Source organism: Aquarana catesbeiana, linkage group LG02, assembly GCF_042186555.1.
Source record: "Aquarana catesbeiana isolate 2022-GZ linkage group LG02, ASM4218655v1, whole genome shotgun sequence".
Classification (NCBI taxonomy): domain Eukaryota; kingdom Metazoa; phylum Chordata; class Amphibia; order Anura; family Ranidae; genus Aquarana; species Aquarana catesbeiana.
The window spans coordinates 13,057,125-13,201,303 of NC_133325.1; the positions used below are offsets into that span (position 1 = coordinate 13,057,125).

Here is a 144,179-nt window from a genome sequence, read left to right on the forward strand (position 1 = left end):
TGCGGTGGGTCAGTCTGTCACACCGCTACACCGATCTCGGTAAAGAGCCTCTGATGGAGGCTCTTTACCACGTGATCAGCTGTGTCCAATCACGGCTGATCATGATGTAAACAGGAAAAGCCTTTTATCGGCTTTTCCTCTTTTCCTCACTCGCATCTGACAGTAGAGGAGAGCTGATCGGCTGCTCTCCTGACAGGGGGGTCTGCGCTGATGGATTATCAGTGCAGCTCCACCCGCAGATGCCCGCCCAGGACCACCAGGGAGGCTGCCAGGACCACCAAGTATGCTGATCATGGATGGCCACCAGGTATGCCACCCTGGACCACCAGGGATGCCAGTCAGTGCCCAGACATGATGCCAATTAGTACCCAAACATGATGTCAATCAGTGCTCATCAGCAATGCCTGCCAGTGCCATCAGTGATGCCTATCAGTGCTATCTATCAGTGTCCATCAGTGCCCATCAGTGCCGCCTATCAGTGCCCCCCATAAGTACCCATCAGTGCAGCCTTTCATGCCCATCAGTGTTGCTTATCAGTGCCCATCAGTGCCACCTATGAGTGCCCAGTGCCGCCTATCAATGCCCATAATTGCTGCATATCAGTGCTGCCTATCAGTGCCCATCAGTGCCACCTCATTGGTGCCACCTCATCAGTGTCCAGCAGTGCCGCCTTATCAGTGCCCATCAGTGAAGGAGAAAACTTACTTATTTACAACATTTTATAACAGAAACAAAGAAAAACTATTTTTTTTCAAAATTTTAGGTCTTTTTTTATTTGTTTATCAAAAAAAAAAAAACACAGAGGTGATCAAATACCACCAAAAAAGCTCTGTTTGTGGGAACAAAATGATAAAAATGTTGTTTGGGTACAGTGTAGCATGACCGCGCAATTGTCATTTAAAAAGTGACAGCGCTGAAAGCTGAAAATTGGCCTGGGCAGGAAGGGGGGGGGGGGTGCCCGGTATTGACGTGGTTAAAAAAAAAATCATTGGATTTTTTTTTTATGTTTATTTTTTTACATTGGTACTCGTTCCCCAGAGCAGTGCCCACCCCCCTTCCCCATTCAATTTTTATACACTCCCTTGCCCATCATCCCAGAATTTTTTTTTTTTCTTTTATTTGACAGACTCAGCTCTCTTTGATTTCAATGAGGTTCAGGTTCTGAACTTCTTTTTGTTTTTTTCTTTTTGTCAAAAGAGATTTTTATTCAAACAAATTCGAGCATGCAGAGTCCAGAAATGTTCACGACTCAATACAAAGTTGTGATGTACAGAAACAGGTCCATCGATTACAGCTTCCAGCATCATACAACTACATTCACACATCAGTTCTCTAAAAAGACCTTATAGCCCCACCTACAGCAGCAGCCGGGAACAGCACTTACAGTACAGATATAGCATTATAGCATACTCCAAAGTCAGATAGTAGCAACCAACATTTAATAAACAAAGGCACCCTACTCCAATATCCTACCAATAACCAAATCTACTGGAGCCAGCCCTGGTATATCAAGTCAACTTGCCCAAACCCTTTCAAATTTAGCAGGGAATCCGCAGTGTTGATAGAAGATTCGTTCGTATCTTAGGATGGTACCCATGTGGTCAATCCATTCCATAAGGGATGGAGGGGAACTGCTTTTCCAGTGAAGGATAGATCTGCGTGCCTGAAACAAGGAAACAGCTTCCTTAGTAAAGGCGTCCGGAATAATATTCACTTGCTGACCGAGCCCTTTTCTGACATTTGTTGATTACAAGGTAAAATCTGTATTATTTGCTAGAAAATTACTTAGAACCCCCAAACATTATATACAGCATCTCACAAAAGTGAGTACACCCCTCACCTCTTTGTAAATATTTTCTTCTATCTTTTCATGTGACAACACTGAAGAAATGACACTTTGCTACAATGTAAAGTAGTGAGTGTACAGCTTGTATAACAATGTAAATTTGCTGTCCCCTCAAAATAACTCAACACACAGCCATTAATGTCTAAACCGCTAGCAACAAAAGTGAGTACACCTCTAAGTGAAAATGTCCAAATTGGGCCCAATTAGCCATTTTCCCTCCCCGGTGTCATGTGACTCGTTTTTGTTACAAGGTCTCAGGTGTGAATGGGGAGCAGGTGTGTTAAATTTGGTGTTATCGCTCTCACTCTCTCATACTGGTCACTGGAAGTTCACCATAGCACCTCATAATTACATAGTTACATAGTAGGTGAGGTTGAAAAAAGACACAAGTCCATCAAGTCCAACCTATGTGTGTGATTATATGTCAGTATTACAGTACATTGTATACCTCTGTATGTTGCGTTTGTTCAGGTGCTTATCTAATAGTTTCTTGAAGCTATCGATGCTCCCCGCTGAGACCACTGCCTGTGGAAGGGAATTCCACATCCTTGTTGCTCTTACAGTAAAGAACCCTCTACGTAGTTTAAGGTTAAACCTCTTTTCTTCTAATTTTAATGAGTGGCCACGAGTCTTATTAAACTCTCTTCTGTGAAAAAAGTTTTATCCCTATTGTGGGGTCACCAGTACAGTATTTGTAAATTGAAATCATATTCCCTCTCAAGCGTCTCTTCTCCAGAGAGAATAAGTTCAGTGCTCGCAACCTTTCCTCATAACTAAGATCCTCCAGACCCTTTATTAGCTTTGTTGCCCTTCTTTGTACTCGCTCCATTTCCAGTACATCCTTCCTGAGGACTGGTGCCCAGAACGGGACAGCATACTCTAGGTGCAGCCGGACCAGAGTCTTGTAGTGCGGGAGAATTATCGTTTTATCTCTGGAGTTGATCCCCCTTTTTAATGCCAATATTCTGTTTGCTTTGTTAGCATCAGCTTGGCATTGCATGCCATTGCTGAGCCAGTCATCTACTAGGACCCCCAGGTCCTTTTCCATCCTAGATTCCCCCAGAGGTTCTCCCCCCAGTGTATAGATTGCATTCATATTTTTGCCACCCAAATGCATTATTTTACATTTTTCTACATTGAACCTCATTTGCCATTTAGTTGCCCACCCCATTCATTTGTTCAGACCTGCTTGCAAGGTTTCCACATCCTGCGGAGAAGTTATTGCCCTGCTTAGCTTAGTATCGTCTGCAAATACAGAGATTGAACTGTTTATCCCATCCTCCAGGTCATTTATGAACAAATTAAATAAAACTGATCCCAGCACAGAACCCTGGGGAACCCCACTACCCCTGAGCTCTGAGGAAGAAGGGACGTCTCCTTCGAAACAAGTCAACTGGTAGTGATGCTTGTCAGTTCCTCTATGACCTTTGGAAGGTTCCGCTCATCCTAGACCACATGCTGCTAGTCGGTGTATTTTTATATTGTGCCACCTTCTACAACTGCTTGTGAGTAGTTCCTTTTTATCATTTTTTTCAATAAATTTTTATCCAAAAGATAATGCACATGACTGGTGCGCCCTTTTTTCCTTTCTCTCTTGTTAACCCCACTACCCACACCTGACCATTCCGAGTACTCCCCATTCATCACCACCCTCTGAAATCTCCCTTGTAGTTTTCAATCCATGTACTCACCCTATGGTCCATGCCAATGGACCTTATTTTGTACAGTAAACGTTTATGGGGAACTGTGTCAAATGCTTTTGCAAAATCCAGATACACCACGTCTACGGGCCTTCCTTTATCTAGATGGCAACTCACCTCCTCATAGAAGGTTAATAGATTGGTTTGGCAAGAACGATTCTTCATGAATCCATGCTGATTACTGCTAATGATACCGTTCTTATTACTAAAATCTTGTATATAGTCCCTTATCATCCCCTCCAAGAGCTTGAATACTATTGATGTTAGGCTAACTGGTCTGTAATTCCCAGGGATGTATTTTGGCCCTTTTTTTAAATATTGGAGCTACATTGGCTTTTCTCCAATCAGCTGGTACCAATCCAGTCAGTAGACTGTCTGTAAGAATTAGGAACAATGGTCTGGTAATTACTTGATTGAGTTCCCCCAGGACCCTCGGGTGCAAGCCATCTGGTCCCGGTGACTTATTAATGTTAAGTTTTGCAAGTCCATTTCTAATTCTGTCCTCTGTTAGCCATGAGGGTGCTTCCTGTGACATGTCATGAGGATAAACACTGAATTAGAGCACTGTGAGCCAGACCTTCTCGTCCAACATCAGTGCCTGACCTCACAAATGCGCTTCTGGAAGAATGGTCAAACATCCCCATAGACACACTCCTAAATCTTGTGGACGGCCTTCCCAGAAGAGTTGAAGCTGTTATAGCTGCAAAGGGTGGGCCAACTCAATATTGAACCCTACGGGCTAAGACTGGGATGACATTAAAGTTCGTGTGCGTGTAAAGGCAGGTGTCCCAATACTTTTGGTAATATAGTGTGTGTATATATAAATAAATAAATAAATATATATATATATATATATATATATATATATATATATATATATATATATATATATATATAAAATCGGAGTCCCTCAACCGAGACAAACATGGAACCACATAAAGACGCCACAAGACTCACAACATAACACAGACATGAGGTGTGCACTGGTCAGCTGGTCAGTACGCCAAAAAAGGGGGCATACCCAATGATAAGTATTGGATGATTGTAAAACAGGGATGTGCAAGGAAAGTGCCCTAAAAAAGGGAATAGGTGGGAGGGTATCGCACACCGGAACCAACAAGGGATGTAGGTGAGTGGGCTGAATATATACCCCCGGGCTCCTTCCATAAATTCAGGCCACCATACTGGCCTTCTTATATATTTTAGCAGAGACCCTAGAGAATAAAATGGTGGTCATTTTCCTTTTTTTTATGTCACATGGTTTTTGTTCAGAGATTTTTCAAACGCAATTTATTTGGAAAAAATACACTTTAATACATTTTTTATTTAAATGATATAAAAAAATATATAATATATACCACAATGTTTTTGTAAAGTACGAAAGATAATGTTACGTTAAAGTAAATAGATACTTAACATGTCATGCTTTAAAATTGCGCAAGCTCGTGGAATGGCGCCAAACTTCGGTAATTAAAAATATCACTAGCCAACGCTTTAAACATTTTTTACAGGTTTCCAGTTACAGAGGAGGTCTAGCTCTAGAATCATTGCTCTCGCTCAGACGTTCACAGTGATCTTTCACATGTGTGGTGCAAACACCGTTTGCATATGTGGGCGTGACCTACGTATTCGTTCACAACTGCACGTGAGGACAGGGGTACTTTAAAACATTTTTTTTTGCTTTATTATATATTTTTTTATTTTTTTCACTGCCCCTTAAAAAAAAATTGATCACTCTAAAAGACTCCAAATCTCTCCTCTACCCTTAAAAGCAAAAGTAAAAAAAAAATATCTTTTGCGTTAAGTAAAAAACAAAAACAAAACATGTTTACATGGCTCGACAACCGGAAGTGACATCGATATCGCTCCGATCCCGCAAGGGCATAGAGATGAGCGGTGGCCATCTTGCCATCACTTATCCCTATTAGAAAACACAGCCGACGCCGGATGGTTTCGGGTTTAGCGATCGGTGACGTTAGCCTGGGAACCACCGGGAAGTCTGGAAACAGCTCCCCTAGTAAAGGGATCCAGTATAATATTCACTTGCTGACTGAGCCTTTTTCTGACATTTGTAGCTTATAAGTTAAAAGTCTGTATTTTTTGCTAGACAATTACTTAGAACCCCCAAACATTTTTTATATATATATATATATATATATATATATACAGTGGAGAAGGAAAGTAATCAGACCCCCTTAAATTTTTCACTCTTTGTTATATTGCAGCCATTTGCTAAAATCATTTAAGTTCATTTTTTTCCCTCATTAATGTACACACAGCACCCCATATTGACAGAAAAACACAGAATTGTTGATATTTGTGCAGATTTATTAACCACTTCAGCCCCGGAAGGATTTACCCCCTTCCTGACCAGAGCACTTTTTACAATTCGGCACTGCGTCGCTTTAACTGCTAATTGCGCGGTCATGCAATGCTGTACTCAAACAAAATTTGCGTCCTTTTCTTCCCACAAATAGAGCTTTCTTTTGATGGTATTTGATCACCTCTGCCATTTTTATTTTTTGCGCTATAAACGGAAAAAGACAGAAAATTTTGAAAAAAAATGATATTTTCTACTTTTTGTTATAAAAAAAATCCAATAAACTCAATTTTAGTCATACATTTAGGCCAAAATGTATTCGGCCACATGTCTTTGGTAAAAAAAATGTCAATAAGCGTATATTTATTGGTTTGCGCAAAAGTTATAGCATCTACAAACTAGGGTACATTTTCTGGAATTTACACAGCTTTTAATTTATGACTGCCTATGTCATTTCTTGAGGTGCTAAAATGGCAGGGCAGTACAAAACCCCCCAAATGACCCCATTTTGGAAAGTAGACACCCCAAGGAAATTGCTGAGGTGCATGTTGAACCCATTAAATTTTTTTTTTCTTTTGTCCCAAGTGATTGAATATTGACAAAAAAAAATTACAAAAAGTTGTCACTAAATGATATATTGCTCACACAGACCATGGGCATATGTGGAATTGCACCCCAAAATACCTTCTGCTGCTTCTCCTGAGTACGGGGATACCACATGTGTGGGACTTTTTGGGAGCCTAGCCGCGTACGGGGCCCCGGAAAACCAATCACCGCCTTCAGGATTTCTAAGGGCATAAATTTTTGATTTCACTCCTCACTACCTATCACAGTTTTGAAGGCCATAAAATGCCAAGATGGCACAAAACCCCCCAAATGACCCCATTTTGGAAAGTAGACACCCCAAGCTATTTGCTGAGAGGCATGTTGAATCCATGGAATATTGTATATTTTGACACAAGTTGCGGGAAAGTGACAATTTTTTTTTTTTTTTTTTGCACAAAGTTGTCACAAAATGATATATTGCTCAAACATGCCATGGGAATATGTGGAATTACACCCCAAAATACATTCTGCTGCTTCTCCTGAGTACGGGGATACCACATGAGTGGCACTTTTTGGGAGCCTAGCCGCGTACGGGACCCCGAAAACCAATCACCGCCTTCAGGATTTCTAAGAGCGTTAATTTTTGATTTCACTCCTCACTACCTATCACAGTTTTGAAGGCCATAAAATGCCAAGATAGCACAAAACCCCCCCAAATGACCCCATTTTGGAAAGTAGACACCCCAAGCTATTTGCTGAGAGGCATGGTGAGTATTTTGCAGCTCTCATTTGTTTTTGAAAATGAAGAAAGACAAGAAAAACGTATTTTTTTTTTTCTTTTTTCAATTTTCAAAAGTTTGTGACAAAAAGTGAGGTCTGCAAAATACTCACTATACCTCTCAGCAAATAACTTGGGGTGTCTACTTTCCAAAATGGGGTCATTTGGGGGGGTTTGTGCCATCTGGGCATTCCATGGCCTCCGAAACTGTGATAGGCAGTGAAGACTGAAATCAAAAATTTACGCCCTTAGAAAGCCTGAAGGCGGTGCTTGGTTTTCGGGGTCCCGTACGCGGCTAGGCTCCCAAAAAGTCCCACACATGTGGTATCCCCGCACTCAGGAGAAGCAGCAGAATGTATTTTGGGGTGTAATTTCACAAATCCCCATGGCATGTTTGAGCAATATATCATTTAGTGACAACTTTGTGCAAAAAAAAAAAAAAATTGTCTTTTTCCCGCAACTTGTGTCACAATATAAAATATTCCATGGACTCGACATGCCTCTCAGCAAATAACTTGGGGTGTCTACTTTCCAAAATGGGGTCATTTGGGGGGGTTTTGAACTGTCCTGGCATTTTATGCACAACATTTAGAAGCTTATGTCACACATCACCAACTCTTCTAACCACTTGAAGACAAAGCCCTTTCTGACACTTATTGTTTACATGAAAAAATTATTTTGTTTCAAATTACTTTGAACCCCCAAACATTATATATTTTTTTTTATATATATTTTTAAAGCAAATGCCCTACAGATTAAAATAGTGGGTGTTTCATTTTTTTCACACAGTATTTGCGCAGCGATTTTTCAAACGCATTTTTTTGGGAAAAAACACACTTTTTAAAATTTTAATGCACTAAAACACACTATATTCCCCAAATGTTTGATGAAATAAAAAAGATGATCTTAGACCGAGTACATGGATACCAAACATGACATGCTTTAAAATTGCGCACAAACGTGCAGTGGCGACAAACTAAATACATTTTTAAAAGCCTTTAAAAGCCTTTACAGGTTACCACTTTAGATTTACAGAGGAGGTCTACTGCTAAAATTACTGCCCTCGATCTGACCGTCGCGGTGATACCTCACATGCATGGTGCAATTGCTGTTTACATTTGACGCCAGACCGACGCTTGCGTTCACCTTTGTGCGAGAGCAGGTGGGGGCAGGGGTGGTTTTTTTTTTGTTTTTTTTTCTTTATTATTTTTTTGCTATATGCTGTATATAATACCGTGCAGGGCAGAGTATATAGTGCAGTGCAGAGTATTTAAAACAATGCAGTGCATAGTACGTAGTGCAGAATATATAGTGCATATATAGTGCAGTGCCAAGTATATAATACAGTGCCATGCAGGGCGAGTATATAATACAGTGCAGTGCAGATATTTTTAGTGCAGTGCAGAGTATATAATACAGAGTAGTGCAGAGTATATAGTGCTGTGCAGAGTATATAATACAGTACAGTGCATAGTACAGTGCAGAGAATATAATACAGTGCAGTGCAGAGTATACAGTGCAGCATAGAGTATATAATACAGTGCAGTGTTGAGTATATAATACAGTGTAGTGCAGAGTATATAGTGCTGTGCAGAGTATATAATACAGTGCAGTGCACAGTACAGTGCAGAGTATATAATACAGTGCAGTGCACAGTACAGTGCAGAGTATATAATACAGTGCAGTGCAGAGTATATAGTGCAGTGCAGAGTACATAATACAGCACAGTGCAGAATGTACAATACAGTGCAGTGCAGAGTATATAATACATTGTAGTGTAGAGTATATAATGCAGTGCAGAGTATACAGTGCAGTGCAGAGTATATAATGCATAGTATATAATACAGTGCAGAGTATATAATGCAGAGTATAGAATATAGTGTAGTGAAGAGTATATAATACAGTGCAGTGCATAGTATACAGTGTCGAGTATATAATACAGTGCAGTACAGAGTATAAAATACAGTGCAATGCAGAGTATATAGTGCAATGCAGAGTATATAGTGCAGTGCAGAGTATATAATACAGTACAGTGCAGAGTATATAATACAGTGCAGTGCAGAGTATATAGTGCAGTGCAGAGTACATAATACAGCACAGTGCAGAATGTACAATACAGTGCAGTGCAGAGTATATAATACATTGTAGTGCAGAGTATATAATGCAGTGCGGAGTATACAGTGCAGTGCAGAGTATATAATGCATAGTATATAATACAGTGCAGAGTATATAATGCAGAGTATAGAATATAGTGTAGTGTCGAGTATATAATACAGTGCAGTGCAGAGTATAAAATACAGTGCAATGCAGAGTATATAGTGCAGTGCAGAGTATATAATACAGTGCAGTGCATAGTATATAGTGTAGAGTATATAGTGCAGTGCAGAGTACATAATACAGTGCAGTGCCAAGTATATAGTGCAGAGTATATAAAACAGTGCAGTTCAGAGCATATAATACAGTGCATTGCATTGTATATCATGCAGAGTATATAATACAGTGCAGTGCATAGTATATAGTGCAGAGCATATAATACAGTGCAGTGCCAAGTATATAATACAGTGCAGTGCAGAGTATATAGTGCAGTGCAGAGTATTTAATACAGTGCAGTGCAGAGTATATAGTGTATAGTGCAGTGCAGAGTACATAATACAGTGCAGAGTATATAATACAGTACAGTGCAGAGTATATAATGCAGAATATGTAATACAGTGCAGTGCAGGGTATATAATACAGTGCAGTGCAGAGTATATAATACAGTGCAGTGCATAGTACATAGTGCAGAGTATATAGTGCAGTGCAGAGTATATAATACAGCACAGTGCAGAATATATAGTGCAGTGCAGAGTATATAATGCAGTGCAGTGCCGAGTATATAGTGTAGTGCAAAGTATATAATGCGGTGCAGTGCATATTAGATAATACAGTGCAGTGCAGAGTATATAAAACAGTGTATTGAAGTGGTTAAGGGGAACCCTATGACAGAATTAAGAAAAAAAATCTGCAAGGGGTCCCCCCCAAAATACATACCAGGCCCTTTGGGTCTTGTGTAGATTTTTAAATCGCCAATTTTTTTTTTAAATGACGTGGGGTCCCCCCAAAAGCCATACCAGACCCTTATTCAAGCATGCAGCCTGGCAGGCCAGGAAAGGGAGGAAACAAGCGAGTGCCCCCCTTCCTGAACCATATCAGGCCACTTGCCCTCAACATGGGGAGGGTGCTTGCCTCTTCCCGACAACCCTGGGCTGTGGTTGTCGGAGTCTGCGGGCGAGGGCCTTATCGGAATCAGGAAGCCCCCTTTAAGAAGGGGCCCCAGATCTGGCCCCCCATGTGAATAGGTAGGGGTACTTTGTATCCCTACCCATTCACCAAAACAGTGTCAAAAAGTAAGAAAAACAGGAAACAGTTTTTGACAAGTACTTTATTAAAAAATAAAAAAATAGTGTCCCTCAATGTAATCCACCACCAATCACATTGCCTGATGGACCGAAAAATAGAAAGAAAAGAAAAACGCTCTGCCTTCTGGGAGGCCACCGGCCGTTTGCCTCTTCTCTGCTTTGACAGCTCTTATATAGGCAAGGGGCGAGGCCACCCGGCTACATCACCCGGTGGCACTGATCCTTCTAAAAATTACTTCTCTAAGCCATGGATTTTTTTTTTTTTTGCATGGATATTTGTTCCCAAAGGCTAGTGCCAGCCGCACAATGCTATTTTTGATGACCAATTGCCTATTAGCCCAAAAAAGGGGCATTTTTAATATGGCTATCACTGATTTAAATAAACTTTAGATTCAACAGCCTAGCTTCATCTGAACAACCCTCAACCCAAACCCAGGGCACTTTTGCTCATCCATACCTGTTTAGCACTAGGGACTGCAAGTGAAAATGGTTCCCCACTGCTGCACAGCCAGTCACATAGCATTTTTAACTTTCATTCAGACACAGAAAACAGTCCCTGAGCTTAGGTTTTGTTGTTTTATTGAGGGGATAAAAACTTGGATGGGGTTAGGAATTATGGGATGCCCAACTTGACAGTAACAAAAGTAACAAAAAGTAAAAGAACCAGGGACAACTTCCTCCTTATATACAGCTCCACTTGATCCTCCTGCATAGCTTAATTGATCCTCTGTACAGCTCCGCTTGACTTACTCTGCAGAACTCCAATTGATTTATTCTTTTGGAAACTAACAGTCTCTTGTTAGCTCAGCAAAAGCCCCTTACAGGCTGGGAACTCTCAGTCCCTTCAAAAAGTAGCACATGTTTTGTAAAAGCATTCCTGGAGTATCTCCAGCTCCCCTGTAGACACTGGTCCTAGCTCTACTTTTTGCAGGAAATACTAGCCCACCTGGCAGCCTCTTCACCAGCCCACCTGACTGCTTCTTCTTCCAAGTATACCTGACTGACACTCTGCACCAGTCCACCCGACTGACACACTGGAGATCTCCCAGGGCAAGCTTTGATGAAGACTTGGCACACCACCATCTTCAAAAGAGAGCTTCTGCATGTGGCAGTCCCTCCCTTGTAAGTCCCTGCACCATGCTGATCTACTTACTCTGTCCGCCTTGCTCCCGCTGCCTCTCAGGAAAGCCTCCTCCAACTTCTTCTGTGCTAGGATCCTTCCAGGCCAGCCATCCAAGCTCCAGCCCAAGGTAGAGCCCCTCCCTGTCACGGGTCCCTCAAAGGCCACCGACAGTCTCCCTCAGCACTGCATCTCCATCTTCCACCCGACTCCTCTTTCAGAAAGACCCTTGTCTATTTAAGGTCTCACTTGGGAGTCCCCTGCCAGGCCCAACTCCTGGGGATTGGCTAAGGGCCACTAAATATGCAGAACACCCCCTCCTCACCTCCTCCCACTAGTTCCAGAAGGTTCTCCAACTTTCCAGAGCCAGGGGAAGGCACCAGAGGGCTGTCTGTGTGAGTCATGCTGGCCTAACCTCTCATAACCCTGACCCAATTACAGACTCACTGGCTAAGCATGAGTCAGAGTATAGTTTGCCCACTCTAAAGCCGCGTACACACGGTTGAATTTTCCGACAGGAAATGTTCGATGTGAGCTTGTTGTCGGAAAGTCCAACCGTGTGTCTGCTTCATCGAACATTTGCTGTTGGAATTTCCACACACAAATGTTTGAAAGCAGGTTCTCAAATTTTCTGAAACTTGTTGTCGGAAAGTCCGATCGTGTGTACACAAGTCCGTCGCACAAAAGTTCATGCATGCTCTGAATCAAGCAGAAGGAGCCGCACTGGCTATTGAACTTCCTATTTCTCGGCTCGTCTTGTACGTCACCGCGTTCTCACGCTCAGAATTTCCGGCCAACATTTGCGAGACCGCGTGTATGCAAGACAAGTTTAAGCCAACATCTTTCGGAAGAAAATCCACGGTTTTGTTGTTGGAAAATCCGATCATGTGTACGGGGCATTATTCTAGTTGCACACTACTAGAGGGTGCCACACCTGTGAGCTGAACAAAAAGTATGAAGAACCTTATCTTTATTGTGTAAACTATGCGTACCATCAATTCACCATGTAATACAGATAAATAATATGAAAATACTCATGTGAAAATGTTACCATGGCTGGAAGGATCAGTACAAAAAATGGCAACCGCCCCAACCTATAACCAGCCTTCACAGCAAGGTGCAAATGGAAGGGCAATGCACATCGCAAACAAATAAAAGATTTCCCAGTACACTTACCAGCCAGCCTGCAAAACAAAAACAAATTGTCTAACAGTTTGCGTTAAAAACAGGGGGTTTTGTTTGCGCACATTTGCAAATAAGTGTGGACCTCTGTATGTGCTGCAGTAAAGTTTTTGGGGTCTTGTACAAGATCTCAGAAAATTTGTTGGGCTTTTTAGATGGCTATTATAATGCTAATTAACAGTGAGGCATTTGGGGTGTCACATCTTTAATGTGCTAAAAATATAATGGCAAAATTAAATTGTATGTCTAGCCAAATCTTATTATTTTTTACTTTTGGATGGAGTGGGGAAAGATTAGAACCCTTGCCTTGCTTTTTTTGCTATCTGGGGCTCCTTTAGGGCTTGTTTACACTAGCAGTTGAGGGGCAGTAAAACCCAGTGGTTGAGCCACATTTTTATCGACCCTCGACCGTTCCCCCCATTAGCTAGGAAGGCAGGAGCTGAGGATGTACATATCTCAAGGCTGCAATGCTTTGCTTTGCAGCCATGCCAGGAGTCAAAACTTATACTCCCTGTCTCATTCCATTGGCACTACTGCCTGGCAAATGCAACCCATTCAAGTGAACAGGGCTGCACAGCACTGCAGCATTTAGGGGGTAAAAACAGGCCTGTCAATTGTTCTCTAAAGAGCGATCCGAGGACCACAAGTGTAGATAAGCTCTTGAAGAATTTCTCCTTACTTTCTGTCCTGGTGACAACAGTTTCAGTATTGAAGCTTTTGAATCGGCATGAAAGCAAGGAAATTAGTATTTTTGAAAAGGAGAGTTCAGAAATGGCAGCTGATGTATTTTTATCAGTTCACATCTCCTTTTACTGCTAATAACACAATTGGTGGCAGCATTGGCATGTCTTCCGGCTGCTATAGCAGTTGGGAGTTTGTTTACATTTTATCTCCAGGCTGCCAGCTATGTAGGTGATTCACTTCTACGTGTGAGTGAAGATGCCAAACCCAACCCCACCATGACCCCATGTGTCTTGCATTCACCTTTGTCTCTTGGGTTCCCGGGACTCCCCATGGTGAGTGTCAGGATGCAGAATGGCTGGAGATCAGCGAAAATAAGTTTTCAGATCTCCTCTGGGTATAATGAACCTGGAAGTGATCAGCTCTGAGTACTTCCTGGGAGCTCAGAGCCTTCAATCTCTAGTCAGGCCAACTGGAGAAGAAGCTGATCGAGTACACTCTGTACTCAATTGGCTTTCATCCAGTATGATCGGACAGCAGTGAGGGAGAGGGGGGTGAGCTGTCTGACTACGCTGCTCAGCAACCACTACACTAATTTGACTGGGACCAAGTGCTATATGAATTGGTTCCCCTTGGAGATTCAACAAGGTTTTTGGTAGGTGACAGTCTGCCTCAAGTGTGGCCATGAGGAAGTCGGAGCATCCCTAATGAAGACTAGCCTTTCGGGCATCCCCGACTTTGCCCTGCAGCGCTCACATTCCTTCTCTCAATGCACAAGTGGGAGCTGGTGAATGGATCCTCTACCCACCTTCCCGACTGTGTGGCTGTACTCCCTCACTCCCAGGGGTATATAGATGCTGACACAGCTTCTCTACAGCCAGGTGGCATCACTGGTAGCTCTGCTTCCTCATTACATCTACTGCGATACCTGAAAAACTTCACACAGAGTCCACATGTAGATAACTTCTTTACTGAAGATGTAACGCCAGATTTCAGCCATCGGGGTCTCAGATCCCAACTCAGTTCAGCAACATGTATCTCATCAATTCACTGTTCTGAGTCACTTTGAGGCAGGCGATGCATGACCATGCCCAACTCAGGGGAGTCCCCTCCAGAGGGGATAAGAATAAGGAGTCCCTTGAGCAGTCATAATCCACATGGCAACCCTTCTCATGGCCAGGGCTCTACTCCTTCAACTAAGCTCCTCCCACCATCTTTATCAGGATCCTGCCAAGAAAAAAGTGAACTCACTCTCCTTCCTGGAAGGATTTAAGAGAGCCACGCTCTTAACTGGGCAACCTAGTAGGCTCAACCTTCCTGCACCTCCCTCCTTATGCATGACCCGTATCCGGGGCATGCAATGCATCAACGTACCTAAAGACCCAGTTAGGCACAATTTAGAACACACATTTTTAAGAAAATGACATCACGCAATAGCAGCATGTGTGCAATGACCAGCACAAAATTAGTGTAAATAGAACCTTGTGCATCAACGCAAGGAAATTAGAAGGCAACAAAGTATTGAACAGATACCTGGAAATTTAAACTAATAAAACATTCAGTGAAAAGAGTCAACAGCATAACATTCAAGTCCAGGTACAAGTTTATTCCAAAGAGAGATTATTTCGTTTTGGAGGCTATAGCTCTGCCCCTTTTGTTAAAGCTAGAATAAAACACAAAAAATACATAACAAAAGATAAACAAATTCTCTTACGTAATACATGATTATAAAAATTAGGAAACAAGGTTGAATACCAGTAGTGCCATTAATGGCAATAAAAAGATATCACATTGGAAATACACTATATTGTCAAAAGTATTGGGACACCTGCCCTTACACGCACATGAAGTTTAATGGCCTCCCAGTCTTAGCCTGTAGGGTTCAATATTGAGTTGTCCTACCCTTTGCAGCTATAACAGCTTCAACTCTTCTGGGAAGGCTGTCCACAAGGTTTAGGAGTGTGTCTATGGGAATGTTTGACCATTCTTCCAGAAGCCAGTTTGTGAGGTCAGGCACTCATGTTGGACGAGAAGGCCTGGCTCACAGTCTCCGCTCTAATTCATCCCAAAGGTGTTCTTTCGAGTTGATGTCAGGACTCTGTGCAAGCCAGTCAAGCTCCTCCACCCCAAACTTGCTCATCCATGTCTTTATGGACCTTGCTTTGTGCACTGGTGCGCAGCAATGTTGGAACAGGAAGGGGCCATCCCCAAACTGTTCCCATAAAGTTGGGAGCATGAAATTGTCCAACATTTCTTGGTATGCTGACGCCTTAAGAGTTCTCTTCACTGGAACTAGGGGGCCAAGCCCAACCCCTGAAAAACAACCCCACACCATAATCCCCCCTCCACCAAATGATTTGGACCAGTGCACAAAGCAAAGTCCATAAAGACATAGATGAGCAAGTTTGGGGTGGAGGAACTTGACTGGCCTGCACAGAGTTCTGACCTCAACCCGAAAGAATACCTTTGGGATGAATTAGAGCGGATACTGCGAGCCAGGCCTTTTTGTCCACATCAGTGCCTGACCTCACAAATGCGCTTCTGGAAGAATGGTCAAACATTCCCATAGACACACTCCTAAACATTGTGGACGGCCTTCCCAGAAGAGTTGAAGCTGTTATAGCTGCAAAGGGTAGGCAAACTCAATTCAAACTCAAAAAGCCCATGCTGTGTTAAACACACTCAGACTAACACCCACTGGAAAAAAAAAGTGCACACACAAAACTTCAGGACACAAAAAAGTGCACAGGGTGTACACATGGACCTCCTCTGAAGAGGAAGGACTCTTACCCTTATCCCCCAGGGTGCAAGGCTCCTGTCAGGGACTGAAGCACTCAATGGCCCACCGAGCCAAAACCAGGTGGGCTCCGTTCTCTGAGAGGTCTGCTGAAACAGACCAACCCCAAGTACTAGGTGGGGCTCCCCCGAAGAGAGACCCCATGAGAAAGGGTGAACGAAGCAAGAAGGCCATGTCCACCCTCTGCCAAGACTTTCAGGGTAGGCTTAATGGCCTACACCCTACTAATTGTGCTGTGAAAAGTATACCATGCAAAGTGACAGACACACATGAAAAAGGGAGAAATGAAAGGGGATAAGTGCAAAAGTGCCATGGTATTGCAGGCTCTTCAGGCAGGAATCAAAAATTCCTCTGGTCCTAGCCAAAAGGCTCAGCCCTAGAGGCAGGTGTGAAAAAAGTATGATGGTGCAGTGACCTAGGTGCCAATAAACTCAAAAAGTGTACCCCATACACAGTGAAAATTATGGCACATACACCACAGGCTTCATTCGGAGCACGGCCCTTGGCCAGACTAGTGCAGCCCCATCTCTACCAGGAAGGCATCAGAACTTAGAGCGCTTAGGGAGAGTCTTGCCTACATCTGGGGACAAGCCTTGTGCAAAAGGCCCTCCCACCGCCCCCCTCCTAATTACATCAGTGAAGTACTAGCTGACCCCCGAAACTGGCAAAGGGGGAAAGGGTTCTTTCCCTAACAATAGATAAGAACAGATACTACACTTGATCTTAGCCAAACTCAATATTGAACCCCACGGACCAAGACTGGGAGGCCATTAAAGTTCATGTGCGTGTAAAGGCAGGCGTCCCAATACTTTTGACAATATAGTGTATTATTGATAGTAAAAATGGAAATCATAGTGATAATAATCATACCCAGGATAATGTTCATAACAATCAAATTGATCACAACATTAACAAAAAAGTTGGTAATGACATTAATAATAGTTATAATAATATTGGCCAATAAAAACCCAATAGGGGTCATACTCCTTCCCAGCTCCATCCAAAGCTAAAACTGAAATTTTGGATGGAGTTTTGGCACCATATGAGTACATTCATCATGATAAGATGGTGATTGTGGACGGTACACAGCGCTGAAACCCTTTACCATGAGGTGACCTCAGAAGAAAAATATTACAACCAGTATAGCAAGAAGTTTGTTAATGATGAAGTGAGTCCCGGGCCAAGAATTCGGAAATTCTGCCGCATCTGAGGAGATATAATAAGATCAATATGTCACCTGTTTATTTAGTTGGAAAATAAAATAAAATTATCGATAGATAGATAGATAGATAGATAGATAGATAGATAGATAGATAGATAGATAGATAGATAGATAGATAGATAGATATACCTGTATACAGTACTGTATATATCTCAAACTAGTAGTAAAATAATAATACATTAATTTCCAATTCCGCTCATGTTTATATTCATGTTCAATAACATGATGGTGCTTTTATGGTTATACACTATTATAAAAATACCTTTATATAGCTCTGACATGTGCTGTACAGATAATACCGATCCAGTCAACATCAGTCTCTGTACCAGAGAGGTTGTGTGTGCTGCAGCTCTCCCTTCTCCAGACACCAGGGGGTCAGGTGAATTCCCTGGCCCCAGTGAGGATGGGAGTTTCTGGGATTGACCAGGGCGATGGTTCCCCTGGGGGATCCAACCTGCGATCCCAAACCACATCTTCACCTGAAGACCTTGGCTATGGCCCTAAAAAAAGGGTAATCTACATCCGCTTTCAGACAGCAGATTGCTGATCATTTAAAGAGGATTAAGAAGGAGGAGGAAAAGCTGGTGAGCCTGAAAGCAAATGTAGCACCCTCTACCATAGGTAGGTGCTAACATAGGATTTTTTGCTAGGGAAACTGTCAGTACAGGTAAATTTAGGCATGACTATGCTTCAGGCTAGGCCTGTCTGTTTTGATCTGGGGGGCAGGAAGTGGTTAGTGTAGCAGTGGGTGTGACCACCTGTACTTTGGTTCTGAGGCGCCTCCCCTGCTTCCAATGAGAATGTTCTAGAAGGGGGGCAGGGCCTAGAACTGGAGTGGCAGGCAGCTCATGTGAGGAGCTTTGATAAATTCCCAACTGGAATTGGGAGGGGGCAGGCCTCCCATATAAGCTGAGGTAACAGGCCACTGGGGGGGTTGTCGGCCGGGAGAAGTAGAGAATGGAGTACAAGACAGCAGCAGGAGGGCACCCCCATCTGGGGGGTGCGCCAATCGCGGGAGGAGGCCGGGAGAGCTGTGAGGGAGCTTCACCCTTACATGGTCATGGGTGGAGTCCTCATCATTACACGGTCATTGATGAGGAGTTCCTGGAGCAGAAGGGCAGGAGAAGCTGTCGGAACGTACGGTCCGGTTAAATTCTCCATCATGGACTCGGGGCAGAGAAAGGTCGGTGAGTGTACCACAGTGGAGGGCTGGATGTGGAGACATGCCAGGAAGTCTGGGAGGGAAGTTCGTCCTTACACGGTCATGGATGAAGTCCTCATCATTACACGGTCATTGATGAGGAGTCCTGGATCAGAGGAGAGACTGTGGGGAATAGTGTCAAATTGATGCGGCCAGAGGGTGCAGGGTTTGCAAGCTGGGCTAGCTGGAAACAGTGGTCCACTGTTCAGCAGAGGAGAAGCAATAATTTGCATGGTGATGCAGGGAAGAGACTGTAGATGTTATACATGTGCATCATTTCTTCAAGACTCAAACAAAGTTCTAACTTATAAATATGATGGCAAAGTAATTTGATCTATGGGCATCCTATATACCCCTTTCCCCAACCAAGTTATATCCCCCAATAAACAAAAACAAAACAAAGCAAATGACTGTTCATTGTCTCAGAGGTGATATATTAAGGTCTGGCAGCAGGGTGATATGGTGGATGTTAGTAACTAGTGGCAACACAACGCTACACAGAGTACAGGAAAAAGAAAGCCGTGCATGATAAAGCATTTAGCAAGAAGAGACAGAGCCTGAAACCAGAGGTAAAAGTTTTGGAGGACACCATGAAGCGCCAGCAGAATCTGGTGAAAGCACTGAAAGAGAGAAGCCAAGCTTTCAAGGAGAAGTTCCAGAATGTGGAAAGGCTCCAGAAAATGAGGGATGACACCAGTTGTGGAAAGGCATCGGAGGTGGCAGTACGGTTGGAGAGTCAGGAGAGGGTCCTGGATGTTGCCCCTGATATCCCATCCACCTCAGGATCTGCTTCACCAGAGGAAATGGCGGCCTCTGCCTCCCACCCTCCCAAGCAAGCTGGAGGAACAACACAGGAGGTAATAGAGTTGCCACCATATCCCTTTAAATCCGAACACATATAAATTACACAGGTTCTGAGGCTAATTCAATGCAGATAAGGCACCAAGTTAGTTTAATTACCACCTTAATCAGCCACATAACCCGTGTAATCAATATGTGTTCAGGTTCAAAGGGATGAGGTGGTAACTCTAGGAGGTAGATCAAGATGGCGGAGAGCTGCTAAACTTTATTCAGGAAATTAAGTCTCCCTTGAGTGAAAGAACCTTTCAGCGGATGAGGATAATGGTGAGGATTCTGCACCTGGACCTGTAAAGGTAAAGCTCACTGAAAAGCCATGTTTGGTAAAAACTGACATTATGGACACCAGCATGCAGTGCAGCATGGACAGGAGAGTTTTGGAGGGAAAACTAGCTGTGTCTGTACAGGACTCTGCAGAGAAGATGGCTGCTATGCCTACAGGACTGGACTCTGCTAATAACATGCCTGGGACTCTGATCTCTGACAGTAAGTCATCTATGACTGTGAACTCTGCTGGGGGGGGGGGTCTGCCATTATTTCTGCACAATCCCCACTGATGGCTGCAGGTGCAGCAAATAATGCCGAGAAGGAAAAAGGGCTGCACTGTGAAAGGCATACCTCCCAACTTTTGAACTTCAGAATGAGGGACAAATGAGGGAGTAAGTGAGCTGCGGCACGCATCACGGCAAAATATGGGTGTGGCCAATGTCTTAATGGTGGGAAGGGCTTAAGGGGGTAGTTAAGCAAAACCCAGCTCTCTCACCTCTCACAAATGTCCCCCCAGCTCTCTCACCAAAGTCCCCACCCTAGCTTTCTCAGCAATCCCCTCCAGTTGTCTCACCAATCCTCCCTGCAGCTCTCTCACCAATGCCCCCCTCCTCTCTTAGTAATACCCCCCAGCTCTCTCACCAACTCCCCCCTCCTCTCTTACTAATGCCCCCCCCAGTTCTTTCTCTCTCTATATCTATATCTATATATATTTTTTTTCAAAAATAGAATGCACTCCAATGACCTTTACACTGACTTACCTGATTCCTACAATGACCACTACACTAACCTACCTGATTCCTATACTGACCCTTACACTGACCTACCTTATTCCTACAATGACCACTACACTGACCTACCTGATTCCTATACTGACCCTTACACTGACCTACCTTATTCCTACAATGACCACTACACTGACCTACCTGATTCCTATACTGACCACTACACTAACCTACCTTATTCCTATGCTGCGGTGAGGTCTTCTCCCACTCCCTGTTTCTAGCCAGCCTCTGCGGCTGAGCCTCGTGCTGCTCACCGGGGCCGCCCACATTTTGAAGTTTGTCACAGGGCTGGATATCGTTTTCTGCCCTGCACTTCACCGGCACCGGACCAGCGGGACCATGACAGGGGAGTGGCGGCGGGACTCAACTCAAAGGGCAGCTGATTAAGGCGCGGAGGAGGAAGTTAAATCCACCTCCGCTTTCGATGCTGGACACTGAAGGAGTCGCAGCCGTGACATCACTGGTTGCTATACACCAGGCGGCTATAGTAACCAGTGACAAGGAGTAGAGCCAGGACAGGTGGAGGCGGAGCCGGAGCCAGTGCTACAATGGCTCAGTCTGTCAACGTCCCCTGCATTCCAGACTGCTCCCTTTATTTTAATTGGGGGGGGGGGCACGAAGCCACTGGCTTCGGGACTTCAGCCCAGGTCTGCGTGACCCCGGCACTTACCTCAAATCGCCGGAATCCAGGATGGTTAGAAGGTATGTGAAAGGTGTTACTGAAATCCCAGGGAATAGTGACAAGGAGCGGAAGACTTTTGTGTGTTGGGGAGGAGGAGGTGAAAACAGCAGCATCTGGTGTGAGTAGGTCTGTTGGGAGCAGTAGTGCCATGGGTGTGAATGATAATGCTGCTTGTAATGCTGGAAAGGGGAATGCATGTGTATTGGTGGATGGAGTGACACCTGCTGCTGCCTCTAATAGTGATTTGCAGAGCGGGGTTCTGAGGTTCCTGCAACCAATAATCAGGGTACAGCTGTCAGGTCTGGAGTGTCTAATCCTGCTAATAAAACCTATGCTGGGGCTCTGGCTGGAATGAGGGGGTCACATTGGGGAGGGGCGACGGAATGTAGTGCTGCTCAAGTGGGAGGGGGTGACCCCCCCAGTTAGGAGGTTGGTTGTGGGCAAGATTTTGGTGATGGGGTTTCAAGGCAAATGACATTTATGCTCTTATCAGTCCGGTAGTCTCCTATGAGTATGATCTGTCCTTTGTTTACCCCCAGTCTCTCAATATTTCCTGGGAGAAGTAGGAACATGTGTATAGGGGTCTGCCGGAGTGGGAGGGGCTTGTCCCAAAACCTGTCTCACGGCATCCTCTTGTGAAGAATGTCACCATCCTGGTAAGGAATGAATCTATTCCTTCTGCTGACCTGTCTGTCTGGCTGAGGAGATATGGGAAACTTCTGACCCCATTGAAGAAGATTCTGGATGAGAGGGGCATATGGACAGGTAGGTGGTCGTTGCAGATGAGGTTGCATGTGAGTTTCAATGTGGTCCACCATCTTCCCCTTCTCAACCTTCATTGGAAAGGATAGGATTGTTGTGTTTTACTCTGGGCAGCCCAAACTCTGTAATAAGTGCAGTTCTCAGGGTCATTTCACTTCCTCATGTCTAGAGAAAAAGTGCTCTTTGTGTCAGGACCTGGGGCATCTGGCTAGGGATTGCAATAAGATCAAATGCAATATTTCTGATAAGTTTGGGCATACGTATAGCCAGTGCCCTGAGGCCTTACATAATCAATCCGCTTTGGTGGAAGAGTTTTTTCGTCTGGTCATGGAGGAGGCAGATGAGAGGGGGGGTGTGCCAGGGGTCCCCAATGTCTGTTTCTGTTGTCTCAGTGCAATCAATGTCTGGTCCATCCAATGTTGTGTCATCCCCTTGTGTTGTGCCCCCCGAGTCGGTTGGTGAGTGGAGGGAGTGGGGTGGATGGTGTTGTGGGTGATGGTAGACTGGAAGGGGAGGGGGCTTTGCAGTCAGGATCGCCTTGAGGCGATTCAGTTTGCATTTGCAGCGCTTTACAAATCATTCATTCATTCATTCATTCATTCATTCATTCATTGTCTCAAGATGATATGGAGTGGTTGAAGGCAAAAAGAAAGTCTGGGAAGAGGAAGAACAAGAAGGATGTGCCTGTACCTGAGCCTGGGAGGGTGGAGGTGTCCAACACATTTGTTGTGCTTTCTGAGGTGTGGGGTGAGGGTTCGTCGGGTGATGAATCTGCGATTTCAATGGAGAAAGAATCACAAAGGACATTAAAGCGTGTAGGGTCTCTGAGTAGGGAGGGGGGTAAGCAGGCTAAGAAATGTATACCTCAATCATCCTGATGGTGGTTTCCTCTCCTTTTGAAGGTGGCGACCATTAATGTCGCCAGCAGAAAATCAGTAAGTGCTCGTAACATGCAAACAAAAAGTGCAGCGCTAGAAATATCTAATATGTAATGATAAACATGTAAATATAAAATAAACGTACATTCAAATGTGATAAGTAGAAATGTAATCAAATGTCCTTGTGTGAAATATGGAACAGCAAATCAAGAAAGTCCATATAGGAAGAAATGGTGAAGGGATATCTCCTCAAGTTGAAAGGCAACAATAAATACCAGAAGATGTGTAGATATTCAATGAGAGTAAATGGGTACCCTTACCGGATCCGTAGGACACACATACCATATAGCAGTGCATCAGAAAGGCATAGGGAGAATCTCCCTTAATGTCCGACCAGACGGTAACTTGTGGGCCACGAGCACCGATGGATGGTGATGGTCACAGGTGGGAGCTGCACAGCTGCCACTCACATTCCCCGTTTCCAGGGGGGATGGTCCGGAGATGGTGATTCAGCATAAAAACGTGGAAAGAGAAAAAGGGGGAGCTCCACATGGTGTAGGTCAAACAAATGGGATTTATTGTAGTAAAACACCATACACGAATAAAAAGTGATCACATTAAAGTTAAAAATGGCAATGTGGGAAGCTGAAGATGCTAGCCCTACGCGTTTGGACTAAACAGTCTTCAACAGGGGCATGGTGCTCGTAACATGGCCTTATTTTTGCTCAGCAGGTTTGATGCTGATATTTTCTTTTTGCAAGAGACCCGGTTGTCTAGTTTGATTGATATTCATCTGGCGAAGGAGTGGAGGCGTGGCCCCTCTTTCTGGTCTCTTGCGGCCAAGCCTTACACTGGAGTTGCAGTACTGTTTTCCGGCATGGTAACCTGTCGGCGGATTATTGAGGTAGAAATGGGGAGATGCATGGTCTTAGACTTCTCCATGGGGGGGCAGGACATGTGCCTGATCAACATCTATGGGCCCCAGACAAAATGGGACAGGAAATGCTTCTTCATGAAGATCAAGCCTTTTCTTTTTACAGCCCAGCAAGTTGTCTTAGGTGGTGATTTCAACACCGTCACTAGGACTAAGGACAGGAAAGGTACCGGAGCAAGGCTGGACTGTGACTGCTTTTTTTTATCAAAATAGCTAGAGAGGCAAGTCTCATTGATGTGCACATTCATTGCTGCCCAGATGATACGGGATTCACTTTTTAACGAGGTAGTAGTGAGAGTAGAATAGATAGGTTTTTTAAAGGGGAACTCCGCCTTCTCGGCACCAGTGTGTCATGTGGTGGAGTTTTCCCATCACTGTATTCTGTCTGTGACTCTGAATAGCCCCAATACACCACCTAGGGGGAGGGGTACCTGGAAGCTAAATTCAGACTTTTGCAAAAGTAAGTCAGAGTGGTGGGAGCTCGCGAAACGAAGGATCGTTGAGTTTTTCAAGGCCATTGGAAGAAATAAACAACTTGATACGATATTGACGTGACGTTAGTACGTCACCTACCAGCATCTGCGGAGGAAGCTTTATAGGCTTGTGTCGCAAAATGGAGATCCAGGAATGATCTCTGAGGTTAAACTCTTCCTCAGGGAGTGTCAATATGACAGGCATGCCTCTTTGGTTCTGGAAAGGGAAATATCACTCGCCTGACCCTTACCAGAATTGCAAACAAGGTAGAGCAGTTAAGTCAGTTGTAGGCAGGGCTTTTTTTCAGTGGGAACGTGGGAGAACCCAGTTCCTGCACCTCCTGGACTGACTGTATGTAATGGCAAGTGGTGCTGGGGTGTGCTGCAGGGTATTGATGCTCACTGCTGGGGGATCTATTCTAGCTGGAGGGGATCTATTTTTGCAGGGGGGTCTATTGTTGCTGAGGAGGTCTATTGTTGCTGGTGGGGGGCCTATTGTTGCTAGGGGTGGGTCTTATGTTGCTAGGGGGTCAGTTGTTGCTGAAGGAGATCTACTGTTGGGGGAGGGGTCTATTGTTGATGGCTGCCAGAGAGTCTATTAATGCTGGCCGTGCGGAGATATGTTGATGCTGCCGGGAGTCTATTGTTGCGGGGTGGAATTTTGTTGTGGGTGGTACATTGTTGTTAAGGGGGATCTATTGTTGCTGGCTCATGGGGATCTATTTTACTGCTTTTCTTGATATCATTACCAAATTCAATACAAATTACTTAGCACCACAAAATGATACTTAGTTCTGTATTGTCTAAAAGGGGCAGTACTGGGAGGTTGGTAGGGGATGGAACCAAGGGACGGTGCTCGGAGGTGGGTAGAGGCGGGGAAAAGGGGCGACTCAGAAAAGGGGAGTTCCTGCACCTATTGTCTGAGAGAAAAAAAGCCCTGGTTGTAGGCCTGGTTGACAGTACGGGTTCCTTGACAAAGTCCAATTCGGGGATCCTGGAAACCGCCAGGTCATATTATGCTGACCTCCTGGGCAGAAGGGACCTTGATCCTCTGGATTCTATTTCAGGACTGGGAAATGGCAGTTCTCTTGCGAGTTTGACAGAGGACATCACTGCAGATGAGGTGGTTAAGGCCATTGATAAGCTTGCCATTAAGAAGTTGCCTGGGCCAGATGGATTGACAGCCCAGTTTTATAAGCACTTTAAGGTTACTCTGGCCCCATATTTGGTGGAGGTTTTTAATGGCTGTCTGAGAGAGGGTTCGCTCTCTCCCTCCATGCGACAATCTGCGGTGGTTCTTCTGTCAAAGGGTAAAGATTCTTTGAGAATTGGCGGCCCATTAGCCTTCTCAATGTTTATAGAAAGATACTGGCAAAAATAATTTTCTTTTTATCGCCTGTAACGGGCAATCTACTTTCCAGCCACCAGCACTGTCTGGTTCAGGGTAGAAGCACTTTTTCAGCGGTGTTAGCTGTCCGAGAGGCCCTGGAACGGTGCAAAGTTGCAGGCTTGATAAAGTACTTGCTGGCACTGGATCAGGCTAAAGCTTTTGATTGGGTCAATCATGAGTACCTATTAGGGCTGCAACTAACGATTATTTTCATAATCGATTAGTTGGCCGATTATTGTTTAGATTAATCGGTTAATAGCTTTACAAAAAAAAGTGCGGTGTATAATATGTAAAGTTTTAAAAAAAGGCAATTTATTCTTAAATATCTTTAGATATACTGTATATACTATTAGAGGAGAGATATACTATATATACTATTAGAGGTTATATAGTATTAAAGGGTAAATCTGGTAAATATCATCAGACTCAGAGATCAATTTTTTTTTTTATTTAAAAAACAAACAAACATTGTCTTCCTTCAAAAAAAAATGTCATTTTAAGAACGTTCGTTCGATTTTCTAATTGTTTTTTCTAATTGTTGGTGGGGTCAAATCGACTTTCATTTTCAACCACAGTGACGGGAAAATTTGGAAATAATAGAAAACTTCTTGGTCAAAGGAATTTTCAGACAGTGTATGTGGTTTTCTTTCAGAAATTACATTCTTTTTAAAAATGGAATGTTAAAAACAAGTGAAAATTTCAAACATTCTTTCATTCAGCGAATGTACAAAGATTTTTCGTCTGAATATTCTCGTCTGAAAATTGATCCGTGTGGCCAGCATAAGGCTCACTACACACCTATGCAGTTTGCTTTTGATGTGTTTCTGCAATGCTTTTTGCTGTGCGTTTTGATTTTTGCGCATGTGGTTTTGCTGCAATTTGCGTACACACAAATTGCTGCAAAAACACATAACATGCTTTTCTGCAGCTTCTCCATTGAAGTATATTGAACCAAAAAAAGCACCATTTTGCGTTTAAAAAAAGTTCTTGACCCTTTCCAAATATGCAGGGGCTGAAAAAAGCATAGATGTGAACGTGTCCCATAGGAAACCATGTAGATGAACTGTAGTGCGTTTCTGCAAAAAGCACTAAAAAACACATAGATGTGAACCAGGCCTAAGATGTTTAACATAATGGGGTTAAAAAAAACTAAAATTAGCCCTTTATAGTACAAAAAAAAGCAGATAATCACTACTGTAAGGGGTTCATTTTTTTTACTGTAGAACTGTGAAAGTAATATTTACAGAAGTGATTATTTGCTGTTTTTGTACAATAAAGGGCCCATTTTAGTTTTTTTTTTTTTTACCCCATTATGTTACTGGCTGATTAATCGATTATGAAAATAGTAATCGTTTAATTTCATAATCAATTAGTTGTTTCAGGCCTAGTACCTATGGCAGCTTCTTGGCAAGTATGGCCTGGAGGGAGGCTTTATCGATTGGCTGAAGACCTTGTACAGAGGGGCTGAAAGCTTCATGCTTGTGAATGGTTGGATCGGACGGTATTTTGAGGTTGGCTTGGGTGTACGTTAGGGGTGTCCTTTGGGTCCTCTGCTATACGTGTTTACAATCGATCCCTTCATCCGGAGGTTAGAGAGCCGACCGTTGTGCGGAGTGCCTTTGGGCAACATTCCTGGTGAGCCTCCTCTGAGGGTCGTGGCCTATGCTGATGATGTGTCTGTTTTCATCTCTGGGAGGGAGGAGATGGAAGAGGTAGTCTCGGTGATGAGGCAGTATGCTGAGGCATTTGGCTCAAAAATCAATCTGGATAAGAGTGAGGTTTTCTGAATGGGAGAGGAGGGCCAAGGCTTTGAGCTACTGGACAGCTTCCCAGAGCCACGGCAGGAAATTAAAGCTTTAGGCATCGAATTTGGTCCTGGCGATTACAGTCTTGCAAATTGGGAGAGCAGGCTATAAAATAGCGATGCCAAGGCTTCCAACTAGTAGAATTAGAAACACTCTTACAGGAAAAGGATTGACCTGAATAAAACTTACCTGATCCCGGTATTTCTGTATGTCAGCTTTGTCTGTGTTTTACCAGTGTCTCTCTATGCGAAGATCTACAGCTGTTTCTTGCAGCTGTTATGGGGGAACAGACCGAACCTCATTAAGAGGGTTGTAACCTACCTTCCTTGGTGGATGGGTGACCTAGGTATGGTCCAGTCAGTGGTTTTCTTTTCTCTGATGGTTTTTAAACATAATTTTGGTAACATGCTGGCAGAGGAACCACCTGGTTTAGGCCTTTCAGGATGGTGGGCCAGTGAAAAGACTGAGGGTCCGATGTGGCGGTTGAAGGAAGAGGAAATTAAGTCTCCTCTTAGGAAGTCCCTGGAGAGGAGGGTGTTGAATCTGCCTTTAGCGAGCCACTGGCCTTGAGGGATTGCCCAGGCCCTGTTAAGAGGGAGGGTCTGTATTTGATTAACCTGGAGAGAATCCCCCTAAAGTTTTGGAGTTTGGCCTGGCTTTTGTTCCATGACAGACTCTATGTGAAGGGCTACCTGAAGCATCGCTCTGTGGAGAACCGTGGTTGTCCAAGAGTGGAGTGTGTTGGGGTGGAGGAGGCGATGGACCATTTCTTGCTTCAGTGCCTTTTCAATATAGGAGTCTATAAGCAGGTGGTTGGGGCTCTGGGTATCCCTTTCCTTTCCCACCTGAGTTACGCAGAGTGGTCATTTATGGCCTTTTAAACTCACTGGGATTTTGAAACACTTTTTTTTTTTAATTAGCTTAGTAGTCCGTTACTACACGTGGCATGCATAGTGTCGGGTTTCCACTTGAAAAAAGGTCTTTCCTGTCAAGGTGGTGGTGCTAGGGTTGCCACATCATCCCTTTAATCCAGGACACATATTAATTACACAGGTTCTGTGACTGATTAAGGTGGTAATCAAATTCACTTGGTGCCTTATCTGCATTAAATCAGCCTCAGAACCTCTGTAATTAATATGTGTCCTGGATTAAAGGGACGAGGTGGCAACTCTAGGTGGTGCACAACATTCTGGGTTAGGTCAGGAAGATTTGGGATCTTGAGAGGGACAGGGGACGACGTGAGGCCTGGACAAAGGCGTTGAATGTCAGGTTCCCGTAGCTGCTGTCTGTCAGTCTCTGGGTGTGTGTCATGCCTTCGGCCTATAAGGAAAAATAATATCTTTTGGACTTGCAATACCAACATTGTCCACTAGATGCCACTCTAACAAAACACTACTGATGGGCAGTGTTCTATGGTTATTACATATTTCCTTTTATATCACTGGGAACTAGCTCCACTTCCTACTACAAGTCTGTTTCACCTTCTCCATTGGGACAGACTGCATGGGAGCCAGCTAAGCCTGCACCACGTGTTTCCTGGTCCTTCTAAGGCAGCATCACTGTTTCACTGTGTATACATCCTATTCTTATATGGCCACCAATAGGGGTGAGCTTTATGTTCAGGTCGAACATGAGTTCGACTGAACATTGGCTGTTCGCCGAATAGCGAACAATTTGGGGGGTTTGCGGCAAATTCGAAAGCTACGGGACACCCTTTAAAAGTCTATTGGAGAAATCAAAAGTGCTAATTTTAAAGGTAAATATGCAAGTTATTGTCATAAAGTGTTTGGGGACCCGGGTCCTGCCTCAGGGGACATGTGTCAATGCAAAAAAAAGTTTTAAAAAAGGCTGTTTTTTCGGGAGCAGTGATTTTAATAATGCTTAAAGTGAAACAATAAAAGTGAAATATTCCATTAAATTTTGTACTTGGGGGGGGTGTCTATAGTGTGCCTGTAAAGTAGCGCATGTTTCCCGTGTTTAGAACAGTCCGAGAGCAAAAATGACAATTCACATAAAAGTCATTGAAAAAAACTGCTTTGGGTCTGGTATGAATATTAAGGGGAATCCCGCACCAAAATTAAAAAAAAGAAACTGCGTGGGGTTCCCCCAAAATTCCATACCAGGCCCCTCAGGTCTGGTATGGATATTAAGGGGGACCCCGCACCAAAATGGCGTGGGGGTCCCCCTCAAAATCCATACCAGACCCTTCAGATCTGGTATTGATTTAAAGCGGAACCCCATGCCAAAATTTTTTAGACCCTTATTATACCCTTATTAGACCCTTATCCGAGCATGCAACCTGGCAGGCCGCGAGAAAATAGGGGGAACGAGAGAGCACCCCCCCTCCTGAACCGTACCAGGCCACATGCCCTCAACATTGGGAGGGTGTTTTGGGGTAGCCCTCTCCACAATCCTTGCCCGGTGGTTGTGGGGGTCTGCAGGTGGGGGGCTTATCGGAATCTGGAAGCCCCCTTTAACAAGGGGACCCCCAGATCCCGGCCCCCCCCTGTGTGAATTGGTAATGGGGTACAAATGTACCCCTACCATTTCACAAAAAAAGTGTCAAAAATATTAAAAAAGACAAGAGACGGTTTTTGACAATTCCTTTATTAATGTCTTCTTCTTTCCAGTTTCTTCTTCCATCTTCTTCTGGTCTTCCTTCGGTTTTCTTCTTCTTTCTCCATCTTGTTCTTCCCCCATGTCACGTACCTGACGGTAGAGCCTGATATGCAGGGAACGGCCTCTCTTGCTCCTCTGATTCTGGCCCCCTGATAGAGTAGACAGGAGGAGCAGAAGTGCAGAGTCGCACAAGTGCCACCACAGTTCGTCTTCACTGTGATGTAGAACAGCAGCAGGTGGCACGGTGCTGGAGCACGGTTCTCCAATGAGCGGAAGATGCAGGTCGGGCAAGCCGGGTCAAACACTGGCGGGAACGTCAGGAGCAGAAGCGGAGGCAGGTGCGTAGTCTGTATGCAGGCACGGTCGGCAACGGGCTGGTAGCGTGGTAGTAGAAGGAGAAGGCAGATGCGGAGTCAGAACAAGCCGGGTCAGATGCAGGCAGCAGGTAGCAGAGTCAGAGGCAAGCCGGGTCGGTAAACAGGTGCAGGTATCACGGGTAAAGCAGGCAGGAACACACGGGAACGCTATAGAACGGACAGCACTGGATGCAAGCACAGACCAAGTTTAAATAGCCTCTTGGTAATGTGCACACAGGTGAACCGAAGGTGTTCTGACAGAGGCTGAGGTCACAGGTCGACTTCTCCGTCGGCCATCTTGAGTACTGGCTGGTCTTCCCTGACAGGCTGAGGTCACAGGTCGACCTCTCCTTCGGCCATCTTGAGTACTGGCTAGTCTTCCCTGACAGGCTGAGGTGACAGGTCGACTTCTCCTTCGGCCATCTTGAGTACTGGATGGTCTTCCCTGACATTGCCCCTCCCTAACGGGCAGCCTCCGGATGCCCAATCTGGCTACTTTGTCAGGATAGGTCCTCTTAAAGGTTTGGATCAGTTCTTGGGCATGAATGTTGGTTTCAGGTTCCCACGAATTGTCTTCAGGACCGTAACCCCTCCACTTAATAAGGTATTGAACTTGACCTCTCCTTCTCCTGCAATCTAAAATCACCTCTATTTCAAATTCCTCTTCGCCATCTACCACCACAGGTTCAGGTGGCTCTGTATTCCGATCCGGAAAAGAGTTGGGGATGGCGGGCTTCAGTAAGGTTATATGAAACACCGGGTGGATCCTGAAGGTCTCCGGTAACTCCAGCTCATAGGCAACATCGTTAATTCGTCTCTTTACAGGAAACGGTCCCACAAATCTGGGGCCTAATTTCCTTGAAGGACAGCTTAGTTTCAGATTTGTTGTGGCTAACCAGACTTGGTAATGTGCATACAGGTGAACCGAAGGTGTTCTGACAGAGGCTGAGGTCACAGGTCGACTTCTCCGTCGGCTATCTTGAGTACTGGCTGGTCTTCCCTGACAGGCTGAGGTCACAGGTCGACCTCTCCTTCGGCCATCTTGAGTACTGGCTAGTCTTCCCTGACAGGCTGAGGTCACAGGTCGACTTCTCCTTCGGCCATCTTGAGTACTGGCTTGGCTTCCCTGACACCCCACTTCTACCTCTATCTTCCTCTGCTTCATCCTCCGGTCTTCTCCCCTGGCATCTTCCTCCGGCTGCTTCTTCCCCGCTTCGTCCTCCGGATGATCTGCCTCAATGGGAGTCTGTGTGAAGTGTGTGACACTTCTGTTCTTATGACAGCTCTTATATAACTGAGGGCGGGGTCACCCGGTGACCCTGCCCCCCTCTGACGCATGGGGACTTCCCTATGGCTTCCCCAGTGGTATCGGGGGCGGGGTCACTCGTTCCCCTCTGACTCCCCGGGAAAGCCATGGGAGGGGGGGCAGGGTCACCCGGGAACGTCACGGTGTGTCCCTGTTCTCAGATCTTATAAAAGAACTGACACAACAACAGAAGCGTCACACAGCGGGAGACTCCCATTGAGGCGGATCATCTAGAGGATGAAGCGGGGAAGAAGAAGCCAGAGGAAAATGCTGGAGGAGAAGACTGGGAGAAGACCGGAGGATGAAGCAGAAGAAGATAGAGGAAGAAGCGAGGGAAGAACAAGATGGAGGAAGAAGAAAACTGAAGGAAGACCAGAAGAAGATGGAAGAAGAAGCGGGGAAAGAAGAAGACATTAATAAAGGAATTGCCAAAAACCGGCTATTGTCTTTTTTGACACCTTTTTTGTGAAATGGTAGGGGTACATTTGTACCCCATTACCAATTCACATGGGGGCGCGGGATCTGGGGGTCCCCTTGTTAAAGGAGGCTTCCAGATTCCGATAAGCCCCCCGCCCGCAGACCTCCACAACTACCGGGCAAGGGTTGTGGGGATGAGTCTCTTGTCCCCATCAACATGGGGACAAGGTGCTTTGGGGGGCTACCTCAAAGCACCCTCCCCATGTTGAGGGCATGTGGCCTGGAACGGTTCAGGGGGGGCGCTCTCTCGTCCCCTTCTTTTTCTGCGGCCCACCAGGTTGCCTGCCAAGATAAGGGTCTGATATGGATCTTTGGGGGGACCCCCACGCCAATTTTTTTTTTAATTTTGGCACGGGGTTCCCTTAAAATCCATACCAGACCTGAAGGGTCTGGTATGGATTTTGAGGGAGAACCCCACGCCATTTTTTTTTAAATTTTGGCGCGGGGTTTCCCCTAATATCCATACCAGACCTGAAGTGCCTGGTAATGGACTTTGGGGGAATCCCATGCTGTTTTTTCAATGACTTTTATGTGTATTGTCAGGACCGACAATTCATATAGCCGCAAGTACTTTTAAATTACTTTTTTTCCTTTAGAAATGTCATTTTGCTCTCGGACTGTTCTAAAAACGGGAAACATGCGCTACTTTACAGGCATACTATAGACACCCCCCAGGTATGAAATTTAAAGGAATATTTCACTTTTATTTTTTCACTTTAAGCATTATTAAAATCACTGCTCCCGAAAAAACGGCCGTTTTTTAAAACTTTTTTTTGGGGACCTGGGCAGGACCCAGGTCCCCAAACACTTTTCATGACAATAACTTGCATATAAGCCTTTAAAATCAGCACTTTTGATTATTCATGTTCATGTCCCATAGACTTTAACAGTGTTCGCGTGTTCGAACAAATTTTTTGCCTGTTTGCATGTTCTGCTGCGAATCGAACCGGGGGGTGTTCGGCTCATCCCTAGCCACCAACTGTTCATTCTAATAAAGATCCAAAGTTACAGACAGTCTAGTTATTTTAGGATTCAAGGTTTAAGCTGTATGTTGAGCTACATACACACCACGTGTAGAGAGAACAGAACAGTGAAACAGCGGCTATCCAGCAAGTGGGATTTAGGACAGTGACTACACAGAGGCCTGCTACTCTGTCAGCGCAGTCACCTGCATATGGCAATACAGCAGTCTCTATACAGTCAAGCATTCCTGCAAGCAACATGTCACATAGCAGGGCATCCTCACTCAAGACAAGGTCCCAAGTTTTCGGCTCCTCTAGATTTTCCTCTACAAGCAATGCACTCGCCATCGCACATACAAAAGCTGAAATCTCCAAGGCCCGAGCAGCCTTTGCTGAGCAAGAAATGCAGATTAAAAAGGAGAAAGTTAAGATAAAGACAGAGAGAGTGCAGCAAGAGGCACAGTTAGAGGCCGAGGAAGCCCTCCTAGAAGTAGCCCTAGAGAAACTCACTGTAGAGAAGGAGGCAGCAGCCGCCATAGCCAAAGCAGAGGCCTTAGAATTAACTGTATACCCCAGAAGTGAATGCAGCAGACGCAGCAATATTCTCGACCCAGAGGCTGAAACTCAAGATTCTCTACAACAAATTTCAGATTAAATCAATCAACATTTTAAGCCAAGCAGTGACATAGATGATGTCAAAGAGACAAGCCAAAGACACTACACGGTACCGCCGCAAGTCAGCGACAAGTCTCAAGCCTGCAAACAGGAGAAATCCATGCCAAATGATGCCTCCTACGACAGACTCCCTATACGTGAGGTAACAGGGCCTTCTAATCATCCTCCAGAACCAAAGTTCAAGCCAGGTGCGACAGAGGCTGGCTTGACACCCTCAAAAGGTATGGCTACACACAGCTAACTCACCATGGCAACATGCAGCAGGCTAACCAAGCCACTATAGACTTTGCAAGGTTCTTTGCACGACGTGAGTTAGTCAACAAAGGACTTGAAAAGTTTAATGAACGCCCTGAAAGCTACAGAGCCTGGCGGTCTTCCTTTCAAAATGCCATCAGAGACTTAGATTTGTCCTGCAGTGAAGAGATAGACCTCCTGACCAAATGGCTTGGAAATGAGTCTGCCGAGCATGCCAGGCGAATCAGGACAATAAATATAAACCACCCAGACACTGGTCTTAACACGATCTGGGGTAGACTTGATGAGTGTTATGGTTCAGCAGAAGCAGTACAAAGCGCACTATTCAAAAGACTTGACAGCTTCCTCAAAATACCTAACAAAGCCTAACAGAAACTTAGGGAGCTAAGTGACTTGCTAATGGAACTTTAAGTAGCTAAATCCGAGGGGAACTTACAAGGACTTGCATTGTTTGACACAGCCAGAGGTGTCAACCCAATTGTACAAAAGTTACCCTATAAGTTTCAAGAGCAGTGGATTACACATGGATCCCGATTTAAAAGACAGCATGATGTTCTATTCCCTCCATTTTCTGCTTTTGTGGTCTTTGTGTGCCAGCAAGCTAAAACAAGAAATGATCCAAGTTTTGATTCTACAAAACTTTTTTACAAAATGATCCAAGTTTTGATGAGCTGCTCCTTCAGGACTTAACCCTCGCAAACCTCCAGTAGCAGTACACAAAACTAACGTGACAGATTCTTTTCACAGGTCTGCCAGCTTCTATAACTCGGAGACAAAGGTCAAAGATCCTGGTAAGCAGTGTCCCTTGCATCAGAAGCCACATCCTCTCCTAAAATGCAGAGCCTTCAGAGAGAAAACCCTGCAGGACCGCAAGGCCTTCCTCAAGGAGAACCACATCTGCTATAGGTGCTGCTCTTCAACATCTCCCTTCGCCAAGGACTGTAAGGTCAGTTTAAAATGCACAGAATGTGACAGCTCAGATCACAACACAGGCTTACATCCTGGGACAGCTTCATGGACTTTACAACACACTCTCAGCACTAGTGAGCTTCACAATGTACAGAGGTATGCAAAGGAGTCATAGGTGGCAGGTCCTGCTCCAAAATCTGTCTAGTCAGAGTCTACCCAGCAGGACAAAAAGACAAAGCTATTATGCTTTAAGCAATTCTTAAAGGCCCTAGCATCCCCTACTCCTTAAAAACTTATGTAAGAATAGTGGAGACGGCGGGGAGGAGAACATCCGGCTACCAAGTCGAGTTCATTGATGAACAATCATGCTTGCCAACTCTTATCGAATGCAACCAGATACCTGATCATAGATGTGAAATTCCTACACCAGATACAGCTGCTCATCACCCACACTTGAAATGCATAGCGCATCTAATACCAGAACTTGATCCTCAGGCTCAGATTATCCTACTCCTTGGAAGAGATATTTTACGAGTCCACAAATCAAGAGCTCAAATTAATGGTCCCAACAACGCTCCTTATGCTCAGAGGTTAGACCTTGGATGGGTTATCATAGGAGATGTCTGTCTAGGAAGCATGCACAAACCTAACTCCTTAGCAGCATGCTCACAGATACCCTAGAGAATGGGCATCCCTCTCTTTTCCAGCCATGCAACAATCGTTTCCTTGTTAAGGAATCCGCCGACACCACCCACTTGTCTTGTCCCTTCACAAGCCCCACTAGTAACAATTTTGCCTATGACAGTGACTGAGACCATTTAGGGTGCACCAGCCTAAAAAGCCAGGTCAAATCCGAGTAGTGTTTGACTAGTGCCAAATTCAAGGGTGTCTCCTTGAATGATGTCCTCTTGACAGGCCCAGACCTCAACAACAAACTCCTGTGAGTGCTCTTACGCTTCCGCAAAGATTTTATTGCCTTCATAGCTGACATCCAACAGATGTTCCATTGTTTCCTGGTCTGAGAGAAAGACAGAAACTAACTAAGATTCATTTGGTTCAGAGACAATGACCCTTCCAAAGACATCTCAGAGTATCACATGAGGGTACACATCTTTGGTAATAGCCCTTCACCTGTAGTCGCTATCTACAGACTCAGACATTCTGCCCAAGTAGGTGAACTTGAGTATGGCTCAGATGCAAAACAATTCGTAGAGAAAGACTTTTATATAGATAACTGTTTGCAGACTCAGTGGAAGGTAAGGATTTCAATCTGTCTTCTTAAAAGAGCACAGGAAATGCCTGCTTGTTCTAATCTCAGGCTTCACAAGATTGCTTCCAACAGCAAAGAGATAATGAAAGCTTTCCCTGCTCAAGACCATTCTAATGATCTAATTGACTTAGATCTAGGTACAGACTCTTTACCTGTACAGCACAGTCTAGGTCTACTTTGGGACTTGAAATCTGATTCCTTTACCTTCCAAATAAATGGAGAAGAAGGGCCCTTCACTCGCAGAGGTGTCTTGTCCACAATCAATAGCCTATACGATCAATTAGGATTTGCGGCACCTTTTACAATTCAAAGTAAAGTCCTACTTAGAGACTTGATTCGTGAAACATCCGACTGGGATGCCCCACTACCCCTTGTTAAGAGGAACTCTTGGGTAGAGTGGAGGAACTCTCTATCAGTCTTATCTGATCTCCATGTTTCACGCCCATATGCTCCCGTACCCACTACAAAGACACAGAGCCAAAACCTTTGCATATTCTGTGATGCATCTATCAAGGCAATAGCTGCTGTGGTCTACTTAAGAACTATGGACACTACAGCAGGATGCTATGTAGGATTCGTCATGGGCAAGGCAAAGCTAGCTCCACACCCTGAGCACACTGTACCTAGGCTACCCCAAAGCACCCTCCCCATGTTGAGGGCATGTGGCCTGTTACAGTTGAGGAGGGGGGGCGCTCTCTCGTCCCCCCTCTTTTCCTGCGGCCTGCCAGGTTGCATGCTCGGATAAGGATCTGGTATGGATTTTTGGGGGGACCCCACACCATTTTTTTTCATTTTGGAGCGGGTTTCCCCTTAAAATCCATACCTTTCAGGTCTGGTAATGGATTTTAAGGGGGACCCCTACGCCATTTTTTTTTTAAATTGGCACAGGGTTCCCCTTAATATCCATACCAGACCTGAAGGGCCTGGTATGGAATTTGGGGGGACCCCCATGCAATTTTTAAAAAAATTTTGGTTCGGGTTTCCCCTTAATATTAATATAGCCGCGAGTAGTTTTAAATGACTTTAGAAATGTCATTTTGTGCAGGGACTGTTCTAAACACGGGAAAAATGCGCCATTTTACAGGCATACTATAGACATCCCCCAGGTACGAAATTTAAAGGAATATTTAACTTTTATTGTTTCACTTTAAGCATTATTAAAATCACTGCTCCTGAAAAAAAACGTCAGTTTTTAAAACTTTTTTTTGCATTGATACATGTCCCCTGGGGCAGGACCCGGGTCCCCAAACACTTTTTATGACAATAACTTGCATATTAACCCTTAAAATTAGCGCTTTTGATTTTTCACGTTCGTGTCCCATAGACTTTAACGGTGTTTGCGTGTTCAAACAAATTTTTTGCCTGTTCGCATGTTCTGCTGCGCACCGAACCGGGGGGTGTTCGGCTCATCCCTAGTGGAGATTAGGGTTGTGTTTTGCATAATTTAGTAGTTTTTACTGATAATAAAATTATGTTTCTTTGTATATAGTTCTATTTATGTTATTTTTGGAAAAAAACTGTTATGTTATCTGCTGCTATAAGCCTTATTTGTTTTAGTTTATATAGGTAAATTTTCTTTTTCATTTATGTAGCACTACACCTGTAGGAGTTGCTAGTGTCCCGGGTCCCCACTGCTGCACAGCCACTCTATACACTTCAATGCAGAAAACAGTCCTTGCCTGTTTTTGTTGTTTATTATGGGTTCATACCTTGGATCGGGTAGGGAATTATGGGATACCCGACTTGAAAAATGTCCAGAACTATTAACAATAGGACAATTCCTTCCTATTTACAAAAAGTCCTCTTCTTCCTTCCTCCTTTCTCAGCATCTGCTGATCACTCCTGTGGGAACTAGCAGGATGTTACTAGTTGAGCAAAGGCCCATTGCAGGCAGGAACTCTGTCCCTTGACAAGGTAGTGCAATGTGAGTGAACAGCATGACATTCCTCCTTCTGCCATTAGCCATGCTTGGCTAATCTTCCTCTCAGTCCTCCTAACTGACTTTCTGCTCCCGTCCTGCCCGACTGGCACACACACATGGAGACCTCCCAGGGCAAGGTTGGATTAACACTTGGCACTACATGGTCTTCAAGAGAGACCTGCAACAGATGGCAGTCTCTCCCTTTGTCTGTCCCTGCATTGTGCTGATCTACTCACTGTCACTCCTTGCTCCTTCCCGCTGCTCTCAGGAATAAAGCCTTCCACTGCCTCCTGTGTTAGGATCCTTCCAGGCCAGCTTTCCTAAACACCTAGCCCAAGGTAGAAACCCCCTGGTAAGGGGTCCTTCAAAGGCTACCAACAGCCTCTCCTCAGCACTGCTTCTCCATCTTCCACCAGACTCCCTGCTGGAATGGCCCATGTGTATTTATGGGGTTGTCTCTGCCCCTGCCAGCCCACATCTGGGGATTGGCTGAGCCTCTATAAATATTGATGGCAGCTCCTCCTAACCCTCCGCCCTCTAGTTCTAGAAGGTTCTCCAACCTTCCAAACACCAGGGGGAGGCACCAGAGAGCTGCCAGGATTAGTCATCCAGCCCTGGCCTCTAGTAACCCTGACCCAATTCAGTGACTCTGGTGATTCCTGGCCAGAATATGCGTTTGCCTCCTCTTAATACAAGTAGCACACACTAGAGGACTCTACTTTTATTTTTTGTAAATGTGTTTTTAATAACAAGCTGTATGCTTGCAAGATTTTAAATAAACAAAAATGTACACTCTAAGGGACCCTCCCTACCCACACACAGTCACATACTATTATCACTATACATTTATATAGTTCTGACATAAACTGTAGTGTTGTACAGAGAGCACTGAGCCAGTCACATCAGTCTCTGCACCAGAGGAGCTTCTCCACCAGGTGGTGCTGTTCTGCAGGGTGCTGTTGGCTCACTCTGCTATGATCTCAGCTGAGAGAAGCAGCAAGCCTAAGGCCTCTCATGCAGGCTTTTCCCAGGCGAGCATGGATCATATTGGGGAAGATGAAGGCAGAGTCTCTCCAGAGGCACTGAGGCCTACTCCATGTGCTCAAGCTGCAATGGATCCTGGGCTTGCTCCTATGCGAGAGGAGTCCTTACCAGTCTTCTAGGATAAAGTGGTGAACAGACATTGCCACATTGCTAAGGAGGAACAGAAACTTTCTGTCATGAAAGAAGATCTCAGGAAAAATAAATCCCTGCATAGTAAGTCTGGAAACAGTAAGAGGGAAGTATCCAAGCTGAAGTCTCTGGAGGAGGCATTGAAAAAGCAGGAGAAGTTGGTCGCCTCTCTGAAGGAGAGCAGCGATGTGTTCAGAGAAAAGTGTGAGAATGAGGAGAGATTGCAACAGATGAAGGAAAGTGCCTGTGCCAGTACCAGCCAGAGGGTGGGTGCCACAGCAATGGCGACAGTATTGATGGGGGTAAGGAAGTGGCTTCACATGGTGGCCCCAGTACTACCCCTGTCTCAGGATCTGTTACACCTGAGTCAGTATCTGCCCCCTCCCTCCCCAGCAGCCTGGGTCATCCCAGGAGGAGGCTGAGGAAAATAGCGGATTGCTACAGACCATTACAGAAATGGAATCTCCCTTGATTGGCACCAACTCATCAGATCAAAATCATGGGAATGCAGGAAGAGATGGCATGTATCCAAACAGAGAAGTTTCTGGCTGTGAGGAGTCCCACATGGACACTAACAGTGCAGAGCAGGAATGTCACATGAACATTGAAACTGCAAAGCAGGAGAGCCGTATGAACGCTGAAACAGCTGATGTTTTTTCTAAACAGACTTTACTTAATGATGGGACTGCTGGTAACTGTGGTACTTCTGGGACTATGGTGAGTGGGACTGTTGTGCTGCAGGGGAGGAGGGAGGATCAAGTGGTGGGTAATTTACCAAACCAGATTTCAGAGGTTCCTATGCAGCCAGTTAATATTCCTATGCAACCAGTTAATGTGTCATCTGTCCCAGTTATGGACAGGAGTTATGCTAGGGCTGTGTCGGGACAAAGTCATGCTACTGGGGGTGGAAGGGAGCCAGCTGTGCAACTTTCACCTAACGCACCTTCCATTATAGGCAGGAATGTGGTACAGCTCAGTTGGGAAGGAAGAGATATTTCACCTATCAGGAGGGAGGTTGTAAATATTCCTATGCAACCAGTTAATGTATAAGACCCTAGCCATGGGTTTTAAGGCGGAGGATATTTGTGCTCTTATCAGTCTGGCTGGTTCCTATGAATATGATTTATCATTTATGCATCCAGAATCGCTGGATCTGTTTTGGGAGCGGTTTGAGCATGTATATGTTGGCCAGTCGGACTGGAAGGGGCTTGTCCCTAAAGTTGTCTCAAGACAGCCCTTGATAAAAAATGCGACTATCCTGACAAGGAATGAGTCTATACCCCCCAGGATTTATGGGTCTGGTTGAGGAGGTTTGGTGAAACGTTGTGTCCCCTAAAAAAGATTGTGGATGATAGAGGAATCTGGACCGGTGGGTGGTCAGTATCAATGAGGTTGAGTGTGTGTGTGTGGGAATGTGGTCCAGCATTTGCCCTCCTCTGCCTTTATTGGTAGAGATAGAATTATCGTCTTCTACCCTGGTTAACCTAAGCTTTGCCATAAATGTGAAGTCAAGGGACATTTCTCCTCTAAATGTCCAGAACAGAAGTGCTCTTTGTGCCAGGAACTGGGGCATCTGGCAAGGGACTGTAACATCATTAAATGTAACCTATGTGATAAGGTTGGTCACCCTTATAGTCGGTGCCCTGAAGCTTTGCGCAATAAGCTAGAGCTAGTGGAGGAATTCTTCCGACTGGATAGAGAAGAGTCTGGGTTGGCGGAGGTTGTACCAGGGCATCCTAGTATCTCTGTCCCGTCAGAATCTGTGTCTTCGAGGCCCTCTGTGGTGTTAGTGTCCCCCCAGTCTGTGGTCACCCAGTCAGTGTCAGCAGGGCTTTTTTTCAGGGGGAACTTGGTGGAACTTAGTTCTACCACCTCTGGCTCAGACCCCTTGGTGCCTGCTCACCACAATCACTTGTAAACACAGAAGTCTGGTTTCTGTGTTTACAAGTGACAGCTCTGCACTCTGTATGTAATGCAATCCTTGTATTTAATGCCCCTTTAAGACCCTCCTATTGTTTTCGTGAAATTTGACTGAACACACCCACTATTTGATGTGATTTGGAGGGTGTGTGTAGGGGGAGGGGTTTTGTGGGGCCGTGGTTAGGTTCCAGCACCTATTATTTGAGAAAAAAAGCCCTTAGTGTCAGAAAGTGTGGTTGTCAAGTCTGTGTCTGCACCTATTGTTTCTCCTAGTGTAGTGAAGGCAGCGAAGGGTGCTGGACCAGAATGTATTGTGGTGCCAACCCCTCCTCCTCGGCATGGCAGAAGTGCGGCTGGAGGTCGGCAGACACCGAGGGGTGGAGTGAGGGATGGATTGGATGATGGTGGAGGGGGAGGTGGGAAGGGAATGAGGGTGGTTGGTGCAGAATGCAAGGTGAATGATGTGGAAGTCGGGGTGAATGATGTGGGGGAGGGGTTAATGGGAGGTTTTGGAATCACATCCTGATGGCGATTAAATCTCAAAAGGTTTCTTAGCCTGGATTGTGTTTGGGTTGAGGTTCGGAGTTTGTAGTCTCTTTTTTGTTGTCATTAAAATGTGTTTCTTAATATCTTGTTATTTTGTCTAAAGAAACGGTTTTCTTTACTTGCTGATGTAAGCACGCTTGTTTTTGTTTAGTTGTTGTTTATTTTTGTGTAAATATGTTTTTATTAATGAGCTGTATGTTTGTATGATGTTTTAATAAAAAGAATTTACGCTCTAATGTCCCCCTACAGTCACATACTATTATACATTTTTATAGCTCCCTTCTGATGGTCTGAACAACGACCTGCCTCTCAGCACATACAGTATCCCTATATAAGGTACAATAAATATACATTTTCTCTTACCAGAAGTGCACACGGGGCTGCTTCTCTTCTCGCCTGAAATACAAACATGAAATTGCAAACCATTTAAATAATAGAATGAAAATGCCAGCCGCCTTTCAAATAACCGAACCCACACACTGTGCTTTGCAAACCCTCCAAAAATCTAAAACTGGGTCAACTTTGAGCACTACCCCCAATCTACTGAAACCCCACCCTCAGACAAAAAAAGAACCCTTGTATGTTTTGCAGGCTCCTCCCCATTTTTAACAAGTGGAACTCCTGCTGACCCAAACCCCACCCTGATATATGAAAAAACATATAAACACAGTGTTTCAAATAATCTAAAGATAGACTGAATTATCACACTAAACAGCGCTAATGTTGAGCAATAATAAAATAAACATGTGGCCAACCACACATGCATAGGAAAATCCTTTATAAGAAAATCCTTTAAAACAGAGTCCCTTGAAAAGAGAAGTGATGTAGAGTTCAGGGTGTAGTTCCAAAAGAGTTCATCACATGATCATGAAAAGAATTCCTCAGCGTGCACCTTCCACCGATCACTACAGATTCCACCCAGTGCGAACACACTCCCCCTAGGGGGTTGAACTCACCAGAATTGGGAAGTAATAAGGCATTCAGAATAATACTCCAAGCCAGCAACTATTGTTGATACCACTCATGAGGGATCACGGATGTTCAGGGCTCATAATAAGTCAAAAAACAAAGAGAGAGGCGCACATAGCGTAATCCTGTTTATTGACTGTATTCCCTTCCACCACATAAAAAACCTCCCCTTCAATAAATACACGTACATCAATAATCTTAATCACCGACCAATCAAACAAGCAGGTAGTAGGAGCGTATCTACTTCACCATGAACCGCCAGCGCCACTGTACAGGAAACGTGGACCACTTCCTGGTTGTGCAGTTGGCTCAGGTGGAGCGCACGCGTCACTTCCTACGTCACGTAAGCCATGCCCTGACGCGTTTCCTCATATCCTGACTTCGACAGAGGGCGTGGCTACACGACGCACTAATCGGCTTAAATATCCCTCTACATCCCGCCTAGCCAATCACAGCGCGACATAGGTGCCGGCGGGTGCACGTCGCCAGCCCCAGTCCACACTGACGGCTCGTTACAGGAGGGGGAGAGGGACAAAAAGGCTCTGCACATTTTATACAAGCATTAAATTCAATTAAAAAAGCATCAGATATAAAGACCTTGGAATAAATGAATTTACATCCCCGCCACCCACACGGGCCAGTCCCTAGATATACAAATCACTATACAGCATCACTACACAGCAATATATACTATCCATAAAGCGTACTGTGAGTTACATTCTAGCCAGGCACGCTTTACCATTATGCTAGCAGACCTAAATCGAAAGACTTATATCAATTAATGTGTATAGATTAAGGACATCGATGCTCACCATATACCTATTAGTATAGACAATAAATCACATAAAAACATTTGTATTCACAAAATGCAAATATGCATAATTATGAAACAGTGGGATATCTCAATATATAAAAAAAAAGAGATACTTATGGTGACTAAATTTTCACTGCTACATAGTATCATCTCATTAGTATCATTAGTATAGACAATAAATCACATAAAAACATTTGTATTCACAAAATGCAAATATGCATAGTTATGAAACAGTGGGATATCTCGATATATAAAAAAAAGAGACACTTAGGTCACTAAATTTTCACTGCTACATAGTATCATCTCATAAAATAATAGAGGTCACGTGACTAGATGTTAATCTAGATAGCTCAACTTCAAACAGGAGACATAATTAAAAGAAAATAAAATCTCAAAAATGCATAGAAATATATGGACAAAACTTATCCATACCCAATTAATATAATAAAATGAAATAAAATAACAAAGTATCAATAATACTGCAAGACAGGAGACAAAGATAGGATATCAGTATCAGTACTAGAGGCATTAATACAAGGCAAGTCACAAGGCCAGAATCACAGGGCCAGAGAAGTGGCCCCAGATTCAAGATAGAATATCAGGGAGTGGTCAAATGAGAAGACCCTGATCACAGATATTAATAATCGCTTATGAAGCAGTTAATATCGAGATCAACGTTTAACCCCCTTGGCAATAATGTGTCCACCAAGAAGATCCACTGGGTCTCTCTTCTAGAGAGGTCTCGAACCAGATTAGAGCCCCTCCATTTTGGTTTCAAATGATCCACACCCCAAAATTTGAGGCCCGATGGATCTTGGTTAAGTTTTAGTTTGAAATGGAGTGATACATTGTGGTCTTTGAAACCAATTTTTATGTTTGCTATATGTTCTGCTATTCTGACCCTCAACAGCCTTTTAGTGCGTCCTATATAAATAAGACCACAGGGACATTGCATAGCGTAAACCACGAAGGCTGTGTTACACGTAATGAATTCGTTTATGGTAAATTCCTTACCATTTGAAGTGGACGTAAAGCTTTCTAAAGCCCTCATTGGTCTGTCCACTTCCCTGCATGCACGGCATCTCCTACAGCTAAAGAACCCTTTTTTATCCCAGAAGGTTAGGGGTCTAGAGGGGGGGTCCAGCACTTTCTGCACTATCTGCTATTGTCTGCAAAGCTGTGGGATCTTCTGTAAATGAATTTGGGCCTACAGGGTAAGACCGGACATAACGTTTTATCCATACGTAACACGTGCCAGTGGGCATTAAAATGTCCTCCACCTCCCTATACTGAGAGTGAAAGCCCGAACTAAAGCTCCATTCATGGTTGTCAGTATTTTGGACTCTTGGTAAATCTTCTAAAAAAGAGTCTCTGGGTCGCATAGCCAATTCCTGAATAGTGGAGTCCAGCACTTCCTCCACATATCCTTTTTCCATAAATTTTTTCTTAATAATCTGGGCCTGCATCAAAAAATCAACATCCTCTGAACAGTTCCTTTTCACTCTCGTGAATTGTCCCTTGGGTATGTTTTTAACCACTTAGGGTGATACCCACTATTAATTGGTAAGTAGCTGTTAGAGTCTGTGGGCTTGAAGTAGACTTTAGTCCCCAGTCTATTCCCTTGTCTGAAGATGTTCACATCCAAAAAATGAATGTCGCTCTGACTAAAATCGCTGGTCAATCTGATGTTATTACTGTTAGAATTGAGCTCATTCAGAAATTCCTGTAAACTCTTGCTAGATCCTTCCCAAATAAAAAACAGGTCATCAATGTACCTCTTGTATAGCAAAAGTTATATCCTCCCATTCCCCCATAAACAAATTTGCTATACTGGGGCGAATTTTGCCCCCATAGCAACGCCTCTACGCTGGGAGAAAAAGTGACCATCAAACCAAAAAAAGTTGTTGCTTAAACAGAAGTCCAGCGCATTCCTGATAAAAACTTTTTGGTTATGTGGCAGATCATCCCGCTGACACAGAGCCCAATTAAGGGCTAGGAGGGCATCGTCATGTTGTATGATTGAATAAAGAGACACCACATCTGCCGTTACCAGGTACAGCTCTTGCTTCCCTGTTAGGTCCACCTGTTGTAGGATCTGTAGGAGACTCTTGGTATCCCTCAGATACGCCTTAGTGTGTACAACACTTTCCTGAAGAAAGTGATCAAGGTATTGACCCATCCGAGACGTGATGGAGCCAATCTGTCAGGAAAAGCCCTCTTGCAAATATCCCAGCAAACTAAAGTTTAAAGGAATGCCTGTGCACAGAAGCGCCATCCGGCGCTCGCGCGCGCTCAATAGCGCCAAAAGCGCTAACGTGCGTACGCGCATGCGCAATAGCGCCAATAGCAGCGCCCTGTGACAGCACTTGGTGCCAAAGAGGCTATTTAAAGAGGACTGTTCCACTGCTGCCTTGCTGTCCGGTCTACAGCGTTCCTGAAGACCCCTTGTGCCCTGTTACTTGTATTTGCTACCTGATACCTGTTGGACTGTTCCTGACTACTCTGTTTGCTGCCCTGCCCTGATCCCGGCTTTTGGACTTTGACTACTCTGTTTTCTGCCTGCCCTGATCTCAGCTTTTGGACTTTGACTACTCTCCCGGATTTACCTTCTGTACCTGATCTGCCTGTCTGTGTTTGACCCGGCTTGCCTGTACCCTGCTGTCTACCTCCTGCTGCTGGACTACAAGACACCTCCCTGCTGTCTACATCCTGCTGCTGGACTACAAGACACCTCCCTGCTGTCTACATCCTGCTGCTGGACTACAGGACATCTCCCAGCTGACTACCTGATTCAGCTCTCTGCTCCAGCCTTCCAGTCAGGCACTTGTGCCCCTTCGCTCTCCCGAGCCCCTGTCATCACTACCAGGGGTTCCCGAGTCGGAGGTATACGAGAGGCCGTTCCCTGCATTCCGGGCTCCACCTACCAGGTACGTGACACAATCCCATTGACTATCGGTCTCCCTGGAGGCTTATTCAGATCCTTGTGTATCTTAGGCAAGGTGTAAATCGTGGGGATTCTGCTATCACTCGGCACAAGATACCTTCTTTCTCTGTTAGACAGAACCCCCATTGAATAACCCATTTCAACTAGATTCCTAAGATCCTTTTCATATTGGGCAGTAGGGTCCTTTGTTAATTTTACATATGTTTCGTCATCATTTAACATCTCAGTAAGCTGATTCAAATAAAAATCCTTATTCAAAATAACTACCCCCCCCCCCCTTTATCAGCCGGCCTGATGACTATCTCCTTCCTTTTCTCCAGCAAGGAGATCCCATCCATAATGTGCTGGGGATTAACATTCTTTTTCAGCACAAGCTGTTCTAAATCACGCATCACCAACCCTTTAAACACCTCAATGTGTTGGTTAGCGCTATTGAGGGGGTTAAAAAGGGACTTATTCCTAAGTCCACTATCCATAGGTCCTGGGATATTCGTAGCGACCGGTCGAGGATCCTTGTTTAGAAAATATTTTTTGATGTTTACTTTCCTCATGTACCTATGTACATCAATAAAAACATCAAACTTGTTAATGGGCCTTTTCAGGCCACATTTCAAACCCAGATGTAAGATGTTCATTTCTTTGTGGGATAAAATCACATTACTTAAATTAAAAATGACTCCTAGTCCTGCCCTCTCCTTCTTTTTTTTGGGCCCTTCTTCTTGCTCTACACCCCCTTGTTCTTCTCTCCATTGGTTGGGGTAATGGGGGTGATCCCCCTCTCGTCGCGAGTGCTCCCTCCACTGTGATTCGTGGTAGTCCTGTCTTGGCCGTCCCCAACCTGGAGGCCTCCCCCTTTGGTGAGAGTTTCCCCGACCCTGTTTCTGCCAGCCTCTCCCCCTCCCTAAAAAAGGATAGGGAGATTGGTATCCAGTTCTCTCTCCATTCCCCCTCAAAGGGTCAAATCTATTGTAGACAGTGACCTGATAGTGGTTATTGGAAGGTGTATAGCGTGCCTGGCTAGAATGTAACTCACAGTACGCTTTATGGATAGTATATATTGCTGTGTAGTGATGCTGTATAGTGATTTGTATATCTAGGGACTGGCCCGTGTGGGTGGCGGGGATGTAAATTCATTTATTCCGAGGTCTTTATATCTGATGCTTTTTTAATTGAATTTAATGCTTGTATAAAATGTGCAGAGCCTTTTTGTCCCTCTCCCCCTCCTGTAACGAGCCGTCAGTGTGGACTGGGGCTGGCGACGTGCACCCGCCGGCACCTATGTCGCGCTGTGATTGGCTAGGCGGGATGTAGATTGATATTTAAGCCGATTAGTGCGTCGTGTAGCCACGCCCTCTGTCGAAGTCAGGATATGATGAAACGCGTCAGGGCATGGCTTACGCGACGTAGGAAGTGACGCGTGCACTCCACCTGAGCCAACTGCACAACCAGGAAGTGGTCCACGTTTCCTGTACAGCGGCGCTGGCGGTTCATGGTGAAGTAGATACGCTCCTACTACCTGCTTGTTTGATTGCTCGGTGATTAAGATTATTGATGTACGTGTATTTATTGAAGGGGAGGTTTTTTATGTGGTGGAAGGGAATACAGTCAATAAACAGGATTACGCTATGTGCGCCTCTCTCTTTGTTTTTTGACTTATTATGAGCCCTGAACATCCGTGATCCCTCATGAGTGGTATCAACAATAGTTGCTGGCTTGGAGTATTATTCTGAATGCCTTATTACTTCCCAATTCTGGTGAGTTTAACCCCCTAGGGGGAGTGTGTTCGCACTGGGTGGAATCTGTAGTGATCGGTGGAAGGTGCACGCTGAGGAATTCTTTTCATGATCATGTGATGAACTCTTTTGGAACTACACCCTGAACTCTACATCACTTCTCTTTTCAAGGGACTCTCTTTTAAAGGATTTTCTTATAAAGGATTTTCCTATGCATGTGTGGTTGGCCACATGTTTATTTTATTATTGCTCAACATTAGCGCTGTTTAGTGTGATAATTCAGTCTAACTTTAGATTATTTGAAACACTGTGTTTATATGTATGAATTCTTTTTTAAACGGCTGCTTTTCCTGCTTTGGTGCTTTTTCCTCTTTGCATTATTGTAGAGTGGGTTTCACTCATATTTATGCACTTATGAATTTTTATTTGCATTTTTTTATTTATCTGCTTTGCGATTAGCATCATAACCTGGCGCTGAGTGGTGTTTCTGCAGGCCTGGTGAAATACCTGTTTTTTCATATGAAAAAACATACCCATGTTGTTAAAAATGGTAACTCCATCCCCCAAATTTACAGCATAATATAACCATGCCATAACTTGTTGAAATTGTAGAAATTTCTAACTGAAGTATAGTGTTGGGTGAACGGTTCGGCCAGAGCATGAGTTTGGGCCAAACACTTGCCTGTTCGGCTGCTTGGCCAATACCCGAATTTGCATGGTGTTTGCCGGGTGTTTGCCCCGCCAAACACCCTGCAATGCACTGAGCGCTGCACAGTGTATTCTGTGCTCTGATTGGGCAAAACTTTGCCCAATCAGGGTGCAGTGTAAACTGGTTGTTAAGGAGCGGGACTGGGAAGCCGGCCGCAGCGTCCTTAACAACTGATGAGTCATCAGCTGTCAATGGGCTTCACCGCTGACAGCTGAATGGGAAAAAAAAGTGGCATGTAAAGAAAAAAAAAAAATGTGGGGTCGGGTCCCTCCCAAAATCCACACCAGGCCCTTATGCAGGCATGCAGCCTGGCTGGTCAAAAAAAGGGGGGGGGCTAGCGCCCCCCTCTCCTGAACCATACCAGGCCACATGCCCTCAAAATGGGGGGGTGTGCTTTGTTCCGGTGACCATTGTCACCAATGAGAGTGAGCGCCTCTGCCCCAAAGCACCCACTTCCCCATGTTGAGGGCATGTGGCCTGGTATGGTTCAGGAGCCCCCCCTGCCCCAAAGCCCCCCCTCTCCTGACCTGCTAGGCTGCATGCTCTGATAAAGGGTCTGGTATGGCTTTTAGGGGATCCCATGGCGTTTTTTTCCATACCAGGTTTTTTTCACCTGGTATGGAGTGGGGGGGAGATACCACAATGTTTTTTCTTTTTTCAATATCCGGGTGCCGGCAATTGCAACCGTGAGTCATTTTACATGTGATGTGACTCCTTTTTTTTTTCTTTAGAAATGTAATTTTTGCTGCAGCATTTTATATACAGTGCCTTGAAAAAGTTTTCATACCCCTTGAAATTTTCCATCATTTGTCATGTTACAATCAAAAATGTAAATGTATTTTATTGGGATTTTATGTGATAGACCAACACAAAGTAGCACATAATTGTGAAGTGGAAGGAAAATGATAAATGGTTTTCAACAATGTTTAAAAATAAATATGTGAAAAGTGTGGGGGACATTTGTATGGCGCCCCCCTGAGTCAATACTTTGTAGAACCTCCTTTCTCTGCAATTACAGCTGCAAGTCTTTTTGGGGATGTCTCTACCAGTTTTGCACATCTAGAGAGGGACATTTTGCCCATTCTTCTTTGCAAAATATCTCAAGCTGTGTCAGATTGGATGGAGAGCGTCTGTGAACAGTAATTTTCAAGTCTTGCCACAGATTCTCAATTGGATTTTGGTCTGGACTGTGACTGGGCCATTCTAACACATGTATATACTTTGATCTAAACCATTCCATTGTAGCTCTGGCTGTATGTTTAGGGTCATTGTCCTGCTGGAAGGTGAACCTCCGGCCCAGTCTCTTCCCATCAACTCTGAACAGCTTCCCTGTCCCTGCTGAAGAAAATCATCCCCACAGCATGATGCTGCCACCACCATGTTTCACGGTGGGGATGGTGTGTTCAGGGTGATGTACAGTGTTAGTTTTCCGCCACACATAGCGTTTTGCTTTTAGGCCAAAAAGTTCAATTTTGGTCTCATCTGACCAGAGCACCTTCTTCCACATGTTTGCTGTGTCCCCCACATGGCTTCTCACAAACTGCAAACAGGACTTCTTATGACTTTCTTTCACCAATGTCTTTCTTCTTGTCACTATTCCATAAAGGTCAGATTTGTGGAGAGCACGACTAATAGTTGTCCTGTGGACAGATTCTCCCACCTGAGCTGTGGATCTCTGCAGCTCCTCCAGAGTTACCATGGACCTCTTGGCTGCTTCTCTGATTTAATGCTTTCCTCGCCTAGCCGGTGGACGGCCATGTCTTGGTAGGTTTGCAGTTGTGCCATACTCTTTCTATTTTCAGATGATGGATTGAACAGAGCTCCATCAGATGTTCAAAGCTTGGAATTTTTTTTTATAACCTAATCCTGCTTTAAACTTCTTCACGACTTTAAATAGAAAAGGACAATGTGCGCCAGACTCAGTGCAGTATTAAAGAACTTCTGTTTAATTGGACAAGACAAAACAGCCAAATGGCTACTCACAAAAGTAGATAATATATAAGCGTATAAGTGGGGGATGCTGTACTGGTATTCGTCCTGGGTCCACGATTAATAAAAGCAATAAAAATTGATAAAATGATAATTACCGTGTTTATCAGCGTATAACATGTGTCGGGGTATAACACGCACCCCAAGTTTAGGAGGGAATTTTAAGGAAAAAAACTTTTAGGAGAGAAGTTTAAGGAAAAAAACTTACATTTAAATGCCCATCAATGCATCCTTATTAGTGTCCATCTGCAGCCTTGTCAGTGTCAGTGTAGCCTTGCCCCAGTGTAATTTGCAGACTTGTCAGTGTAGCCATTCAGTTTAAAAATGGCGCTGCCGAGATACAGAGCCGGATATCCTGTGTATCTTGGTGGCTTTCGGCAGCTTTCGGCCGCTCTCAGCTGCTCTCAGCGGCTTTCGGCCGCTTTCCGACGCTCTAGGCGGCTTTCGAAACGGGCGGGGCCCGTGGGGCCTACTATCGGCCAGGGCCCATGGGCTTGAGCCCAGTCAAGCCCAATAGTAAGTCCGGCCCTGCTTGCAACCTATGGTGTTGAGGGAGTTCTTAGTCCACGGAGGAGTGTATTTTGTAGACATGTGCAGAATGAATACATTTGTTTTGATTCCTTATTTAAATAATTTTGTTTAGTTAAATTTGATTAAAGCGGGATTCCGGCCAGCTAAAATTTTTTTTTTTTAAAGTCAGCAGCTACAAACACTGTAGCTGCTGACTTTAAATAAGTAGACTTACCTGTCCTGGGTGCCCACGATGTCGGCCGCCCGAGGCCGACCCGTCCCTCGGCTCTCGGGTCCCGACACCGCTATCCTAAGTAAGGGAAACAGGCAGTGGAGCCTTGCGGCTTCACTGCCAGTTCCCTACTGCGCACGCGCGAGGGGCGTGACGCTCTGTGAATTGCCCTATGGTTTTCTGGGAACACACACAGTTCCCAGAAGGCAACGGGGCAGCTCACCGAGGAACAGGACATGCGTGGAATAGGAAGAGGCAGATTAGGAAGACTGCCTAGCAACAAGGGTTCAGGTAAGTTTAATTTTTTTTTTTTTCAAATGTTTTTTTTAAATTTTTTTTATGATTTTTGGTGAAATTTTTTTTTCAGGGTGGCCCTCCACTTTAAGCCCAGGTTCACACTGAGCTGCGGGAATGAAGCCATGCGAGTTCAGCTGATTTCACTCCTGCTTGTCAGTCCCGATTTCGGCAGCGATTTCAGAGACATCTGTGCGGGTTTCTGCACAGATGTCAATGTAAATCACATCCCAAAATCGCAAAAGGTAGTACAGAAACTAGTTCTTGAAATCAGTGCAGCACCGCGTCACACCGATTAGGAACGGTGCCATTGCCAATAACTGCCGGCAAATTCCGCCAATTTGACATGCGATTTGATGTCAAATCATACCAATGTGAACCAGGGCTTATTCATTTTTGGAATTTGTTTAATTTAGTTTGTTTTCAAATTCAATTCAAATTCCATTTGAATTGGCATTCAAATTGGAATTTAAAGTTGGTTATATTCTTTCTATTTCATTCTATTCTATGTTTTTCTAACCTATTATTATCTATTCTATTCAAATTCATATTTATTCTATTCGAAATTGGAATTTTGGAAGACCATAATATTCTATTTTATTCTATTCTAGTCTAGTCTATTGTTTTTTTTCTATTCTATTTGTTCTATTCTATTCTCTTTCATTCTAATCTATTCTATTTGAATTCAAATTTATTCTATGCGAAATTTGAATTTCGGAAGACAGTAATATTCTATTTTATTCTATTCCATTCTATTGTTTTTTTCTATTCTATTTTTTCTATTCTATTCTCTTCTATTCCAATCTATTCTATTTGCGTTCAAATTTATTCTATTCGAAATTTGAATTTCAGAAGATGGTTGTATTCTAGTTTATTCTATTCTATCCTATTTTCTATTTTATTCTATTCTCTTATTTCCCATTGTATTCTATTCTTTTCTAATCTATTCTATTCAAATTTGAATTTATTCTGTTCAAAATTAGAATTTTGGAAAATGGTTATATTCTTTCTATTTCATTAATTTCTATTCTATTGTTTTCTCTATTCTATTTTGTTCTGTTTTCCTCTATTCTTTTCTATACTGTTCTATTCTATTTTCTTTTGTATTCTGTTTTCTATTCTATTCTGTTCTGTTTTACGCCATTCTTTTTTGTTCTATTTTTTTGTTTTATATGTCATTCTATTATTTTCTATTCTAATCTTTTATTTTTTTAATCTATTCTAGTTTATTATTTTTTATTTTTTATTCTATTCTTTTTATTGTCTATTCTATTTTCTATTTTCTTTTTCTCTATTATTTTCTAGTCTATTTATATTATTTTGTATTCTGTTCTATTTTACTCCATTCTATTCTTTTTTCTTTCCTATTCTATTCTTCTATTCCATTCCTTTATTTTCAATTCTATTATATTCTTGTTTTCAAATCCAATTTCAAATTCAAATAAGTTTTTCAAATTCAATTCAAATCAATTTCAAATTTTGATTTGAATCGATTTTAAATTCGAAATTTGCTTCGTTATTTCAGATTCGTTTAAATTCGTTACTATTGTAATTCGGAAATTCAGATACATCCGAATAAGGAAAAAAGCATCTGAATTTCGATTCGGAACTAAACAAACTGCACATCTAGCATTTTGGCCCTTTTTGCCTTGGGCACTAAAGGACATTGTCCCAGCACTGCTGGTGACAACTCTAAAATGTTGGATTTCCCATCACTTTCTGTCTAGGTGACAATGGTCACTGGAACAAATAGGCTAAATCTTTCTCAGTGGGGACACACCAATAACAATATTGGGAGGAGTAGGGCAAAGGCACTAGATTCAAGCACAATTCAATTTTGCGGTGTGCAGTAAAACCTGTAGACTGCCTCAAAAAGGGCACGTTGGAAATAAGGTTGGGGAATGTAAGAGAAGAACACACCAATGGGGAAAAAACAGTTAAAGCCTTGTTTAAACCAAGATTAATTCCACTGCTAAATCCAGTAAGATTCTACTATTCCTTCCCGCTATTTAAGCCGCATTGAAAATGTAATTAACAGCCCCTAAAATGCATTGGTGTGCAACCTTACATTTTCATTAGACATGTGCAATTGGTTTAGTTCCAAATCCGTTTTTCAAATAAATTAGACAAATTCATCCAGAAATATTAGAATTAACGAAAATCCATTTAACAAATTTTTCCAAAAACAAAAATTAGAAAATTAAAAAATGTGGAAATTCGAAAATCCGAAAATTCAAAAGAAAGAAAATCCGAAAAACTAACTAACTAATAATAACATAGGTATTGGAATCTCCTTTCATATCTGTCTGTTAGTGAAAGTAACGAATATGAGTTTATCCGAAGTTACGAATTATCCAAAATAACGAATGCTGTATCTAAACGAATGGAACGTAACAAATTAATAATAATTAATAATAATAAAAATTCTTTATTATTATTTTATTAATAATTAGTTGGAACGTAACAAATTAATAATAATAAATAATAATAAAGCATTTTTATTATTATTATTAATTATTATTAATTTGTTACGTTCCATTAATTTAGAGCATGGGGACGTGGTCTAGCGAGGCATGTGATTGGACGTGTCTCAGAGCAGCTCCGAACACTGCTGCCTTAATTCTGCTCTATCCTGGGTCATCCACGACCGAATTAACAAACCACATAGCTCACCCTGATGCCAAGGGTTCCCCCCGCTTTGTATTGAGATGTTTATTTCTGGTGGATAGGCAAGCGAAAGAAACAACCGCCGGCCAAGATGAATATCACCACTCGCTCCGGCCAACATGGCCACCACAGCACAGCAGTGCACTGTGTCTCGCCAGCAACTATTCCTGATCTCTTTGGGGAAGCCCCGGATACCTATCCGCAGTCCTTTCCGGGTGTCCCGGACCCTCTGCATGTGTCCTCTCAAATACCCCTTGAAGAGAATGGCATGGATGGCGGGACTGGGCCTACACTGTCGGATGTACTACACACCATCAAGGTAAACCACGCTGATCTCATGGGGATGGTGGCTGAAATAAAATCAGACTTTGTAATTATAAAGATGTACAAAAAATACGGGGCCGGGTTACTGAAACTGAATGCCTCATTAGCAATCTAGAAGACACCATTAATCCTCTACTGTCTAAAGTTAGTACACATGGCATGAAGATTACAGCCCTGGAGAACAAGGTGGATGACCTGGAGAACGGCCTCCGCAGAAACAACCTATGGCTGGTCGGTCTCCCAGTGGCTTTCATGGAAAGCTGGCTGGAGCAAGAGACCAACTATCCACATGCTTTGTGACTGAACGGGCCCACAGGGTCCCGGGTTGGCCTCTCCCAGCAGGAAATCCTCCCCGCACCACGGTGATCCGTCTGCTGAATTACAGGGCCTGGAACTCCATTCTCCGTGCTTCTTGCCTGAAAGGGAGTGTCACGTACCTGGCAGGAGTCTGAAATGACAAGGTCAGCCTCTCTTGTATCTCCAATCCAAGCCCCACTGGAGATGGAAAAGATGGTGGCAAGGATCAGGAGGAACACGAGTGCCTGTGAATGCTGCGTGCAGAACTTGCCGGAAGTGTTGCAGACTGAGAAGTGCAGGCAGGGTTTCTGGTGAAGAGCTGGAACCAGCACAGCTGAGAGGATGGACGGCCAGCACAGGTACTCGGAAACAGCGTGGAGCCAAACAGGAAACAGGAGCGAGGTCATCAGGTAAGCCGGGTTCAGTAGCGGGCGGGCAGCGAGGTACCAAGGTATAAACAGGAGCAAGGTCAAACAGGAAGCCAGGATCATGAACCAGTAATCAGAGTAATCAGAGTCCAGAAACAGGGTCAGGAAGGCCAGGGTTTCAGCAACAGGAAGTCAAGTCAAACAAACAGGGTTTCATAATCTCAGGACACAGCTAAAGATCAAGCAGCACCTGTCAGAAATCAGAGCAACCCTTAAATAGGCTGTCAGGTGCCAATTGTGGTCAGATGTGTGTTCCTGTGCAAGGAAATCTGCCGATTCCCGTGAATGCGCGCATGCGCACGTGTGTGTGCCGGGCGCATCCTGACAGTTCTCTTACAGGGAGCCTTAGAATCAATAACGCTGTGGTCTCGATATTCCCAGACTACTCCATGGCTGTACACAACCAGAGAGCTCAATTTCAGCAAATCAAGCAGAAGCTGCAGGAGCATTCTGTTCAATATGCCATGTTATTTCAGGCTACCCTCTGGGTTGTCCATCAGGGAAAAGCCAATGTTTTTTCAATCTCCTAAGGATGCCCTGACATGGTGGGAATCACTGCCAGGACTTCCCCAGCCCCCTGCCTGAGGAGAGGTGCACTTATCCTATCAGCCTATATATTTTTTCTAGGAGCTGTAGGACTTACAGCAACTTTTCTAATGTGTGGTTTGGTCAGCCAATACATCTCTCTTGCAGGAGAGTCCCAGACCCTCTTCTACTGAGTTGGCATGAGCTGCTATGGGGGATAAAATGTTAAATCCTCACTTTTCTTTGAACATTGACATTTTTCTTGTTTTCTGATTTATGGGTAAAGGCCATGCGCCCCATGCATGGTATAAGTTTAGGGTCTAGGCTCGCTTTGTTTTTCAGGAGTTGGGCAGGGTTGCTGCTACCTTTTGGTAGCCTTTGCTCTTATGCATATAGTTTTATTGTTGTGTGAAGGGATGAGCCCGATGAACATCAGGTGTTCGTCTGTTCGCCGAATAGCGAAGAATTTGGGGTGTTCGCGGCAAATTCGAAAGCTGCGGAACACCCTTTAAAAGTCTATGGGAGAAATCAAAAGTGCTAATTTTAAAGGCTTATATGCATGGTATTGTCATAAAAAGTGTTTGGGGACCCGGGTCCTGCCCCAGGGGACATGTATCAATGCAAAAAAAGTTTAAAAAACGGCCATTTTTTCGGGAGCAGTGATTTTAATAATACTAAAAGTGAAATATTCCTTTAAATTTTGTACCTGGGGGGTGTCTATAGCATGCCTGTAAAGTGGCACATTTTTCCCATGTTTAGAACAGTCCCTGCACAAAATTACATTTCTAAAGGGAAAAAAAAGTCATTTAAAAGTGTTCGCAGCTATAATGAATTGTCGGATCCGGCAATACAGATAAAAGTCATTGAAAAAAACGGCACGGGATCTCCCCCAGTCCATTACCAGGCCCTTTGTGTCTGATATGAATATTAAGGGGAACCCTGAACCAAAATTTTAAAAAAATATTGCGTGGGGGTCCCCCTCAAAATCCATACCAGACCCTAATCCGAGCACGCAACCTGGCAGGCCGCAGGAAAAGAGGGGGGATGAGAGAGCCCCCCTGAACCATACCAGGCCACATGCCCTCAACATGGGGAGGGTGCTTTGGGGTAGTCCGGTGGTTGTGGGGGTCTGCAGGCGGGGGCTTATCAGAATCTGGAAGCCCCCTTTAACAAGGGGAACCCCAGATCCCCCCCTATTTGAAATGGTAACGGGTACATTGTACCCGTACCATTTCACAAAAAAAGTGTCAAAATGTTAAAAAAAGCAAGACACACCAGTTCCCCTCTGACACCATGGGGAAGCCATTGTGAAGTTGCCGTGTGTCATAGGGGGGCGGGGTCACCCGGGTATGTCACTGTATGGCTCTGCCCTCAGTTATAAAATAACTGTCATCACGCTGAAGCGTCATAAGGCGGGAGCCTCCCATGGAGGCGGATCTTTTTTATTTTTTTTTCGGTCTGTCGGCGGAGCGAGAGAAGAAGATGAATGGACTTTGTGGGACATTTTTATTTTTTTATTTTTTAATAAAAGACTTGTCCTTAGATGTGTCTTGTGGTTTTTTAACATTTTGACACTTTTTTGTGAAATGGTACGAGTACAATGTACCCATTACCATTTCAAACAGGGGGGCCGGGATCTGGGGGTCCCCTTGTTAAAGGGGGCTTCCAGATTCCGATAAGCCTCCTGCCCGCAGACCCCCACAACCGCCGGGCAAGGGTTGTGGGGATGAGGCCCTTGTTCCCATCAACATGGCGACAAGGTGCTACCCCAAAGCACCCTCCTCATTTTGAGGGCATGTGGCCTGGTACGGTTCGGGAGGGGGGCTCTCTCTTGTCCCCCCCTCTTTTCCTGTGGCCTGCCAGGTTGCGTGCTTGGATAAGGGTCTGGTATGGATTTTTGGGGGACCCCTATGCCATTTTTTTTATTTTGGCGCAGGGTTCCCCTTAAAATCAATACCAGACCTGAAGGGCCTGGTATGGAATTTGGGGGACCCCCATGCAATTTTTTTTAAATTTTGGTTTGGGGTTCCCATTAATATTCATACCCGACCCAAAGGGCCTGGTAATGGACTGGGGGGGATCCCATGCCGGTTTTTTTCAATGACTTTTTTCTGTATTGCTGTTTTTCTTTCAATGACTCTTTTCTGTATTGCCGAGACCCGACAATTCATTATAGCCGCTAGTAGTTTTAAATTACTTTTTTTCCTTTAGAAATGTCATTTTGTGCAGGGACTGTTCTAAACATGGGAAAAATGTGCCACTTTACAGGCATACTATAGACACCCCCCAGGTACGAAATTTAAAGGAATATTTCACTTTTATTGTTTCACTTTAAGCATTATTAAAATCACTGCTCCCGAAAAAACGTCCATTTTTAAAACTATTTTTTGCATTGATACATGTCCCCTGGGGCAGGCCCAGGTCCCCAAACACTTTTTATGAAAATAACTTGCATATTAACCCTTAAAATTAGCACTTTTGATTTTTCACGTCCCATAGACTTTAATGGTGTTCACGTGTTCAAACAAATTTTTTGCCTATTCGCATGTTCTGCTGCGAACCAAACCGGGGGGTGTACGGCTTATCCCTAGTTGTGTGTATGAAGTATGGATGGTTGTTTGAATGTGCACTGGAATGTCTCACCTACGGTGCTGGGGCCGTGACCAGAGTCTGGGGATTGCCCTCCCTCCCATTTCCTGCCCCACTAATACCTCCATTACACTATGGCTGAATTAACTGTTTGCTCTTGAAATGTCTGTGTCTGAACTTGAAGTTCAAAAGAGCTTTGATTTTTGACCAAATCAAACATCTGAAACCACATATCTTGTGTTTACAGGAGATTCACCTAATGGGTTCCAAAGTTTTAGCCCTAAAAAAAACAATGGGCACCCATAATTACCACTCCACGTACTCTAGCTATGCCCGATGGGTGGCAATTCTGATCCATAAGGGGCTTCCCTTTTCCTCTCACCAGGTACTCACTGATCCCAAGGGCCAGTTTCTCATCCTGCACGCTACATGGGGTTCCTATGTTGCTGGTCTCAGTCTACATCCCTCCTCCGGTCAAGGCTGCAGTGTTTACTGAGCTGAGCACGAAGCTCTCTATCCTGCCACTGTGCCCTACACTCCTTGTAGGAGATTTCAACTCAGTACTACAACCGGCTCTGGATAGGTTGAAGCCTTCATTGTCTGAATCTAAGTTGTTCCTCAAGTGGTGTGAAACTGATGGATATGTAGATCTCTGGCGTTGGAAATACCCTACTGTTAAAACCTTTTCATGCCAATCTAAATCTTATTGTACCCTCTCCAGGTTGGACTATGCACTGACCACCAGGGACCTCCTTCCATTTGTCTGGTCTATTGCCTATATCTCTCTGACCACTCGATAGTACAGGTAACTTTGACTCTGGGTCACAGGCCACATTTCGAGCCTGGAGGCTTAGTCTCCTCTGGATCTCCACGCCTGGAATCCATGACTCCATCCCGACTGATATGCCTAATTATTGGACCTCTAACTCCGGCACCAAGGCTACAGGGTCACTATGGGATGCCTTTAAGGTAGTAGTGTGGGGCTCTTACATATCACATATCAAACACAGGGAGGGCTATACAAACTAGACTAGAACAGTCCTTAGAGGCTGCTAGATCCCAACATATAGCAAACCCGTCCTCTGAATCTCGCGGGGTGTTGGCAGAGGCCCATAACACATTGCAACTACATATGGTTGACGTAACAAAAAACAGCAACTGCATCTTTCTGCTCCTCCTATATATGATCACAGGGGGGAAAAATGGAAGGCTATTGGCCTTTCTTGACCACACTGACTTTCAAGACAGCTCAATTTCTGCCATACAACTCTGACGGCTCTATTACGTCCAATCTTTTGATTATCAACCAGGAGTTTGCGTCCTATTATCGCAAACTCTATAATGATCAAGTGATCCCTCCCGAGACTGCATTTACCAGATTTTTCTCCTCCATAGATTTCCCTGTACTTAGTGGCTCTCAAAGACACCTTCTGGAACAGCCCCAAATGTTAGAGGAAGTGGAAACTGTCATTTGCTCCCTGCCTTCCTCCAAAACTCCTGGTTTGGATGGCCTCCCCTCTGAGTGGAATCAGGCATATAGCGAAACACTTGCCCCTAAATTTCTTGCCACCTTTCGTGCATCCTTGGATTTGGGAATGCTTCCTGACTCGATGAATGATGCACTTATTGTGGTTATACCTAAGCCTGGTAAAGACAAGCTATTATGTGGGTCCTACCATCCCATCTTCCTCCTAAATAATGATGCAAAAATATTGGCAGAAATCTTAGCACTACGCTTACAGAAGCAATCAACATTGGAAGAAGTTCTGGACAGCCGCACTTTAAAAAAATATCATCAAAAATACATGCCACAGCAGGGCGGACAAAAGAGCTTACGTGTTTCACACTACAAACAGTGCTTAATCATCTCTATGATTAAGCACTGTTTGTAGTGTGAAACGCGTAAGCTCTTTTGTCCGCCCTGCTGTGGCATGTATTTTTGATGATATTTTTTGAGTAAAAGTAAAAAAAACTTTTTGGGAGTGCGGCTGTCCAGAACTTCTTGCGATGTTGATTGCTATAAGCATTGCCAGCACCTGGGCTTCTAAACTGGAGGAGAGGTTTTCCACCTTTGTCTGACCTACCTGGAGCGGTGATATCCCCTTCCCTATGCTTACAGAAGGTTATCCTGTCACTTATCACTCCCAATCAATCGGGGTTAATGCTGGGCCGGAGTACCTTTGATAACATTCGGAGGCTGTATCTACATATCCATTGATAGATAAACGCAGTGGTCTAGTGCTTTCTCTACATATACTGAAAGCATTCAACACTGTTTGGTGGTCCTTTTTATAGGAAATGATGTCTCAGATGGGCTTTGGTCCACAATATGTTTTATGCAGATCCAAAGGCTAGAGTTCGTACTAATAAGGATGTCTCCTTGTCATTTTTTACTAAAGAGAGGTACTCGACAGGGATGCCCCCTCTCTCCGCTTCTGTTCGCTCTCGCCAATTAACCCTTTTCATTGGCGGTGCCTCAGACGACAGAGATTGGGGGGATCTGCTATGGTCCGCTGGCAGAGAAGATTTCCCTGTATGCGGACGATGCACTTATATACCTTAAAGGCAAAGAAAGCTCTTTCAACAAGTTATTGCAGGTAGCGGAGGAGTTTGGTCTGGTCTGAGGGTCAAAACAAGAAGACAGGTGCTCACCTCGACTCGCCTCCGCATATAATCAAAAGGAGAAATGGCCGCACTCTGTACTGGATCAAAATTCCTTTATTCAGAACATCCCAAAGTGTTGACAGAAAGCTGGTAGATGCATTTCACACACTCCAAGTGCGCTTAATCATTAATGATTAAGCGCACTTGGAGTGTGTGAAATGCATCTACCAGCTTTCTGTCAACACTTTGGGATGTTCTGAATAAACAAATTTTGATCCAGTACAGAGTGCGGCCATTTCTTCTTCTGGTCTGAGGGTCGGCTGGGAGAAATCTATAGCTTTTGCTATTGGCCCTTCCTTCCCCACTGACTATTTGGTGGGCTCTGGTTTACAAACCTCCCACACTTTCAAATACTCAGGGATCGATATACACAAAGGGGGTTATTTACTAAAGGCACTGAAAGTGCACATGGAAGTATAGTCACAGTAGAACCAAGGAGACATGCAAGGAAAAGAAAAAACATAATTTTAGCTTGCACATGATTGGATGATAAAATCAGCAGAGCTTCCCCTCATTTCAGATCTACAGCGACTGCGCTTCAAAGTGCACTTTTAGTGCAGAGTGGATTTGCCTTTAGTAAATCAACCCCAAAGACATCTCTAAATATGAGGAACTTAATATTGTCCCAATCGTCAGCCAGATGATGGATAAGCTTTGCGTTTGGACCACGCTGCCACTAAACCTCACAGGTCGTATAAATATCTTTTAAAATGATTTTTTTACCCAAATTTTTTATATTGTTTTCGAGCGTCCCCTGTTTTTCTCCCCAAAAAACTCTTCTTAACTATTGAATCCATCCTCTCATCTTTCCTATGGAACAATACTCATCCTCGGATTGCGAAATCATCACTGCAGGCATCTAAATCCTCAGGTCGTCACGCGTGCCCGAATGTGCACTCTCCGGTGCCCTCCACCTCTTACCGGAGCCGTCGGTAGAAGCGGAGGCGATTGGGTCTGGTCCCTGGCTTGGCATGGAGACAAGTGAGGGGAAGATGGCCCCCACCCGTCTCCATATCATTGCAGGGCTGAAGCAACGTCAAAATGTTACTTCCACCCATAGCTCTTAAATGGACATTTTTTAAAAATTTTTTTCAAATGAATAAAAGTGGCGCAATTTTTTTTTAAAAGAACAGTGTAAAAATTCAAAATAAAAGGTGAAATAAATCAGAAAAAAAATAATATTAAAGGCGTCCTGTCTTGCCGAGCTTGCGTGCAGAAGCGAGCGCATACGTAAGTAGCACCCGCATATGAAAACGGTCTTCAAACCACACATGTGAGGTATCATCACGATCGTTAGAGCGAGAGCAATAATTCTAGCCCTAGACCTCCTCTGTAACTTAAAACATGCAACCTGTAGAAATTTTTAAACGTTGCCTATGGAGATTTTTAAGTGTAAAAGTTTGTTGCCATTCCACGAGCGGGCGCAACTTTGAAGCATGACATGTTGGGTATCAATTTACTCGGCGTAACATCATTTTTCACAATATAAAAAAAAAATTCTACTAACTTTACTGTTGTCTTTTTTAATTCAAAAAAGTTAATTTTTTCCAAAAAAAGTGTGCTTATAAGACCGCTGCACAAATATGGTGTGACAAAAAGTATTGCAACGACCGCCATTTTATTCTCTAGGGTGTTAGAAAAAAAATTATAATTTTTGGGGGTTCTAAGTAATTTTCTAGCAAAAAAAATATTTTAACTTGTAAACAACAAGTTTGAAAAACAGGTTACTTCGGCACGCTATCCATACGCAATTTGGGGCATTGACTATAGAGCTCACAGAGTTCCCAATGGAAGATTTGCTCTCCTACCCTGAACTTACCAAACTAGTGACAACATTCTATAGCAGATATTCATTGGGGTGGGGGAGGGGGGGCAGACCCATTTCGGAACTCACATGGTAAATGGTTGGTGGTGTTACCTGAGCTCTCGGAAGAGGGCTGGGAAAAAGCCACTAAGGTTTGTTTTCAAGATATTATTAGTACTGCTGATCAATTTATTCAATTCATATTTATACACCACTTGCATTACACTCCAGCTAAATTGTCTCGCATGGGATTGGGGATTGCTGCCGTTTGTTCCAGATGTAGTTTAGTTGATTCAGATTGACTTCACATTTTCTGGAGCTGCCCGGACTGTCCTCTTATGCCCCGTACACACGAGCGGAATTTCCGTCGGAAAAATCTTGAATGGTTTTTCCGAAGGAATTCCGCTCAAGCTTGCCTTGCATACACACGGTCACACAAAAGTTCTCTGAACTTTCGACCGTCAAGAATGCGGTGACACTACGACGAGCCGAGAAAATGAAGTTCAATGCTTCCGAGCATGCGCCAAATTGTTTCTGAGCATGCGTGATTTTTTGCGCGTCCGAATTGCATACAGACGAACGCATTTTCGGATAGGACCGAAAAATAGAAAACCTGCTCTCAATCTTTTGCTGGCTGGAATTCTGCCAGCAAAAGTCCGATGGAGCATACACACGGTTGCAATTTCCGACCAAAAGCTCTCATCGGACTTTTGCTGGCAGAATTTCCGCTCGTGTGTAAGGGGTATTACTGGAGAGATCTGTTCGGTTTTTTTGAGAACCAGTTAACACTTCCTAGACCCCAGACTCCAGAAGTTGGACTTTTAGGTATACTAAACAATTTTGTACACAGAACCCATGCTCGACTTCTACTCTGTATTATCTTCTACTCAGTTCTGTATTATGCAAGAAAAGTTATACTATTGCACTGGAGGGATGTCAATTCTCCAATGACCCAAATTCTTTACCACATTATTAATGGGGAACTCCCCAAATTCAAACTAATATACAAAAGTAGAGCATGTACAAAAAAAAAATTCACCAAAGTATGGCAACCGTGGCTGGATGTCTCTAATTCATTCTGGGGTACAGTCTTGTCGTCTCAGACGAGATAATTAAGATTGATCTACAATAAGTGGTATCATTCTTAACACCCCAAGAGGAAATTAAATAGTTGAAATGAATATGGCTTAACCTCCCTGGCGGTATTCCCAAGTGTGGCTCGGGGTGGATTTTCAGCACCAAAAGCGGTAACCCCGAGCCACACTAGGGATCGCATTGCAGGATCCAGGTACAGCTCCTTACCTTGTCCCCTGGATCCTGCAATGTCTCCCCGCTGTGTGCGGCGGCTGTTGTGTCTCCGCTCGATGTATCACAGCGCCGGGCTCCGTTCACTGCGAGCGTTGCACGGGGATGGAGCACAACGCCAAATTAAAAAAGTGAAACACACACAACACATACAGTACACTGTAATCTTACAGATTACATTACTGTATCAAACATTTTCACATCCCTAGTGGCTTGTCCAGTGCCCTGCATGCACTTTTATATTATATATACTGTTCTTTCTGCCTGGAAACTTGAGATTGTCCATAGCAACCAAAAAGTGTCCCTTTATGTCAAAAGCAGTTTCAGACCAGCTAGAAAACAGTGATAGTAAATTGGAATCACTCGCAGAATTGAGTGATAGTGATTTGTTTGGAAATTCGTCATCAAACACTGAAAGTGACGACAGCGACAATTCTCCAACTGAGCAAATTTCAGTGTTTTTGATTTGATTACATTATTAAATAATTTTTATTATTATTATATTATTAATTGTTATAATTATTTATAGTTATTTATTATAATTTAGGATTTCATATTTCAAACTTTATCATACCCGGGATGTCTACTAGACTCTTGTTTGGACAGATTTAAGTGAGTTATTCCTAAGAATTACAGGCCTACAATATAAAACGCCAAAATTTCCATGCAAAAAAATTGTACCGCTTGAGCATCAAAAATCTGAAATAATCATACCGCCAGTGAGGTTAATATACTATTACTACCTGTCTTTCTGAAAATTAAGAGTGAGGTGGGCTGAGACGAGTGTACGTTCAGGGTGTGTATGTATGTACGAGTGTGCGTGAGTCTGTGGCTGCTGTTGTTTTGTTTTCTAGGCACCTAACCTGTTGCATCCTATCTGCTAGTTCCCCTCTCCTGATACTATTCTAATTTTTTGGGGGGGTAATTGGGAGTGATTGTGATTTTATATCATTGCTTTCAATTGGTCGCCAAGACCCACATGGATGTATTTGATTTTTTTGTAATACATAACTGGTGCCTTGTTACTCCCTTTTATTTCACTGTATTGTTTACTCTTGTGTTTACATGCAAAACTCATAAATAAACACGTTTAAAAAAAAAAATGCGGCATTCGTTATTTTGCGTAACTGGGAACTTCGGATAAATTTTGTATTCGTTACCTTCATAAACAGCCAAATTTGAAAGGAAATTCCAATACCTATAATTTAATAGTCAGTTATTAAATTAGTTAGTTATTTCAAATTTCCAGATTTTCACATTTCGGAGTTTTCGAATTTGTGAATTTCCAAATTTCTAAACACTGCATCTAAACGAATGCAACATAACAAATTCGATTTTTATCCGAAGTTACGAAATTATTCAAAATAACGATTTTCGATCATAACGAATGAACCTGAAAAACGAAAAAAAAAAAACAAATAAAAACTAATGAAACAAAAACTAACACATTTTTGGGCAGTACGCACGTCTAATTTTCATGATGTAAATACTTTTTAACTTCAAAAAAATTTGCTCTGTAGACATGCGCGTTTTTTTTGTTATTCGGAAATTCAGATGTATCCAAATTTCCAAATTACAATAATAATGAATTTAAACGAATCCAAAATGACAACAATCGGGACAAAATTCAAATTCAAATCATTTTCGAATTGAATTTGAATTTCCAAAGAGAAAAAAATGGAATATAAAATAAATGAAAAGAATTGAAAAGAATAGAAAATAAAAGAATAGAATATTATAGTAAAGTATTTAGTAAAACAGAAGAGAATACAAATTACAAAAAAATTGCAAAAAATAGAATAGAAAAAAAATTGAATAAAAAAAGGGATAGAATATAAAATAAAAGAATAGACTAAAACAGAACAAAATAGAATATAAAACAAAAGATTAGACTAAAACAGAACAAAATAGAATAGAAACTAAAAGAACAGAATAAAACAGAGCAGAAAATAAAGGAATAGAATAAAATATAAAGAATATAACCATCTTCCGAAATTCGAATTTCAAAGAGGATAGAAGAAAAAAAGAATATAAACATTTCCCAAAATTCAAATAAAATACATTTGAATTCAAATAGAATAGAAAAGGATAGATTTGAATAGAAAATAAAATAATAGAATTGGCTAGAATAGAAAAGAAAAGAATACAATAGAAAAAAAAAACAATAGAATAGAAAGAATATAACCATCTCCTGAAATTCGAAGTTTTGAATAGAATAAATTTGAATAGAATAGAAAAGAGAAAAAAATTGAATAGAATAGAAAAAAAAAACAATAGAGTGAAATAGAAAGAATATAACCATCTCCCAAAATTCAAATTTCGAATAGAATAAATTTGATTTGGAATGGAATTCGATTTGAATTTGAATTCAATTTGAATGAAATTTCTAAACTATTTGAATTGATTTGAATTCGAATAAACAAAACAAATTCTGAAAACGAATTAAACAAATTTAACTAAACAAATTTATGTAAATGACTGGATCAAAACAAAACACTTTTTTTCTTCATTCTGCACATGTCTTTTGGTCTTGCTCTATCACTTCTGCTCCCCCAACAAACCTGGCGATAGTTCTAACCCTTCCCCCACTCCATGCAAACAGGAAAAAAAAGTTACCTTCATCCTCGCCTTCAAGGCAAACAAATGTTGTCCTAGCTTAGTCCACCACCCCCATTTTATAAAGCCCCGCCCCTGAGCAGCCACAGATTTTTAATCGTTTAGAAGAATGGAAGGCACAATGACAGAGAGGTGTACAGTGAAATGTGGTCCTCACCTTTTAAGTAAGCGCAGTTGAAATAGCTGCAGAGTTTTCCGGTACTTTTCAGAACATATTTGGTTCCGATCTGGTTTATCATGTTAAATGTTTCTGCAAAGGAAATGAGATATTCTTGTTCCTCAAAATTTGAGAAGTCAGCTATGTCCACACTGTAGCAAGTTAATATGTTGAAAAACGGGTTTTCCCCAAACAGTTCGGCAGTCGACATGTTTATGGACGAAGATGTAAACCGACCGAAACGCATTTTCTTAGCTACATCTACATCACCGATCCGTGTCCCCCTGTAGACCCAAGTCTTGTTGGCACAGCCTGTTCTCAGCACCTGTAAGGCTCGGGTCAGGTAAAAGTGAAGAGCTTTAAAATGGAAATTTTTCATGTACAAATCTCTAGACTCTCCCATGATTGAGACATTTCCATTCAACTGCCTGTATATAGGGTATGGCGTTTCCATTGTGTACAATACAACTGCTATGCCATAATTGTCATCATAGTTACTTGGAAGGGATAAACTTTTCCTTTTCCCTTTCCAGGCCTGACTTGCTTCTTCCCACATTACAGCAAACTGGTTGTATTTCAGCTCTTCTTCTAGTATTTCCGACACCTTACGCTCCATCTCATCTTCACAGCCAATGTACTGGTCATCAAATGTATTTGGCATCATGTCAAAAACTACCGCTTGATGGCCCACCTGTGAATAAACATATTTGAAAAATGACTTTGTGGGGAGTTGTGGGGATGTAGGCCTGGGGGGCTAGTGAGAGATCAACGACCTTTAGTAGTGGACAAGATTATCTTTTATATAAGATAAATGTATGGTGTAGGGCAGTGATGGCAAACCTTGGCAGCCCAGATATTTTGGAACTACATTTCCCATAATGCTCATGCACTCTTCAGTGTACTTGATTATCATGGGAAACGTAGTTCCAAAACATCTGGGTGCCAAGGTTCCCCATCACTGATGTAGGGATTTAGTATTTAGCAAATTCCCTTTTTTTTGTGACCGACCTGTAGGTAGCTGTGGCCTACCTGTTCTTATTTGGTACATATCCCTAAGCACAGCTTTATTTCTTCTGCCAGATGATATTAATTACTTAAGGACTGCCGCCGCAGTTGTACATTGGCTGTTTGAAGAGGAATACCGGGGTTATGGCAGCAGCTAGCTGCCATAACCCCGGTATCCTCTTCATCAGCGGACAGTCTGCTTTCAGATAAAAGTGGTATCAGCGTCGGATTTACCAAAAGATCACCTTTATCGGGGCGGGAGAGGTGCCCCCCTCCTGCTGTGCTCCGGTCGTCTCCGCCGCTTACCAGAGCCATCGGTAGTGACGGAGACGATCATGTCCTCTTCTCTCCCAGGCTGGATGCAGTGTGAGGGACAGATGGCCCCCACCCTCCAGTCTTAAAGGAGAAATTCTTTTTTTTTGCATTTTAGTGTAAATGTGATCTGAGGTCTCTTTGACCCCCAGATCTCACATTTAAGAGGTCCTGTCATGCTTTTTTTTCTATTACAAGGGATGTTTACATTTCTTGTAATAGAAATATAAAAGTGACCCAATTTTTTTTTTTTAAAGGACAGTGTAAAAATAAAAATTAAAAAGTAAAATACATTTTTTAAAGCACCTTGTCTCGCCGAGCTCGCGCAGAAGCAAGCACATACGTAAGCGGTGTTCAAACCATACATGCTAGGTATCGCTGCGATCATTGGTGGCCCTAGACCTCCACTGTAACTCAAAACTGGTAACCTGTAGAAATTTTTAAATGTCGCCTATAGAGGTTTTTAAGGGTAAAAGTTTGTCACCATCCCACGAGCGGGAGTGTCTTCTCCCTCCGGTTCTTTTCCCTCCACTGATGTGTTCTTCCTCTGGTTCTTCTGCCAATTCTTCTCCTTTCGCTGATTTCTTCTCCCAATGCTAGCTTTCACTGTTGTGTTAGCTCCGGTGTCTGTCATTTCTCATATAGCCATGAGGTGTAGCCGTCCGGTGACACCATCCGGAGACCCCACCCCCTGGTGATGTCACCGCCTGGGCCATGATGAAGTGGTGATGTCACAAGGGGGTGGGGTCTTTGGATGACATCACCAGATGGCCACGTCCCATCGCTACATAATACATGACAGACATCGAAGCTAACACAACAGTGGGATCTAGCATCTTGAAAAAACATCAGCGGAGGAAGAAGAACCGGCAGAAGAACCAGAGGAAGAAGACATCAGCGGAGGGAGAAGAACCGGAGGGAGAAGACATCACTGGAGGGAAAAGCCCGGATGAAGAAGACATCACTGGAGAGAGAAGAGATGTTGGAGCTACGATGGGGAACATTCTTCATTTTTAATAAAGGGCTTTGTCAAAAACCCGTGTACTGTTTTTATTTTTGACACTTTTTTGGGTGAATGAGTAGGGGTACCAGGTATCCCCTACTCATTCACACAGGGGGGGTGCTGGGATCTGGGGGCTCCTTGTTAAAGAGGGCTTCCAGATTCTGATAAGCCCCCTGCCCAAAGAACCACACAACCACTGCCTATAGTTGTCGGGAAGAGGCCTTTGAGCTCATCAACATCAGGACATAGTGCTGTGGGAGTGGAGGGCGCAAAGCCCCTCCTGCCCCAAACCACCCACCCCCCCATGTTGAGGGCATTTGGCCTGAAATGGTTCAGGGGGGGCGCTCATTCGCCCCCCCCTTTCCTGACCTGCCAGGCTGCATGCTCAGATAAGGGTCTGGTATGGATTTTGGGGGGGACTCAACGCCTTTTTTTTTATTTTAGCGTCTGGTTCCCTCCTCGAGATCCATACAAGACTCAAAGGGCCTGGTTTGGAATTAGAAGGGAACCCCATGCCATTTTTTTTTTACTTTTGGCATCGGGTTCCCCTTCAAGAATCTCAGAGCATAAGTCGCATGCCACAAGTCAGATCAGTTAAGATGATGATCTGACTTGGATGCGACTTACATTCAAATCAATGGGCTGATATCATGCCCAAGTCGGACAAAAGTAGTGCAGGAACCTTTTTCAAAGTCGGACCAGTTAAGACAGCTCATAAGGAATCATTGATTTATACACATCATGCGACATGTGCTTCCTTAGTTGGAGGGTATGTTGCACCAGTTTGAACCGGGCCTTAACACGAACTCAGAAACTCTGACAATACAAGTACAATTACAGTAACATTGGTGGGTGGTACCACCTTATCAGCAGTCCTGACGCTTAATTTTAGTAAATCACAGTAAGATTTGTATAGCAATCATATATATCATATTTATTATCATATACAGTTGTGCTCAATACCCTGGCAGAATTTATGATTTCTTGACCATTTTTCAGAGACTATGAATGATAACACAAAAACATTTTTTTCACTCATGGTTAGTGTTTGGCTGAAGCCATTTATTATCAATCGACTGTGTTTACTATTTTTAAATCATGAGAAATTTTTGAGTATAGCCTCAAATAACAGAGCCTAAAGCTAGGCATAAAAAAGTACCCTCATACAGAAATTATATAGGAAAAGAGGAGGAGGGTAGGAGCATAGGGACAGTTGTTGAGGCTGTCCAAACATCCACTCTGACCCAACAAAGTTTTTGGTGGACTATCTCAGTACTGATACACACTAATGAATTTAGGGTAATTTAGGGTAAAAATGAAATCATTTATTACATATAAAAACATACATAGATCTCAATAAAAATTCAAAAACAGTTCAAAGTTTTCCCAAGGAGTATCTGATGATGGAGTTTGTTCATAGATTAACCAGTCCTCTACAAAGACCGCTTTGTCAGAGGAGAATTAATCTATAAAACAAATAATGTAATAAGGCACAAAACAGAAACTACCCAAATGACCCTGATGAAAAGATTTTGGCCTGATAACATGCACACAAGTTGACACAAAGGGGTTTGAATGACTATTAAAGGTAACCATCCTCACCTGTGATCTGTTTGCTTGTATTTAGCGTGTTTGTATATAAAAGGCCAATGAGTTTCTGGACTCCTGACAGACCCTTGCATCTTTCATCCAGTACTGCACTGACGTTTCTGGATAATGAGTCATGGGGAAAGCAAAAGAATTGTCAAAGGATCTGCGGGAAAAGGTAGTTGAACTGTATAAAACAGGAAAGGAATATAAAAAGATATCCAAGGAATTGAGAATGCCTATCAGCAGTGTTCAAACTCTAATCAAGAAGTGGAAAATGAGGGGTTCTGTTGAAACCAAACCACGGTCAGGTAAACCAACTAAAATTTCAGCCACAACTGCCAGGAAAATTGTTCGGGATGCAAAGAAAATCCCACAAATAACTTCAGGTGAAATACGGGACTCTCTGAAAACATGTGATGTGGCTGTTTCAAGATGCACAATAAGGAGGCACTTGAAGAAGGATGGGCTGCATGGTCGAGTCACCAGAAGAAAGCTATTACTACGCAAATGCCACAAAGTATCCCACTTACAATACACCAAACAGCACAGAGACAAGCCTCAAACCTCCTGGCACAAAGTCATTTGGAGTGATGAGACCAAAATTTAGCTTTTTGGCCACAACCATAAACGCTTCATTTGGAGAGGAGTCAACAAGGCCTATGATGAAAGTTACACCATTCCTACTGTGAGACACTGATGTTCGCTGATGTTTTGGGGATGTGTGAGCTAAAAAGGCACAGGAAATTTGATCAAAATTTATGGCAAGATTAATGCAGTATGTTATCAAAAAATACTGGAGGAATATTTGCATTCATCAGCCAGGAAGCTGCGCATGGGACGTACTTGGACATTCCAACATAACAATGATCCAAAACACAAGGCCAAGCCAACCTGTCATTGGCTACAGCAGAATAAAGTGAAGGTTCTGGAGTGGCCATTTCAGTCTTCTGACCTCAATATCATTGGGCCACTTTGGGGAGATCTCAAAATGTGCCGTTCATGTAAGACAGCCCAAGAATTTCCAGGAACTGGAGGCTTTTTACCAAGAAAAATGGGCAGCTTTACCATCTGAGAAGATAAAGAGCCTCATCCACAAATACCACAAAAGACTTTAAGCTGTCATTGATGTTAAAGGGGGCAATACACGCTAATAAGAACTGGGGTATGTAAACTTTTGATCAGGGTTATTTGGGTAGTTTCTGTTGTGATTATGATTTAAAAGAGTAAACGCAGCTGATTGATAATAAATGGCTTCAGCCAAACACTAACCATGAGTGAAAGAAAAGTTTTTGTGTTATCATTTATATTCTCTGAAAAATGGCAAAGAAATCATAAATTCTGCCGGGGTATGTAAACTTATGATCACAACTGTATCAAAAATAAAATATTAATTTATGTTATTTATTATTTACCTAAAAAAATTATTATTATTCCTTTTTTTTCCTGGTATTTGATTACCACTTACAGCACTCTACATACCCGAATCCCAGATATCAGCCAGAGAGAGAGGAGTATACCCGCGAGGGATCCCATTCTGCAATAAGTAAAACTGCAAACAAAGAATGATATGATTATTGTACAATGCACATTTCTTCTCTATGCACACAAATGCTGTTCATTATTCTATAAACTAGGGCTGCACGGATACCGTTTTTTTTAACCGGCTAATAGGAGTACCGGTACTTTCGGTCAGGTACTTGCCTGTAAACCCAGGCTGAAGTAGTTATGACAAGCCTGGGTTCACAAAGGAGTTGGGTACGCATGCGATTCGGACAGGAATCGCACTGCATTCCTATTCAAATTGCATGCAATTCTTTGCAGTGCCATTTGAGCTCTTTTATTTTGTATGGGCTCAAATTGTACCGCAAAGGTATTGGTTTCAGATATCGGAGCATTTTCATGAGTACTCGTTCAAATGTTTGGTATTGGCACCAACACCGATATCGGTGCAACCCTACTATAAACTCGATAATCACACTCTTAGGCTGCTTTTCCAGCATTTTTTTTCACGTGTTTTCTTATTGCGTGTTTTTTTGCACGACTTGCGCGTTTGTATGCAGCGTTTTTGGGCTTTGTCTTTTTTTTATTAGCCAATAGAGAAAACTATTATCTGTTGCATCATTTGTTGCTAGGTATTTCAGCTTTTTTAGCTTTTCCATTAGCTTTTATTTCTTTGATTCCAGAATTGCAGCAAAACACGGGACACAGTTACAATTCCATTACTTGTTACATAGTTGGTGAGGTTGAAAAAAGATACCAGTCCATCCAGTTCAACCTATGTGTGTGAGTTTGTGTTTATGTCAGTATTACATTGTATATCCCTGTATGTTGCGGTCGTTCAGGTGCTTATCTAATATTTTTTTGAAATTATCGATTCCCCCTGCTGAGACCACCGCCTGTGGAAGGGAATTCCACATCCTTGCTGCTCTTACAGTAAAGAACCCTCTACGTAGTTTAAGGTTAAACGCTTACAATTTTAGTGAATGGCCACATGAACTTTTTAAACTCCCTTTTACTGAAAAATGTTATCCCTATTGTGGGGTCACCAGTATGGAATTTGTAAATTTAAATCATATCCCCTCTTAAGCGTCTCTTGTCCAGAGAGAATAAGTTCAATGGCTGTAGTCTTTCCCCATAGCTGAGGTCCTCCAGACCCTTTATTAGCTTTGTTTCCCTCCATTGTACTCAGTCCAGTTCCGGTACATCCTTCTTGAGGACTGGTGCCCAGAACTGCACAGCATACTCCAGGTGCAGCCGGACCAGAGTCTTGTAGAGCGGGAGAATTATCGTTTTATCTCTGGAGTAAATTCCCTTTTTTAAGCATGGTAATATTGTGCTGGCTTTGCTAGCAGCCACTTGGCATTGCATGCCATTGCTGAGCCTATCATCTACTAAGACCCCCAGGTCCTTTTCCATCCATGATTCCCCCAGAGGTTCTCCCCCTAGCCAGTAACTTGCTTTGGTATATTTGGCACCCAAATGCATTATTTTACATTTTTCAACATCAAACCTCATTTGCCATGTAGTCGCCCACCCCATAAATTTGTTTAGGTCTTTTTGCAAGGTTTCCACATCCTGCGGAGAAGTTATTGCCCTGCTTAGCTTAGTATCGTCCACAAATACAGAGATTGAACTGTTTATCCCATCCTCCAGATCATTTATGAATAAATTAAACAGAATTGGTCCCAGCACAGAACCATAGAGGACCACATTTTCCACACCAGACCATTCCAAGTACTCACCATTTATCACCACCTTTTGTACCCACCCCTGTAGCCAGTTTTCAATCCAGGTACTCACCCTATGGTCCATGCCTACATACCTTAGTTAGTACAGTAAACATTTGCGGGGAACTGTATAGAATGCCTATGCAAAATCCAGATACACCATGTCTATGGGCCTTTATCTAGATGGCAGCTCACCTCCTCATAGAAGGTTAGTAGATTGGTCTGGCAAGAATGATTCTTCATGAATTCATGCTGATTACTACTAATGATACAGTTTTCATTACAAAAATATTGGATATGGTCCCTTATCATCCCCTCCAATTGATATTAGGCTAACTGGCCTGTAGTTCCCCGGGATGTATCTCGGCTCTTTTTTAAATATTGGTGCCTGGTTGGCTTTTCTCCAATCAGCTGGTGCCATTCCAGTCAGTAAACTGTCCACAAAAATTAGGAACAATGGTCTGGCTATCACCTGACTGAGTTCCTTAAGTACCCTCGAGTGTAGGCCATCTGGTCCCGATGACTTATTTATGTTAAGTTTTTCAACTCTATTCCTGATTCTGTATTCTGTTAGCCATGAGGGTGCTTCCTGTAACGTGTTATTACCATTAATATTACAGCCTTGGTTACTGTATCCCCCGTGTCCTTTGTGAAGACTGAGGAGAAGAATATATTCAAAACCTTCACCTTCTCTCTGTTCTTTGTAACCAAATTCCCTTCTTCATAATTTATAGGGCCAATATGTTCTGACCTCACTTACTATTTATATACTTAAAGAATTTTTTTTTTTTTTTTTATTCTCTTCCACTATGTGCCTTTCGTGTTCTATTTTGGCTTCCCTGATTGCACTCTTACATTTCTTATTGCATTCTTTGTAATCTTGTAATGCTGACAATGACCCCTCAGCCTTGTATTTTTTGAAGGCCTTTTCCTTTGCTTTTGTATGCATTTTTATGTTGGAGTTGAGCCACCCAGGATTTTTTTTAGCTCTTTTAAACTTATTTCCCATTGGAATGCACTGGCCAATACCCTTATTTAACATGCTCTTAAAGCACTCCAATTTTTCTTGCGTGTTCTTTGTTCCTAGGATGTTATCCCATTTATCGCAGTTTAGAGAAGTTGGCGCTTTCAAAATTCAATGTCCTTGTTTTACCTTTGTGCTTCCTATTTCTGTGTTTTATACTGAAACTAAATGACCAGTGGTCGCTGTTTCCTAAGTTGCCCCATATTTCTACATCCGTGATAGGTTCTGTATTGTTAGTAATTATTAGGTCTAGTAAAGCATTGTTTCTTGTTGGTGCATTCACCATCTGACCCATGAAATTGTCCTGCAAGACATTTAGGAAATGGCAAGCTTTAGACGAATGCACGATTCTTTGTGCCCAGTTTATATCTGGATAATTTAAATCCCCCATTATAATAACATTTCCCAGCCTTGCCGCCATTTCAAGCTGTGATAGGAGGTCCGCCTCCCCCTCCTCCCTCTGGTTAGGGGGTCTATAGCATATTCCCAGTATTACTTTCCCCTTAGTTTCTTCCCTTTTGGAGCTCTACCCATAAGGATTCCACCTCCTCCCTTGCTCCATCAGTGATGTCGTCCCTCACATTCACTTGCACATCATTCTTGATATACAGGCATACCCCTCCCTATCTCTAAAATATAGGGAATAGGCTATAATGGTTGCCAGATAATCACGAAAGCTGTCAAACCAAGTCTCTGGAATTCCCACAAAATCAAAATCCTCCTCATACATCAGCAGCTCTGGTTCTCCCATCTTGTTAGCCAGACTTCTAGCATTGGTATGGTACCCCAATCGCAGTGTGATTCTCCCACGGTTGTTGCACGATAAATCGTTGCAAAATCACAACACACAAAACTTGTTGCTCAAAAAGGAACAGGAGATTATTTTGGGTGACAGTGTTGCGTGTTGCAATTTTGGCACGACTGCAGCACGATTTATCGCAGGACAACTCGCACTGGGATTGGGGTTTCATTAACAAGTAATTGTGGAATGATTGCAGAATCGCAGCAATTCAAATTGCCTATGTGTGAATGGAGTCTTAAGCCGCATACATACGACTGGGTTTGCCATCTGAATAAACTCCGAAGGTTTCTCCAGTGGAACTCCGATGGAATTCCATTCAAGCAGTCTTGCCTACACACGGTCAAATCAAAGTCCAACCAAATTCCGACCGTCCAGAACGCGGTGACGTACAGAACGTACAACGGGACGTTCAATAGCCAGTAGCCAACAGCTTACGTCTCATACTTGCTTCAGAGCATGCATAGTTTTTAGTGTGTCGGAACAGCATACAGACTAGCAGTTTTCCCGATAGGAATTGGTTCTGGCGGAAATATTTAGAACATGTTCCATTTCTAGGTCCGTCAGAATTTTTGAAAAGAAAAGTCAGACGAGGCATACACACGATTGGACTAGACGATGAAAGGACTCAGTCGGACTTTTTCTGTTGGACATTCCGCTTGTGTGTACGCGGCATAAGGGTTTGCACCCCAAAGCTCAACACCCATATGCGTGTGTGTATACATATATATGTATATATGTGTGTGTGTTTATGTGTGTGTATATATATATATATATATATATATCTATATATATATATCTATAGATATATATAGATATATATAGATATATATATCTATAGATAGATATATATATCTATGTATATATATATATATATATATATATATATATATATATAAAGAGATATATATATATATATATATATATATATATATATATATATATAGAGAGAGAGAGAGAGAGAGAGAGAGATATAGATATATATAGACACATATATATATATATATATATATATATATATATCTATATATATCTATATCTATATCTATATCTATATATATATATATGTATACACACTATATTACCAAAAGTATTAGGACGCCTGCCTTTACCTGCACATGAACTTTAATGGTATCCCAGTCTTAGTCCATAGGGTTCAATATTGAGTTGGCCCACCCTTTGCAGCTATAACAGCTTTAACTCTTCTGGGAAGGCTGTCCACAAGGTTTAGGAGTGTGTCTATGGGAATGTTTGACCATTCTTCCAGAAGTGCATTTGTGAGCTTAGGCACAAATGGGAAGACCTGGCTCACAGTCTACACTCTAATTCATCCCAAAGGTGTTCTATTGGGTTGAGGTCAGGACTCTGTGCAGGCCAGTCAAGTTCCTCCACCCCAAAGTCGCTCATCCATGTCTTTATGGACATTGCTTTGTGTACTGATCCAAATCATTTGGTGGAGGGGGGATTATGGTGTGGGGTTGTTTTTCAGGGGTTGGGCTTGGCCCCTTAGTTCCAGTGAAGGGAACTCTTAAGGCATCAGCATACCAAGACATTTGGGACAATTTCATGTTCCCAACTTTGTGGGAACAGTTTGGGGATTCCCAGTTCCTATTCCAACATGACTGCACACCAGTGCACGAAGCAATGTTTGGGGTGGAGGAACTTGACTGGCCTGCACAGAGCAGACTCCTGACTTCAACCCGATAGAACACCTTTGGGATGAATTAGAGAGGAGACTGTGAGCCAGGCCTTCTCGTCCAACATCAGTGCCTGACCTCACAAATGCGCTTCTGGAAGAATAGTCAAACATTCCCATAGACACACTCCTAAACCTTGTGGACAGCCTTCCCAGAAGAGTTGAAGCTGTTATATCTGCAAAGGGTGGGCCAACTCAATATTGAACCCTACGGACTAAGACTGGGATGCCATTAAAGTTCACATAGTTCTGCGAGTGAACGTAGTTCTGCAAGTGGTCTGAGAGTGTTCTGCGAGTGCACATAGTTCTCTGAGTATTCTGCAAGTGCACGTAGTTCTGTAAGTGAGTGTAGTTCTGCAAGTGGTCTGCGAGTGCACGTAGTTCTGTGAGTGCACGTAGTTCTGCGAGTGTACGTAGTTCTGCGAGTGTTCTGGGAGTGCACGTAGTTCTGCTAGTGCACGTAGTTCTACAAGTGCACGTAGTTCTGTGAGTGCACTTAGTTCTGCGAGTGAACGTAGTTCTGCGAGTGTTCTGTGAGTGCATGTAGTTCTGCAAGTGAACGTAGGTCTGCGAGTGTTCTGCGAGCGCACGTAGTTCTGCGAGTGCACATAGTTCTGCGAGTGTTCTGTGAGTGCACGTAGTTCTGTGAGTGCACGTAGTTCTGCAAGTGAACGTAATTCTGCAAGTGGTCTGCGAGTGCACATAGTTCTGCTAGTGCACCTAGTTCTGCGAGTGGTCTGCGAGTGCACGTAGGTCTGCGAGTGCACATAGGTCTGCGAGTGCACGTAGGTCTGCGAGCGCATGTAGTTCTGCGAGTGCACATAGTTCTGCAAGTGAACATAGTTCTGCAAGTGGTCTGCGAGTGCACATAGTTCTGCTAGTGCACGTAGTTCTGCGAGTGGTCTGCAAGTGCACGTAGGTGTGCGAGTTCACATAGGTCTGCGAGTGCACATAGTTCTGCGAGTGCATGTAGTTCTGCAAGTGCCCGTAGTTCTACGAGTGCACGTAGTTCTGCAAGTGAACGTAGTTCTGCAAGTGGTCTGCGAGTGCACATAGTTCTGCTAGTGCACGTAGTTCTGCGAGTGGTCTGCAAGTGCACGTAGGTCTGCGAGTTCACGTAGTTCTGCGAGTGCACGTAGTTCTGCGAATGTTCTGCGAGTGCACGTAGTTCTGCGAGTGCACGTAGGTCTGTGAGTGCACATAGTTCTCCGAATGCACGTAGTTCTGCAAGTGCACGTAGTTCTGTGAGTGGTCTGCGAGTGCACATAGTTCTGTGAGTGGTCTGCGAGAGCATGTAGGTCTGCAAGTACCTGTTTATTATCTTGTTGAGTACCTATGCATTGTCTTGTTGAGTATTAGTGTCAGGAAGCTAGTTGTTAGGTAATTTGGACAGGGTATAATCCCCAATCCTCATTAAACTTAATAGGTATGATGCCTGGTGGGTGTGGAGATGCGACTCGGTGTACATCTTGCGGCATGTATGCGTTCTTTGATCATCCGATCAAGGGTGAATACTGCTGTGCAAAATATAAGCACATTGTTTCCCTGGAAGCCCAGGTTCTGAATCTGGGGAAGCAACTGTCAGCACTGAGAAGTCCCTCCATACTAAAGGAGAGCCAGAAATGTACACATTCAGGGGCCAGCACAGAGGCGGGTGGAGACAAAGAGGTGCAGGCACTAGGAAAGAGTAGATGGGTGACAGTCAGGAAGGGTAGAGGGGGAAGTGCCAGGGAGGCCAATCCAGGGCTGGAGCATCCCAATAGGTACGCTCCATAGAGTGACATTGGTGAAACCAGTCAAAGACCAGCACTGCTGGAGCTGAGGGACTCTCCTAGCTGCTAGGGGAAGAACTCTCCAGAAAGAGTGGGGTGAAGCCAAGGGAAAGGAAAGACAGATTCTGGTGGTAGGGGACTCAATTCTTAGAAGGACAGAGAAGGCAATCTGTAACAAAGACCTGAAGTGCCGAACAGTATGTTGTCTATCGGGTGCTCGGGTTCGGCACATCACGGATCTGGTGGACAGATTACTGGGAGGGGCTGGGGAAGACCCAGCTGTCATGGTGCACGTTGGTCCCAATGACAAAGTCAGAGGCAGATGGAATGTCCTAAAGAACGATTTTAGGGACTTTGAAGAAAAGGACCTCCAAGGTAATATTCTCAGGAATACTACCGGTACATTGAGCAACACCAGAAAGGCAGAGGGAGATTAGGGAAGTAAACAAGTGGCTGAAGAGCTGGTGTAGTAAGGAGGGGTTTGGGTTCCTGGAGGACTGGGCCGACTTCTCAGTCGATAACCGGTACTATAATAGGGACGGACTGCACCTAAATGAGGAGGCTGCAGATCAGCTGGGAATGAAAATGGTCAAAAATTTAGAGGGGTTTTTAAACTAGGTGATGGTGGGAGGGTCCAGAGGTAGAGATAGTCAGCGCGGAACATATTCCAGAGGGTAGTAATGGGGGCATTAGTGGTAGGTTGACTAAAGCACATAAACCCAAGGTAAGTATAGTAGCAAGTCCTAGTTGCAATCTCGGAACACCCAATAAGAGGATAATATGCGACCGGTCTAAACTACGTGGCATGTTCACCAATGCCAGGAGCCTGGCGGACAAGATGGGTGAACTACAGATACTGTTGTACGAGAAGGATTTGGATTTTGTGGGAATTTCAGAGACCTGGTTCAACAGCTCTTATGATTGGCTGGCAAACATTTCAAGGATAGAGAGGGTAAAAAAAGGGGGAGGGGTATGCCTATATATCGAGAATAATGTACAAGTGAATGTGAGAGATGACATCACTAAGGGAGATATTGAGGAGGTGGAATCTTTATGGGTAGAGCTCCAAAGGGATGAAGCTAAGGGGAAAATAATACTGGGAGTATGCTATAGGCCCCCTATCCTGAGGGAGGAAGGGGAGACAGATCTCCTATCACAATTTGGATTAGCAGCAAGGATGGGAAGTGTTATCATAATGGGGGATTTTAATTATCCAGACATAGAATGGGCGGAGGGAACCGCACATTCATCTAAGGCTCACCAGTTTCTAAATGTCTTGCAGGACAATTTTATGGATCAGGTGGTAGACGCACCAACTAGAAATAAAGCATTACTGGATCTACTGATTACCAACAATATAGACCTGATCACGGATGTGGAAATACGGGGTAATTTAGGTAACAGCGATCACAGGTCAGTTGGCTTCAGTATAAATCACACAAATAGGAAACATAAGGGGAATACAAAGACACTGAATTGCAAAAGAGCCAACTACCCTAAACTACGAACTTTGCTAGAAGAAATAAATTGGGATAAAATCTTAGGAACAGAGAACACGGAGGAGAGATGGGTTTGCTTTAAGAGGACATTAAAATAGGGCATTAGCCAATGCAACCCATTGGGTAATACATTTAAAAGAGCGAACAAAAGTCCTAAATGGCTTAACTCCAATGTAAAAATGCTAATAAAAGCAAAGGAGAAGGCCTTCAAAAAATACAAGGTTGAGGGATCATAATCGGCATTCAGACTTTATAAAGAATGCAACAAGAAATGTAAGGGTGCAATAAGGACAGCTAAGATAGAACATGAAAGACACAAGGTGGAGTAGACAAAAAAAAATCCCAAGAAATTCTTTAAGTATGTAAACAGTAAAAAAGGGAGGACAGACCATATTGGCCCCATAAAAAATGAGGAAGGACAACTGGTAACAAAGGATGGGGAGATGGCGAAGGTATTGAATTAATTATTCTCCTCAGTCTTCAAGAGGGAATCGGGGGGCTTCAGTAACCAAAATTGCAGTGTTTATCCTCAGGACACATCACAGGAAGCACCTCCATGGATAACAGAGGACAGAATTAAAACTAGAAAATGCATTTCCTGGGGAAAATGCATGGGAATGCTGAATAGCTGAATTGCTAAAACGTCCCCCATCAAAACTGCCCCCATCATATTGCCCAATCAAAACTGCCCTCATCAAAACTGCTCTATCATATTGCCACCATCAAAACTGCCCCATCAAAATTGTCCTCATCAAAACTGCCCTCATCAAAACTGCTCCATCATATTGCCACCATCAAAACTGCCCCATCAAAATTGTCCTCATCAAAACTGCCCCATCATATTGCCACCATCAAAACTGCCCCATCATTTTGCCACCATCAAAACTGCCCCACCAGAATTGACCCATCAAAACTGCCCCATCATATTCCTCTACTATAAATCAATACATGGTGTGTCCATCTGTGATGCTGCCCATCACTGTGTATAACAGAAGCTTTGGTAACCATGGCAACAAAAGCAGCCCAGTACACTGTTTAATCAATAAAATTTCCGGAAATGATCACTAAACAAACAGCTTTTTTCACAAAAACTGTAAAAGATATCAAACTGAAAAGATATCACCAGATAGCTGAATATTTTGTGAACATTTTAAAGTTTGTTTGGCTTCTGTAGGTGAAAGTATGAAGGAGCTGAAACTTTTGGGAGCGGAAGAAGATTTTAAGGATCTGAAACATGCTCTCATTAATATCTGAAAGTATGCAGAAAGTTACGCAGAGCCAAAAAACGTAAGGAATAATAAATAACAATAAAAACTAGAAAATGCATTTCCTGGGGAAAATGCGTGGGAATGCTGAATAGCTGAATTGCTAAAACGGCCCCCATCAAAACTGCCCCGTCATATTGCCACCATCAAAACTGCCCCATCAGAATTGCCTCATCAAAACTGCCCCATCATATTGCCACCATCAAAACTGCCCATCAGAATTGCCCCATCAAAACTGCCCCATCATATTGCCACCATCAAAACTGCCCCATCAGAATTGCCCCATCAAAACTGCCCCATCATATTGCCACCATCAAAACTGCCCCATCATATTGCCACCATCAAAACTGCCACCATCATGTTGCCATCAACACTGCCCCATCAGAATTGCCCCATCAAAATTGTCCCCATCAAAACTGCTCCATCAGAATTGCCCCATCAAAACTGCCCCATCATATTGCCACCATCAAAACTGCCCCATCAGAATTGCCCCATCAAAACTGCCCAATCATATTGCCACCATCAAAACTGCCCCATCAGAATTGCCCCATCAAAACTGTCCCATCATATTGCCACCATCAAAACTGCCCCATCAGAATTGCCCCATCAAAACTGCCCCATCAGAATTGCCCTATCAAAACTGCCCCATCATATTGCCACCATCAAAACTGCCTCATCAGAATTGCCCCATCAAAACTGCCCCATCATATTGCCACCATCAAAACTGCCCCATCAGAATTGCCCCATCAAAACTGCCCCATCACATTCCTCTATTATAAATCAGTACATGGTCTGTCCCCTCCCCCCGGGCTCTGTAATCAGAGCTGAGATGCTCCAGACACCTCCCCCCCTGTGTATAACAGAAGCTTTGGTAACCATGGCAACAAAAGCAACACAGTACACTCTGTTTAATCGATAACATTTCCAGAAATGACCACTAAACAAACAGCTATTTCACAAAAACTGTAAAAGATTTCAAACTGAAAAGATATAGCCAGATAGCTGAATATTTTGTGAACATTTTAAGTTTGTTTGGCGTCTGTAGGTATAAGTTTGAAGGAGCTGAAACTTTTGGGAGCGGAAGAAGATTTTAAGGATTTGAAGCATGCTCTCATTGACTTCAATGCTAAAAAAAAAGTGTTAAAAAGTTTAATATTTTAAAAAATTATAAATAGTAGAAAAAAAGTTGAAAAAGTCCCATCATTAGCTTAGCTGAAAGAGCTGAACATTTTAAAATAATGGTAAAAACTCTCACTACAAGGGAATATCTGCGCTACAAATCTGAGTGAAACAAATTCGTGGAAAAACAGTGAAAAAGTAATAATTATTGAATACGTATAATCGCATATAATGGTATATATATATATATATATATATATATATATATATATATATATATATATATATCCACGAATATGACTGAGGCTACCAATAAACATACGAACTGCTTATGGTTAAAAATTTAAATAGAGATGGAAGATATAACAAATAAAATAAAATATACAAGAATATACAAAAAATAAAAAATAAAAAATGTATCTTTTAAACGTACCCTGGAAAACAGAGAAGAGAAGAGCCTCATAGCATAAACCCAAAGATTACCTTATTTGGGTTTATGCTATGAGGCTCTTCTCCCCGTATATGGAATTTTTCCCGGTGGATGCCATTAAGAGCACATTGGTGACACAAGTGGGGAAAAGTCGGTGAAGGGGACATCGATCGCTTGAACCATCGGATTCACGTTCATATGCCCATTACCCCTGCAGGGGTTGGGCGTTCCGATGAGTGGGGACACTAGTGGGGGTTCCATAGAGGAGGGTTCACATCAATTTCAACAGACTTATCCGGAATCACTTGGAAACACACCAGATTTTTGCACAAGGATTTTTTATACACAGGACTATTTTTTTGACATATGCATCACACTTTTGATACTTTTGTAATTTTTGTATGCATGGACACTTTTTACATTTTTGAAATTTTTGTATGCAAGGACTATTATCACTGATCTTTATATGTTTTATTATATTTTTCTATTTTTTACTATTGCTTCACTTGGTCTATGATCACAATTTTAGAATTTACACATACAACAAAAAAATTTTTAAAAACATTTTTTGTTTCACTTTTTTAAACACACAATTGATATAACACCATTTGGATTGTTTATTATTCACTGTTTTCCAGGGTACGTTTAAAAGATACATTTTTTTATTTTTTATTTTTTGTATATTCTTGTATATTTTATTTTATTTGTTATATCTTCCATCTCTATTTAAATTTTTACCATAAGCAGTTCGTATGTTTATTGGTAGCCTCAGTCATATTCGTGGATATATATATATACCATTATATGTGATTATACGTATTCAATAATTATTAATTTTTCACCGTTTTTCCACGAATTTGTTTCACTCAAATTTGTAGCGCACATATTCCCTTGTGGTGAGAGTTTTTACCATTATTTTAATATTGAACAGCGCCATTATTTTTTATAATTTATAGTATTTGGACTTCACCTAGGTGTTTTCCTTTTCTGGGGGGCTGCAGTTCATATTGGTGTCTGTCCTGAGCGCGGAACACTAGTATACCAGTCCTCAGGAAGGATGTACTGGAAATGGAGAGAGTACAAAGAAGGGCAACAAAGCTAATAAAGGGTCTGGAGGATATTAGTTATGAAGAAAGGTTGCAAGCTCTGAACTTATTCTCTCTGGAGAAGAGACGCTTGAGAGTGGAAATGATTTCAATATACAAATACTGTACTGGTGACCCCACAACAGGGATAAAACTTTTTTGCAGAAGAGAGTTTAACAAGACTTGTGGCCACTCATTAAAATTAGAAGAAAAGAGGTTTACCTTAAACTACGTAGAGGGTTCTTTATTGTAAGAGTGGCAAGGATGTGAAATTCCCTTCCACCGGCGGTGGTCTCAGCGGGGGGGCATCGATAGTTTCAAGAACCTGGATGACCACAACACCTGAATGACCACAACATACAGGGATATACAATGTAATACTGACATATAATCACACACATAGGTTGGACTTGATGGACTTGTGTCTTTTTTCAACCTCACCTACTATATAGCTATGTGTGTGTAAAGGCAGACGTCCCAATACTTTTGGTAATATAATGTAGTACAACTGTAGGAGTCTGTAACTACGTCTGTATGCATAAACATCCACAAAATTCTTCTTCCAATCTTTTTTTTAGCCAAGGGTTAAGTTAAAAGATGAAGGCATACACATGTAGATATGTACAGTACATGGATAAAGATGTGTGCATGCATAAATTACTGACAACTAGGGATGAGCCGAACACCCCCCTGTTCGGTTCACACCAGAACATGCGAACAGGAAAAAAGTTCATTTGAACATGTGAACACCGTTAAAGTCTATAGGACACGAACATGAATAATCAAAAGTGCTAATTTTAAAGGCTAATATGCAAGTTATTGTCATAAAAAGTGTTTGGGGAACCGGGTCCTGCCCCAGGGGACATGGATCAATGCAAAAAAAAGTTTTAAAAACGTCCGTTTTTTCAGGAGCAGTAATTTTAATAATGCTTAAAGTCAAACAATAAAAGTTTAATATCCCTTTAAATTTCGTAGCTGGGGAGTGTCTATAGTATGCTTGTAAAGGGGCGCATGTTTCCCGTGTTTAGAACAGTATGACATTTCAAAGAAAAAAAGTCATTTAAAACTACTCGCGGCTATTGCATTGCCGGTCCGACAATACACATAAAAGTTAATTGATAAAAACAGCATGGGAATTCCCCACAAGGGAACCCCGAACCAAAATTTAAAAAAAAAATGACGTGGGGGTCCCCCTAAATTCCATACCAGGCCCTTCAGGTCTGGTATGGATATTAAGGGGAAACCCGTGCCAAAAAAAAAAAAAATGGCGTGGGGTCCCCCCAAAAATCCATACCAGACCCTTATCCGAGCACGCAACCTGGCAGGCAGCAGGAAAAGAGGGGGGGACGAGAGAGCGCCCCCCCTCCTGAACCATACCAGGCCACATGCCCTCAACATTGGGAGGGTGCTTTGGAGTAGCCCCCCAAAACACCTTGTCCCCATGTTGATGAGGACAAGGGCCTCATCCCCACAACCCTGGCCGGTGGTTGTGGGGGTCTGCGGGCGGGAGGCTTATCGGAATCTGGAAGCCCCCTTTAACAAGGGGACCCCCAGATCCCGCCCCCCCTGTGTGAAATGGTAAGGGGGTACAAAAGTACCCCTACCATTTCACAAAAAAACTATCAAAAATGTTAAAAATGACAAGAGACAATTTTTGACAATTCCTTTATTTAAATGCTTCTTTCTTCTTTCTTCCTTCATCTTCTTCTTCTTCTGGTTCTTCTGGCTCTTCTGGTTCTTCCTCCGGTGTTCTCGTCCAGCATCTCCTCCGCGGTGTCTTCTATCTTCTTCTCCTCGGGCCCGAGGAGAAGAAGATAGAAGACGCCGCGGAGGAGATGCTGGACGAGAACAGCGGAGGAAGAACCAGAAGAACCAGAAGAAGAAGAAGATTAAGGAAGATAGAAGAAAGAAGAAGCATTTAAATAAAGGAATTGTCAAAAACTGTCTCTTGTCATTTTTAACATTTTTGACAGTTTTTTAGTGAAATGGTAGGTACCCCCTTATCATTTCACACAGGGGGGGGCTGGGATGTGGGGGTCCCCTTGTTAAAGGGGGTTTCCAGATTCTGATAAGCCCCCCCCGCCCGCAGACCCCCACAACCACTGGCCAGGGTTGTGGGGATGAGGCCCTTGTCCTCATCAACATGGGGACAAGGTGTTTTGGGGGGCTACCCCAAAGCACCTCCCAATGTTGAGGGCATGTGGCCTGGTATGGTTCGGGGGGGCGCTCTCTTGTCCCCCCCTCTTTTCCTGTGGCCTGCCAGGTTGCTTGCTCGGATAAGGGTCTGGTATGGATTCTTGGGGGGACCCCACGCCATTTTTTTTTGTTTTTGGCACGGGGTTCCCCTTAAAATCCATACCAGACCTGAAGGGCCTGGTATGGAATTTAGGGGGACCCCACATAATTTTTTAAAAAAATTTGGCCGGGGTTCCCCTTAATATCCATACCAGACCTGAAGGGCCTGGTATGAAATTTAGGTGGACCCCCACGCCATTTTTTTTTTAAATTTTGGTTCGGGGTTCCCCTGTGGGGAATTTCCATGCCGTTTTTATCAATGAAATTTTATGTGTATTGTCGGACCGGCAATGCAATAGCCGCGAGTAGTTTTAAATGACTTTTTTTCCTTTGAAATGTCATTTAGCTGTCAGACTGTTCTAAACATGGGAAACATGCGCCCCTTTACAGGCATACTATAGACACCCCCCAGCTACGAAATTTAAAGGGATATTACACTTTTATTGTTTGACTTTAAGCATTATTAAAATCACTGCTCCTGAAAAAAACTGCAGTTTTTAAAACTTTTTTTTGCATTGATCCATGTCCCCTGGGGCAGGACCCAGATCCCCAAACACTTTTTATGACAATAACTTGCATATAAACCTTTAAAATTAGCACTTTTGATTCCTCCCATAGACTTTTAAAGGGTGTTCCGCGGCATTTGAATTTGCCGCGAACACCCCAAATTGTTTGCTGTTCGGCGAACTTGCGAACAGCCGATGTTCAAGTCGAACATGAGTTTGACTCGAACTCGAAGCTCATCCTTACTGACCATGGGCACAGAGCTTTACACACTGTATGTACTGACTAATTAGTTATTCGTTTTTATTTATTTGTATTTATTTAATTTTATTATTCTGTACGTTTTTTGGCTCTGCGTAACTTCTGCATACTTTTAGCTATTAAAACTATTCAACTTTTAAAATGTTCATCTCTTTCAGCTGATAATGGGACTTTTTCAACTTTTTTTCTACTATTTATATTTTTTAAAATATTAAGCTTTTTATAATTTTTTAAAAAAATTGAAGTCAAAGGGAGCATGCTTCAAATCCTTAAAATCTTCTTCCGCTCCCAAAAGTTTCAGCTCCTTCATACTTTCACCTATAGTCGCCAAACAAACTTTAAAATGTTCACAAAATATTCAGCTATCTGGCTATATCTTTTCAGTTTGATATCTTTTACAGTTTTTGTGAAAAAGCTGTTTGTTTAGTGGTAATTTCAGTAAATTGTATCGCTTAAACAGAGTGTACTGTGCTGTTTTTGTTGCCATGGTTACCAAAGTTTCTGTTATTCACAGGGGGGAGGTGGCTGGAGCATCTCAGCTCTGATTACAGAGCCCGGGGGAGGGGACAGACACACCATGTACTGATTTATAGTATAGGAATATGATTGGGCAGTTTTGATGGGGCAATATGATGGGGCAGTTTTGATGGTGGCAATATGATGGGGCAGTTTTGATGGGGCAATTATGATGGGGCAGTTTTGATGGGGCAATTATGATAGGGCAGTTTTGATGGGGGTAGTTTTGATGGGGCAGTTTTGATGGTGGCAATATGATGGGGCAGTTTTGATGGGGACAATTTTTATGGGGCAATTCTGATGGGGCAGTTTTGATGGCAATATGATGGGGGCAGTTTTGCTGGGGGCCGTTTTAGCAATCCAGCTCTTCAGCATTCCCACGCATTTTGCCCAGGAAATGCATTTTCTAGTTAGTGGGAATGCTTAAGCAGTCCCACTATTGTTATTCGGTTTTTTATTTATTTTTAATTTTATTTATTATTATTTATTATTCCGTACGTTTTTTGGCTCTGCGTAACTTCTGCATACTTTCAGCTATTAAAGCCATTCAACTACTAAAATGTTCGTCTTTTTCAGCTGATGATGGGACTTTTTCAACTTTTTTTCTACTATTGATACTTTTTAAAATATTAAGCTTTTTATCACTTTTTTTAACATTGAAGTCAATGGAAGCATGCTTCAGATCCTTAAAATCTTTTTCCACTCCCAAAATTTTCAGCCCCTTCATACTTTCACCTACAGACGCCAAACAAACTTTAAAATGTTCACAAAATATTCAGCTATCTGGCTATATCTTTTCAGTTTGATATCTTTTACAGTTTTTGTGAAAAAGCTGTTTGTTTAGTGGTCATTTCAGGAAATTTTAGCCATTAAATAAAGTGTACTGTGTTGCTTTTGTTGCCATGGTTACCAAGGCTTCTGTTATACAGGGGGGGAGGTGGCTGGAGCATCTCAGCTCTGATTACAGAGCCCTGGGGAGGGGACAGACACACCATGTACTGATTTATAATAGAGGAATATGATGGGGCAGTTTTGATGGGACTATTCTGATGGGGCAGTTTTGATGGTGGCAATATGATGGGCCAGATTTGATGGGACAATTCTGATGGGGCAGTTTTGATGGTGGCAATATGATGGGGCAGTTTTGATAGGGCAATTCTGATGGGGCAATTCTGATGGGGCAGTTTTGATGGTGGCAATATGATGGGGCAGTTTTGATGGGGCAATTCTGATGAGGCAGTTTTGATGGTGGCAATATGATGGGGCAGTTTTGATGGGGCAATTCTGATGGGGCAGTTTTGATGGTGGCAATATGATGGGGCAGTTTTGATGGGGACAATTTTATTGGAGCAGTTTTAAAGGTGGCAATATGAAGGAGCAGTTTTGATGGTGGCAATATGATGGGGCAGTTTTGATGGGGACAATTTTTATGGAGCAATTCTGATGGGGCAGTTTTGATGGCAATATGATGGGGGCAGTTTTGCTGGGGGCCAATTTAGCAATTCAGCTATTCAGCATTCCCTCGCATTTTCCCCAGGAAATGCATTTTCTAGTTTTAATTTTAATTTTATTATTCCGTAAGTTTTTTGGCTCTGCGAAACTTCTGCATACTTTAAGCTATTAAATCCATTCAACTATTAAAATGTTCATCTCTTTCAGCTGATGATGGGACTTTTTCAACTTTTTTTCTACTATTTATACTTTTTAAAATATAAGCTTTTTATCACTTTTTTTAAACATTGAAGTCAATGGGAGCATGCTTCAGATCATTAAAATCTTCTTCCGCTCCCAAAAGTTTCAGCTCCTTCATACTTTCACCTACAGACGCCAAACAAACTTTAAAATGTTCACAAAATATTCAGCTATCTGGCTATATCTTTTCAGTTTAATATCTTTTACAGTTTTTGTGAAAAAGCTGTTTGTTTAGTGGTCATTTCAGGAAATTTTAGCTATTAAATAGAGTGTACTGTCTTGCTTTTGTTGCCATGGTTACCAAAGCTTCTGTTATACACAGGGGGGGAGGTGGCTGGAGCATCTCAGCTCTGATTACAGAGCCCGGGGGAGGGGACAGACACACCATGTACTGATTTATAAAAGAGGAATATGATGGTGCAGTTTTGATGGGGCAGTTTTGATGGTGGCAATATGATGGTGCAGTTTTGATGGGGACATATTTGATGGAGCAGTTTTGATGGGGACAATTTTGATGGAGCAGTTTTGATGGGGACAATTTTGATGGAGCAGTTTTGATGGTGGCAATATGATGGGGCAGTTTTGATGGGGCAATTCTGATGGGGCAGTTTTGATGGTGGCAATATGATGGGGCAGTTTTGATGGGGCAACTCTGATGGGGCAGTTTTGATGGTGGCAATATGATGGGGCAGTTTTGATGGGGCAATTCTGATGGGACAATTTTGATGGGGGCAGTTTTGATGGTGGCAATTTGATGGGGCAGTTTTGATGGGGCAATTCTGATGGGGCAGTTTTGATGGTGGTAATATGATGGGGCAGTTTTGATGGGGCAACTCTGATGGGGCAGTTTTAATGGTGGCAATATGATGGGGCAGTTTTGATGGGGCAATTCTGATGGGACAATTTTGATGGGGCAATTCTGATGGGGCAATTCTGATGGGGCAGTTTTGATGGCAATATGATGGGGGCAGTTTTGATGGTGGCAATATGATGGGGCAGTTTTGATGGGGCAATTCTGATAGGGCAGTTTTGATGGTGGCAATATGATGGGGCAGTTTTGATGGGGCAATTCTGATGGGGCAGTTTTGATGGTGGCAATATGATGGGGCAGTTTTGATGGGGCAATTCTGATGGGGCAGTTTTGATGGTGGCAATATGATGGGGCAGTTTTGATGAGGACAATTTTGATGGGGCAATTCTGATGGGGCAGTTTTGATGGCAGTATGATGGGGGCCGTTTTAGCAATTCAGCTATTCAGCATTCCAAAGCATTTTTCCCAGGAAATGCATTTTTAGTGGGAGTGCTTTAGCAGTCCCACTATTGTTATTCGTTTTTTTATTTATTTTTAATTTTAATTTTATTTATTATTCCGTACCTTTTTTGGCTCTGCGTAACTTCTGCATACTTTCAGCTAGTAAAACCATTCAACTTTTAAAATGTTCATCTCTTTCAGCTGATGATGGGACTTTTTCAACTTTTTTTCTACTATTTATACTTTTTAAAATATTAAGCTTTTTAACACTTTTTTTAACATTGAAGTCAATGAGAGCATGCTTCAAATCCTTAAAATCTTCTTCCGCTCCCAAAAGTTTCAGCTCCTTCAGACTTTCACCTACAGACGCCAAACAAACTTTAAAATGTTCACAAAATATTCAGCTATCTGGCTATATCTTTTCAGTTTGATATCTTTTACAGTTTTTGTGAAAAAGCTGTTTGTTTAGTGGTCATTTCAGGAAATTTTAGCGATTAAACAGAGTGTACTGGGCTGCTTTTGTTGTCATGGTTACCAAAGCTTCTGTTACACACAGTGATAGGCGGTTGGGGAGGAGGCTGGAGCATCTCAGCTCTGATTACAGAGCACCGGGGAGGGGACAGACACACCATGTATTGATTTATAATAGAGGAATATGATGGGGCAGTTTTTGTTGGGGCAATTCTGATGGGGCAGTTTTGATGGTGGCAATATGATGGGGCAGTTTTGATGGGGCAATTCTGATTGGGCAGTTTTGATGGTGACAATATGATGGGGCAGTTTTGATGGGGCAATTCTCATGGGGCAGTTTTGATGGTGGCAATATGATGTGGCAGTTTTGATGGGGCAATTCTGATGGGGCAGTTTTGTTGGTGGCAATATGATGGGGGCAGTTTTGATGGGGCAATTTTGATGGGGCAGGTTTAATTGGGCAGTTTTGATGGGGGCAGTTTTGATGGTGGCAATATGATGGGGCAGATTTGATGGGGTAGTTATGACTGTGGCAATATGATGGGGCAATTTTGATGGGGGAAGTTTGATAGGGCCAATTTTGATGGGGCAGTTTTGATGGGGCAATATGATGGGGCAGTTTCGATGGGGTCCATTTTGATGGTGGCAATATGATGGGGCAGTTTTGATGGGGCAAATTTGATGGGGGCCGCTTTGATGAGGCAATATGAAGGGGAAGTTTTAATGTATAAAATTCTTCACATTTCCCAGCAAAACGTACAGTCAACTTTTTTTTTAAATCGCTGACATGCCCACATTTTTAAGTTTATCAACATAACTTTTATACCGATACGTTCACAAAGGCCGTGTGCCTCTGATGGTGAAGTCACTGTTTCCATAGCATGTACTGTTGTGGATTTCTTAAGGCTTGTTTGGAGGGTTCTCTCACACTGTCTCTCACTCAGGCAGCTAGCAGATAGTGAGGAGATGTTTTTTACAGTGTGTTCAGGGGACAGGCAGCTAGCAGATAGTGAGGAGAGGTTTTTTACAGTGTGTTCAGGGGACAGGCATCTAGCAGATAGTGAGGAGAGGTTTTTTACAGCGTGTTCAAGGGACAAGCAGCTAGCAGATAGTGAGGAGAGGTTTTTTACAGTGTGTTTAGGGGACAGGCAGCTAGCAGATAGGGAGATGCTATTCAGAATTCCCACGTAGGGATGAGCTTCTAGTTCGAGTCGAACTCATGTTGGACTCGAACATCGGCTGTTCGCCAGTTCGCCGAACAGTGAACAATTTGGGGTGTCCGCTGCAAATTCGAAAGCCGCAGAACACCCTTTAAAAGTCTATGGGAGAAATCAAAAGTGCTCATTTTAAAGGCTTATATGCATTGTATTGTCATAAAAAGTGTTTGGAGACCTGGGTCCTGCCCCAGGGGACATGGATCAATGCAAAAAAAGTTTTAAAAACGACTGTTTTATCGGGAGCAGTGATTTTAATAATGCTTAAAGTGAAACAATAAAAGTGTAATATTCCTTTAAATTTTGTACCTCGGGGGTTGTCTATAGTATGCCTGTAAAGGGACGCATGTTTCCCATGTTTAGAATAGTCTGACAGCAAAATGATATTTCAAAGGAAAAAAGTCATTTAAAACTACTTGCGGCTATTAATGAATTGCCGGTCCGACAATACACATACAAGTTCATTGATAAAAACAGCATGGGAATTCCCCACAGGGGAACCCCGAACCAAAATTAAAAAAAAAATGTCGTGGGGGTCCCCCTAAATTCCATACCAGGCCCCTCAGGTCTGGTATGGATTTTAAGGGGAACCCCGTGCCAAAATGTAAAAAAAAATTGGTGTGAAAGAAGAAGCATTTAAATAAAGGAATTGTCAAAAACTGTCTCTTGTCATTTTTAACATTTTTGACAGTTTTTTTGTGAAATGGTACATTTCACACAGGGGGGAGGGCTGGGATCTGAGGGTCCCCTTGTTAAAGGGGGCTTCCAGATTCTGATAAGCCCCCCGCCCGCAGATCCCCACAACCACCGGGCAAGGGTTGTGGGGATGAGGCCCTTGTCCCCATCAACATGGGGACAAGGTGTTTTGGGGGGCTACCCCAAAGCACCCTCCCAATGTTGAGGGCATGTGGCCTGGTACGGTTTTCCTGTCTGGTATGGATTTTTGGGGAGACCCCATGCCAATTTTTTTTTAAATTTTGGCGCCGGGTTCCCCTTAAAATCCATACCAGACCTGAAGGGTCTGGTATAGATTTTGAGGGGGACCCCACGCCATTTTTTTAAAAAATTTGGGCCGGGGTTCCCCTTAATATCCATACCAGACCTGAAGGGCCTGGTATGGAATTTAGGGGGACCCCCCACGTCATTTTTATTTTTTATTTTGTTTCGTGGGGTTCCCTTGTGGGGAATTCCCATGCCGTTTTTATCAATGAACTTTTATGTGTATTGTTAGACCAGCAATTCATTAATAGCTGCGAGTAGTTTTAAATGACTTTTTTTCCTTTGAAATATCATTTTGCTGTCAGACTGTTCTAAACACGGGAAACATGCGCCCCTTTACAGGCATACTATAGACACCCCCCAGGTAAGAAATTTAAAGGAATATTACACTTTTATTGTTTCACTTTAAGTATTATTAAAATCACTGCTCCCGAAAAAATGCCTGTTTTTAAAACTTTTTTTGGATTGATCCTTGTCCCCTGGGGCAGGACCCAGGTCCCCAAACACTTTTTATGACAATAACTTGCATATAAGCCTTTAAAATGAGCACTTTTGATTATTCATGTTCGTGTCCCATAGACTTTAATGTGTTTGTGTGTTCGAGCAAATTTTTTGCCTGTTCGCAAGTTCTGGTGCGAAACAAACAGGGGGGTGTTCGGCTCATTCCTATCCCCACACATTTTCCCCAGGAAATGCATTTTCTAGTTAAAACAATGCACTGCATTCAGATCCTTAACCACTTGTCTACAGAGGCAAGTTTTCGATTTTTTTCCACATATGCTCTCCTGCTTAGTGTGGTCAGTTTTTAACCACTTCAATATCGGGCACTTTCACCCCCTTCCTGTCCAGGCCAATTTTCAGCTTTCAGAGTTGTCACAAATATAAATGACAATTGCGCGGTCATGCAACGCTGTACCCAAATGAAATTGTTATCATTTTTCTCACACAAATAAAGCTTTCTTTTGGCGGTATTTAATCACCTCTGGGGTTTTTAATTTTTTTTTGCTAATCAAATGAAAAAAGGCCAAAAGTTTTGAAACGTTTCTGTTACAAAATTTTGTAAATAAGTAATTTTTCTCCTTCACTAATGTGCGCTCATGAGGCTGCATTTACAGGCACCCATAGGCTGCACTGATGGGCATTAATGAGGTGGCACTGATGAGGTGGCACTGATGGGCACTGATAGGCGTCACTGATATGCAGCACTGATGGGCAATGATATGCGGCATTGATGGGCACTGATATGATGGGTAGACTTGATGGGCACGGATAGGTGGCAATGATGGGCACTGATAGGTGGCACTGATGGGCACTGATAAGCAGCACTGATGGGCAGCCTTTATGGGCACAAATAGGTGGCAATGATGGGCACTATAAATAAACAAAACTAGAACTAGCACTGATGAAAAAAGTAAAATAAAGAATATATATAAAATATGAAAATATGAAAACCACAGCTGCTGTTAGCAAAGGTGCCTTTTGAACAAATATTAACAGTGCTAGTGGAACGATTGAATATATACAATCACAATATAAAGTGCACAAATGCAATAGTGATATCTCAAATAGTTAAACAATTATTAGTGACAACAAAATAAAGTTTGCCAGAAATTCACAAAAATGGAAATAACCCCCCAGGACGCCCCATAGTCTCTGTATGTGGGGCTCTGACAGAAAACCTTTGTAAATTTATAGACGAACCAATTAGACAATATGTTATGAATGTACCCTCATACATTAGAGATACTCTGCATCTTCTTTTTCAGAAGAAATGGTACTGCCGCCTGATGCCCTGTTGGTGGTAGTTGATGTTGAAGCCTTATACAGCTCCATTCCCCCACCAGCAGGGCCTCAGTGCAATAAGTCATGCCATTTCTCAGTCACATAAGGACAATTGTCTGTTCAATGAATTTATATTGGTCCATAATATTTTTTCATTCGATGGTTCCCACTACCTCCAGGTACAGGGTGTGGCTATGGGGACCTGTTGTGCCCCCTCATACGCCAACCTGTACCTGGGGGAGTGGGAACAGGCTTTCTTGAATGATGACAAATACTCAGATTTAACTGATAAAATACTTAGTTGGTATCACTACATAGACAATATTTTGATTATCTGGTGGGGGGGATAACTTGAACTACTAAATGACTGTATTTCAGCTATGAATGCCAGTTCATGCAATCTAAACTTCACTATGACCTACAGTACTTCAGAGATTAATTTTTTGGATGTTACAATTTCTAAACTCTAAGATGGTACACTTGCTACCTTCTTATACCGTAAGGCAGGGGCGTTGCTAGGTCTACAAAAGATCTGGGGCTAGAGCCCATAGCAGCGTAGTAAAGAAAGTCATATGCTTTGGCAGGCATACACATGTATATACAGTAATATAGATGTGTGCGTATATATCCCCAGAGAGCCCCCCACTTACATCAGGGTCCTCAGAGAGCCCCCCCTTACATCAGGGTCCCCAGAGAGCCCCCCTTACATCATGATCCCCAGAGAGCCTTCTCCTTACATCAGAGTCCCCAGAGAGCCTCCCCCTTACATCAGGGTCCCCAGAGAGCCCCCCTTACATCAGGGTCCCCAGAGAGCCCCCTTTACATCAGGGTCCCCAGAGAGCCTCCTCCTTACATCAGAGTCCCCAGAGAGCCTCCCCCTTGCATCAGGGTCCCCAGAGAGCCCCCCCTACTTTCATCAGGGTTCCCAGAGAGCCCCCTTACATCATGGTCCCCAGAGAGCCTCCTCCTTACATCAGAGTTCCCAGAGAGCCCCCCCCTTACATCAGGGTCCCCAGAGAGCCTCCTCCTTACATCAGAGTCCCCAGAGAGCCTCCCCCTTGCATCAGGGTCCCCAGAGAGCCCCCCTTACATTACGGTCCCCAGAGAGCCTCCCCTAAATCAGGGTCCCCATAGAGCCTCTCCCTTAAAATCTGGGTCCCCAGAGAGCCTCCCCTTGCATCAGGGTCCCCAGAGAGCCCCCCCACTTACATCAGGGTCCCCAGAGAGCCTCCCCTCCCCTTGGGGACCCCTGCAGAGACTCGGGGCTATGGGCCCCAGATTCGGGGCTATAGCCCCAAAAGCCACCCACTAGCGACGCCATTGCCGTAAGGAGACAGCAAGTAATACCATACTTCATGCCAGTAGTGCTCATCCAGTGCCACTAATTAAATCTATTCCTTATGGACAATTTTTAAGAATCCGACGGAACTGCTCAGACGAGACTACTTTCCGAGATGAGTCAAACTACGAGACAGACTGCTACTTAAAGGCTATTCCCACACATGCCTCAAAAAGGCTTTCAAAAGGGCTTATTCCAGACCAAGACACGATTTATTATTTAAAAAATCATCCCCAGACAGTGTGGATAAAAGAAATTCCAATGAGGTTCGAATCATTACTCATTATACCAGGCAATACAAACAAATAAAGGCCATTATTTCTAAATACTGGCATTTATTATGCATTGACCCCTTACTGAGTCCTTTTATCACAACTAGCCCCTCAATCACATACCGGAGAACAAAGTCCTTAAAGGATATTTTTACACAAAGCAAATTTATGGGAGCATTTCGCTGTGACCCATGCCAACGCCTAGGTACTTTTCGATGCGGTGGCTATAACCACTGCAAGTGGGATCAAAAGTAACATTTCTGTCTTTGCAGATGACACCAAGCTATGCAGTGGAATAACGTCCTTACAGGATGTCTCCAATTTACAAGCTGACCTCAATGCTCTGTTTAATTGGGCGTCTATGTGGCAGATGAGGTTTAATGTTGAGAAATGTAAAGTTATGCACTTGGGGGCTAAGAATATGCATGCATCATACATACTAGGGGGAGTACAACTGGGGGGAATCCATGGTGGAGAAGGATCTGGGGGTTTTGGTAGATCATAAGCTCAATAATAGCATGCAATGCCAAGCTGCGGTTTCCAAAGCGAGCAAAGTCCTTTCTTGTATTAAGAGAGGTATGGACTCCAGAGAGAGAGATATCATTTTGCCCCTGTTCAAATCATTAGTAAGACCTCATCTGGAATATGCAGTTCAGTTTTGGGCACCAGTTCTCAAAAAGGATATCGGGGAACTGGAGAAAGTGCAGAGAAGGGCAACCAAACTGATAAGAGGCATGGAGGAGCTCAGCTATGAGGAGAGATTAGAGGAACTGAATTTGTTCACTCTTGAGAAGAGGAGAATAAGGGGGGATATGATCAACATGTTCAAATATATAAGGGATCCATATAGTGAACTTGGTGTTGAGTTATTCACTTTACGGTCAACACAGAGGACAAGGGGGCACTCTTTACGACTGGAGGAAAAGAGATTTAGTCTCCAAATATGGAAAGGTTTCTTCACAGTAATGCCCCGTACACACGGTCGGACATTGATCGGACATTCCGACAACAAAATCCTCGGATTTTTTCCTACGGATGTTGGCTCAAACTTGTTTTGCCTACACACGGTCGCACAAAGTTGTCGGAATTTCGATCGCCAAGAACGCGGTGACGTCAAGCACGTACGACGAGACTAGAAAAGGCCGGTTCAGAACCAAGCGCAGCACCCTTTGGGCTCCTTTTGCTAATCTCGTGTTAGTAAAAGTTTGGTGAGAGACGATTCGCGCTTTTTCAGACTCGTGGCTTTCAGATCGTTTTCTGCCGTTCAGTTTGTGCTTGTGGGTTTGTATCTGCTCTTCAGTGCGTGCAAGCAAGTTCCGCGTGACTTTAGTCACTGTATTCTTGTTCGTTCGTTACTGGTTTTCAGGTCGCTCTTCACAGGCCTTGCTGTTCTTCAGTGCGTTCTGTTACTTCGTTCTGAGCAGCCGACCGTTTTATAGCCATGTTTCGTATGCGTACTCCTCGTAGAGTTCGTGCTGTGCGGGGGCTTGGTGTTGGGGTCCTGACCTTGACACAAGTCCAGTCCATGAACAGGGTGGGGAGGAGTTCATGGACCAAGAATTGGTTGCTTCAGCGTGACCAGTTCTGTCATATGCCTTTGCTCCGTGAGATCCGTGAGAATAATCCTGATGACTTCAGGAACTTTCTCCGGATGACGGACCCCGTGTTTCACCGTTTGTTGGCTTCGCTGACCCCCTATATCAGCAGGCAGGATACCTGCATGAGGCAAGCCATCACTCCGGAGCAGAGGTTGGTCGCTACCTTGCGGTATTTGGCCACAGGGAGAAGCCTGCAGGACCTCAAGTTCTCGACAGGCATCTCCCCCCAGGCTCTGGGGATCATTATCCCAGAGACCTGTTCTGCCATCATACAGGTCCTACAGAAGGAGTATATGAAGGTAAGATTTTTTTCCTTTTATATCACATTTTATTGTATTGAATGTTTGCTAATATATTGTATTTCTTTCCTCATTCCCTAATTACCATGATTGTAATATGCTGTGAATGTCCCCTTTGTCCTCATGCATGCTGGATTTTTATGTAATTATTATTTTATGTCCTTCATACATATTTGCCCTTCAATAACCTCTCCAGCATGGTGTCTCCTGCCCCTATATTCACCTCATGTAGTCACTTAACAATGTATTTTATCAGCTCCATAGTAGTGCTTTACCCCAAACACCCCCTAAAATGTTTGGAAATGTTATTTTGGATTTAAATTCAGGCAGAGGACCAGAGGCTTTTTTTTGTGGTGTCCCCAAATTTTTGGTAACCCTCCCTCCCCCCAACTGCTAAGTCAGCTGATCCCAATTCTCTATCCTCAATCATCTATCTGCTGACTTTGCCAAACCCATACACACTATACCCATCTCTTTACTGGTCAGATTTATGGATGAATTCCCCAAAGCATGTAGTGCAAGGGCCTGCCTGTATACTTTCCAATGGTACTGTTTAAAGTTCTTGTATCCTATTATGATCTTGATAGGTAATAGCAGAATGTCCAAATGTGCTCAAATGTGTACAGTGTGTATTTATATCTTTGTATTATGACACTTCTTACCTGTCCAGTGGGCTGCCAATAGTGTAACAAAGGAGGGGCTGTTCCAAGTAATACCCTGTATTTAGGCATTCATCTCTCAATGAAGTGAAGAGGGTTACCTGTCCAAGAGCCCCCCCCCCTATAATGTTAGAAATGGCCCATGAGAGGGGGGGAGGGGGAATATGATAGGTGTACCTTATACTTTGTTGTTGTTAAATTCCCCTTAATAAATGCTATCTGGAGGTTGACCCATAATGTTTGTGTCTAATCTGCTTGCCAGGTTTCTGTGAAAAAATAGTAATGTTTTTTTTTTTTCCTCAACAGTTTCCTTCCACGCCACAGGAATGGCAGACTGTGGCCTCCCACTTTGCCCAGCGGTGGGACTTTCCTAACTGCGGAGGGGCAATTGATGGGAAACACGTCCACATCGTCCCACCACCCAACTCGGGGTCGTACTATTATAACTACAAGGGCTTTAATAGTATAGTGATGTTGGCGGTGGTGTCGGCTAATTACGAGTTCTTGTATGTGGACGTGGGGAAGAATGGCCGGATGTCCGATGGTGGAGTCATCGCCCAGACGGAGTTCTACAGGCGTCTCCAGAATGGCAGTTTGGACTTGCCACCTCCAGAGGACAATGTTGAAGGTCTCCCATTTGTGTTCGTTGCTGATGAAGCATTTGCGCTGGGGGACCACCTGATGCGGCCATTCCCGATGAGGACCCTCACCCCGGAACAGAGGGTTTTTAATTACCGGCTGGCCAGAGCCCGAAGAGTGGTGGAGAACACATTTGGAATCCTGGCCAGCCGGTTCCGACTATTTCTGACACCCATCCATATGGCGGAGTATAAACTGAACCATATTATACTGGCGTGCTGTGTTCTCCATAATTTTTTAAGAAAACATTCAGCCAACTATGCTGGCTCAGTTGGGCCTGAGGCCGGAATACCAAATACATCAACAATGACGGCACTTGAAAGCGGCCGTCCTGGCTTGCCCTCCCTGAATGCCCGTGATGTCCGGTTACGATACCTGGAGTTCTTTGTGGGTAGGGGGGCTATCAATATACCAGACAATATGTGACACCTTTTTTAAATAAAAAACAACCAAAAGCAATTCTTGGTGGACATTTACTGCTTGTGTTTGTTTTAGCTGACCCTGACAGAAATGTGTTGAGTGCAGAAAATGTCGTGATTGGGTAACCTTATAAAAAACAGTGTTGGCTGGTACTTCCTAAATGCAAAAACACATTTCACTTCAAGTGCACTTGCAACTGCACTGAACCTGCACTTGTAGTGCAAAGTGTATTTGCCCTTAGGAAATAACCCCCATTTGTGCATAAAACAACAATTACATCACCCCAAAAGTGTTGTTGTAGTGTTGAGACAATAATCCACACATTCTTGAGTAAGGCACTTTTTTATACCTGCACAATCAAAATGTGCATTTACCAAAGGTTTTTAAAACAAACCAACATGTTTGTAGTATAATGAATAATCAAAATATCCATTTCAGATAAAACAGGCCTGTGTAAAACCAACAAGAAAGCCAAAAAACTAGAACTTACAAAGTTCACATTAGGTAAAACCTGAAGGCTATATCAGACATCAGTATTTAGGAACTGGGTTTGATATAGCGTTCAGATGGGGGGAACTCACCCCTGGAGAAGCCAAATTTGGAAGATGCACACCAATTTACGAATGTCAACATGTGCTATCTGCCATCAGGGGGGATCAAGGGACGTGTTTTGGGGGAGCAAGTCCTTCCTCAACGCTACTTTATAATTGAGGAAGGGGTTGCCCCCCCAAAACGCGTCCATTGATCTCCCGTGATGGCAGATAGCATATGTTGGCACACTGTGTGCATCCTCCAAATTTGGCTTTTCAAAACATTGTTAAAATTGAAAATACTGAAAACCGGTCATTTTGTGGGGTTTAAATTCGCCCCAAAACATCAATGATGTTATTATTTTTTGTAATAACATCACGTATTTGTTGCTGGATGTTTTGCAATTGGAGATTACACCCCATGATCTCCCCTATCAGTATCTGGGCACTTTCAGAAGTAAAGCGTTCTGGATCCACAACATCACAATCACCTAAAAAGAGATAAAGAACAAAAAAAAAGGTCTCAAAAATCTGCCACCAGCCATCTCTTTTACCTGAGTCTGTGGTCGCAGACACTCACCTCTTGTGGTGCCAATCTCCACTACATCTTCTTCTTCCTCCTGCTCAGCATCTTGGGTTTGGGGTAGTTCCCCTTCTTCCAGAGGGGGGGGGTCTGTGTTCTCCTGGGATGAGGGGTGTCCGAGTCTTTTCTCCCCTATGTAAAACAAAAATGGTATACTTAGCACACAGATATTTGATGGCAGAACTATAGAAATAGGAAACATTGCTTGGAAGTGGGGTACAATTGTCTATTTTAGCCGAGTTCAAAGATGTCTTTTTTTTATTGTCCTTTGTCAAGCTGTAATACTTTACCTGTTTGGTACAAGCTTCACAGATGTAGCCCCCCCTATAGTATACACTGGAGCACCTGTGTGGCCCCCCTAATAAAAATGGTGTTCTTGTGTCCCACACTAGTGCTCCAGTGTCCAGATGTGAAAACAGCTGCTCAGTGTCCTCTCCTTACACACAATCTAGTTTGCATTTCATTCTAGTAACAAACCCATCTACCTAAACAAATATTTGGCATCCAAGTAGGCCCCAAAAAAATGTGGGAGAATGCATATGGCCTAAACAATGGTGTTCTAGAGGCCGAACGAAAAATGTTTGATACGAACGAATAATGGGCCCATGAACATTAAAGTTGACCTTTTTAAACGTTACAATTAATAAAAGCATATGGAGCAGAACGAACGGAATAAAGCCAGAAAGAATATAAACACAGCACAACTACTTACTTTTTTGCAGCACTCTCCGGATCTTTCGGTACTGCTCTGGCTCTCTCAACTTCAGGTCCGACCACCGCTTCCTGAGATGATCTTTTGATCTTCGGACCCCGAAATTCCGCTCGAGACTCCTGACCACTTTCGCCATGATCTTGGCCTTTCGGATGTTCGGGTTGGGGTAAGGCCCATATTTGCCATCATAGTCGGACTTCTTCATGATGTCGACCATCTCCAACATCTCCCCAAACGACATATTTGTGGCCTTAAAACGTCTCCTTCTGGATCGGGACGTGCCTGGATCCGGGCTTTCCTCCTCCTCCTCGTTGCTACAATTAGCACGCACCTGGTGTGACTCCGCCATCATGCTCTTCCCCCACTGCGCCGAATGAAAAGGGGCGGGGAATAGAATAGAAAGAACGTCAGGGGCGGGCGGAGTTACACACATGCGCAGTGTCTATAAAGCGTAACACGCGTGCGTATTACGTACGATCTGTGAGCGGAGGAAGGAGCATTGGACGCGCCGATCGTAAGAACGAAGGTAAGAGACAAACTTGGGCCTATACTGCTTCTAGATTGAGGACTATATTGTAACAAGATTAGGAGAGTTTTGTCTGACATTAGGCTTTGTCTTGTGTTGTGTCTTGCAGTGAACATGGATTTCTTAATGAGAGATACTGACTTCATGGCACTATTCATTGATATGCTAAGTGAGCTGCCCTGTCTGTGGGAGATTACCCACCCCCATTTCAAGAACCAAGCAAAGAGGAAGGCAGCACTGGTGCAATTGTGTGAAATTGTGAAGCAGGTGATCCCCACGGCAGACATCACCTATTTAAAGATCTTAATTGGTTGCCTGAGGAGCACATATCTGAGGGAGCGCAAGAAAGTCCTGGATTCACAGAGATCCGGAGCAGCAGATGACATCTATGTCCCCAGGATGTTGTACTACGACAGGCTGCACTTTCTGGCAGGCCAGACTGAACCCAGGCCATCCCTCTCCAGTCTTCCTTCCACACTTCCTTCCCCCCCGGCTGAGGCTTCTGACGCCCAACCTGGGCCTTCCAGGCCACATGTGGAGGAGCCCAGATTGAGCCAGGTATAGCATTCCTCTAAATATTTCTGCTTGTCCAATCAATGATGTGAACTAGATGTTAGTTGGGAGTACTAATTTAGGATTGTGATTGATGATGCAAAAACTAAAACCATGTCCCTTTTTCATACACAGGGAAGTCTCAGCCAGGAGGTGGCTGATCTGCAGGTCCCTCCACCCACCCTGAAAACAGAAAGTGGCAGCAGGAGGAGTAGCCTAGAGGAGGCGGCTATCAGATTTTTTTGGAGGGCTACAGAGGTCCTGGGAGCACCACACACCAGGCAGGAGAACCTTGCGGCATTCATTGCCTATAAAATGCAGAGGATGGAGGAGGGCCAACAAGCCAGGTGTCAGGCCCTCATTTCAGAGGCTCTGGAGAAAGGTGTGAGGGGACAACTTACACCTCACACACAGCTTTGGGATGGTCCTCCTCCTCCTCCTCCCTCTCCTCCAGGTCCTCCCAGTCCTCCTCCAGGTCCTCCCAGTCCTCCTCCTCCTCCAGGTCCTCCCAGTCCTCCTCCTCCTCCAGGTCCTACTCCTCCTCCTGCCACATCTCCTACTGCACAGCCACAGCCCGGAAGGAAGTGTGAAAGGAAGACCAGAGAGTGATTGCCCTGGATCCAGTCTGGTCGGCCAAAAGATGCAGCCTCTTGTGGTACCACAGCCTGGGGACATAGATGTCATCTGCTGCTATCCGAGTCTCTGTGAATCCCGGACCAGACTGCCCTCCCTTATATATGGACTCCTCAGGCCACCAATTTTGATGTTGAAGAATTGATGTCTGCCGTGGGGGTCCCAGGCTTCACTAATTTCTGCTGTTGATCCAGTGTTGCCTTCCTCTTTGTTTGGTTCTGATACCTTAATAAAGGATTTTTGTTTTGAATTCTACTCTCCTATGTGTTTTACTTCAAAAATGACAGTTGGTTTGTGAGGATTCAGGTACATTGCAAATATACAATGTGAAATGAACAAGGGACACCAACAACAAAAAATCTCATGGAGATTAAATAATAAAAGATATCAATGGTGTTGGGGTAACTTGACACACAAAGCACACACAAAAATATTCGGGAGTAAAAATAAAAATAACATTGAACAAAGATCAGCCTTGGAGAAAATCCAAACATTAAAGAAAAAAAAAGGCTTAAAAAACAAAAAAAAAATATAAAAAAAATATAAAACTGTCAGATGTGACAACTAATAACAATATATTGAGGGAATCCCACTAAAAAAACATAAATAAAACTTTGTGAGAAGTGTGTGTGAATATGAGCAGCAAAACCACTTAATTCTTGTCACATTATAAAGAAGAAGAGAGTGCGCTGTATTAAACCATTTTTTACATTGCAGCGTGACGAAAGTGCTGTATCCATTGCGAACGCTAAGTTTACCAGAACGAGCTGTCCCGTGTCGAAATTTCTTCAGAGCATGCGTGGCACTTTGTGCGTCGGAACAGGCCACACACGGTCGGAATTGACGGGATCGGATTTTGTTGTCGGAAAATTTTATCTCCTGCTGTCCAACTTTGTGTGTCGGAAAATCCGATGGAAAATGTCCGATGGCGCCCACACACGGTCGGAATTTCCGACAACACGCTCCGATCGGACATTGTCCATCGGAAAATCCGACCGTGTGTACGGGGCATAAGAGCTGTGAAAATGTGGAATAGACTCCCTCCAGAGGTGGTTCTGGCCAGCTCAGTAGATTGCTTTAAGAAAGGCCTGGATACTTTCCTAAGTGTACATAATATAACTGGGTACTGACATTTATAGGTAAAGTTGATCCAGGGAAAATCCGATTGCCTCTTGGGGGATCAGGAAGGAATTTTTTCCCCTGCTGTAGCAAATTGGAGCATGCTCTGCTGGGGTTTTTTGCCTTCCTCTGGATCAACTCTGGGTATAGTATTGGGTATATTGGATTGTACAATTTTTTTTTTTTTTTTTTTTTTTTATGGTTGAACTGGATGGACTTGTGTCTTTTTTCAACCTGACTAACTATGTAACTATGTAACTATGTAACTATATGTACACCGACAAAAACATTCAATTGCCCAACGGTGAGAATTTCAAGCCGGCACACTTTGCTAATTGCAAAACAGCTGGAGTTGTTTACATGTTGCTATGCCAGTGTGGATCTTTTTACATTGGTAAAACCAAACAAGAATTTCATAAAAGGGCTTATAGACATATTTTAAGCATGAAAAAATCAGCTCCTGACCTCTCAATTTGGCAGACATGTCAGAGATGTCAATTACAGCAAAATCCCCCAAAATAAAATTCCTAATTTTGGATAGAATACATCTCAGTGCCCGAGGGGATGACTGGAATAGGATCCTGCTGCAACGTGAAACTCGCTGGATAATAAATTTAAATGCTACATTACCCCCAGGCTTGAACGACATGGTTAGTTTTCGTCCATTTTTGGAGAGCTTTTCCTCCGGTGGATGGGAAGAATAAAAAAACATATAAAAACCTGTCAACAATAATATATCTTAAATACACAACAAAAATAAAAGAAAAGAATTGCGCTAGGTGCATAAAAAGTATAAGTGAAAATGTGAAAAAAATTTGGAAAAAATGGTCCTGCTGCTATGCACTGTAACCCCGATATAAGGGCACCAAAAACAAATACAACTCCAAAAAGTGCAGCGCTGGACTTACTAATATAAATATATAGTGATAAATGTTTTTAGACTAGCTGACATAAATATATGGTGGTAAATTCTACTACAGTAATATAGCAAAACATAGTAACAAAAAAAACATTCGTGATAGAACAATATATAAAGTACTCCAAAGTGTTAGCTTTAAAGACACAAAAACACACAAGCTATATAAAAGTGAGTGAAATCATAAACGTCCAAAGGTGTGTTCATTATATGGACATTCAATGCAGATTCAGGGATGTATCTCCACTTTTCAGTGTTTGCCCACCACCAGATAGATAGAGTGAAGGCTTACCAAAAAGCCTGTGACCGCCCTTGTTCAGGGGGTTCAAAACAGGCTTGGATGTGGATAGACAACCGCAGGGATACTCCGGAGGACACCGATGAGCCAAAGCATCGGATTCTTTCCTGAGCAGCCAGCCAACAACAGCCGTGGATGTCTCCCACGATCTTATCCCGGGATCTCCTCTCATAGGGCAGATAGTGATAGCCCCCCCGAATCCAGCACAAAATTGATATTTAAATGCCAAAAAAAGAAAACACAGGGAGAGGCTCCGCTGGTGCAAGTAACTTTTGGCTTGGTTTATTCAAAAATGTTGACAAAACAAGGAATAAAACATAAAACTTGCTAAAAAAGTAAAAACGACACTATCGCCGTTTAAAATGAAAAACATTGTTTTGTCAACATTTTTGAATAAACCAAGCCAAAAGTTACCTGCACCAGCGGAGCCTCTCCCAGGGGCTATTTAGCGCTGATATCCTCCGTTTTTCCTAAGTAGTTGGACACGATCTGGCTCTATCGAGCTTTGGCCGTGATCTCTCTGCTTAGTTGTGCGCCGGTGTCCCCCTTGTGCAGTGCCCTGTCACTTTTCTGTGGGGCGGTGTTCTGCGCTTTGGGGACAGTTGGTCCACACTTCATGGGCCCTGCGCATGCTCAGTGACCTTTCGGGACGCTGTCGTACATACGCGTGATGCCATTTTTGCGTTGCGCATGCGCACCTGTCAAGGGGTATTTATCAGAGCCGTCCGCAGCATGCAAACACAGCTGCGGCGGCTCTGATCACCCGCACAATACATGGCTCTACATCCATTGAGGTAAGCTCTGACAATTTCGGATACTTTTGTATTAATCCACATTGCTCTGATCCGCTGGCTGATTTACTAAACATTCACCTATATGTACCATTATAGGCAATACAGCTCTAGTTGGGAATTTATTATACTATATATTCCCTGAGCCTGTCTTTACACATTGGATGTGCCCATCCTGTGCGGTGACACTCCTGACTTACCCTATTTTTAGGTACATACTATCCTGTATAGGGGGATTTTTTTATATTGTATGGCTATATGACTTATACTCTTTTTGCTCACATTACGTCTATGCATTTTTTTACTCCATCCAGATCTTCAGATCTGATTGAAGCCCTTTTTTTTTATTTGTGGACCTTCACTGGGGGATTATTTGATGTGGGTGCCTTGGGGTTATACATGAGCAGCTTCCTTTTGCCAGTACAAATTCTTTTTACAAGAACTAGTCACCACCTGTTTATGCGGATATACATTATCTCCTGGTACGTCTTTCTTTGTGTGATATATAACATATGTACATTTTCTGTATCTCTATGCGCAAACTCTAAATGGTCTTGAAATTTACAAAGATGATAAACTCATATATATTTTTTGATATTGTCTGTATATAAATCTATTTACGAAATTACTAAATGATTCTTTATATGTATATATATTTTTTAAAACAGACGCCGGGCCTGGGATATTAAAAATTCCCTGAAGAAGGGCAACAGGCCGAAAACGTTGGGTTCATCCTAATTTAGCCTACATGTGTCTGTATACCACTATGTAATAGAATTTCTTTATTCTTTATTGATGTAGTTCCTTATTGCTTCTTAATTGAAGTCTCTTTATATGTGTTAAAATAAATATATTTTTGATAAAAAATGTTGTTCTTGGCCACTTTTAAAGTCCCACCCACCCATAGATCTTGGAATTCTCTTCTCCCCTTGTCAGGAAAGCCACTTATTGGCTCTCCTCTACTCCCGCGCTGTCAGTGGGTGGGTATGTTTGATACAGTCCAATCTGAACAAGATGGGTTATGAATGCATGGGCATGCCATCTGTTTTATGTTTAAATTTTTACAAAATGTTACAGTAAAAGCAAAATTGAACTTTTATTTATTTATTTTTTTACATGCTCCATGTTCCAAATATAATTTGCAGATGGTTTTCTTGCCTGCAAATGGCACAACATTGGATCAGACTTAAAAGGGCACACAACGTTGTGCAATTTATTTTTTATTTTATTTTCTACACATGCATATTTTTGTATATTGCCGACCCTCATAGGCGTGCGCAGGGGGTGTGCCGTGTGTGCCAGGGCACACCCTAATCACCTTGAGAGGCGCTGATTCCCCCTGCTGCTATTGCACCAATGCCCCCCGAACGGGGCTCCTAAAAAAAAATAAAAAATTAAAAAAATATAATAAAAATAAAAAACTACTGACACTGTCTATTGCCCTACTGACACCAACCTCTGCTCTACTGCCACTGTCCACTGCCCTACTAACACTGTCCATGTTTTTAATACATTTGGGGTGCACACCCTAATGCAATAGGTTGCACACACCTATGCCGACCCTGAATATCTGTAGCAACTGACATCTGGTTATACTGAGTGTGAAGGGTGATATCAGCCTCTCTGCAGAAGTCTATAGGAATACAATGAGTGAAAAATTAGACAATTCCCTTACCTGGTGATCTGTGTCTTCACTGCAGATTGTGTCCTCTGGTCCCTGGCTGTGGTTTTTATATACAGTACATCAGGCTGGTCACTTTTACTTTCAATATGACACAGCTGCATAGAGCACCCCACCCAACTACAGACCAAACATTATTACAGGTTTTTTCTTTTTCCCCAAAATTTTTAAGCAGAATAAAAAAAAAATAACATATTCAGTACATACAGTCAGGTCCATAATTATTGGGACATCGACACAATTCTAATCTTTTTGGCTCTATACACCAATGGATTTGAAATTAAATGAACAAGATGTACTTTAACTGCAGACTCTCAGCTTTAATTTGAGGGTATTTACATCCAAATCAGGTGAACGGTGTAAGAATTACAACAGTTTGTATATGTGCTTCCCACTTTTTAAGGGACCAAAAGTAATGGGACAGATTAACAATCATCCATCAAACTTTCACTTTTTAATACTTGGTTGCAAATCCTTTGCAGTCAATTACAGCCTGAAGTCTGGAACGCATAGACATCACCAGACGCTGGGTTTCATCCCTGGTGATGCTCTGCCAGGCCTCTACTGCAACTGTCTTCAGTTCCTGCTTGTTCTTGGGGCATTTTCCCTTCAGATTTGTCTTCACCAAGTGAAATGCATGCTCAATCGGAGTCAGGACAGGTGATTGACTTGGCCATTGCATAATATTCCACTTCTTTCCCTTAAAAAACTCTTTGGTTGCTTTCGCAGTATGCTTCGGGTCATTGTCCATCTGCACTGTGAAGCGCCGTCCAATGAGTTCTGAAGCATTTTGCTGAATATGAGCAGATAATATTGCCCAAAACACTTCAGAATTCATCCTGCTGCGTTTGTCAGCAGTCACATCATCAATAAATACAAGAGAACCAGTTCTGTTGGCAGTTATACATGCCCACGCCATGACACTACCACCACCATGCTTCACTGATGAGGTGGTATGTTTTGGATCATGAGCAGTTCCTTTCCTTCTCCATACTCTTCTCTTCCCATCACTCTGGTACAAGTTGATCTTGGTCTCATCTGTCCATAGGATGTTGTTCCAGAACTGTGAAGGCTTTTTTAGATGTTGTTTGGCAAACTCTAATCTGGCCTTCCTGTTCTTGAGGCTCACCAATGGTTTACATCTTGTGGTGAACCCTCTGTATTCACTCTGGTGAAGTCTTCTCTTGATTGTTGACTTTGACACACATACACCTACCTCCTGGAGAGTGTTCTTGATCTGGCCAACTGTTGTGAAAGGTGTTTTCTTCACCAGGGAAAGAATTCTTCGGTCATCCACCACAGTTGTTTTCGTGGTCTTCCCGGTTTTTTGGTGTTGCTGAGCTCACCAGTGCATTCTTTCTTTTTAAGGATGTTCCAAACAGTTGATTTGGCCACACCTAATGTTTTTGCTATCTCTCTGATGGGTTTGTTTTGTTTTTTCAGCCTAATGATGGCTTTCTTCACTGATAGTGACAGCTCTTTGGATCTCATATTGAGAGTTGACAGCAACAGATTCCAAATGCAAATAACACACTTGAAATGAACTCTGAACCTTTATCTGCTCCTTGTAAATGGGATAATTGTCCCCTTACTTTTGGTCCCTTAAAAAGTGGGAGGCACATATACAAACTGTTGTAATTCCTACATCAGTCACCTGATTTGGATGTAAATACCCTCAAATTAAAGCTGAAAGTCCGCAGTTAAAGCACATCTTGTTTGTTTCATTTCAAATCTATTGTGGTGGTGTATAGAGCCAAAAAGATTAGAATTGTGTAGATGTCCCAATATTTATGGACCTGACTGTATCTGCAATCCATGCATATTTCCCCATGTTGTGTCTATTTAGAAAAAATTGCTGGGCTGCGTCTTATGCTATTATTACACTGGAGAGTCATTGCTGGATGGCGTTCTAGGCTATCATATGCTGTAGCTGAAAAGCCGACCCATACACTTGTGTTCTCCCAACTTGACTATTGCAATGCTCTGCAAGCTGGTGTATCTAAATCCAATATTAATGGACTTCCATATGTTAAAAATTCTGCAGCCAGAATCCTAACTAGTTTTGGTACAAATGATCCTATTACCCCTATCCTGGAGTCTGTGCACTGGATTCCCATCAGGTTTCACATAGACTTTAACCACTTGCTGACCACGTTATAGCCGAATGACAGCTACAGCGCAGATGGCTAGTTCTGGGAGACGTCATATGATGGCCTCCCACGATTGCGCGCGCCTGTTGCCTGGAGGACACTGCTGATCACAGATTGAGGTAAAGAGCCAATCAGCGGCTCTTTACCACCCACGGGATCAGCTGTGTCCAATCATAGCTAATCATGGATGTAAATAGAAGCTGGGGATTGGCACTTCTTTCCTCATGCTGACCACATGAGGAGAGGAGAAGAGAGCCGATAACCCGGCTTTTCTAAAAGGGACATGTACACTGATAATCAGGGCACTGATTATCAGTGTTCTGATTATCAGTGCTGCCAATGTGTGCCCACCAGTGCTGCCAATCTGTGCCTCCTTATCATTGTTGCCCATCAGTGCTGCCTCATCAGTACCCACCAGTGCTCTATTTCTATGAAAAAAAACAAATGCTAAAAAATTTTGTTTGGGTACAGTGCTGTATGCCCATGCAATTGTCATTCAAAGTGTGGCAGCGCTGAGAGTTGATAATTGGCCTGGGCGGGAAGCGAGTAAAAGAGCAAAGTAAGCAAGTGGTTAAGATCCCCATAAGGCTCTTCATGGCTTGGCACCCCATTTTCTCTTTGAATTAAAAAAATATTTTTAATTTTGGATGCGGGGTTCCCCTTAATATTCATACCAGACCCAAAGGGCCTGGTAATGGACTGGGTGGTCCAGTTTCATCTATATTGCCGAAACCCGACAATTCATTACAGCCGCGATCAGTTTTCAGTGACAATTTTTCCTTTAGAAATGTCATTTTGTGCAGGGACTGTTCTAAACACGGGAAAAATGTGCCACTTTACAGGCATACTATAGACACCCCCCAGGTATGATATTTAAAGGAATATTTAACTTTTATTGTTTCACTTTAAGCATTAAAAAAATCACCGCTCCCGAAAAAACGGTCGTTTTTAAAAAAAAAATTTGCAATGATCCATGTCCCCTGGGGCAGGACCCAGGTCCCCAAACACTTTTTATGACAATAACTTGCATATAAGCCTTTAAAATTTGCTCAGAACACCGCATATTGTTCGCTGTCTGCAGAATGTCCGAACAACCAAAGTTCGGCCCGAACTTATGCTCGGGCCGAATCGTTCACCCATCCCTTCTCCCCAACAGTCGGCCAGGGTGGAGGAAGCAGTCTTTCCTCCCCAGCAAAGATCCATGCACGTGGGAGACAGTACCAGAGACATGTTGTCCCAGCAGCCAGATGAGGGAAAGGAAGAGGAAGCAGCCGGCTCACCTCCCCAATGGCAGCTACACAGTTTGGGAGTGGAGGAATCCACCCTCTTGCCCCAACGGTTAGCCAAAACGGATGGTGTGGAGTCCCCAGCAGAAGTGCTGGCAACAGGACAGAGTTCTACCAACCTCTGCCCAGCACTGGCAACAACTGTGGAGTTCCAGGGAGCCTGGGCAGTCGGCCCAGATCCCCAACAGCATGACGGAGTGAGCTCAGCCACCCTGTCTTCTCTCCAGTGGCTGAAAGGACTCCAGGGAGAAGGGCCAGTGCAGACCTCTCCCCAGCGGTTGAAATATGTTCTCTGGGAGAGGCAGAGGTTGGCTGGGTGAGTAATGCTCTGTTTGGGACAATTTATGTGGGGTACTGTGTGGGTACCGGCATTGGGGGACTGGATCTACTGACTAACTTCAGAGTCAACCCGTCTGGGGTCTCCTCCTGTGTTAGTCTGCTGCCGAAAGGGGAGAGATGTAAAGGAGTCACTTTGGGTGGGTGGGCCTTGGAACCCAGAATCCTTTGGGGTGGTTGGGAAAACTTTGTTTCAGCTCCCCATGCACCTCCATGTCTAAGTCACCCTGTGTCTCTAATAGGGGCAGAGGGTGACCGAGAAATCCAGTCTGATCTGTACTAATCGTACTCACTCGTACAGCCACACTGGAATATTGTGTGTATATATACCGTATTTATCGGCGTATAACACGCACTTTTTTCCCCTTAAAATCAGGGGAAAGTCGCAGGTGCGTGTTATACGCCGATACCATGCGATCCCGAGCTGTCAAAACTTAAAAATCGCCGACCGCGATTTGAAAATGGCGCCGCCGGCTCCGAAATACACAGAGCCGGTCCTCGGCTCTTTCCGACGGCTCTTGTTCACTTTCGGCTCCACTCGTAGTCCCGAGCGGAGCTATCCGAACCTACTCGGCTAGGTTCGGATAGCTTCGCTCGGGACTACGAGTGGAGCCGAAAGTGAACGAGAGCCGCCGGAAAGAGCCGAGGACCGGCTCTGTGTATTTCGGCGCCGGCGGCGCCATTTTCAAATCGCGGTCGGCAATTTTGAAGACAGGGGATCGAAGGCTACACTGGGGAAGGCTGCACTGGGCAAGGCTGCACTGGGCAAGGCTGCACTGGGCAAGGCAAGGCTGCACTGGGGAAGGCTGCACTGGGGAAGGCTGCACTGACAAGCTGCACTGGGGAAGGCTGCACTGACAAGGCTGCACTGACAAGGCTGCACTGACAAGGCTGCACTGACATGGCTGCACTGACATGGCTGCACTGACAAGGCTGCACTGACAAGGCTGCACTGGGGAAGGCTGCACTGACAAGGCTGCACTGGGGCAAGGCTGCACTGAGAAGGCTGCAATGATGGGCATTTAAATGTAAGTTTTTTTCCCTTCAACTTCCCTCCTAAAAGTTTTTTTTCCTTAAAATTCCCTCCTAAATTGGGGTGCGTGTTATACGCCGGTGCGTGTTATACGCCGATAAATACGGTATATATATATATATATATATATATATATATATATATGGAATGCTGTGTTCTTTTGCAGCCATGCATAACGCCCCTTGTTATGACCAAGTAATTCAATCATTGTTTCATCAGTCCACAGCACCTTATTCCAAAATGAAGCTGGCTTGTCCAAATGTGCATTTTCATACCTCAAGCGACTCCGTTTGTGGCGTGTGTGCAGAAAAGGATTCTTTCGCATCACTCTCCCATACAGATTCTCCCTGTGCAAAGTGTGCTGAATTGTTGAAGGATGCACAGTGACACCATCTGCAGCAAGTTGATGTTGTAGGTCTTTGGAGATGGTCCGTGGGCTGTTTTTGACCGTTCTCACCATCCTTCGCCTTTGCCTCTCCAATTTTTTATGTGGCCTGCCACTTCTGGCCTTAACAAGAACTGTGCCTGCTAAGTAGTTACAGGTATTCAAATCAACAAAATGACAAGGGTGCCCACATTTATGCACCTGTCTAATTTCGTTTTGATGCATATTGCGCATTTCTGTTAATCCAATAAACCTCATTTCACTACTGAAATATTACTGTGTCCTTCAGTTATTTGATAGATCAAAATGAAATTGCTGATCCAAACAAATATTCCAAACAATATCCAAATATTTATAAATGACAATCATGGAAATTGTCAGGGGTTCCTAAACTTTTGCATACGCATATTTGTATATATATATACATATATATATATATATATATATATATATATATATATATATATATATATTGTATATTGTCTCATTTTGTTGTGTACTCTTTGCTGGGTCATTTGGGGTGTGGCTGTATTCCAATGTTCTATTGTGTCTGTCTGCCTTGGTTATTATGGGATGTGTATGTAGATTAGCTGTGAGATTGGTGGGGGTGAATTCCTTCAACAGCTCTCACTGCTGATTGGACAGTCTACCCCGCCCGGAATGCAAAGGAGGGGATTGTCCAGAGTATTACCTTTGTACCTGCGTTTTCAATAAACAGTCCATGTTCAGCAACCAAACGAGTATTGTCTTGTTTGTTGTTGTGAGCGGTTGGAATATCTGATAACTATATTCAGACTGGGAGGAAGTGGTATATGACGAAAGCACTCAAGCGGAGTGTGGGACGTTTAGTTACAGATGTTATTTCCTATTGGGAGTATCTCACCAAAAATGACATTTTTGTTGCAGGAGATGCCTAATATCTGACTTGGATCTTAGTGCAGACTTCTGGGAAAATCAGTAAGCCAATCAGACAAGCAGGAATTGATGTTTCGGGGGGGTGTCCTCCAGGTAGACATATTGCATTGCATTTACAGAAAATTACAGTCAAAACAGCACTGGGGCCTTTTTTATTGCAGTGGAGCTTTCTCCGTAAATTGGGAAATTCATAATTCACTGAGTAACTGTGCTGTCCCCTCCTGGCAGAACTCCTTGGCAAATAGTTAGGCCCCGTTCACACCTGGGTGATTTTCTGTTGGAAGCTTGTAGCGCTAAAACGCTCAACAAGCCAAATCCCATTCAGTTCAATGGACCCTGTTCACATATGAGCATCCTGTCTCCTGAAGCAAAATCCCTGAGGCTCCATTCACACCTGAGCATAGTGATTTACTGGCATTTTTTAGGCATTTTTTAAGCTTTTTGCAGCTTTTTTCAAGCTCTTTAGAAGTGTAGTAAAGCGTTTTACTGCTTCAGGTGTTTTTGTTTAGCCAATAGAGAGCACTAGGGGGAGGAGAGGGAGAGAAAATTAGGAGTGGAGAGCTGCTATTTGAGCAGAAAACGTGCGACAAAAGCTTGTAGAACGCTCAAGTCAGGCGTTTCTTTTGAAGTTTATGAGGCCAAAAATGCTTGTAATCTTCCAAAACGAAGCTCAAAAAAGTACATGAGATTCTTTTTTGCAGATTACAAGTGTTTTTGACCCCATAGATTTCAATAGAAACGCCTGAATTGAGCGTTTTAAGAGTGTTTTTACAAGCAGTTTACAAGTGTTTTCTGCTCAAATAGCAGCTCTCCACCCCTAATTTCATTTCCCTATTGCTTTCTATTGGCTAAACAAAAACGCCTGAAGCTTTAAAACGTGAGTAATACACTTCTATAACGCTTTAAAAAAGCTTGTAAAAAGCTGCAAAAAAGCTTAAAAAAGCTAGAAAAACGGTAGTAAATCGATACGCTCAGGAGTGAACTGAGCCTTACAGTATCACCAATAGGAACATGAACACTTCTGTTCAAATATTTTATTGGTAAATAACAAACATTAGTTACAAGCTTCACAATACAAGGTTTCATTTGGTTATCAGGTAATGTACAACTTAACAAGTTAGTTAAGTTGTTAAGTAGTTAATGGTTGAAGCTTGCGGACAATTTACACTCTGTCAAATATTTCAAGATCCAGTAGGACTGGATATAGTAGTATTAAGGTGGATCGTGGTCCTTGGTTTGGACATAATATGTAACTGAAGATTATAACGGAGGGGTCGGTCTGAGCAAACAATCGGGACCAACCCAACAGAAGAAAAAGGAGAAATAAAACAGAGTATACTTCCCACATTATCAGGGGTAATTAAGGGGAGGAGTGGAAAGAATGAGGGGGGAATAGAGAGATAGGGATGAGAAAGAATCAGGAGGGGTAAAGATGAGAGAGGGAAGGGAGGCGGTCGGGACGCGCGGGCACCGGTGTGGTTTCACAGAAGGAATTGGTTACCAAAACTTCTCAGGGTTCCAGCAGGCTCATGTCAATGTCTGGGGGTAAAAAGTTTTCTATCCACGGCTGCCAGACTCTGAAGTGTTGTGGGACTCTATCTAGTATTATTGCTTCAATTTTGCTGTGGATCATTGCCTGGGTAATTCTGTTTCGCATTTCAATTGTGTTGAGTGCGGGTGATTTCCAGGCTTTGGCAATCGTTTGCTTGGCAGCCGTGAATAGGTGAAGAAGGAGACATCGCTGGGCTTTGGTGTAGTCCTGGGGTATAAGGTTGAGTAAGGCTATAGTTGGGTTAGGTTCTAATGTGACTTGATGGAGGGTAGAAGCCATCTGGAATGTTGTCGCCCAGAAACGTTGCACTATTGGACATGTCCACCAAATGTGGATGTGCGTTCCCTCATCCTTACAGCCCCTGAAGCAAGTTGGGGGGTATTCGGGTAGGTATTTGGCAATTCTGGACGGGACCAGGTACCATCGCATGAGCACCTTGTAGTTTGCTTCTGAGGCAACAACATTCTGAGATGAGTTTTTCGTATTAATCCATATGGTAGACCAGTCATCTGCTTCAAGTACGATGTTTAAATCTTTAGACCATTGTCTCGCATAAGTGGGAAGGTTTGTGGTCGATGTCGTGAGATAAGTGTAGAGGCGAGAGATGATGCCTGGTGCGTGCGGGTCTGAGTCGCATATATCCTCAAACTCAGTCTGAGTGTCCAGCTCAGCACTGGATTTTAAGTTTGTTTTAACAAAATGAGCGATTTGGAGGTAACGGAAGCACTCTTTAGGTGAGAGGTGTGCTTGCGCTTGTATGACCGGGAAAGATTTTATAGAGTTACCACTAAGTAAATCACAAATGCGAGTCAGACCCGCTTGAGCCCAAGCCTGGAACAGGGTTGGTTCAGAGAGTGCAGGGTAGAACTGTGGATGGCCCAAGAATGATAAAAGTGGGGAGTGTGGTGAGACCAATTTGTAGGGGGTACGTAATCTATCCCAGTGTTTGAGAGTGCATTGTGTAATTGGATTGGTTATGGTGCCGCGTGCAGTTGGGGGGAGCCACAGCAAATTGGTAACTGTGATTGGGTGGAGATCTATGGCTTCCAGACTGACCCATATTGGAGTTTCATTCCTAGAATGATATAGAGTAGCCTGGGCTAGTCGGGCTGCGTGATAATAGTGTAAGAAGCTGGGTATTCCCAGACCTCCATTTAACTTATGACGGAGTAGTACTGGTCTGGCCACTCTAGGTTTAATGGGGCCCCAAATGTATTTAAAAACTCGGTTTTGTATGGTTCTGTGATAGTAAGGGGGGATCGCTATAGGGAGTACCCTATATAGATATAGTAATTTCGGTAATAAGGACATTTTCACAGCTGCCACTCGTCCTAGCCAGGAGACACAAAGAGGCTGCCAGGAATTAAGTAATGAAGAGAGTTGGGTTAACATCGGGAGGTAGTTGGAGTGGAATAAATTTAAAGGGTCACTAGTCAGTTTAATCCCTAGATAGGGAATGGATCTTGTGGACCAATTGAAAGAGTAGTTTTGCCGAAGTAATTCAAAGTCAGTTTGTGGTAATGACACATTGAGGGCCTTGGACTTCGTTTGGTTAACTTCTAGCCCGGAGACCAAAGCAAACTTATCTAGGATGTGCATGAGATTAGGTAGAGTGGTATGTGGTGATGTGATGAACAGTAGTGCATCATCTGCGAAAAGGCATAACTTGTGCGTGGTGGAAGCTATCTCCAGCCCACGAACGTCTGGGTTAGTTCTGATCAGGGCTGCCAGGGGTTCTATTGCTAGGGCAAATAATAAGGGGGATAGGGGGCAGCCCTGCCTGGTTCCACGGGAGATAGGAAAGGGGTTTGAGCGGAATCCTAAGTATTGTACATATGCCTGTGGGTGGTTATATAAAGCGTTGATCCAATCAAGGAAATGTGGGCCGAAGCCCCAACGTTGGAGAATATAGAGGAGGTATGACCAGGAGACTGTATCAAATGCTTTCCTTATATCTAGGGAGAGAAGGTGCATTGGTATTTTACGTGATCGAGCTAGGTGTTGCAGGAGGATTACACGTCTGATGTTATCGCTGGCTTGCCGTTTGGGTATAAAACCAACTTGGTCTTTGTGTATTAGACTGCCAATAATTGGATTAAGGCGAAGGGCTAAAATTTTGGCCAGGATCTTTATATCAACGTTTAGCAAGGAAATTGGTCTAAAATTAGACCATATTGTGTTATCAGTGTTTGGTTTCGGGATCATGGAAATAAGTGCTGTCAATGTGTCACGACCAAAGGAGTGTTGTTTGAGTAAAGCGTTGAATGCGTTTGTGAGGAGGGGAGCGAGTTCGGCTGCAAATTTTTTATAGTAGAGACTGGGGAGGCCGTCTGGGCCCGGACGTTTATGTGGTTTGAGAGTCTTAATGGCTGCTAAGACTTCCTCTACCGTGATCGCGCTTTCCATAGACTCCCGACTATCCGTGGACAGCGTAGGGATTGGTAGATTATGGAAAAGCTTTTCAGCTTGGCGTGTGGGAAAAGCAGTCCCTGCCTCATAAAGTTTGGATAATCGTCTACGGAACTCTGAGAGCACCTTGATCGGGTTACTAGTAACATTATCTTTAGATAATCTAAGTCTGATGGGAACACGAACACGGTCTGGTCTGCGTAGACGCAAGGCCAGAAAGGTATCTGGTTTGTTGGCTTTTGTGTAGATAGTATGGTTGGATCTACGTATAGACTTATCAGCCGCTTCAGCTAGTAGAATGTCAAGTTCTAATTTAATTTTGTCTAGAATTCGTTTGTGAGCTTCAGTGGGGGAAGTTTGAAACTGGAGGAAACTCTGGTGATATTCTGACTCAAGCTGTTGTTGTTTATGGATTCTGTCTTTCTTGAGGTGGGATGCGACTGAGATGCATGTGCCTCTAATCACTGGTTTGTGTGCTTCCCAGAGGAGTGTGGGGGTGATGTCTGAGGTGGTGTTGTGCAATAAATAGTCTTTTAGGGCGATTTGAATATCCAGGCAATATGATTGATTGGTTAAAAGTGCATCGTTCATGCACCATGTTCTATTTGTGGGTTGTGGAATCAGGGAAGTTACTGCGGTGATCACTGCGCAGTGATCTGTCCAAGTGATTGGCTGAATATGGGATTGAAGTAGGGTTGCTGCAGATGCTATGGAAATGAAAATGTGATCAATTCTGGAGAAGGATTTATGGGGGTGAGAGTAAAAAGTAAAATTTTTCTTGATAGGGTTGCATTCTCTCCAGGTGTCTAAAAGGGAAGCTTTTAAAAGCTGTCTGCGGAATTGTGTAGAGGGGGTGTAGTGTTCAGGAGTATAGGGTGATTTATCTAGATGGGGCTGTATAACTGAGTTGGAGTCGCCACAGAGGAACAAGGTTCCTTTGCTGTGTGTTTTTATTACCTGTAGAAGATGTGAGAAGAAGGGGTTAGGGTTCGTATTAGGGGCATAATAGGAAACAAAAGTGGCTACTGTGTCCTGTAGCAACCCTATCAAAATTAGATACCGACCCTCCGGGTCTTTTATTTCAGATTGTAGAGTGAATGGGGTGGTGTGGTGGAAAGCGAGTAAGACCCCTCTATGTTTCGTTTCCGCTGAGGCGGTGAACGCTTGTGGGTATTTAGAGCTAAAGAAGCTCGGGGTGTGGCGTTTGGAAAAATGGGTTTCTTGGAGGGCCACCACACTAGCCCTTAGGGATGCAAATGTTTGGAAAGCCTTTACCCGTTTTTGGGGAGAGTTTAACCCTTTAACATTTAAGGTTAGTATATTTAGTGGGGCCATTGTTGGGTATATGGGGGGATCCTGAAAGGTGGTTGGGGGCCCGCGCGAGCCGACCGGCCAAGAAGAGAAAGACGAGAATTAGTGAAGTAAGGTGAGAGTAAGAGAAGAGAGGGGGAAGGAGGGGGAAAGGACGTAAGCGTAGGGCAATGTACCGAGACACAGCCCATTTAGAGGGACTGCGGGTCAGCACTGCCCGACTGAATAGTGCACCAATTCCACGGCCAGTAAACTAGCCAAAGAGCGGGCGCGCTATAGAAGGGGGGCGCAATGACTGCTCCCCGCCGCAGACGGAGATAACAATATCAATACAGTTTATATGTTCTGCAGATTTCAAAGTATGTACAAATAGTCATAAATATTTAAGTAGGGGTATGTTTATAGATGAATAAAAAGAAAACAGGAGTTCTAAACATGGGGTATGGGGGAGGGGACAAAAGAGGAAGGGGAGGGAAGAATGGGATGAGGGGGGAGGTGAGGTGGAAGGGAGGGAAGGAAGGGGGGGAGGGGAGAGGGAAGGAGGGGAGAGGAGGGGGAGGGAGGGGGAAGGAAAGGGGGGAAAAAAAGGGGGATGTGGGAAGGAAAGAGGGGGATGGGAGGGGGAAGAGGAAGGGGAGGGGGGGGAAGAGGAAGGTGGGGGGGAAAGAAGGGGGGAGGGGGGAGAGTGGGTGGAGGAAGGGGAAGGGGCTAGGGAGGGGGGAAGAAGGGGGTGGAGGGGGGAAGAGGAATGAGGAGGAGGAGGAGAGGATAGGGGAAAGGGAACAATAAATTTTAGTAAATGTGATATAGAAATTCAAAAACTAATAGTCTGAGCTGCGCTAATAGTTCTCGGTTTAGTACATGGGGTACGAGCAGCAAAGACCATGAGATTTAACAATTGCATTACACTAGCGCCTACTTAAGGATATAAACTTAATGTTACATATGTGGGTTTGCAGGTCAATACTTTGGTTAACATCAAAACTTAAGACGCAGACCCTAAATAGATAAGAAAAAAGGGAACAAAAAATAAAACCTAGAAATAATGTAACTGAACCTGAGAGGGCCCAATGGGGCCTGGGTGCCCTGGAGATTAAAGTTCAGGACGCGATGATTATCTGATGAGCTGTAGTCGTCAGACAGGACATGGGTGTTGTCATGTCTTCTTGGGGAATCCAGAGGTCAGTATCTGTGATTACTGCCGAGGTCCTGCCTGTAAGAAAGAAAGAGTGGACAAAAAGCAGTTCGCTGATTATCAACGTAGAGCTTGGGGTTTCGGGCTTGGTTGGTAGCTTCCAGAAGATCGACCCGGAGTCCCTTTCCGGATTGATACAGGATCAGGGATGTTACGTTTCGGGGTCGCGGCATATGGATGGATGGCTGATCTTGCAGGTGTACGAGGAAGGGCAATTTCTGATTGTTGTGGTGACAATGCCAGATGGAGTGATTCCAGGAGCCTCTGGAGAGATTCAGGCGTGGTGCATGTGTGTTGTTGTCCCCGGTGGGAGAATTGGAGGGCAAACGGGAACCGCCATGTGTACTTGAGCTGGTGCTGTTGCAAGATTTGGAGCTGGGGTTTCATAGCACGGCGTTTTGCGATGGTGAGGGGTGCTAAGTCAGAGAACAGCTGGTACGTGTGGCTTTGGAATTGTAAGGAATTCTGGTTGCGGGCTGCTGTCATCAGTTGTTCTTTTGTACGGAAGAAATGCAGTTTGACAATAATGTCGCGGGGCGGGCCATCTGCTTGGCGTCGTGTTAGTGCCCTATGAATTCTATCGAATTCCAAGCGTTCGATAGGAATGGAGGGTGAGAGTTCCTGAAAAAGGGCAGTGGTAAAAGATTGGATATCATCAATCGATTCTGGTATACCGCGGAGGCGTAGGTTGGATCTACGCGAGCGATTTTCTGCGTCCTCTAAACGAGATAGTAGCATGTTGTTCTCTTCACGGAGAGCCGTGTGTTCTTGGGCATGTTCCTGGATTGTGAGCTCCATATCGTCCACCCTGGTTTCCAGGTCTGCTGTGCGCTGTCCTAATTCGCGTATTTCGCGAGTCAGACTGCTGGTAATCTGGTCAGATGTGGTTTTCAGGGCTTTGTGGAGCATAGATTCCATGAGTCTGATAAAAGCTGCTTGTGACATGCCAGGCTGTGAGATAGGAGGAGAATCACCTGGAATGGGGTGTAAATCGCTATCTTCCTCACTATCCAGCATCTCTGAGTGTGCGGGTGAGGATGTAGGCTGCTCTGCCAGGGCTCGGGCCTTCGCCGCCATCTTGGAGGAGGCGCGGGCTAGCGCTTCTTTGATGGGTTTAGTCTTTGTTCTGCCTCTGTGCCCCGTAAGAACCATACCGGAGGGTGCACAGACTTGTGAGAAAACGATACCTGAAGGAGGAAGCTGGTGGGGTGGTTCAGTTGTCCGTACGGGTTCCGTGTGTGCGGCGGGGAGTACGGAGCTCTACAGTGCAGCGTCTGCCATGTCGAGCCTCGCGCATGCGCCCCCCCCAGGAACATGAACACTTCAAGGTGGCCAAATAGGTCTCTCATCACTTTTGAAGATTCTGTAGCATCCTCTGGAACTGTAGTGACTCTGGAACAGTAGATCTGGAACAGCAGCTCTGGGACAACAGCCCCGGAACAGCAGCTCTGGGACAACAGCTCTGGGACAACAGTTCTGGAACAGCAGCTCTGGAACAGCAGCTCTGGAACAGCAGCTCTGAAACAACAACTCTGGAACAGCATGCAGTAATAGAAGACACATAAGCTTGGTGTCAGGGCTGGGCTCAGCCCTTCCTTCTCTGAGCTTGTCGCTCAGCTGTCGGCTAATTGCGAGCTCCTATCTCTCCACAGTTACTCAGCTGTTGCTGATATCCTGCTCGTCAGTCCTGCCTACTTAAGACGTCCAGTCCAGAGAAACAGCGATCCTGTTCAAGACTTGCTTTGCTGACATCCCTTCTGGCTCCAGATCCTGCTTGCTGTTCCACTACATTGATCCCTGACGTTTGGCTTGTCTGACTATCCGTTCTGGTTACTGAACTTTGGCTATGTTTTAAATACATTTGTTCTTTTTGCTTTTATTATTAAACAAGTGTGAATTAACTGTATGTAGCGGTAGCCCCATGGGGGCTGCTGGGTTTTAGTTCCTTACCTTTGCCAAACACTCCGCTTCCGATCTCCCATGCACCCACATAACACCAAACAGTCAAAGTTGCACTTTAGGTTTCTTTATTGGGATTATATCCGTGGGGCTAACCAGTAAAGTATATGAGATGCCCCATAAGACCCCATATTGTTGCAGGACTGTTGTTTTAATCATTTCCTGGTTCCTTTCCTTTTGTGTAATGCAGCACTCCCCGAATACCACAGGCAAACATTACTCTGAATAATGTCTCCTGTATGGATTTCCCACCGCAGATTATGGCTTCTTCTTTCTGATATCTGGCTGAGGATTTGCTACTCTGAATAGTTCCTCCGCTTAACTTGATATGCTTCCTTTAGGGTATTAGTTCTTGAAGGTCAACACATACACCACTTTCCTTATGACCCACATACCTTCCTCCGCTTAACCTGATATGCTTCCTTTAGGGTATTAGTTCTTGAAGGTCAACACCTACACCACTTTCCTTATGACCCGCATACCAACACACTTTCAGTATTTGGACGTATCAGAAACTGTGGTCCTTGAATTTACAGTATAAGTTAATTTCTCGGCTCCTCTGGGTTTGCACTCCCTTTGCTCTCTCTCCCAATCAACAGTCTGTGTTCTACTCACAGAAAGTCAATCACCCAGGTTTTCATCTGCCGCTTTGCTCCTACTTCCTCCTTTTCTTGACCGGCACCTCCCTGCATGGGAGCGTCCGGTGGTTCCTTGTCGACTTCATGCTGACCCATTATCCAGGGCCTAGGCTGTCGGCCCCCCCTGGATCCTCCTCTGGCACCAGGGCTCCGGGATCTCTGAACTCCCGGGCCTCTGGGCCTAACTTGTGGACTCTGAATCCCGAACTGAATCTGCGAACAACCCCTCCCCTCCCCTCCCCTTGACCAAAGAAATTAACCATTGGTCAATCCTCTCACATGGGTTTCTTGCCACTCAGGTCTCAGCCCATTCTCTCTCTCTAGCAGAATCCACCGTCAAGCAGAGAAGGTCTTCCTGAGCCCAAGTGTAGGCGGCCACACCCCCATCTATTCTGACACTTCCAACCCCAAATTAACATCCAGGCTCAGCAAAGAACACAGGCCTGGCTAAATTTACCTGTCTCTATATCCTACTCTATCAAAGAAATACTATAAAGCACCTACCTAAAGGTAGAGGGCGCTACATGTACTTCTGTCTCGGCCTGATTTCATGGTTTCTGACACTTGGGCTCTAAGCAGCAGCAGGCGGTAACAGCAGCTACACACGCAGAGCAGATCTCAGAGCAAATAGTCAACTGGTCAATTCTTGCTTTCCCAGGCTCACAGCAGCCCTGCTGCTTAGACTCTCCTGCAGCTTTGCACTCTCCTCTGTGGCAGGACACCCAGCACCCAAACCCTGTCCCTAGGCTCACTGCAAACTCAGCCTCCCAGCTCACAGCCAGTTGGTGCCTTGCCCTCCATTTGGGCAGTGGGCAGGCCTTCATTTCTCAGCCATCTGGCCACCATTCTTCTACTAGCCCTGTTGCTAGGGGTTGGCCTCCTCTACAAATGCAGCAGTAACCAATCACTAGCCTTCCTGCTCCCCTCTCCCTATAGATGTCCATCAAGGCCTAAAGGGGCTACAGGCGGGTGCTAGATATTTACAGTACTTCAGATACTTAACTCATTTAAAGGGTATGTTCGCTTTTTCATTAAAAAGGTGAACTAACTCTAAATACCCTCTCCACCCTCTCAAGTTCTGCACTCAGCTGCTCCTATGCCCCTCCCACAAATCACTATAATGGCTGCACACTGGGAATCTTTACTATTCAGCCCAGTTGGCTGTGTAGCAGGATAATGCAGGCAATGCTGAGTAGTGATTGGTCAACACAACCACATTACCAAGATGAAAAGTGAGAATTTCTTCTTACATCAGGGACCAGGTAGAAAGAAGGCTCAACAGAGATTCTCGTTGCCCTAGTTAGTAAAGAATTGGTGGAAATGATTTCAGGAAAAAAAACATGATTATTACTGGGGCTGGGGGAGTTAACCTCCTACTGCCCATGGCTTGTTTTTATCTGGAATTAGGAGCAAAAAGAGAAGTGTGGGAAATGGGCATCTCCAATTTACTTCTAACTGATGTGTTACTAGGCACAGTGTGTGTCTATTACCCAGGAGCCAGATCAAGAGGTTGAGGAGAGGAGGTTGGGTTTGAGCACTTTCCTGCACTGGACCCTGGTAAAACTTTGGAGGAGCGGAAAACAAGGGACTGTTTTCCAGAAGTGTCTGGACACCTCAAAGTACTGTGCCCTGAAAGTGTTGGAGGTGAACATGGGAAGAAGGAGTGTCTCCCTGCTTGTACTTTAGAAGAAAATGTGGCTGAATTTATGGGTCAGTTTATGGGTCAGGTTGTAAATTTGTTGAACGTTAAATGTTCTGAGCCCTGAGGAAGATAGAAATGTGCTTTATAAAGCCTTATGGGAAACAGGTTGTGGTTCTGTAACAATTTGTGAAGAAAAGGACTGTGTTTTTAATGTATCTTTTGGAAAATGGAATTGAGTTGTAAGGATATTTTAGCTTGCTGTCCACCATTTTAAAAGACTGTATTCATTTTAGAATAATATGTATATGTGACGTTTATGGGAAGTTAAGTTTTAATTTCTTATAAATGGCCTGACTTCTATCAAATGATGTGCTAGCCCCTTTCCTGTTAGTCTTTTACTGTTAATAGTTTCTATATGAGAAAATAGGGCGTTATATTGTTTTATACACGTACTCAGTAAATTTCCACTCTTACTTGCTAGTAGGGATGAGCTGAACACCCCCCTGTTCGGTTCGCACCAGAACCTGCGAACAGACCGAAAATTCGCATGAACATTAGAATCCCATTGACGTCTATGGGACTCGAACGTTCGAAATCAAAAGTGCTAATTTTAAAGGCTAATTTGCATGGTATTGTCCTAAAAAGGGTTTGGGGACCCGGGTCCTGCCCCAGGGGACATATATCAATGCAAAAAAAACCTTTTAAAAACAGCCGTTTTTTCGGGAGCAGTGATTTTAATGATGCTTAAAGTGAAACAATAAAAGTGAAATATTCCTTTAAATATCGTACCTGGGGGGTGTCTATCGTATGCCTGTAAAGTGGCGCCTGTTTCCCGTGCTTAGAACAGTCCCTGCACAAAATTACATTTTTTAAAGGAATAAAAGTCATTTAAAACTGCTTGTGGTTGTAACGTAATGTTGGTTCCCGGCAATATGGATGAAAATCAGTGTGACAAACGGCATGGGTACCCCCCCCCCAGTCCATTACCAGGCCCTTTGGGTCATGTATGGATATTAAGGGGAACCCCGCACCCAAATAAAAAAAGGAAAAGGCGTGGGGCCCCCAGGCCCTATATACTCTGAACAGCAGTATACAGGCGGTGCAAACAAGACAGGGACTGTAGGTTTGTTGTTAAGTAGAATCTGTTTGTAATTTTGAACTGGTACATATTTAAAGTGTAGCTCCAGCCAAAAAATCTATTTTTAAGCTTTTTGGAAAACATAGGGAAGGGTTATCACCCCTGTAACACTTGTTTTGCTGTCTGTGCACCTCTTCAGAAGATTTCACCTCACTTTCTGTCCCAATGACAAATGTTTTTTGAAAATTTGGGGTTTTTAGTGAAACAAGGATTGGTGATAAAGCATCAGTGAAGAGGAGACACGTTTTTCCCATATAAACTCTTACAGGAGAGAATTTCCCTTCCTAGGGGTAGATTTCATCTCACTTCCTGTTGTCTCCTTTCATTGCAAGTAGGAGTCGTTTGTAAGTTGGATGTTTGAAAGTAGGGGCCTGCCCTATATACTCTGCAGAAATTGGGGCCTTAGGCGTTGGTGTTGCCACAACACTGTAAGCCCTCACAGTTACTCTTGGTCGGCGCAGGAACAGGCCCTGCTGTGAAATATTAGATCAAGAATTGTAATTACATGCCATTGTTGAACAGGGCAGAAAAATTGTGCCTTTGGTGGTGGTGGTGTTGCCACAACACTGTAAGCCCTCACAGTTACTCTTGGTGGGCGCAGGAATGGGCCCTGCTGTGAAATATTAGATCAAGAATTGTAATTACATGTCCCTGTTGAACAGGGGCAGAAAAATTGGGCCTTAGTCACTGGTGCCACAACACTGCAACACCTCACAGATGCTATAGTTGGAGCGCAGGAATGAGCCCTGCTGCAAAGTAATGCATCAAAAATAGCAATTATACGCCCCTGTTAAACAGGGGCTGAAAATTAGGGCCTTGGGCACTGGTGCTGGTGCCACAACACTGCAACCCCTCACAGATATTCTAGTTGGAGCGCAGGAATGAGCCCTGCTGCAAAGTATTGCATCAAAAATCGTAATTACACGCCCCTATTAAAACAGGGGCTGAAAAATTGGGCCTTAGGCACTGGTGCTGGTGTCACAACACTGCAACCCCTCACAGATACTATAGTTGGAGCACAGGAATGAGCCCTGCTGCAAAGTATTGCATCAAAAATTGTAATTATATGCGGGGCTGAAAAATTGGGCCTTGGCCACTGGTGGCGGTGCCCAGAACCAAAAATGTTCTTACAAGCTATAAGCATGAAAATTGAGGAGGAAGAGGATTGTGACTTAGCATAACAGGATAGTCACTCAGCATCAGCATAGGCAGTCTTGAAGGGATCTCACATTAAAAAAAATCAATCAGTTACATCAGCATCAGGTGCTTGGTAGCTGGTGATCTAAGACAGATTCATTTTTATGAAGGTCAGCTGATCGACCGATTCGGTGGACAGGCGCACCCTGTGATCGGTTACATGCCTCCAGCAGCACTGAATGTGCATTCCAAAAGAACGCTGGATGCAGGACAGGCCAGTAGCTCAATTGCATACTGTGCAAGCTCTGGCCAGTGATCCATCCTCAAGACCCAGTAACCCAGAGGATTTTAGGTGGGAAAGGTGCCCAAGTCTGATCTTGCCCCTAGGTAATCCTGCACCATGTGAATCAGACTCTGGCGATGGTTGCTGGAACCTATCAGACCTTGGGGCTGCGGACTAAAAAATTGTCTAAACACATCGGTCAGATGGCCACCTTCTCCACCGCTCCTTCTGTGACTGACCGAAGCCTCAGCAACACGTTGTCCAGGAGGACCAGGAAATTGTAACCTCCCAGGCTCTGGAAACGCGTTGCACAAACCTTTCTGCAAGGCCTCCCGAAGATGTTTCATCCTCTGCTCCCTCTGCAACAGCAAGATAAGGTCCGCAACCTTACCCTTGTAACGTGGATCAAGGAGGGTTGCCAGCCAGTAATCATCCCTCCCCTTGATACCACGAGGATCCTTCTGCAGGCTTTGCAGGATCAGGGAGGCTATGCAGCGTAGGTGTGCTGAGTCATTCGGTCCAGAGTCCAGAGTCACTAAGGACAACATGATCTGCAGCCACTTCCTCCCAGCCACGTACAAGTCCATGGGTTTCTTCGGACTGTAAATGATCCCTTGAAGACTGCTGCTGATGCTGAGTGCCAGGCTCCACCTCCATGCTGACACAATCCTCCTCCTCCTCTTCCTGTGTGATCAGCGGGCACGCAGGAACACTGTCTGGATAAAGGGGGCCTTGAGAGGCAAGGAAGTCCTCCTCTTCCTCCCTCTGTTCTGCCTCAAGTGCCCTGTTCATTATTCCACACAGTGTTTGCTCCAACAGGTCGACAAGAGGAACAGTGTCACTGATGCATGCACTGTCACTGCTCACCATCCTTGTGGCCTCCTCAAATGGTGACAGGACAGTGCATGCATTCCTGATCATAGCCCACTGGCGTGGGGAAAAAAAACAAGCTCCCCTGACCCTGTCCTGGTGCCATAGTTGCATAGGTACTCATTGATGGCCCTCTGCTGCATGTGCAGCCGCTGCCGCATGGCCAATGTTGAGTTCCACCTGGTGGGCATGTCACAGATTAGGCGGTTCTTGGGCAGGTTAAATTCCTTTTGGAGGTCAGCCAGCCGAGCACTGGCATTATATGACCTGCGGAAATGCACACAGACTTTCCTGGCCTGCCTCAGGACATCCTGTAAGCCCGGGTACCTGCCCAAGAGCCACTGCAAGTTAAGGACGTGAGCCAAACAGGGCACATGGGTCAGTTGTCCCTGTCGGAGGGCGGAGACGAGGTTGGTGCCATTGTCGCAAACCACCAAACCTGCCTTAAGCTGGTGTGACGTCAACCACCTCTGAACCTGCCCCTGCAGAGCTGACAGAATCTCTGCCCCAGTGTGGCTCCTGTCCCCCAAGCACACCAGCTCAAGCACCACATAGCATCTTTTTGCCTGCGTGCTTGCTTAGCCCCTTGAATGCCTACGGAGCACCGCTGGTTCCAAGGACAAATCTGTACAGGAAGAGGCCATGGAGGAAGAAGAAGAGGAGGGGGTGGAGGAGAGAGGTGTGGCAGAATTACCACTAGTAGAATTTTGGAGGTGTGGTGGCGGAACAACCTCCAACACTACTGCACCTTGTCCTGCATCCTTCCCAGCTGCCAGAAGAGTCACCCAGTGTGCGGTGAAAGATAGGTAATGTCCCTGTCCATGCCTGCTGGAACATGAGTCAGCGGTAATATGCACCTTACCGCTGACCGCCCTGTCCAGCGAGGCCAAGACATTGCCTTCCACATGCCGGTAGAGAGCCGGAATCGCCTTCCGTGGGAAAAAGTGTTGTGTGGGAACCTGCCACTGAAAAATCACACATTCCACAAACTCACGGAAGGGGGCAGAGTCTACCAACTGAAAAGGCAGCAGTTGAAGTGCTAGCAATTTTGCCAAGCTAGCATTCAACCACTGGGCATATGGATGGCTGGGAGTGAACTTCTTTCGGTTCGAGCAGCTGGGCAGGGAAATTTGCCTGGTACAATCTGACGTTGGTGTACCAATAGCAGATTGCCCACAAGTACTTGGCTGTGACACACCTAATTCTACACCTTCATTCCTCTCAGTGCAGGTTTCAGAGAGGACTGAAGGTATAGTGGGGTTGGAGATCCCAGCTGATGAGGAGCAAGGAGAGGTCCGCTTTGTTCTTTGGTGTGGGTCTATTAGGTACGCTTGCCAATAGACATGTGCACACTGAAATATTTTGTTTAGGAAATGTCGTTTTCGTCCGAAAAATAAATGTATTTAGTTACTCCCGAAATTCGTTTTTATCTATTTTGTTTTTCGCTAAAAATTACATTCGTCCAAAAATCCAAATTAATTAAGGTCGAATCTGTCATTGAAGGCTTATGGTGTCTGTCGAATGTTCAAAGAAGATTCGACGGAGCAGCTAAACTGTATGATGCCGTATAGATTACCTGCTCTGTCAAATCTTTTTAGAAATTTCAACAGACACCATAAGAAAAAAAAAAAGGACAAGCATGTCCCACGGCCACGTGCTGATGAGGATGCACCGTCTCCATGACCAGTACTGTTGCCTCTAGACAAAGAGCCTGCTTGCCCTCTTTTATTGGCTTGTGACTGTCTGCCTCTCCTTGTTGGCCTTCCAGACATACTAATGGCCTGCAGTGAGATGTAGCTGCACAAAGCTGGGATGTATATATATACTGATACTGCAGCTAGCAGAATCAACTGCCTGCCTGGAGTATTATTAGTATGGAAAAACACCAGCAATTGTCTTCAGGTAGCTTTAGGTGCACACTGTACACTAACTGTAAATACTGCAGCTGCCTGCCTGTGGTATTAATAGGATCAGAACAACAGCAATTGTCTTCAGGTAGCTTTAGGTGCACACTGTGCAGAGGACACAGTACACTAACTGTAAATACTGCAGCTGCCTGCCTGTGGTACTAATAGGATCAAAAGAACACCACCAATTTTCTTCAGGTAGCTTTAGGAGCACACTGTGCAGAGGACACAGTACACTAACTGTAAATACTGTAGCTGCCTGTTGGTGGTATTAATAGGATCAGAACAACAGCAATTGTCTTCAGGTAGCTTTAGGTGCACACTGTGCAGAGGACACAGTACACTAACTGTAAATACTGTAGCTGCCTGCCTGTGGTATTAATAGGATCAGAACAACACCAATTGTCTTCAGGTAGCTTTAGGTGCACACTGTGCAGAGGACGCACTACACTAACTGTAAATACTGCAGCTGCCGGCAGTACTAATAGGATCAGAAGAACACCACCAATTTTCTTCAGGTAGCTTTAGGTGCACACTGTGCACAGGACGCACTACACTAACTTGTAAATACTGCAGCTGCCTGCGGTACTAATAGGATCAGACGAACACCACCAATTTTCTTCAGGTAGCTTTAGGTGCACACTGTGCAGAGGACGCACTACACTAACTTGTAAATACTGCAGCTGCCTAACGTATAAAGCTTGCTTAGGGGAATCTCTGGCCATAAGGAGTGTTTATTGGCATTTTGCTAAGAAAGAAAAAAAAACAGAAAAAAAGAGACTCAGTATCTAATTAGAATGTTTAGAAAGAAAAATAAATATGTATGTTGTGGAGATCGGCTGGACCTAGGCTCCCTATAGTATCCTAGCCCATACATTGTTCATGATGGGTTTAGCAGAGTCATGGGATGGTAAATTAAGGGTTAAATCAATATTCTCTATGCCTGTACTATGTGCCTAGAGGCTGCACACGCTGTAGAGGGCCAGAGTACAAAACACACAGTTTTAAAACAAGCAGCAGATATACTGGAAAAAGAGGAAGTAACTACGCAGTTAGTTAGACTGAAGAGTTAGAGCAGGAAATTAAAAGAGCTTTCACTAACAAATCATCACTCCCCACTGCAGTACCTTGCAAACAGAAATCATCAGATTCAGTGTTGGAATTTTGGAAGAGATTCCAAGAATTCTGGACACAAGTTGCCGGACTTAACACTCAAGATGAAATGCACAGTCTTTTAATAGACTTATCTCAGTAACCTTGTCCCTAAATATGCACTCACTGTGAGACAGCGGATGTCAGACTGGGCTACAAAGAGTATGACTGACTTTCAAAAAAAAAAAAAAACGACTGAAAAAGACGCATCCCTAAACAAACACCAGTACCAACACATTATCAAAATGATTTCTTAGGAAATCAAGGGGGAAACTTTTATAAAAAAGAGGGAGGGGGCAAGGACAGAGAGGGAGTTACATACAGAGAAAAAGAGGATTTCTTAAAGAAAGGAATCTTAAGGGAAATTGTCTCACCTTACAATACTCCCATTAACCCGGTAAAGAAGGCAAATGGTGACTATAGGTTTGTACAAGACCTAAGGGACATTAATAGCTTAGTGGTACCGATTGTCCCAATAGTGCCTGATGTGCCATCAATACTTACCGCCATACCATACGATGCAGAGTATTTTACTATGATTGATTTAAAGAATGTTTTTTTTTCATCTCTGTAGACGAGGAGACACGGCCACTGTACTTAAAGTCACTGTTGATGATTTTTTGATTTGTAGTTCTTCAGAGGAGGACTGCCGAGCTGATAGCCTATCTTTATTGAAATGGTTATATGTATGTGGTCACAAAATGTCTAAGAAAAAGTTACAATGGTGTTAAAAAAAAACAGTTGAATATTTGTGCTCACAAAAGGAGAAAGAAGAGTCAGTCACAAAAGGCTCTGATGGGTCTGCCCCGCCCACTTAACAGGAAGGACATGCTCACCTTCCCAGGTATGATTGGTTACTGCCGCCAATGGATACCTGACTGCTCTTTCAATGACAATATATTGAGACAAGCAACCCTCTCTGAAATGTTTGATACTGTAAAATGGTCTGATGAAATGTTAAATGCTTTTGCCATGTTGAAATGTGCAATGGTTATCAGCCCGAGCCTTGGCCTCCTTGAATATGGCAAAATATTTCACTTGTTTGCCATTGAAAATTGCAGGACCAAGGCGTGAGTACTGGCCCAGGAACATAGTGGGAGACTTTGCCCTGTAGTTTTTTTCTCAAAGATGGTCCCGGTGCGCTCTAGCGTCCTGTGCAATGGTGGTTGAGATGACCACTTTCACTCTGGGACACGACACCACACTTCACATCACCCACAATGTGTCAATCTTGTTGAAAAATCTACATACATAGCACATGTCTGCTCAGAGGTTGAGCGGATATGAGGTGATTTTGCTGTCCAATCCAAAATTGCACATCAAATATGCTTCTTTCACTGCAGGCCCAGCACCCATTTTAAACACCCTTTTAGGATTAAAAAAAAGGGAACAGGATGAGGTTATGCCATAACATGACTGCATAAACCTCATTCATCAAGATACATCACCCACATAGTTGCCAACATTTAAAAAAAAATTTAAGGACACTTTTTTGGCTGTAGGAGGAGTCTTGTTATAATCAGGGGGCGGGGCATGTGTTTGTGGGCCTGACATAATGGGAAAGTAAAAATGCGTCGCGCGCCGTGACAAAAAATGGCCGTGGTTTACGTGAAATAGTTGGCATGTCTTAAATGGGCATGGCTTCAAGGGGGTGTGGTTAGAGTCTGAGATGAATGAGGGATGGAGAAGGAATGGGGAGCAGAGGGATGGAGGGACAGCAGCCCCAGATCCTACACAACAATGGAAATATGTGTATTGTAGAAAGTTTAACCTGGTGTTAGCACTTCAATCATCCCGACACCATGGTTGTTATGGTGTCAGGATGATTGAAGTGCATTATTTCTATTATTACATTGTAATATAAAATGAAATCATTCAACTCACCATAATGCTGAATCTGTGGGATCCCTGAGCGTGTCACCTGCCACGTCGCCTGCCACCAGCTGTCCGTCCTTGCATCAGGTGTCCCAGCAGAGGCCGTCCTTGCATCAGGTGCCCCCAGCAGAGTCTGTCCTTGCATTAGGTGCCCCTAGGGGAGCCCCCCTTACATCAGATGTCCCCAGCGGAACCCCCCTTACATCAGATGTCCCCAGCTGAGCCCCCTTTACATCAGATGTCCCCATTGGAGCCCCCTCTTACATCAGATGTCCCCAGCGGAGCCCCCCTTACATCAGGTGTCCCCAGCGGTGCCCCCCTTACATCAGATGTCCCCAGTGGAGCCCCCCTTACATCAGATGTCCCCAGCGGAGCCCCCCTTACATCAGGTGTCCCCAGTGGAGCCCCCCTTACATCAGATGTCCCCAGCGGAGCCCCCCTCACATCAGGAGTCCCCAGCGGAGCCCCCCACACATCAGGAGTCCCCAGCGGAGCCCCCCTCACATCAGGAGTCTCTAGCGGAGCCCACCTCACATCAGGAGTCCCCAGCGGAGCCCCCCTCACATCAGGAGTCCCCATCAGCAGAGTCCTCTTTACATCTGTTGCCCCCTGTGACATCCAGACCGCCCCCCCGTGACATCCAGACTGGCCCCCCTGTAACATCCAGACTGGCCCCCCCTGTAACATCCAGACCGCCCCCCCTGTGACATCCAGACTGGCCCCCCGGTGACATCCAGACCGCCCCCCCTGTGTCATCCAGACCGGGCCCCCTAGTGACATCCAGACCGGCCCCAAAGTTGGTCGAGCGGAGCCGCATGGTTACAGTAGAGATTGAGCTGCGGCGCCGCCCATCCCCCGCCCCTTTCCACAACAGGTCACAGAGACTGGCAGCGGGGCAGAGCGGGCTGCGTGGTAGGTGGCGCCGCAGCTCAATCTCTATTGTAGTCCTCAGTAGCCAGCCTACGGTCTCGTTGAAAATGGAGGCCGGCGGCGAAAATCTTGAAAAAACGAATTTCTCGGGACATCTCCCGGGAAACGTTTAGATCAGGAAAAGGGTCTAAATCCCGGGAATGTCCTGAGAAATTCGGGACAGTTGGCAAGTATGCACCCAGGTCTGATTTATCCTCCACAGCACTACCAGACACACAGAATGTTTTTGTGGATGGTTCTTGCTCTAGGCTATAGTACACTGCAGAGCACACACAGGCCAACAGACTGAGATAGCCAGGGGAAATGAGCAGGTCTGGCTGACCTTGCTGCTAAACAAGCTGCTATCTCACAGACAGCAGACATCCAAATTGCTATGCTGGTGCCTGACCTATCCCCATTTAAATAGTCACTTGCAGATCTCCAGGATTATGCATCAAATTATGAGTTAAGGGACTGGAATGGAAAGGGTTTGTAGAGAGATCCAAGGTCTTGACTTCTCTGCAAAGAGGGGGAAACCATGTATACCAACGGCAAGTGCATTCAGAGTACCACAGAATAGGCCACGCAGGTATACAAGTCACGGCTGATCTCACACACATGCCCAAACTAGGCAAAAGACAGGAATATCTTTTGATAATTGTGAACATGTACTCAAATGGTCCAGCTTTTATAGCCAGGGTCTGCCAGGACTTGGTAAAAACTCTCAAGATAGAATGGAAGTTTCACATTCCCTACCACCCTCCAAGTTCAGGAATAGTAGAAAGAATGAATAGAACAATAAAAGACAAGATAAGAAAGGCCATAGGAGGAACCTTCGTAAAATGGAGAAAGGTCCTCTCAGCAATCCTGGCAGAAATAAGTTTTTTGAAGTTTTAATGGGTAGACCTTTCCCCATCCCATAGGCCAGAGCACCTTTAATGGTAGAAAAGGAAGATTTAGACTTAATATAGGAAGAATATGTAAGAAAACTGGTTGAAATATTGGATACAGTCAAAGAAATGTTGCTCACACCTTTCCTTTTTCTTCACAGGAAGCTACTCACCTCTTCAAGGAGGGAGACACTGTGGTGGTCCAACAGCTGAACAGAAATAAGAAGCGAGAGTATCCCTTTGGACCTCCTACCACAGCGATTGCAATGACGAAATGTAAGCGTAGGATAGTTTTGCCCTAACAAGATGTGGTGTGATCTGTAGAAGTAGTGTAATTGTAGATGTCGTTTAATTCTGGGTTATTAAAAATATAGTATTCTATGTCAGTCATGCACATATGTTTCATTAGCATTTGAAAAGGACAGAGCCAGTTTTTTTCTAGGATCGAGTAAACATAGATTGCCACCTTCCTGAGGCTCAAAGAAAACTGCTAGTCATCTTGGCTACACAGATTTGCAGGGGGCATTCGCAGGGCCCCAGCCAGTCTGCAAGCTTTGATCAATATCAAGAGATCTAAGGAACCTATTTTATCTCTCATAAAAGCTAAAATATTAACGGCAGAGAGATGAAAATAATTCCTTTTGATCGTACACGTGATGGGTTAGGTGTACATGTAACTGTATATTTAGCAGGTGTGGAATCCTAGAGAACCACACAAAACCGTTATATGGCGCCTGATTGCAGCAGGCAGGCAGTGATTGGTACTGTTGCAATCGGACTGATGCGCTGGTATCGGAAATCCTATCCATGACCCAGCAATCAGCGCCGTTCTGGGCCAATTTGACTCTGGTCATTTCAGAACACAAAACGTTCTGTGGGCTGAGACAGGAACCCTCCCCCAGGATTCATTGGCCAAGGGCTAAACTCCAGCCCTCATCCATATTTCAATAAATTGGTTAGCCTGAGATATGAACATTGTTCTTCCACGAAGCCAGTTCGAAACTGGGGAGTTCCCACATGTTCGAATATGCTTCTACTAACGGATAGACTTCGGTAAAGTTTATTTCTGTTTTTATCCCTTTTTATTTTCATAGCAAATTGCCAATTTGTGTGTCTTTCTGCATTTTTTGTATCTTTTTTGGTAAATCCTTTTTCTTTGTATATCTTATATGCACTGCCCACTTTCGGGATATTAAATGATAAAATTAATAAGTGACTTCTGTGTACTAAGCTAGGACTCCTATCTCTGGAGAGGTTGTTGTATTTTAGTGCTTAAATACTCGGTCTAAGTTAAGTGCCAATCGGTATGCAATTGCACTGTGTGTTGGCAGATTGCATGCCGATTGTAAGCTAACAGATCTGCCAGACGGAGATCTGTGTATGTGGTGGCTCAGCAGACCAGTCTGCGGACAAACTGTTTGGTGGTGGCAGGCTATCGTTTTATTGTGTGTCTGGTGTGTGGGTGTGGGGACAGTGGGAAGAGTGATTAACACCGGGGTTCAAGTTTGCAGGATAGCTGAAGGAACCCTAGAAGTGTGTAGTAATTGCTAGACTGTTCCTCAACCCTTAGAGTGCACCAGATTGTATGTAAGATTCGTATCTGCCTGTATGTGGTCAGCTAGCTGGATTGGAGTGGAGTCTCCCTCTAGTGGTGGCCAAAGGTAATGTAAGCTGTGAAAGTACCACAGCCAGTCTTACATGCGCAGTATAAGTTCCCCCTTATTCCCTTAGTTCCTCATATACCCCGGTCACGGAACGCACGTCGCGTTTAGTCGCCGTGGGCGTGTGTAATTCCTGACAGTGACCAGAACAGCTATCCTGGTGGAAAACTGCCAGTCCTGGATCCATGTCAGCCGAGTGAAAAAGGTTGCCCAAAGCTCCAAGAGCAGGAAGGAGATCCTAAACACAGGAGGCCCTCAAGCAGAAGTCCAAGCAGATGAAGGGGGAGTTGCTGGAAAAGCAGGTCCGGCTAGAGAAATGACCTCACTTATGTCACCACAGACTTCTGGAAAAGCATTTTGCTTCCTGTTCCTGATCATCCTAATAGTGTTCCCGCCCACTTGGAGCATCACTAACTGTATTTACCACCCTGAAGACTTGGGTGCCATTAAAAGTATTTGTGGGAACACACATACACACCCTTTATAATTGCACGCACTCGTGGAATGGCGACGAACTACGGTACCTATGAATTTCCATAGGCGACGCTTTAAAAAATTTTTACGGTTACCAGGTTTGAGCTACAGAGGAGGTCTAGGGCTAGAATTATTGCTCTCGCTCTGACGATCGCGGCGATACCTCACATGTGTGGTTTGAACACCGTTTACATATGCGGGCGCGACTTCCGTATGCGTTTTCTTAGCTGCGCGAGCTCGCGGGGACGGGGGCGCTTTAAAAATTTTTTTTTTTTTTAATTTATTTATTTTATTTATTTTTGTACTTTTATAAATTGTGTTTAAAAATTTTTTTTTTTTTTTTACTTTTATTGCTGTCACAAGCAATGTAAACATCCCTTGTGACAGTAATATGTGGTGACAGGTACTCTTTATGGAGGGATGGGGGGTCTAAAAGACCCCCCATCCCTCCTTTACACTTCAAAGTATTCAGATCGCCGAAAACGGCGATTCTGAATACTGTGTACTTTTTTAAATTCGGCGCCATTGGCAGCCGAGTAAACGGGAAGTGACGTCATGACGTCGCTTCCGCGTTTACAATTACAAGGCTGGAACGAAGCCGCTCACAGCTTCGTTCCAGTCCGCCCCCAGCCGCCGGAGATTCCCGAATGGACACCGGGCCTCCCGATCGCACGGGAGGCCCAGTAACAGCGGCGGGAGGCGGCGGGAGGCGGCGGGAGGGGGGGGATGTCCCCTCCCGCTCCTCCGGTATAACAGCCGAGCGGCTTTTAGCCGCATCGGTTGTTATATTCGGGTAGCCGATCGCCCGCTGAAAACAACGGTACCGGGATGATGCCTGCAGCTGCGGGCATCATCCCGGTATAACCCCGGAAAGCCGAGGACGCATATGTGCGTTCGGTCGGCGGGAAGGGGTTAATTCAAAAAGTCTATTTTTTCCAAAAAAAAGATGCGCTTGTAAGACCGCTGCGCAAATACGGTGTGACAGAAAGTATTGCAACAACCGCCATTTTATTCTCCAGGGTGTTAAAAAAAAATGTATTATGTTTGGGGGTTCTAAGTAATTTTCTAGCAAAAAAAACAACAGTTTTTAACTTGTTAACAGCTCTTCTAAAAAAGAGGCTCGGTCCTTAAAGCGGAGTGCCGCCGAAAATTTTTTTTTTAAAAGTCAGCAGCTACAAATACTGCAGCTGCTGACTTTTAAAACATGGACACTTACCTGTCCAGGGCGCCCGCGATGTCGGCACCCGAGGCCGAACCGTCTCTCCGTCCTCGGGTGCTGCCGCCTCCATCTTCAGTAAGGGAATCAGGAAGTGAAGCCATGCGGCTTCACTTCCCGGTTCCCCACTGCGCATGCGCGAGTCGCGCAGCGCAATACGGATGGTCCCTGCTGCCTCTGGGACCCGTGTGTTTCCCAGCAGGCAGCGGGGAGGGAGCAGGAAGTGGCGTAAATAACCGCAGATTCTGCGGCTATCTATGCCGGATGTGGGTACAGATACCTGTAATATACAGGTATCTGTACCCCCCTCCCCCCTGAAAGGTGCCAACTGTGTCACCGGAGGGGGGGAGGAATCTGATGAGTGGAAGTTCCACTTTTGGGTGGAACTCCACTTTAAGTGGTTAAATTGTTTTGCCAAGAGCATTGCACAGCTCGGATGTCCATCTTCCTGGAGAGAGATGCTACTCTTTTCATCTCCCCGTCCATCGCAAACAAACAGCCAGGTTTAGACAAAGGAGTCATGTATGACCTTCTGGAATGAAGTGTACATGAATACTGCTACAAAGTATACTATGGAGATATGTCAAAGCCGAGTTATGTAAACACTTGCTGGTTTCTGTCTCTTCTTTTCTGCAGTTAACTTTGATATCTTCCTAGTCTGACTGTATTTAATTCTGAAACATCCAAGTACATGATAGCAGGGGCGTTGCTAGGTCTAAAAAGATCTGGGGCTAGAGCACATAGCAGTGTAGTAAAGAAAGTCATACGCTTGGGCGGGCATACACATATATAATATATGTGTGTGTGTGTCCACTTAAATCAGGGTCCCCAGAGAGCCTCCCTCTTAAATCAGGGTCCCCAGAGAGCCTCCCCCTTAAATCAGGGTCACCAGAGAGCCTCCCCCCTGCATCAGGCTCTCCAGAGACCCCCAACTTCCATCAGGCTCCCCAGAGAGCATCCCCTCCCCTTGGGGACCCCTGCAGAGACTCGGGGCTAGGGGTCCCAGATTCGGGGCTATAGCCCTAAAAAAGCCACCCCCTAGCGAAGCCACTGCATGATAGTATGGATACTTTAAAGAGGAAGTAAAGCCTCTGAAAAAAAAAAAATACATCCAGCAAGACAAAGGCATAATGAGCTAGTATGCATAGCATACTAGCTCATTATGAATTACTTACCTGAGATCGAAGCCACCGCATCAGCCCTCATTCGCCTCCTCCGATGGCGCCATCTATCCCAGAGTGACTTCCGGTTATGGCGGCTCAGGCGCTGTGACTGGCCGGAGCCGCGATGACGTCACTCCTGCGCATGCGCGCTGGTGCCACCACTAACAGCATGATCGCCGTTAGAAATGGCACACTCAGTGCGCCCACGCCCGATGCCTATGGCGCATGCGCCGTAGACATTGGTGCCGCTATTTCTGCAAATATTTCTGCCCCTGGACGACGTAACTCTATTACGAAACGCGTAGGGTGGAGCAACGCGCTTGCGTCACCTCTCATCGCTGTTGTTGTTACCAGCAGGACGGGCTAGTCTGTGAGCTTACCGGCCGGCACTCCAGACATACAGGCGTTATATTTACTAGGATCATGTGAGTGTATCAATGTATTTTAATATCAAATAAAGTTTTAAAGGTTATACACTATTGGAGCCTTTTATCTTTCATGGTGTAACCATCCATCTGTAAGCTGGAGGGAACATGGTACAGTCTGAAGCATTTTTAATCCGGTGGCTGTGTTTTGGATATGATACCATACCATTAACGAGCTTGGGTTTGGCTTACTGGATACGGTCCGGAGGATAATTTCCCATTCAGGCTCTCCCTGATCCTCTGTAGTGGGGGGTCATGGGTCTCTGGTAAGCGGCCATTCTATTCTTCCTTGGTGGTGGATTGAGCACTATTTCTCCATATGATCAAGGTTCGCACAGTTTTTTGATGGACTTCATATTTATTTATTCACTTTTGCATATTTTTACTTTACGTACATTTGTTAGTATTATTTTTATTTTCAAGTGCTTCAACCTCAACAATTTTGGTGTTATGACACTTTTACAATGTGTTCACATCGTATGTGATATTTACCCAGATATTTGTTGATGAGTCATTAACCACATATATGCACACAAGTTTTTTCAGCGTGATTCTATTTTTTACCATTTGTATTACTGTGTGTTTGTTGCGCAAGAGAATTGCTTCTTCTTAGTTTACGCAAATTTACTAACACTTATTTTTCACCAGAGCGCAGTTTCTTTTTTTCTTTTTCCAATATAACTGGGGAACTTGACACCTCCAACCAGTTCAGACTGGGGGGATGCAGGGAATCATGTTCATGCATGACCAGACAGAGCGTGAGCACAGGAGAAATGACTCGTTGAAGTCCTCTTCCTTTGCATCATTTCAAGCTAGAAGTGTCATGGTCCAGCTAACAGGTCTAACTACGAAACAAACTATCTCTCTAGAAAACACTACACCAGGTGTATAGGAGTCTACTTTTGTATTGCTTGTAAAATGTTTATCTTGTATTTATAATACTTTTGGGAATAAAGATGGAAATAATTTGAACCTTCTTATGCAACTCTTTACAAGGTAGTAACTAGGGATGAGCTTCGTGTTCGAGTCAAACCCATTTTCGACTCGAACATCGGCTGTTCGGTCGTTCCCCGAATTACGAATGATATGGGCCGTTCGCGCCAAATTTGAGTGGCGCGTCACGGCCCATAATTCACTGCGGCATCACAGTGCATTGCTGGCTGATGATTGGCCAAGCATGCACTATGACCCGCATGCTTGGCCAATCACAGCGCCGTCTGAACAGAGAGCCGTAATTGGCGAAAGCCAAGGAGGCTTTGGCCAATTATGGCTCAGGGGGTTTAGTACACGCCCCACACTATATAAGGCCACCTGCACAGCGGCCCTGTGTAGTGTATTCCGGCGTTCAGACAGAGATAGAGAGAGAGAGACAGTGTCATTTGATTTAAGTTAGATAGAGTAAGCAGGTCGAGTCAGTTAGCTGCAGTTACAGTGTATTGTATATATATATGCATCCCAGGTGTTGTGTGTGTATATATATATATATATATATATATATATATATATATATATATATATATATATATATATATATACTGTATTCAGTTTAGCTAGATCCTGTTCTTCTCTTCCTAATATACTGACAGGCAGGCAGGTGTTTTTACAGTATTTCCAGCTACTATACTGTGTACCCTGCACAGGCTCACCTACAGTATAGCAACCTGCAGCCAGGTGCTAGTGTAGGCTCATTGAAGTATTTCCAGCTACTGTACTGTGTACCCCGCACAGTCTCACCTACAGTATAGCTACCTGCAGCCAGGTGCTTGTGTAGGCTCATTGGAGTATTTCCAGCTACTGTACTGTGTTCCCCGCACAGTCTCACCTACAGTATAGCAACCTGCAGCCAGGTGCTTGTGTAGGCTCATTGAAGTATTTCCAGCTACTGTACTGTGTACCCTGCACAGTCTCACCTACAGTATAGCAACCTGCAGCCAGGTGCTTGTGTAGGCTCATTAAAGTATTTCCAGCTACTGTACTGTGTACCCTGCACAGTCTCACCTACAGTATAGCAACCTGCAGCCAGGTGCTTGTATAGGCTCATTGAAGTATTTCCAGCTACTGTACTGTGTACCCTGCACAGTCTCACCTACAGTAAAGCTACCTGCAGCCAGATGCTTGTGTAGGCTCATTGAAGTATTTCCAGCTACTGTACTGTGTACCCTGCACAATCTCACCTACAGTATAGCAACCTGCAGCAAGGTGCTTGTGTAGGCTCATTGAAGTATTTCCAGGTACTGTACTGTGTACCCTGCACAGTCTCACCTACAGTATAGCAACCTGCAGCCAGGTGCTTGTGTAGGCTCAT

The 144,179-nt window shown here is 43.9% G+C and overlaps 1 protein-coding gene across 3 annotated transcripts; it reads right to left on the bottom strand.

Annotated features, from left to right (window-relative positions):
* Positions 1-17,157: 17,157 nt before the first annotated feature.
* On the bottom strand, positions 17,158-109,986 carry LOC141126649 (ecto-ADP-ribosyltransferase 5-like). Of its 3 annotated transcripts, XM_073612590.1 has the most exons (7): positions 109,958-109,986; positions 106,908-106,997; positions 72,974-73,043; positions 67,585-68,275; positions 42,378-42,410; positions 22,836-22,916; positions 17,158-17,574 (listed from the first exon to the last, which is right to left on the bottom strand). In XM_073612590.1, exons 3-7 carry the CDS (start codon positions 73,025-73,027, stop codon positions 17,486-17,488), a joined length of 948 nt encoding a protein of 315 aa, XP_073468691.1. In that variant the 5' UTR covers positions 73,028-73,043; positions 106,908-106,997; positions 109,958-109,986; the 3' UTR covers positions 17,158-17,485. The 3 variants fall into 3 exon arrangements, with proteins under 3 accessions (XP_073468691.1, XP_073468689.1, XP_073468690.1); XM_073612588.1 differs by lacking the exon at positions 109,958-109,986 and having other exon boundaries at positions 106,908-107,193; XM_073612589.1 differs by lacking the exons at positions 22,836-22,916; positions 109,958-109,986 and having other exon boundaries at positions 106,908-107,187.
* Positions 109,987-144,179: the final 34,193 nt, after the last annotated feature.

Bases quoted from the DNA above. Each gene is read 5' to 3' on its own strand.
- LOC141126649 (XM_073612588.1), bottom strand. From the start codon at position 107,062: ATGCACCTAGCGCAATTCTTTTCTTTTATTTTTGTTGTGTATTTAAGA. The intron at 73,044-106,907 runs GTAATGTAGCAT...CTTTGTTTGCAG, and splicing joins CATGTCGTTCAAGCCTGGGG to TTTTACTTATTGCAGAATGG. The intron at 22,917-42,377 runs GTAAGAGAAAAT...TTGAAATCGCAG, and splicing joins CAGCCCCGTGTGCACTTCTG to ATTCATCACCCGACGAACCC.